The sequence below is a fragment of the Hyperoodon ampullatus genome (genome assembly GCF_949752795.1).
Source record: "Hyperoodon ampullatus genome assembly, chromosome: 1".
NCBI lineage: Eukaryota > Metazoa > Chordata > Mammalia > Artiodactyla > Ziphiidae > Hyperoodon > Hyperoodon ampullatus.
In genome coordinates this window covers 49448765-49592943 of record NC_136914.1, presented here as the reverse complement: position 1 = coordinate 49592943, position 144179 = coordinate 49448765, and the positions used below count along the sequence as shown (strand labels likewise).

Sequence of the window (144179 nt, the reverse complement as noted above, 5' to 3'; positions counted from 1 at the left end):
TAAATATCCAGAATTTTTATTAATGTACGTGCAGTTTTATCTTTACAAGTTTTTATATACTGAAATCCAAGATAACGCTTACTTTAAGAGCTAAAGAAGCCATACTGGCAATACTCTTGATTAAAATTTTAAAATCACCTTAGGATAATTTTTTTAAAAAGAAAGAAAGTAGAAATTTGTGATAAAATCTTACACGTTGGATTTTTTCACAGTTTATGCACTGCACTTCCTTTACTTTAAAGCGATCTAGCAGATGATCTTCATTGTTATCATGACACAACCGGCAAGAATAAAGCTTGTCACAGCATGGTGCCTAATCCCCAAGGGAGAAAAACAGTTATAAGAAGCAAGAATAGACAAGTTTGCAATGCAAAAAGAAATTTCCTTCCTCCTCCTCCTTGGAACAAGGTCAAAAGATTACAACCAATAGATCATTTGGTAAACTGACACTGAACATGACATTTCACTGTTTTTCCTTCAACATCTAAATTTCTGTATCAAGCTGAACACAACCTTGTAGTTAAAGACAGAAGAACTGTGAAGGATGCAATTCCCTAGATTGCAAAACTAATCCCACAACACCCTAAACTCATTCTCAGCCTAAATGGCAGGCAGGCAATTTCTACCTAGACATTCCAGATAAATTCATTTACCAACTTCAAACCCGAAGCATTAAATACTATAAAGATTATATTTTAGTCCTCTTAAGTTTACTAACCATCAACTATGTATCTGATACTTTAGAAGATGCAATAAACGTAAAAAACAGTCCTTGTTTTCAAGAGCAGCAAAGACTGCCAGTTGTCCAACAAAATCTACTGTCTCCTTCTTCCCGGGCACATGACTGCCCAGCTATACTACAGTTTCCCTGCTGTTACCTGTGACCAAATGACTAAGTTCTTACAAACAGAATACACACGGAAGAAATCAGTGCCACTCCTGGGCCTGCGTATTAAGAAACAGGGCATGCCTCTTCCTCCATAGCAAAATAATACAATGGAAAAAACTTGTCCCTAGGATGATCATGTGAAACAGAGCCTCATTACCAAACTGCATCATTCACCTTGAATTGTTAGGTGAGAAGAAATAAACTCTTTATTCTTTAACTCACATTACTACTGGGTCTTTTTGCAGACCTTACCCTAACCAGTACATGGAGAAGTCTGCAGGCCAGTAAGCTAACCTGATACTTTGCAGTACACTGTGACCTTTCAGATCCTCTCATTTCTGAAGACTTCCTATGCCATGACTTCCCGTAACATAGCTCATTCCTTTCTTATTTTAACACTCAACTGGCTCCTCTTCTTTCCAATATTACTCTTGTCCTAAATCTTAGTTAACTGCACATCCAACAGTGATAATCCCTCCAATACCCTGAACTCTCAGTTCCCTTTCTCACTTCCAATGGCCTTGTCCTCCAACCCTCCTCAGCCACATATTCTCAGTCATGCCGCAAAACAGTGGTTCTCAAATATTTTGGTCTCAACCCCTTTACATATAGTCTTAAAAATTATGGAGGGGCTTCCCTGGTGGCGCAGTGGTTGAGAGTCCGCCTGCCAATGCAGGGGATATGGGTTCGTGCCCCGGTCCGGGAAGATCCCACATGCCGCGGAGCGGCTGGGCCCGTGAGCCATGGCCGCTGAGCCTGCGCGTCCGGAGCCTGTGCTCTGCAATGGGAGAGGCCACAACAGTGAGAGGCCCACGTACCACAAAAAAAAAAAAAAAAAAATTATGGAGGATCCCAAAGAGCTTTTGTTTCTGTGAAATTATTATCTATTGACACCTACCATATTATAAATTAAAACTTACAGGTTTTTAAAATATTACTTATTTTTAAAATAATAGCAACAAATGAATTACATGTTAACATAAATAACATATTGTAATGAAAAACAGCTATATTTCCCCCCCAAATAGGTAGATTCTCATATGTGCTTCTGTATCCACTCAGTTTTGGCTGAAGTATATGAAGAAATTTTGGGCTCACACAAATATGTAGTTGGAAAAGGGAGGGGTATTTTAATAACCTTCTTAGAAAATTATGGATATTCTTCTGATACTACACCAAAACTCAACAAATCTTAAGAACAGGTAGTTGCAACATGAAATCTGAAACTAATCAGTGAACTTTTCTCCCTTCCATTGATCTATCTTGCATTGTGAATGGACCTTTTATCCACCCACTGGTCATTTGGAAAATATCAGTTCACTGAATTATGTAGCTCTCCCCAGTGTTCCCACATTTGACATGCAATATCAAAAAATCACATTTGTTAACATCACTAACCATCTTATCAGAAAACTAAGTATTGTGAAGCTTTCAAGCTCAAAGAAGCTAACACAGGTTTTCCAAAACTCTAATTTTTACATGAAAGCTTGAATTTTATCACTGCTGATTGTTTTCCTTGCAATGACAGTCTCACTTCCCTCCTAGTCGAGAAAATGTCCAGCAAATACTCAAGTCTGATAATCATAGTTCAAGTAAAAAAATGTCCCATTAAAAAAGAAACTCATTCAGTTCATAATCCAATTGCACAGAGCTTTTCCTCATAACAAGCACCTAATATAAGTTTGCAAAAGTGCCTGATGAAAACATCCCATTTCAAACATACAAAAAGACATGTATTCAATGGTTGGTATTTTATACAATTAATAATTTTACTGCTTTAATTCTATCAATAACATTATTAAGTGAAACTGGCTTTTTTTTTTTTTTAAACTATAGGTTTAGTACAGTTCAGTGCCACTGCCTTGATTCATGTTAAGGTGCTAGCAGTTTTAGTCATTAGTTTCACACATGCTAAAAAAGACAATAATGTCTTAGCAGTACAAAGTAGCCTTCTAATGGGCCTCAGGAATTCCCAGGGGTCCAATCACCCACACTTTAAGAACCACTGCTTAGAACAAGAACTGAATCCTGTTTGTATCTTAATTTCAAGCATTAAATTCTCTAACCACTACCTCCTCCTTTTCCAACTAATTCCGCTTCTTCCCTTGCACACACCCTAGTTCCTTCCTTCTCTATTTACATACTCACCTACCCAGAACCCCAACTCTGGTTAAATCCAATTCTCTCCAAGCAAAAGCACCACCACAGTGGCTGTTCTCACGTTTAAGTCATAACCCCTAATAAAAAGTGGGCTCTTACTACCATGTTTCCCTAGTCAATTCCTTCATTCTTCCACCGTCTAGGACTGAACACCTAGATGATTATTTCAGATCTTCTCCTCTCTCTTCAAACCTCAAAAACCTCTTCTTCCCCTATGAAAACAGAAATAATCAAAAGAGAACATTCTCCCACAAACTCTGTCAACCTACTTGCAAATGTACCTCACACTGTCTGTCCTTCTGTTACAGCCTACAGCCCATGTTTTTATCTAAGGCCAACTCCTCTCCTTGTACACTGGATCCCATCTTCAGTTTGGCTACTCAAAGACAGGGCTCCTACAGTTTCCCCCTCCCTCCTGCATGATAAATGTTCTCATTTTGGGGGGTCACTTCAAAGAATATACATACATGCTGCAACACCTCCCATCCTTCCCTCCCATGGGAAAAAATAAAATCCCATGATCCCACATCTCCCAACAACCACAGCCTCAATTTTTTTTTCTCTCTTTTACAGCACAACTCCAACAATTGTCTACAAAGGCTATGTCCATTTCCACTAATCCCATTCTCTCTTGAATCCACTCCAATCACACTCTGTCCCAACCTCTCCACAGAAACTTTTCTCGTCAAGATCACCAGTGACCTCCTCCTTGCCAAATTTAAAGGCAAACAGCAGCTTTTAATTTAGCTGATTACTTCCTCCTTAAAGCTCTTCACTTGGTCTCTGGTATTTAAGGGAAGGGAGGCGGAGGGCAAAGAAGCATTTGATACTCAGGGTCAACTACCTGAGTGCTATGAAACACAGAGGTATTTGTGTGATTTCTTGGGCGGAGAGGAGAGGAGGACGAGGATGTTGAATTCAGTTTTAGACCTGAAGTTTCAAACTCTAACACGTCTCGATGGAAATGGAATCATACGGATAGCACTCACTCTCCTTAAACAACACCTGGTGAATGACCACCTTTGAAACAGCTTTATCCAGTGCAGTGGAGGAATGGTCACCAAACCACCGCCTACAAAAAAGGCTTTAGGTTATCCTTACAGGCCTCATACTTTTTTATGAAACAGGAACTTCTATCACCCATATTTTATATGTGGGGCATTAACCAGTAGTTTTCTCAAAAGTACTGAGTTATCGGGCTTCCCTCGTGGCGCAGTGGTTGAGCGTCCGCCTGCCAATGCAGGGGACACGGGTTCGTGCCCCGGTCCGGGAAGATTCCCACATGCCGCGGAGCGGCTGGGCCCGTGAGCCATGGCCGCTGAGCCTGCGCGTCCGGAGCCTGTTTTCCACAACGGGAGAGGCCACAACAGTGAGAGGCCCGCGTACCGCAAAAAAAAAAAAAAAAAAAAAAGTACTGAGTTAGCAAAGAGCAGAGCTAAAATTTGGGGGGTAGGGTTGTGGGACTCCAAAGCTCAAGCTTTCTAAGCAAAATCTTTAAACCGCTTCTTGCAAGAAAAATTAATGAACTTTAATTGGATGGATGCGAATTTTTAAAATTCGACTAGGAATTTTTCTCAAACAGCTCAAGTAACAGTATATGCATACTAGCCACTCTCCTACACATAATTCCCTAATTAGTGGCAATTACATGACTGTCTTCCTATTACACATACGTTTCCTCCTTGGCAGGCTTAGGCATACTCACTGACTCTAAAACGAAGCTGGCAAGCTGTAAAACTTACTTACGACAGGAGATGAAATCGTATTCTGATTCTACACCTGCTTACCCCTCTTGGCTTATTTCATCACACACCTGAAAGTGATCCTGGAGAAAAGCCGGCACAGGCCTGAGGCTGCCTCAGTCTACTTCCAGCAGCGAAAGACTAAATAAACGAACCTACTGATAAACTAACCAATGTGCAAGGCCAGGCTCTTCCCAAGCAAGACAAGCTTTGCTCGCAAAGCACAACACACAAGAGAATAAGTGGGGCCTGTGGTCGCCTTGCCAAAAACGTTCTCTACAGCAGGAACCCAGTGAGAGGGGAAGGTATCCTGACAACAGCTTAACCTCAAACTTGAGCCCAAAAGCCTAAAACCGCCCTGCCTGCCCACCCCGCCCTCAGCCCAGCCCGGCGGAAGCTCGTAGGGGAAGAACCCACTGAAATCCTCACCTTCAGGAGACATCCTCTGTCATAGTGTTCGCAGCCCCGCCGCACTTGCGCTTGCCCGCGGGCGCCGTCTTCCCGCGCCGAGGCCGCCATCTCCTCCACCTCCCCTCAAATTCCACGGACCCTTCCCCCAGGACGAAAGCTACGCCCTGAGGAGCATAGCAGCTCTACCCTACACCCTCCCGAGTACAGATCCCACCGGAGCCAAGATGGCGGCTAGGCACGTGACCCGGGGCAGTCGGACTTCCGGTTCCCGAGCTGACGAGACGGAAGCGAGGGAAAGCGCAATCTCTGTTGTCTGCATTAGTCTCTGTGTTCGCCTCTAAAAGCAATGACTCTTAGGTTGCCTCCCCTTTTCCCCCCTTAGCTACCCGCCCACACCCTGGGCGTGGTTCGGGGCGAGGAGGAAGGCCCCAGAGGAAGGGCCGCTTTCCGGCCGCATCCGCACCTGTGACAGGGCGGCCCCTCCCTCTCCCGGCGGCGGCCGGAGCCTCGAGAAAGGGGCGGAGCTCGGCCCGGCCTCCTGGCTCTGAGCGGGTCCGGAGCGTGCACAGCCGGCAGGTAGGCACCCAGGCGCTTCTCAGCGTCTAGAGCTCCTTTCTTACGTCCTCTTCTCCTTTACTTCCTCTTCATTCCTTCAGTATATATCCTAACATTTACTTTGTGCCAGTCAGCAGCTACGCCGTGGGGACAAAAGTGAGAAAAAACGCACTCCCCACCGTGCCCTCAGGGAGCTCACAGACTGGTGCCGAGAAAGACGTTCATCGGGGACTCTGAAATAAATGGAGGATTACAGCTTTGAGAAGTGCTAGGAAGGAGACGTGTGTGTTCCCCGAGAGCTAATCCTAGAAGGGAGCTGACTTAATCTGGCTGTCAGGGAAGGTTTCCCTGGGGAAGCAACGCTTGGGCTGGGAGCTCAGCCTAGGTTAGGGTACCAGGAGGAGTCAGTGTGCCAAGGTGTGGTGGCGAGGGAACATGGTGCCTGTACGAAGCGGTGGAAGGGACATGTACCGGCCTCCTAAATGGAAATCGGGCGCCTCAGTGCATCGCTAAATATGACTTGCCTTATTAAAGAGCCAAACCCCTAGAAAATTGTATGAGCAGAGCTGCAGGTTTTGGAAGAAAATATTTCCCTTTGGCTTTCTAACATGATTTCATGTTACCTAAAACATACTGTAAGGTACCGGGAAAGGTAACTATGTTACCCTTAGCTTTGGAGTTAACTAACGCTTACCCTTTTAATTTTCTTTCAGTTCTGGTATGAGTTGCTAAAACCATGGTGAAATGTTGCTCGGCCATTGGATGTGCTTCTCGCTGTTTACCAAATTCCAAGCTAAAAGGACTGACATTTCACGTGTAAGATTCTGCTGTAGTTAAGCCAAGTACTTCTGACTGTTAGAAAAAGCAAAAGATAGTTCTACTTAAATCATCAGTTTTGCAGCCAAATGCTCTACCCCTGAGCTATACGCCCTAGACGTTCAATTTTGAACTTTAGTGCTCAGGTTCTTTTTAAATAGCCTTTTGAGTTGAATTTGAAATGACAGTGATACTTTTACACTTTTATCATTTCGTTTAGAAGCTTAAGATACCTGCAAAGGTATCACAGGCTGATTAACAAAAATATCACCAACCTCATTTTTGCTAATATTATTACTTTGTATTTTAACATAGCTTCTAAGAAGTTCAGTGTTGTTTACGTATAGTTTACAATCTGAAGGATCTTTGCCTAAATATATTCTGTCCTTTAGAAATAGATCAAGCCTATGTTGTAGAGAAAAAAATATAAATTACAAGTTCAGGATGGTCCTGAACCAAATTACAACCAAGATGGTCCTAATTTAAAATTTTAGTCATTCTTCTGACAGAATAGGAAAGAAGGAGCAATAAGATTTAATAATTATGCATTTGCTAAAGGTTTATTTTGCTGCTTTTGGGCCAGGCACTGTGCTGTGTGCCAGAGAAAGACCTGCTAACTACTTTGCTAGGTACAAGGAAATCAAAAATGAGTATGTGTACCCTACTGTATTCCAAAAAGGATTTGAACCAGCTGGAAAAATTGGAAAAGATATGGTTATTGGCTTCCAGAGCTCAAAATAATTCTGATCTCCAGAATTCCAAACTCTGCAGGTGTTCTCTGCATTCATTCACTAAGCATTTATACCCCTGTTTTGTATTAAATGCTGTACTAAGCAACTTTTTTGATGCCTACAGAAGAATGAAAGTACAAGTATCTCTGTTCATCTGGGATAAATTCCTCAGATAGGAAAAGGCCCAAGTGATATTCTTTATCATCTACAAATGAAGAAAAACCTTCAATTGTGGATCTTACTAAAAGGTGTTAAATGTCGTTTGAAACTTTTCTTCTTTATAATATGAGAAAGATGTAAATGAGGGCCATATGCCTGCAGCATGTTTGGTAGAAAAATCTGACTATGAAAACTGAAAGTTAAGAAAGCATGAGTCATGATGGTTTCCTCAATATTCCAGTTCCCAAGAGTAATACCAAGAATCAATTTAGGCACAGCCTTAATTCAAGTATATATCTGTAGTGTTTAATTTTAAAATACTTCTTGTATGTTTTTCTAGATTCCCCACAGATGAAAACGTCAAAAGAAGATGGGTATTAGCAATGAAAAGACTTGATGTGAATACTGTAGACATTTGGGAGCCTAAAAAAGGAGATGTGTTGTGTTCAAGGCACTTTAAGAAGACAGATTTTGACAGAAGTGCTCCAAATATTAAACTGAAACCTGGAGTCATACCTTCTATCTTTGATTCCCCATCTCACTCACAGGTTTGTTTATGAGATACTGCTTACCATCATCACCCACTTTTTTTTTTTTTTTTGCGGTACGCGGGCCTCTCACTGCCATGGCCTCTCCCGTGTGGAGCACAGGCTCCGGACGCGCAGGCTCAGTGGCCGTAGCTCATGGGCCCAGCCGCTCCGCGGCACGTGGGATCTTCCCAGACCGGGGCATGAACCCATGTGCCCTGCATCGGCAGGCGGACTCTCAACCACTGCGCCACCAGGGAAGCCCCATTACCCACTTTTTATGGTACTATTTAAGAAACTTCACCACACTTGCTACCATTTTTATTGTTTGCTTATTAATTTGAAGCCCATTCTTGAAGTTTTTAGGTTTGTAAACTGCTGCTTAAGCTTTTGTAACGAGTAGTAGGAGAATTTTACCAGTATCCACTCAGAAATATCTGTATATTACTAGGGTTTGGTGAAGCTGCCTACCTTAGGAGTTGGTATAGCTCAAGATTCGTGTCTGAAAACTGGAGGAACATGAGAGGGTTGAACTGAAATTCCAAGCTGGCAGTGCTCCTCACACTGCAGCAGAAGTCAAGAGCAGAGCCTCTGACAGCCCCAAAGTATACTTTTAGAGCCTGATACATTCAAGCTTAAAGCCTAGGTGGGACTAGAAGGTAGCAAACCAAAACAGGATTAGGAAAGGAGAAGAGAGGTCAGAAAAAGACAATTAAAGGATTGTTGAAGTAAACTCTGGTTGAATTCTGTGTTTTTTCCTCAGTGATATTAGTGCCGTGGGTGGGCTGCTTCACCCTCAGTATCTCACTTGACTTCGTATACCTGGAAGTGTATTCGCGTCCAGGAACTATAGAGACTGACTGATTCCAATGTGGAGAATTCAGGGAGAGCCTGTGGGTTCCCACAACAATAGTCGTGAACCTCTATTGAAAGGTGTCTCCTTCCTGACAGCTGGAAACGAGGGAAGTAGTCTAGAAGAGTGCCTGCTCCCAGGTGGTCTGGGTCACGTTCACGGGTGTTCATATTGCAGTACCTGAGCTATCCAGTGGAGACTGCCTCACTTTCTTCCATATTAATAAGTGTACAATATCTTGTGCAATTTGCTCTCAAGGGTTTGTTTCCTATAGCAGGGAGTCATCTGTAATGTTAGGAAGACCTTAAGAAATATGGACATACTAAATCAAATAAATGATAAATTACTAACTTTCAAAAACTATTTCCTAATAACAAGTAAATTTTTTATTATAGGAAATTAGATGATACAATCAAAAAGAAAATTAAAATTAACAGTAATCACGTAATCCAGAAATAATACTGTTAACACTCTGATGTGTATCTTTCTAGTCATTTGTATGTGTATGTTTCTATATAAATTCTATATAAATTCATCTATATATATTCTTACAAAATAGAATTATACTGTGTATCCTTTTTATTTTTTGCTTCACTCTTTCGTTCTTTCAACATTCATATAGTGCTGGCTGTGTGCCAGGCACTATTCTAAGCACTTTACATATATATTAACTCTTTTAGTCCTCAAAACAGCCATAAGAGTTAAATACTATTATTATTCTCATTTAACCACTTGAGAAAACTTAGGCTCAGAAAGCTGGAATACATTCCCCAAGTCGCACTGCTGTTAAATGGTAGAGGCTGGATTTGAACCCAGGCATTTTGGCTTCAAAGTTCACTCTTAACTACTGTTTTCCATGATGTTAAATATTTTTCCACAAGGAGACTTCCCCGGTGGTCCACTGGTTAAGACTCCACGCTTCCACTGCAGGGGGCAGTGGTTCGATCCCTGATCAGATCCTGCAAGCCATGTGGCATGGCCAAAAGAAAAAAAAAAAAAAGACACAAGGACAGTGTGACAAATGTCCTCTTAAAACAATGGCTTTCAAACTTTAGTCTACATAAGTATTATCCAGGGAGCTTGCTTAAAATGCAGAATCCTGTGCCCCACTCCCAAAGAATTTGATTCAGCAAGTTTGGTTTGGAGTCTAGGAATCTGCACTTTTCAACAAGCACCATGCATGATTGTGTTGCAGCTCAAGGGATCACGTTTTTAAGAGAAACCTATATGGAACATCAATTTTTTAACTAAACTTTATAGTGAAGTCAACATATATAAAGGCCTACCATAAAGCTTATACCAATCTGCTTACCTACTACCTACTAGTTATGCATAAAAGTGTCTGTTCCCCCCTAATCCTCAGTGTAAGTTGTGATTTTAACCTTTGGTAAAATTGATAGGCAAAAATGGCATCTTATTGTTTTAATTTATCTCTGAATATTAGAAAATATTAGAATATGAATATTTCTAATATGAATATTAGAAAATGTGTTTCTGCATTTTTTTATATGTTTATTAGACGTTTTTATTTCTTCTTATGTGAATTACTTATTCAGGTCCTCTTCTATTTTCGTCTTTTTCTAAGCTGTTTTGGAACAACACTAGATATTGAGGCTATGGATCATTCAACTGCCATCTATGTTGCAGTTACTTTTTGTTATTTGTCTTTAGCTCACATTATGGGGTTGTTTTGTTTTGTTTTGTTTGAAATTCAGACTTTTTTTTGAGTAGTCCTATATTTTCTCTTGTGCTATCTGACTTTAGCCTTCCCCTTTAAGATTATGTAAATAATTCCCATGTATTTTTCTACTTCCTCATTGTTTTCATTCTTACATAAATTTTCAGTATACAGAATTTCTTTTTGACTTATTATACATAAAGGATATAACTTTTCATAATTAGTTCATTTTTTCATGATTTATAGCCTTTCTCCACTTATTTAGAATGACACTTTTTATCCTAAAGGCTCTTATCTACATGATCTATTCAGATTTTTCTAAGAGAGTAGTACACTTTTTAAACTATTGTTACTGAGTAGGGTATTTTTAATACTTTGTAGGGTATATCTTCCCTCATTATCACTCTTTTTTTTTTTTTCCAGAAAAATTCATGTTTCCAGATCAACTTTAGAGTTACTTTGGGGAAGTTCCTTTAAAGTACTCTCAGTAAATTTAAATTTTACTGACTTTTTTTTTTTTTTTTTTTGGCGGTACACGGGCCTCTCACTGTTGTGGCCTCTCCCGTTGCGGAGCACAGGCTCCAGACGCGCAGGCTCAGCGGCCATGGCTCATGGGCCCAGCCGCTCCGCGGCATGTGGGATCTTCCCGGACCGGGGCTCGAACCCGTGTCCCCTGCATCAGCAGGTGGACTCCCAACCACTGCACCACCAGGGAAGCCCCTAAATTTTACTGACTTTTAAAAGCAATTTCCATAAAAAGAAATATATTAATTTTACTACATACAGTTAAGAAGTTTAAAATTTTTCAAAAGGACAGAAAATCTACAATGATTGTTATTAACTATTCTTAACAGGGGAAAAGAGAAAAGCTTCATTGTAGGAAAATCTTCACCCTCAAACCCCTTCCAGTCACAAACCACAATCACCAGCTTGTTGGTGCTTCCTCGTGTATCGAAGAATTCCAGTCCCAGTTCATTTTTGTAAGTAAAATTACCTACTGGGCTAATGTTAATATTATTAAGATGACCATGTCCTCTCTATTAGGATTAAGTTTTCAAAATCTTATTGAAAAACTAGGAGTTTAGGTGTTCGAGATTTTTTTTCAATATGTAATATCCAGAAATACTTCTTCCCAGGGGCATTATAATTTATATATTTGCAATAACGATCCACAGGTAGTTAATCTTTTGTTACATGGTTCAAAGAGTGCTTTCACTAGGATATTTCAACCAATAAAATACAATAATTAATTCTTCCCTATGGGTATTATAGTTTCTATATGGAAATATCTAATTTAAAAAATAGTTATGTCTTTAGGTTTTCTTAAAGGACAGTTGTACACACACATTATTGAAGCTTTATTCATCTCATTGCCTGTTGATGTTAGAACCAGGCCTGGAATCCAGATCTGTTTTACTATCTTGATTACTATAGCTTTATAATAATTCTTGAAATCAGACACTGTTAATCTTCCAACTTTGTTCTTTTTCAAAGTTGTTTTGGATATTCTGGGTCCTTTGCATGTTCATATGAATTTTAGAATTACTTTATAAATTTCTACAAAAATCCTGCTGGAGTTTTGACTGGGATTATGTTGAACCTACAGATCTATTTGGGAAGAATTGACATCTTAATAAGACTATTTTATGTCTTCCAACCCATGAATTCATTGTATCACATCATTTATTTAGACCTTTAAATTCTCTCAGCAGTGTTTTGTAGTTTTCAGTGTACAGGTCTTTCACTCCTCTTATCAGATTTATCCCTAAATATTTTATATATTTGGATGCTATTATAGACAGTGTTGTTTTATTTACTGTTAATGTGGGGAAATAAATTGACTTTTTTTTTACTTTTTTTTTTTTACTTTTTTTTATACAGCAGGTTCTTATTAGTCATCAATTTTATACACATCAGTGTATACATGTCAATCCCAAACTCCCAATTCATCACACCACCACCCCCCAACACTTTCCCCCCTTGGTGTCCATACGTTTCTTCTCTACATCTGTGTCTCAATTTCTGCCCTGCAAACCGGTTCATCTGTACCATTTTTCTAGGTTCCACATATTTGCGTTAATATACGATATTTGTTTTTCTCTTTCTGACTTCCTTCACTCTGTATGACAGTCTCTAGAACCATCCACATCTCAACAAATGACCAAATTTCGTTCCTTTTTTTGGCTGAGTAATGTTCCATTCTATATACGTACCACATCTTCTTTATCCATTCATCTTTCGATGGGCATTTAGATTGCTTCCATGACCTGGCCATTGTAAATAGTGTTTCAGTGAACATTGGGGTGCATGTGTCTTCTTGAATTATGGTCTCCTCTGGGTATATGCCTGGTGGGATTGCTGTTTCATATTGTAATTCTATTTTTAGTTTTTTAAGGACCCCCATACTGTTCTCCATAGTGGCTGTATCAATTTACATTCCCAACAACAGTGCAAGAGGGTTCCCTTTTCTCCACACCCTCTCCAGCATTTGTTGTTTGTAGATTTTCTGATGATGCCTATTCTGACTGGTGTGAGGTGATACCTCATTGTAGTTTTGATTTGCATTTCTCTAATAATTAGTGATGTTAAGCAGCTTTTCATGTGCTTCTTGCCCATCTGTATATCTTCTTTGGAAAAATGTCTGTTTCGGTCTTCTGCCCATTTTTGGATTGGGTTGTTTGTTTCTAATATTGAGCTGCATGAGCTGTTTATATATTTTGGAGATTACTCCTGTGTCCGTTGATTCGTTTGCAAATATTTTCTGCCATTCTGAGGGTTGTCTTTTCATCTTGTTTATAGTTTCCTGTACTGTGCAAAACCTTTGAAGTTTCATTAGGTCCCATTTGTTTATTTTTGTTTTTATTTCCATTATGCTAGGAGGTGGATCAAAAATGATCTTGCTGTGATTTATGTCAAAGAGTGTTCTTCCTATGTTTTCCTCTAAGTGTTTTATAGTGTCTGGTCTTACATTTAGGTCTCGAATCCATTTTGAGTTTATTTTTGTGTATGGTGTTAAGGAGTGTGCTAATTTCAGTCTTTTACATGTAGCTGTCCAATTTTCCCAGAACGACTTATTAAAGAGACTGTCTTTTCTCCATTGTATATCCTTGCCTCTTTTGTCATAGATTAGTTGACCATAGGTGCGTGGGTTTATCTCTGGGCTTTCTATCTTGTTCCATTGATTTATGTTTCTGTGTTGGTGCCAGTACCATATTGTCTTGATTACTGTAGCCTTTGTAGTATAGTCTGAAGTCAGGGAGTCTGATTCCTCCAGCTCCGTTTTTTTCCCTCAAGACTGCTTTGGCTATTCGGTGTCTTTTGTGTCTCCATACAGATTTTAAGATTTTTTGTTCTAGTTCCATAAAAAATGCCATTGGTAGTTTGATACGGATTGCATTGAATCTGTAGATGGCTTTCGGTAGTATAGTCATCTTCACCATATTGATTCTTGCAATCCAAGAACGTGTTATATCTCTCGATCTGTTGGTATCATCTTTAATTTCTTTCATCATTGTTTTATACTTTTCTGCATACAGGTCTTTTGTCTCCTTAGGTAGGTTTATTCCTAGGTATTTTATTCTTTTTCGTGCAGTGGTAAATGGGAGTGTTTCCTTAATTTCTCTTTCAGATTTTTCATCATTAGTGTGTAGGAATGCAAGAGATTTCTGTGCATTAATTTTGTGTCCTGCAACTTTACCAAATTCATTGATTAGCTCTAGTAGTTTTCTGGTGGCATCTTTAGGATTCTCAATGTATACTATCATGTCATCTGCAAACAGTGACGGTTTTACTTCTTCTTTTCTTATTTGTATTCCTTTTATTTCTTTTTCCTCTCTGATTGCTATGGCTAGGACTTCCAAAACTGTGTTGAATAATAGTGGTGAGAGTGGACATCCTTGTCTTGTTCCTGATCTTAGAGGAAATGCTTCACTTTTTCACCATTGAGAATGATGTTTGCTGTGGGTTTGTCATATATGGCCTGTATTATGTTGAGGTAGGTTCCCTCTCTGCCCACTTTCTGGAGAGTTTTTATCATAAATGGGTGTTGAATTTTGTCAAAAGCTTTTTCTGCATCTATTGAGATGATCATATGGTTTTTATTCTTCAATTTGTTAATATGGTGTATCACGTTGATTGATTTGCATATATTGAAGAATCCTTGCATCCCTGGGATAAATTCCACTTGATCATGGTGTATGATCCTTTTAATGTGCTGTTGGATTCTGTTTGCTAGTATTTTGTTGAGGATTTATGCATCTATATTCATCAGTGATATTGGTCTGTAATTTTCTTTTTTTGTAGTATCTTTGTCTGGTTTTGGTGTCAGGGTGATGGTGGCCTCATAGAATGAGTTTGGGAGTGTTCCTTCCTCTGCAATTTTTTGGAAGAGTTTGAGAAGGCTGGGTGTTAGCTCTTCTCTAAATGTTTGAAAGAATTCACCTGTGAAGCCATCTGGTCTTGGACTTTTGTTTGTTGGAAGATTTTTTATCACAGTTTCAATTTCATTACTTGTGAGTGGTCTGTTCATATTCTCTATTTCCTCCTGGTTCAGTCTTGGAAGGTTATACCTTTCTAAGAATTTGTCCATTTCTTCCAGGTTGTCCATTTTATTGGCATAGAGTTGCTTGTAGTAGTCTCTTAGTCTCTTCTCCTTTTTCATTTCTAATTTTATTGAGTCCTCATCCTCTTTTTCTTGATGAGTCTGGCTAATGGTTTATCAATTTTGTTTATCTTCTCACAGAACCAGCTTTTAGTGTTATTGATCTTTGCTATTGTTTTCTTTGTTTCTATTTCATTTTTTTCTGCTCTGATCTTGATGACTTCTTTCCTTCTGCTAACTTTGGGTTTTGTTTGTTCTTCTTTCTCTAGTTCCTTTAGGTGTAAGGTTAGATTGTTTGAGATTTTTCTTGTTTCTTGAGGTAGGCTTGTATAGCTATAAACTTCCCTCTTAGAACTGCTTTTGCTGCATCCCATAGGTTTTGGATCGTCGTGTTTGCATTGTCATTTGTCTCTAGGTAATTTTTGGTTTCCTCTTTTATTTCTTTAGTGATCTCTTGGTTATTTAGTAACGTATTGTTTAGCCTCCATGTGTTTGTGTTTTTTATGTTTTTTTCTGTGTAATTCATTTCTAATCTCCTAGCGTTGTGGTCAGAAAAGATGCTTGATATGATTTCAGTTTTCTTAAATTTACTGAGGCTCGATTTGTGACCCAAGATGTGATCTATCCTGGAGAATGTTCTGTGCACACTTGAGAAGAAAGTGTAATCTGCTGTTCTTGGATGGAATGTCCTCTAAATATCAATTAAATCTATCTGGTCTATTGTGTCATTTAAAGCTTCTGTTTCCTTATTAATTTTCTGTTTGGATGATCTGTCCATTGATATAAGTGAGGTGTTGAAGTCCCCCACTATTACTGTGTTACTGTCGATTTCCTCTTTTTTGTGTGTGTGTGGTATGCGGGCCTCTCACTGTTGTGGCCTCTCCCGTTGCGGAGCACAGGCTCCGGACGCGCAGGCTCAGCGGCCACGGCTCACGGGCCCAGCCGCTCCGTGGCATGTGGGATCTTCCCAGATCGGGGCACGAACCTGTGTCTCCTGCATCGGCAGGCGGACTCTCAACCACTGCACCACCAGGGAAGCCCCGATTTCCTCTTTTAGAGCTGTTAGTAGTTGCCTTATGTATTTAGGTGCTTCTATGTTGGGTGCATATATATTAATAATTGTTATATCTTCTTCTTAGATTGATCCCTTGATCATTATGTAGTGTCCTTCCTTGTCTCTTGTAACATTCTTTATTTTAGAGTCTATTTTATCTGATATGAGTATTGCTATTCCAGCTTTCTTTGATTTCCATTTGCATGGAATATCTTTTTCCATCCCCTCACTTTCAGTCTGTATGTGTCCCTAGGTCTGAAGTGGGTCTCCTGTAGACAGCATATATATGGGTTTTGTTTTTGTATCCATTCAGCAAGCCTGTGTCTTTTGGTTGGGGCACTTAATCCATTCACATTTAAGGTAATTATCGATATGTATGTTCCTATGACCATTTTCTTAATTGTTTTGAGTTTGTTTTTGTAGGTCCTTTTCTTCTCTTGTGTCTCCCACTTAAAGAAGTTCCTTTAGGGACTTCCCTGGTGGCGCAGTGGGTGAGAGTCCGCCTGCCAATGCAGGGGACATGGGTTCATGCCCCGGTCCAGGAAAATCCCGCATGCCGTGGAGCGGCTAGGCCTGTGAGCCATGGCCGCTGAGCCTGCGCGTCTGGAGCCTGTGCTCTCCAACAGGAGAGGCCACAACACTGAGAGGCCCGCGTACCGCAAAAAAAAAAAAAAAAAAAAGAAAAAAAAGAAGTTCCTTTAGCATTGGTTGTAGAGCTGGTTTGGTGGTGCTTAATTCTCTTAGCTTTTGCTTGTCTGTAAAGCTTTTGATTTCTCCATAGAATCTGAATTAGGTCCTTGCCAGGTAGAGTAATCTTGGTTGTAGGTTCTTCCCTTTCATCACTTTAAGTATATTATGCCACTCCCTTCTGACTTGCAGAGTTTCTGCTGAGAAATCAGCTGTTAACCTTATGAGAGTTCCCTTGTACATTATTTTTCCTTTTTCCCTTGCTGCTTTCAGTAAATTTTCTTTGTCTTTAATTTTTGCCAGTTGATTACTGTGTGTCTCAGTGTGTTTCTCCTTGGGTTTTTCCTGTATGGGACTCTCTGTGTTTCCTGGACTTGGGTGGCTCTTTCCTTTCCCATGTTAGGGAAGTTTTCTACTATAATCTATTCAAATATTTTCTCGGGTCCTTTCTCTCTCGCTTCTCCTTCTGGGACCCCTATAATGCGAATGTTGTTGCATTTAATGTTGTCCCAGAGGTCTCTAAGGCTGCCTTCATTTCTTTTCATTCTTTTTTCTTTATTCTGTTCTGTGGCGGTGAATTCCACCATTTTGTCTTCCAAGTAACTTATCTGTTCTTCTGCCTCAGTTATTCTGCTATTGATTCCTTCTAGTGTATTTTTGATTTCAGTTATTGTATTGTCCATCTCTGTTTGTTTGTTTTTTAATTCTTCTAGGTGTTTGTTCTTTAATTCTTCTAGGTCTTTGTTAAACATTTCTTGTATCTTCTTGATCTTTGCCTTCATTCTTTTTCCACAGTCCTGGATCATCATCACTGTCATTATTCTGAATTCTTTTTCTGGAAGGTTGCCTATCTCCACTTCATTTTGTTGTTTCTATGGGGTTTTATCTTGTTCCTTCATCTGGTACATATCCCGCTGCCTTTTCATCTTGTCTTATCTTTCTGTGAATGTGGTTTTTGTTCCACAGGCTGCAGGATTGTAGTTCTTCTTGCTTCTGCTGTCTGCTCTCTGTTAAATAAATTAACTTTTGTATATCAATCTTGTATCTGTCAAACTTGCTAAACTCACATATTAATTATCAAAGCTTTTTTAAAGAGGTTATCAGATTTTCTACATAGACAATCATGGTGTCTGTCATTAAAAACAGTTTTATGGTATCCCTGGCAGTCCAGTGGTTAGGACTCCATGCTTGCATTGCTGAGGGCCCAGGTTCAGTTCCTGGTTGGGGAACTATGATCCCACAAGCCACGTGGCGTGGACAAAAAACAAGAACAGTGTTAATTCTTCCTTTCCAATATGAGTGCCTTTCATTTCTTTTTCTTGCTTTATTGCACTACCTTGAACCTCCAAGGTTATGCTGAAGAGAAGTACTGAGAAATGATCTTTATGCTTTGCTCCTGATCTTAGGAGGAAGTTGTTCAGTCTTTCACTATTAAAGATATTCATATGATATTAAATATGATGTTAACTGTAGGTTTTTCATAACTGCCCTTTATCAGATTGAGGAAGTACCTTTCAATTTTTTTCTTTCAGTTTTACTGAGATATAATTGACATATAGCTCTGTATAAGTTTAAAGTGTACAGTAATGGTTTGATTTATACATATCAGGAAGTGATTATCACAGTTGAGTTTAGTGAACATCCATCATCTCATCTCATATAAACAAAGTTAAAGAAATAGAAAAAAAAATTTTTTCCTGTGATGAGAAGTCTTAGGATATACTCTCTTAACAACTTTCATATATAACACAGCAGTGTTAATTATATTTGTCATGTTGTACATTATATCCCTAGTACTTATTTCTCTTGTAACTGGAAGTTCTTACCTTTTGACTGCCTTCATCCAATTCTCCCTCCTCCTAACCCCTGCTTCTGATAACCAGAAATCTGAACTCTTTTTCTGAGTTTGTTTGTCTGTTTTTGAAGTATAATTGACCTACAACATTATGTTATTTCCTGTTATGCAACATAGTGATTTCATATTCCTATACATTTCAAACTGATCACAATAAGTATAGTTACAATATGTCACCATACGAAGATATTACATAGTTATTGACTGTATTCCCAACACTTGTACATTTCATACCTTTGACTCATTTACTTTGTAACTGGAAGTTTGTTCCTCCTACTTCGTCACCTGTTTCTTTCCTCCCCACCCCTTCTAGCAATCACCTGTTTATTCTCTGTATCTACAACTTTGTTTCTGCTTCATGTTTGTTCATTTGTTTTGTTTTTTAGATTCCACGTATAAGTGAAATCATACAGTATTTGTCCTTCTCTGTCTGACTTAAATTCACTTAGCATAATACCCTCTAGGTCCATCCATACTGTTACATAGGAAGTGCCTTTCTGTTCCTACTTTGCTAAGAATTTTTATCAGAAAGGAATGTTAGTTTTGTCAGATGCTTTTTCTGTGTCTGTTGAGAGATCATTTGGGTTTTATTTTTTAGTTTGTTAGTATGATTAATTACATTGATTGATTTGTTTTTATTTTTTTTTTGGCCACACCACCTGGCTTGTGGGATCTTAGTTACCCCACCAGGAATTTGAACCTGGGCCCTTGGCAGTGAAAGCAGAGTCCCAACCACTGGACCACCAGGGAATTCCCCAGTTAATTTCTTAATGTTAAACCAGCCTTGCATTCTGGAATAAACCCTACTTTTTCATGATGTTATCCCTTTTATATATTGTTGGATTAGATTTAAAATTTTGTTTAGAATCTTTCCTTGTATGTTCACAAAGAATATTGGCCTGTAGTTTCCTTTCCTTTGAATGTCTTTGTCTGGTTTCAGTATCAGAATAATGCTAACCTCAAAGAACGAGTTAGAAAATGTTGCCTTATTTTTCAATTTTCTAGGAAAGTTTGTATAGATTTGCAGTTATTTCTTCTACAAATATTTGGTAGAATTCCCCAGTAAAACTATCTGGGACTGTAATTTTCTTTGTGAGAAAGTTTTTTAAGGAGCATGTTATCGTCCAAGGGATTTTTCCATTTTATTTCAGTTGTCAAGTTTATTAGCTTAAAATTATTCAAAACATTTCCTTATTATCTTTTCAATATCTATAGAATCTGTAGTGATACCATCTGTCTCATTTCTGATATCAGTAATTTGTTTCTGTTTTCTTTTATTGCTGATCCGTCTGCCTAGAGATTTGTCAGTTTTATTGATCTTGTCAAGAACTAGCTTTCACTGATTTTTCTCATTTTTCTTTTTTGTTGTTTTTATTTTCTACTTCACTGATTTCCACTCATCTTTATTATTTCCTTTTACTTATTTCAGTAAAATGTGCTCATCTTTCTAGTTTCTTTTTTCTTTTTTTTTTTTTTTTTTCCTGCGGTACGCAGGCCTCTCACTGCCGTGGCCTCTCCCGTTGCAGAACGCAGGCTCCGGACGCACAGGCTCAGCGGCCATGGCTCATGGGCCCAGCCGCTCCACGGCATGTGGGATCCTCCCGGACCAGGGCACGAACCCGTGTCCCCTGCATCAGCAGGCGGACTCTCAACCACTGCGCTACCAGGGAAGCCCTCATCTTTCTAGTTTCTTAAGATGGAAGCTGAGGTCATAGATTTGAGGCTTCTTCCTTTCTAACATTGGCATTTAGTGATATTAATTTCTCCTTAAGTATTGCTTTAGCGGCATTCCACAAATTAAATGTGTTTTCATTTTCATTTAGTTCAAAATACTTCCAAATTCCATTTTGATTTGGTCTTTGATCCATGGGTTGTTTGGAAGTGTGCTATATAGTTTTCAAATATTGGGGAATTTCCCTGGTATCTTTCTATTATTAATTTCTAACTTAATTCTGTTGTGGTCAGAGAATATACATTGTGTGACTTGAATGCTTTTAGTTCTTTTTTTTGAGACTTATAGCCTACAGTATGGTCTGTCTTGGTAAACGTTCTGCATGCGTTTGCAAAGAATGTATAGTTTGCTGATATTAGCCAGAATGTTCTATAAATGTCAATTAGGTCAAATTGATAATGTTCGAATCTGCATTCTTAATTAATTTTTGTCTACTTGTTCTATCTTTTATTGAGAGAGAGCTGTTAATCTTCTAGTATACCTGTGGATTTGTGTAATTCTCCTTAAATTGTCAGTTTTTGCTTGTTACATTTTGCAGCTGTTATTAGGTACTAAATATTTAGTATTCTTATGTCTTGATAAATTAACCCCTTTATTTTTAAGAAATGGCCTTCTTTATCCCTGGTAATATTCATTGCTCTGAAGTCTACTTTGATAGTAACATATCCACTCTAGTTCTTTGTTTATTAGTGTTGTTGTAGTATATCTTTTTCAACTCCTTTACTTTCAACCTGTTTGTGTCTTTTTATCTTTAAAGTGCTTTTTTTCTGGGCAGCATGTACTCTTGGGTCTTGATTTTTTTAATATAACCTGATCATTTCTGCCTTTTAATTGGATTATTTAAACTCTATACTTAATGTGATTATTATTACATTACTTTAAATTTTTTTATATCACATTACTTAATGTGATATGGTTTGGTTTAAATCTGTCATCTTACTTATTTCCTGTTCCATTTGTTCTTTGTTCTCATTTTCTTCTTTTTTTGCCTTCTTTTGAATTAACTGAATTTTTTTTACAATGCCATTTTATCTCCTTTTTTTCACTCATCAGCCATAACTCTTTGATAGTTGCTTTTGAGTTTATAGCATCCATCTTTAATTTACCACAGGCTACATGATAAGTGATATTATTCCACTTAGCATATAGTATATGAATCTTATCATAATATACTTTATTTCTCCTCTCCAACCTTTTTTGCTACTGCTATCATACATTTCACTTTACATATGCTATGAACCCCACACTACATTTTATTATTTTTGTTTAAACAATAAATTATCTCTTAAAGAGATTTAAATAATAAATCTATTATATTATTTATTATGATAATAAATCTATTAACTTTATTATAAATAAATTTAAATTGTAAGTTTTATGTCCGGGTATCCTATTTGATTCTTTTTTAATATCTTTCTTGTCCCTGCTTAACTTTTAAACATATATAATACAGTTTTAATAACTTTGTTAATTCCCTTGTCTGCTAATTCTAACATTTGTGAGTTCTGGGTTGGTTTCTATTGATTGGTTTATCTCTTATTATGGCTTGTATTTTCCTGCTGCTTTGTGTGCCTGGTAGATTTTGAGTGCCGGATTTTACTTTGCTGGATGTTGGATAGTTTTCTGTCCTGTTTTCTTGAGCTTGGTTATGGAGTTTGGTTATTTGGAAACAATTTGATCCTTTCAGGTTTTGCTTTGTTAGGCAGGACTAGAACAGTGCTCAGTCTCAGGCTATTTGTTCTCCACCACTGAGGCAAGACTTTTGTATACTCTGCTCAGTGCCCCATGAATCTGGTCTGCCTGGTGGGAGTAGTGTCTATGCCCTGTGAGCTCAGGGCACTCCTGATCTTTTCTGGTCACTCTTTCCTCAACCTCGAGCAGTTTCCTACAAGGAAATACTGGAGCGGGAGCCTCTGAAGATCTCCAAGTTTCTCTCTGTGTGTAGCTCTTTCCTCTCTAATACTTTGCCCTATGAACTGTAGCCACCTTGGTCTCCCTGGATACTTTGCACTATTTCCTCAACTCTATCTACCAAACTCTACCTGGGTTTCCTCCCCTTGCACTGAGGCCTAGAACTCTCTCAAGGCAGTAAGCTGGGCAATCATAGGACTCACCTCTTTGTTTCCCAGCTCTCTGCAGTATCTGTCTTCGTTGCCTGATGTCTGTTTATCTTCAAACAGTTTTACATCTTTTGGCCATGTGTTGGGGTTTTTTTAGATAGGAGTCAATCCAGTCTGTTATCTCATCTTGGCTGAAAGCAAAGTCCTCTTCACTAATTTTAATATTAAGTAACAGCTTTTCAAAATTATTTTATGTTACATTTATAAGATATGCCAGTGTTGTTTTTGGATGAAGAAAAGTCTACCCAGCAGACATAAACATAACCACAATAAATACTGAGAACTTAAATTATCTCTTTAAAACCCCAAGACCAGAGTCCTCTCTAAATCCATAACACCCAGCCTGAGGACCTGCTTCAGTGCTCCTTTCCTGTCATACCTTATAAAGTGAAATATTCATCAAAATAAAGCAATTCAGTTAAAAGTTTAAAAATTTAAGTTTCTGTGATAGGTAAAACTTAAACTTAGCAGCTGCACACTTAGGGACCAAAAGCTGTATAGTCATTGTGAATGTCATGCTGTTCATAAGCAGATACCTACCTCCAGGTGAGAAGTACTTCCCATCCACAGGATTCTGTACTCCTCGTATATGCCTGGCCTTAGACAAAGAGGGAGGCCCTAGGCGCCTGAAATACTGTTCTACCCCCATCCTCTTCCTGTGTTCTTTAAACCTCTTAGTATCACCAACTTAAAGATCTTCTCTAAGTATAGTAAGTGGAGAAATAGCTGAGGCCTAGTTATAGTTTTTTATCTCACTGCTTGTCTGTCTGGTTTAATAACTTGGTGTTTATGTTTTTAGGAACATAGCTACAGTGTGATGGACAGTCCAAAGAAACTTAAGCATAAATTAGATCAAGTGATCAGCGAGCTAGAGGATACCAAGAAAAGTCTGCGGAATGTATTAGGCCGAGAAAGACGTTTACAAAAATCATTGAGAAAGACAATCAGGGAATTAAAGGATGAATGTCTCATCAGCCAAGAAACAGCAAATAGACTGGAAGCTTTCTGTTGGGAGTGGTGTCAGGAGAGCATAGAACAAGACTATATTTCCTGAAATAATTTCATGTTATGTTCTACCTGAAATTGTTATTGGTACAGCTTTTCAGAAAATGATTACCATCATTAAATAATATCCATCATTTAGAGTGCTTCTTTGGATTCTCCGCAGCGTTACGCATTAGTGTTATTATCCAAAGGCTTTTTTTTTTTTTAAGATGTGCAGAAATTTGTGCTGGTTGTCATGTTTTTGGGTGACTTGTGACAATTATGTTTTTATAGACCTAAACTAGTGCCAGGTCACTATTGTCAGATGTTAAAAATCAAGAAGATTCTGTAGGACTAAGGAAATGATTTCAAATCAGCCACATTAAGCTGTAATAGTAGAAACTGGACACTTTAGCAACATCAGATTTTTGGCTTCAAAGGAGTACCTTTGCTTATGTAGGCTTTATGGTAAGTACGTTGAATTGTACTTTAACTGTATTTTACCACAAAGCAGAATTCATTTATAACACATTTCCATTGTGGATCCAATACAAGGTGCTTTTGTTATCAGTAATACCAAAAGATCTTTTTACAGGGCATCCCGTGGTACTGACCTTGAGAACAACATATGGTGCAGATCTTTTGGCTTTTAAAGTTGTTCAGAGCCAAGTTAAGAAGACCCCTGATGAGGTCTTGTTTTTTCGGTACAGTACATCATTTCTCCTCACTAGGAGTACTTTGATGTAAACCAGCATAGCTTTAACAAATTTTTAAAGAGGGTCATAAATCTGATTTTCAAATGGTTACTCTGACAGTTCTGAACAGTTTGTTTCATTACTGTTATTTCATCATAAAGGTATATCTTCAAAATCTGAATGCCAGTAGTAACTGGATACTTTCAGTGCTGTTTTGTATTTTACAGAAAGTAGTGTTACTAACGTTTTTTAAAATATGAAATGCAGAAGAAACCATTAAAAATAATGATGTGGCTCTTCTAGTTAAAATAGGAATTGGAGAGAGTTATAATATTTTCCTTTAATTAGGAGAGTAGATTACTATCCAAGAGCTTTTATTTAGAGAAATAGATAAGTAAACAGCACTTTTAGAATAACTTCTTACTGAATTTACAAAGGAATAACTCTTAGTTATTTTCTGATTAATCCAAGGGTCAGAAATTTAGGTTCATCTCCTAATTTCTTAGTAAAAACAACTGAAATGAAAAGTCATAAACACTGTGGATCAGAACAAAATTACTAGCCCAAAGCCAAATTCTACTTTGAAACGTGTACATTCATGAACTTCATTCACACGTCCATGCTATAATAGTTACAATTTGAATATCAGTTATTTCAATGTGTTAACTAGAAATGAGCTGCATTTTTTGCTAATGTTCATTGTAATTTTATTTGTGTTATATTAATATCAGTAAGGATATGGTCACTTGAATTTTTTTATGTTTAAGAATTTTCTGTTTTAACACATGTTACATTTTCATATAGGATTCCAAACCTTCCCTCTAAATGAGATTTTACCCACATTTGAAAGATTAGCATTATGCTAAGAAGAAATCATGGGGGCCCTATCTTTTTACTACCTTAAAAAAAACTCATTACCTACCCATATTTATTTGAGTTATTTAATTTGGAATTCATAGTGGACACTCTAATGGGAAGTTTGGGTATGATCTTAAGTTTTATGGAGATTCTGTGATAGAGATGGAGACTCTTTCCCTCAACCTGTTTTTGAATTAAAAAAAAATTAAAGTCAGTCGACAGTGGAGAAAACTAAGAGGATAGATCCAAGCACAGTATGTCCAAATCCTAGATCTCTACTGACTGCTTAGAATAAATCAAGCCCAGAAGACCTTTCCAAGAATCTGTTCCCAGTTTCTGCCACTATCGTCACAGTTGCCGCAGTCACTTCTACTACTAGTGTTCACAGTGAACTCAGCTTTTGTGTTCTTTTTCATTGGTCTTAGTATCATCAAGAGAGAGAGAACTGTGGGCAAAGTATTGGTATCATCAGGAACCCAGAGCTGCCCACTTGCCATTTATTTTTATGGAGAAATGATTACCAATAGATAGAAATCTGACATAAGAGATAGGGTCCTCCCTACCTGCCACCCAAACAAATGCCTGAACACGGTACATACCTCAGTCCACTGTTCCCAGAGATTCCAGCTTAGCCTGAGAAGGAACTGTCCTGTGCAGAGCAGAGCCAGTCATCCCCCATCCAGAGGTTCCTTAAGCAGCCAAGGCCAACCTAAGGATATCACTTTGCTTTCAAGCTTGGAATAGCCTCTGGATCCTGGAACAAACCAATACACCGGTTCAACCTCAGCACCAAATCAGGTACAAAGGACTTGATATGGCATTTTTCTCCATATCAAGTTTAAATTTCTTGAAATGGATTTTGGTTGCTAAAGATAATCACAATTATACCATAGTCATTCATTTGAGAAAAGATGAAATGTATTAAAAATATATATTTAGTTTTAATAAAAAGATAAAATTATTATAGAAATAATTTGAGTGGTGAAGAATCCATTATATATTTGAAGAATAAAATTTTTTTCCAGTAATGTTCTCTACGTGGTTTTTATACATTCAGTTATTCAATAAAATGAGCAGAGAAAAATCGAGAGTATGTATACAGTGGTTTTGCTTTAACTTCAGCTACATTTTTTCCTCCACCAATAACTGTAATATCTTAGAGTCTGCTAGGTGAGGTGACTAACCTAGTAGCAGGCCTGCTTCCACCACAATATGAATCTGCCATAGACCTCTTTCCTTTCAGCCTCACTCGAAACTGGCAGCCTCATGTCACCATTATATAACTGAGAGCAGTATTCTTAGATTTGTAATACACTGCCGCCAGAACCCAGAGAGGCTTATTAGGCATTGTGCTTCCTTATTCGTAGTGGGAGATGCAAGTTTTACTAATTTGTCTTTTACTTCAGAGGGCATGTCCTAGCCTGTCCCTGGTCACTGGACACTCCTCCCCCAAAATTTTACTCATGTGGTAAGTAGGCCCCTGAATTTCATGAGTTTTATCTCACCCTCTAGAGCATATGTACTTTATCAAGGCCTCAAATTTACTGGTCACATCTTGCTCATCCCATTTGATTAACATAATCCATCAATATAGTGAACTAAGTGATTTTCTGTAGAATATCTACCTGGATTAGGTCCCTTTCAATTATAACAGAAGCAGGAGAGTTATAATGTAGGCTGTTAACATCACTTTTTATTAATTCCATGTGAATGTGAACTGTTTCTGATCTTGTTTTTTAATAGGGATGGGAAAGCATGCACCCAACCGATCACTGATCGCATACCACGTACCCAGAGCCATGTTAATTGACTCTGGCAAGATGTCACATCTGGCACACAGCCGTAGTCAGGGCTACTACTTGGCTGAATTTGCTTTCGTCTGCTGTCATCCTGCAGCATCTATCTAAATATGCAGGAGCCAGAGTGGTGAGTTAAATGGAGATATGATGGGGGCCACTGCTCCGACATCCTATAAGATCTGTAAAGGTGGCACACCCACACACAAATCTGAAGCTGAGGGGTCTGAAAAAAAGGAATCAGCATAGCAGGCCTGAGACTGCTGTCCATAGAAAGACCTGATTGCAAGGTTGGCTCTTGGCTGGCATCTGGGAATTTGGATTTCAGAAGGGTTTCCACCATTCCCTAGCTGATAAGAGGGGCTCTCTGTGCCTCAACAATTTGTAGAAACAATGTGGTTTATGCCGAGCACATTTGATAATGTGCTGATATTGGGGAATATCTTAGGCAAAGAGTACCTACGTGAGCAGCCCCAGGGAAATTTGGACACTGAATCGTTCATGAGCTTCCCTGGTAGGCAGCGTTTCCTATGTGTTGTCACAATTCCATGCTACAGGCATTAAGTACTGCACTGAGAGAGGACTCTTGGAAGCTTACACCTGATTACCTTCAGACTTTGATTCCTCAGACTGCATTTCACCATACTTCTAAGAACTGTCACATCTCCCGTTTGGAGATTTGCTCAGGAGAAACCATGGTGCCCATGCTCCCACATCCCTCACCTTCCTCCCAGCTGTACTTCTGCTCATAGAATTGTGCCTGATGCAAAGCAGGAGCTGGAAGAGATGGAGTTGGGAGAAGAAAATGTCGGACCAGTACAAGGAAACCTCAGAAGCAGAAGCCAGATACAATCTGTCATCTAAGAACCGCATGGGGGTCCATAGTGAGCACCAGTAACAGCAGTTTAAGAGGAAATGCTGAGAACTTAGCACATTCAGCAATTTCACAGTATTTTTCAAGTTTTAGGAACTGTATGCCAGAAAATGTAGGCACTAGAGAACCTATAAAGAAAAGACCAGTTCCTACCCTCAAGGAAGCTAGAGACTAGGAAGACGTTCCAAAAGTCATAATCCAGGGACACCAAGGAGTGCGTTTCAGGAGGATGGGCTGCCTGATGCCTTTCTCCTCACTGTGCCCTGCTTTATTAGTAGACACACATGCGCAATAGAATTCATACCGCAACATCTTAAAGTATAAGCGCTTCAGTCTCAGTCTCATTCATTTAATATTTATCTTAGGCATATAAAGAAGTTTATAGACTAACATATTTAATATCATAACCCATCGAGTGTGCCACTTTCAAAGCCCCATACACTGTTGCGAGGGATACAAAGATGATTAGATGAAGGAATTCACAGCCTACAGGGACGCACGTGTATGTAACACAAACACAGAGAAGTGGGCAACGTGGTAGGACCGTGGCAATTAAAGTAGGTGACTATGAAATTAATGGAGCCTCCAAGTTCCAAAATGGAACTTAAGTGTGTCAGTGTGGGCACCTTAAAAGGTTCTGTCCAGGGCCTGGATTCTGTTAGCACCCTCCTCAGATGTGAGAGTAGGAGACCCAACCACCTGGGGAGAACCAAACAAACCTGGGTTCAATTCTCAAGCCAGTCAGTTTATTACATATGGGACCTGGGCCAAGTTACTGAGCTTCTCTGAGTATTTACAAAGTGTACAGTAATACCTTGCTCGCCCTGTTGTAGTGAGAATTATATTTAACTGGTTGTAAAACATATACCATACAATGAGCTTTCCATACATTATTTTTCTCTCTTTAAATTCCATGGCAGGAGCATGGGAAAAGGAGATAAGAACAGTAAGAAGGGCAAAACACAAGAAGGGAAAATGAACTTGATAGGGAGATAGGGAATAATAGTAGTACAGGCAACAGTGGCCAGTTGAGCTATTTGTGCCTTAAATAAACTTTCCCTCTCTGTGGCAGCTCAAAAGCAGGCAAGGAACATTGTCCCACTGAAAGGGAAAATTTTATTTAATCATATCCTCCCACATCAACCCTGAAAAGTCATTTAATCTATCTTAGATATGTCTCATTCATTCATTTATTCATTCGATTTCATAAAGCACTTTAAACAGTGCTACTCATCATGTGGTTCAGAAACCAGTGTCCAAGTGAAGGAGCTGGCACCAGAAAGCAAATCAACTACATCACCAAGCCCACTATTTAGTCAACATTTTTTTCACAGCAAGATTTTCTCCCTGAATGAAACAACATGTTGATTTACATTGTAGAACGACGAGCACCTTATCTCATTCTGGACTAGCTACTTCGAGTAGCACTGTCTCAGAGTACCCAGTCACTTACTAAATAGACAGTCTTTGAACTAACCTTAGCTGAGGAGTCCCCGACAGATTTGTGTCAGATAATAAATTTCCCAAATCCTTGTGGTAGAGCTTGTGCAGTTAAAAAATAACATCACATATGACTCAGCAGATCTGGCCTCATGCTTTTAAAAAGAGAAGTGTTTTATCAAACAAAGGTAATGAAGCATACAGGCTGTGCAGAATGCTAACCACAAATACTAGAGGTGAGCACCTTGTGGAGATGGGCGTCAGTGGCAGACTTGCCAGCAAAGTGTACTCAACATAGTATGTAATTAGAAATGAAGGGACTGGTGCTTATAAAAGAGGTAGACTTTATAATGGTACAAAGTGCTGCCAGGCTTTACAGCTGAAGGGAATGACCTCTGAAATCCTGAGGATTTAAAAAAATGTTTTGGCTGCCACTCTATGAGTGACTATGACTTGCGGGTGGGTCTTAAAAGTAGGGAATGCCTTATTGAGATGTACATTTCACCTTTCTATGGCTGTCACCATTACCTGGACATATTTTGTTGAAAAGATAGGAAATGGTTTTAGCCAGCAATGAAATGTGGCTATCCAAAGGATCAAACTCACCAAGGCCCATAGGGACTGGAAAATTTTAGAGTGAAATGAAAACGTATTCTATAATTTAAATCTAAAAACAGTTTCAGCAAGTTATTTTTAAATGTACCTTATAGCAAAGGCACTCTGCATGTGCCCAGAGAGGGCTATGGGAGGATTGTTTGTAAGAGCAGAAAATGGAAAGCAACCCAAATTCCACCAAGTGGTGAATCAATAAATAAAACTATGGTGCACCCATACAAGGCAATAACAAGCAACAATTCGAAAGAAAGAGATCAATCTATATGGATTGGCATGGAAAGAAAAGACATTTTAAGTGAAAAAAATAATTTAGAAGGCAACACAAAATATCCCATTTATATAAAAATTTTTTAAAGCCACCTACAGAACGGTTTCTGAGTGTGCGTGTATGTAAATATATAGAAAAAGGAATGGAAGGATATATGGCAAACTGTTAAAAGTGCTTTGTTCTAGAGAAGGGAGCATATACTTCCTGTGGGGGCGGGGGGGGGTGTGAGAGAGAGAAAGGAGAGGAAGGAAAAAGGCAGGCAGGGGTGGGGGGAGAGAAAATAAAATGTTAACAGCATTCTACAAATTTAAATCAAAACTATGCCATTTCTGACAAACTAGTAGTTGCTTGTTACCATTACCCTCATCATCTCCTGGAGACATTGGCTAAAGTTGGATCCAAGTCTTAAATTACCACCATTTCCTGTAACTCCTGGATATTTCAAAGAACTCTCTCAACCCCCTGCCAGCTTTACTATTGCTAGTTACAGAAACCACTGTCTGGGAAGGTATGATGACAAGATTTTAGTTAGCTTGCCTGTGACTGATCACCTAGCAGAAGCCCAAAGAAAACCCCCTTCATTTCCTGTTGAGAAATTTCCCATTCAGCTTGCCAACTGACTCAATTCCTCAAAAAACTAAAAAACTGGACTTCAAAGTACTGCTACCTGAGAAGTATTGCACACTCTCATAGAACTTTTCACAATTTTCATAAATCCTAACATTCTGCCTTTTCTTTGTTTAGTTTCAGATATCCAGGTTCTAGAGGAGATGTTTGTCCAAGACAGAAAGTTATTATTTTTCAGTAGTAATGATAGCTAACATTTACATGGCACCAATCTCCGCTGAAAGTGCTTAAATGGTATTAACTCATTTAATCTCCCAACAAACCTATGAGGTATGTACTCGTATTATTCTCATTTTATAGATGAGGAAATTAGACAGAAAAGTCAGATAACTTGCTCATGGTCTCACCGCTGGTATAATGACACATTTTGTTGCTATTATACAGAGACACGTTGTCGACCCTGATATACAACGCCAGACCCAGAGATTTCGATTCACTGAATGCTGAATTACTATTGAATATTCAAAACACCTGAAGGCCAGACTTAAATCATTCCATTCAGGAGCTCCTACTGGGGCAGTTAGAGGCTGAAGGATAAAATGTGAACTCACCCTATATCTGAAGCTGGGGAAAGTCCATAGTGACTCATCACCACAATCTGGATCTGTCTGATGCTACCGCCAAGCATAAACAGGGTGGCTGAGCACGCAGGGTGAAGTCACCTCACCGCATATATAGCCAAGACATTCAGGTATCCACAGCTTCCACCTGCTTGAGAGTCTGTCTAGTCACCGGGTTTCTCTCAGCTCTCAGGAAGAATGCATGGAATGAGAAAAAGATCAGTCTTGATCTCTGCAAATGCCTTACCCAGCCACTGGAACTGACATAATTTTCTACTCCCTGTCTACTTCTATAGTTGGTAATCAAATACAAGAATATAAAAGTTAATAGCTCTTCTTTCCATTTAGCAAGCAGCAGTAGACTTAGAATCTTTATTCTCTATGTGATTTGTTTCTATAAGTCTATGTTGGGAATACTTTAAAATCCATTTTAGCATACCACATGCCGTGCACTGTGTATGGCTTCAGGTATAGCTGGATTCAGAGGTTCAAATGATGTTGTCAGAATCTGATATCTCCCCACTCTGTTTTATTGAGCAGACTCTCTCTTCATGTCTCTTCCCAACTTCAAGTCCAAAGGCAAAATGTGTGCCTCTTTTCCAGTCACTTATACAAAAGACCCAGGACTAGTTTTTTTTTTTCTTTTTTTTTTTTTTCTTTTCTGCCATACACGGGCCTCTCACTGTTGTGGCCTCTCCCGTTGCAGAGCACAGGCTCCGGACGTGCAGGCTCAGCAGCCATGGCTCATGGGCCCAGCCGCTCCACGGCATGTGGGATCTTCCCGGACCGGGGCGTGAACCCGTGTCCCCTGCATCGGCAGGCAGGCTCTCAACCACTGCACCACCAGGGAAGCCCCCCAGGACTAGTTTTGATGGGGCCTGATTGACTTGGCTTGAGTCAAACACCCATCCCTAACCCAGTCGCTGTGACCATAGGAAAGCTACTCTGTGACTGGCAAATGTACGTTACAGACAATCCTGAAGCCAGGGAAAGTAGGGAAATGATGGTTCCCCAGAAGGAACTCAGGGTAATCAGGAGAACTGGGAAGTATCCTGGGCTGGCCGGGCAGGCAAAAACAGTGACAATGGAGCTCAGAGCAGTGTTGTCTCTGAGAGGTGTGGTGGTGGGGACATAGCTTCAGAGTGAAGGTTTCTGTGTCAGTAAATCTCTTCATGTACATTTGTCCACCAGGATAAGATATAGGAGGAGTATTTTGGTCCTTGGTATGATGGTGATAGATAAAGATGCCTTTAAATGCACAATTTGGTTAACTGAGAAACATACAGAATCATTCATCATTATATTTGGCCCAGAAATTAGATTCTATTTCCTGATCTTGTGACAGAATATTTCTCCAACTCATTGTGAATAGGATTCATTCCCATTCATTCACCCATATGCTCATGCATTCACATAGTCCATAAAGAATCCACTAAGAGTCTGCCATGTGGGAAGCACTGGGGGTCACCCTCAAATCAATGACCCCCTGGAAGGCAAACCTCTGAAACAGGTGTCTCACCCCCTGTCTCCCTATGGGCTGTCATTCTTCCCACCAGCCCTGAGAAGTAGGTCCATGGGGCTTTGACATTTCTGAGAGAATAAAACAAAAACTTATACACAGTGATTTTTTTTTAACTTTTTATAATGGAAAGTTCCAAACAAAAGTAGAGAGTGTAATAAGCTCACATGCACCCATCACCCAGCTTAAACAATTATTAAACATGGACAATCTTGTTTTATCTAATGCCCCCACTCACTCCCCATCCTCTGATTATTTTGAACTAAATCCCAGACAACTTATAATCTGTCAATATTTCAGCATCCATCTCTGAAAGGTAAGGACTCTACTTTTTTTTTTTGACAGTCATTTATCATTATCACACTTACAATAATCACTTAATATCATCAAATATCCAGTAGGTGTTTACATTTCCCCAATTGTATTTTCTTTAATGATTTGTTTATTTGAAGCAGGATCCAAATAAGGTCCAGGGCTTCCCTGGTGGTGCAGTGGTTGGGAGTCCACCTGCCAATGCAGGGGACACGGGTTCGTGCCCTGGTCCGGGAAGATCCCACATGCTGCGGAGCGGCTGGGCCCGTGAGCCATGGCCGCTGAGCCTGCGTGTCCGGAGCCTGCGCTCCGCAACGGGAGAGGCCACAACAGTGAGAGGCCCCCGTATGGCAGAAAAGAAAAAAAAAAAAATACAAATAAGGTCCAAACGTTGTAATTGTTTGATATGTCTCTTAAATCTCTTTTAATCTGTAAATTGTCCCTCTACCTTTTTTTCTTTATTTATTTTGCCTTGGAAAAAAAATTGTTTTAACAAACCAAGTCTTTTGCCCTACAGTACATTGGTGAATTTTCAGGATAGTTTCACAGAGCTTTTACAGCAGCAAGTTGATGCCCAGGGGATCAGAGCCCACCTAGCACAGTGATTAGAGCAAGAATTCTAGAGCCGTATTGCCTGTGTTCATATCATGGCTCTGCCACGTACCAGCCACGTGACTTAACCTCTCTGTGCCTCAATTTTCTCATCTGTAAGTGGGGATGACAATAGTACCTACCCCATTGGGTTATTTTGAGAATTAAATGGCTTAATGTATGTACAATAATTAGAACAGTGATGCTTAGAATACAGCAAATGATATATTATACAGATGAGGAAATTGAGGGTCAGTGAGGCCGACTGGTCCAAGGTCTCACAGTTAATGGGTGGCAAGACAGAGACTAGAACACTGATTTATCCCACTGTTTTAATACTGTTTCAAACCATTGATAAATGAGGGCTCTCATGTCTTGGGCATCACTCTGATCCTGAGCAGGATGTTATTGCCTTTCTGTTGTTAAATCACTAGGATGATGTTAGGAACCTTCTCCAGGCCTCAGTCTCTGATCTGCAAAATGGTGGAGTTGGAAATATGTCTCAGGTGCCTGAAATCCCTTTTAGGAGAAATCCCAGCAGAAGACGCCCTAGCAAGCCTAGCAGGAGAGTCATACAGGCCATTCCAGAAGCGGCACCTTCAAATCGGCGCCAACCACAGAACTTACAGATCCCCTGAAGGAGTGTGTGCCCCATTCCTTCTGACAGAGAACGCCACCCCCAGGCCACCGGGAAATAAGCCTCGCAGCGCCAGCCGCTACTCTCTCAGCCTGACTCAGGGTGCAGGCCCGATACCAATCACTCCCCATGCTACCTGTAATCCTGATTCGCGGGAGTCCTGATGGCAGCTTCCCAGATTATTCACACGGCCATGTAAGGGGAACGCCTCCTCCAGACAGCTTCAGCGGTTTCTGCAGCAGGAGACCAGCCTCACTGGACATAACTGTAGCTTGCCTTTGGTTCTCTAAGGCTTGGAAGCAAAACGGGGACTTCATCCCAATAGGACTGCAGAGATGAGCGAGGCAAGGTGCAGCTGATCATCCCTCAAGCAGATAACCTGGGGGTCCCTGAGCATGTGAGAGGCAGTTCTGCAGAGCGGCCCTCAAAGCTGCAGATGGACAGAGCAGTCCAGCCTTTCTCAACATCACTGGGCTAAACTGCAATATACAAATAAATAAGACTGTCAAGACTTACTCTATACACCAACAGTAAATATATAAGTTAGAATTTTCTGTCAAATAAGAATTCGATGAGGGACTTCCCTGGCGGTCCAGTGGTGAAACTCTGTGCTTCCATTGCAGGGGGCACAGGTTCAATCCCTGGTTGGGGAAATAAGATCCCGCATGCCACACGGCCAAAAAAAAAAAAAAATTAGGAAAAAAAAAAAAGAATTCGATGAAACTTTTAAAAATTTCGTTCCCTTTGAAGTTTTATTCCTTTATAAATTTCAGGACAATAGATGCGAACAGAAAAAATATATATACAATTTTGCTTTTCTTATTTATTTTCATCAGCATTTCAAGTGAAAGGTCATCAGAAATCCAATACAGAAAAGAAAGAGGATCAGAAGAAATAATACAAATGTCCATCAACAAAAAGTTTCGTTAAATAATTTGCAATAAATCCATAAAACAGAACACTGGGTAGTAAAGAGAGTATGTGGATCTAATTTTATTGGCATGGCAATGTAAGGATGCAAACACTCACCAACTAGGAAATGGTAAATTCCACAGGCTTGATGATAATCCTAGGCAAAATTCTAGAAACAGATGATTAAATGGACGATTGGTCAGCAGTTTGGAAAGGAAGTAGGGAACAAGCTCAGTTCCTTAGATTCAGTGGCTCTGTTGACGTTGTGTCCTGTGCCACATCTAGCTCTGGTGTAGGTGCTGGGGCTAAAGATAGGGTTCCTGCTGTCATGGAGCTTTCAGTCTGGCAGGGACATTAAATATTAACTAAGGAATAACAGGAAAGGGTTTGAGTGTTACAATAAAGGAAGTACTGGGGGCTACGAAGCAGAGAAACATAATTAATTTTATGTCAATTGGGGTGTATTACATATACTACTTTGCCCTCTGCATTGGAATCACATTGCCATGCCACGTTGAGCAGAATATTTTCCTGGCTGTTGCAGAAGGAACAAAAGAGAACGCAGGTCCTGGCTTTGAAGGGCTGCTCGATGTAAAGGCCTTTGAGTGATCGAATGAGTTGGCAAGTATAACCTCCTAAGAGAACAAAGAATTGGAGTCACTGTGATTTAACTGCCACAACTGCCACAACAACTCCCTTTCATGTGCCAGGCACTGTGGTTGGAGCTTTATGTCAATTACCTCTTTTATTCATCACAACACTCCTCTGAGGGAAATACTACAAGCCACATTTTACAGATGAGGCACCTGAGGCTTCAAGTCACCCAGCTAGTAAGAAAAGGAACCAAGGTTGGAACCAGTTTGTCCTAATTCCAAGGTCCATGCTCTTTTTTCTTTTTAAATTTATTTTATTGAGGTATAGTTGACTTACAATGTTGCATTAATTTCTACTGTACAGCAAAGTGATTCAGTTATATATACATTCTTTTTCATATTCTTTTTCTTTAATTATTTATTTATTTTTGGCTACATTGGGTCTTCGTTGCTGCTTGCGGTCTTTTTCTAGTTGCAGAGAGTGGGGGCTACTCTTCGTTGTGGTATGCAGGCTTCTCATTGCGGTGGCTTCTCTTGTTGGGGAGCACAGGCTCTAGTTGCATGGGCTCTAGTAGTTGTGGCCCACAGGCTTAGTTGCTCTGTGGCATGTGAGATCTTCCCGGACCAGGGATCGAACCCGTGTCCCCTGCATTGGCAGGCGGATTCTTAACCACTGTGCCACCAGGGAAGCCCCATATTCTTTTCCATTATGGTTTATCACAGGATACTGAATATAGTTCCCTGTGCTATACAGTAGGACTTTGTTGTTTATCCATTCTATATATAAATTTGCATCTGCTAATCTCAAACTCCCAATTCATCCCTCCCCCAATCCCCCTCCCCTCTGGCAGTCACAAGTCTGTTCTCTGTGTCTTTGAGTCTGTTTCTGTTTCATAGATAAGTTCAGTTGTGTCGTATTTTAGATTCCACATATAAGTGATGTCATATGGTGTTTGTCTTTCTCTTTCTTTCTTTTTTTTTTTTTTTTTGCGGTACGCGGGCCTCTCACTGTTGTGGCCTCTCCCGTTGCGGAGCACAGGCTCTGGACGCGCAAGCTCAGCGGCCATGGCTCACGGGCCCAGCCGCTCCACAGCATGTGGGATCCTCCCGGACCGGGGCACGAACCCGTGTCCCCTGCATTGGCAGGCGGACTCCCAACCACTGTGCCACCAGGGAAGCCCGTGTCTTTCTCTTTCTGATCTACTTCACTTAGTATGATCATCTCTAACTCCAACGTCCATGCTTTTAAGCACTTGTGACCGCCCACTCCCATTCCTCCAGCAGCTGACAGGAAACAAACCAGGCATCTTAGGGCAATTTGATGAATCAGAGTGGGACTTGGAAGGACAAATCACTAAGTTAATCTCCCAAAATTTTCATGTTTGTTTAGACAGTGACCATGATGGTTACTAGAGAAGATTGTTTTCTGACTCTGCTGCTCTTGGCTCCTTGACAAAAGCAGAGAAGAAGCCTTAATCCCTGATCCGAGATCTGTGAACAGCCTCTTCAAACTGCCAGGGTCACAAGGCCTTTAGATAATGTCCTCCCTGTCCTGTTTGGTTTTGTTAAGTAAGCTACACAGAGGGAAGCGGTGCTGAATATTTCCTGGACAGATTCTTTCTCTTGCTGAGGGAGACCTATATACACAAGTAATGAGAAGGCACTAAGAGGGAAAGATCTGAAGGAATTAAAAGGATAGTGAGGGCGTGGTTGTCCACAATCCAACTCCAACCAAGGACAGATGAATGATGTTTGGCTGTCATTACAAGAAGCTCTGGTTGACAAATACTGTCTGGTATTTCCTTGCTGATTTCTTACCCTCACACCGCAGGCCCTAATCCCTGTGGTCCACTATGCAAATGAAAACTCCCTGAATCAGGCGGCCGATGACTCACCAACCCCTTTTAAGCCACGTTGTGTTCAAGGCAGTGACTGCTTGGGGTAGAAGCCATGGCTCACAGACTCTGCTTCTCCTACTGGCTGCTGGTCTGCTGGTTGGTAGTAACTGTGGCAGAAGGTAAGGGTTTTGTTTTTATTCTACTGTGGGTCCAGTAATTAATAAGTTGTGTGAAAAGACAAAATTTGGCTCCATGATTATACATATCATGAATTGGAAATATTTATGTCAGCTTTCATCAGCCTGTGTGGTTAAAGAGAAAGAGGCTGAATTTTATCATCGGAAGACCATCGGAAGGTCCTAGTCTCAGCCCTAGCTATGTGACTTTAGACACACTTAACTGCTCTGATATCCATTTCCTCAAGTGTGAAGTGACAGCATTAATGATGTCCATTATGGGGTCGTGGGGACCAAATGAGCTATCATGCAAGAAAAGCTCTTCATCCTTCAAGCACTATATGAATACTAGTTATTATTGATATAGAGCTAACAATTTCCACCCTGAATTACAGCAGTGTCCACCTCTTATATGCTCAACAGCACGGTATTTTGCCCATGGTGGGTGTTCCGTCTCTGTTTATTAACTGCTTTAGTTAATCACACCTAGTCAGTTGTGTCTTGGTGCTGCGGAGGTTAGCCTAGACTTCTTTCTTTAAGATTCTATTAGATTCAATTTATCCCCTACTCCTTTCTCTTTCCTTTTCCCCCACTACAAAATTTCCAGATGGCCTGAGCCAGAGCATTGGTTTGCAAACCCTGGGGACAGGAAAGAAAAGGGGGAGCGCCCCAGCAGTCAAACTGAGTCCTCCACCACTTTCACGTGGCCTGGGGCTTTGCAGGGGCTCAGTCAGACCCTAGTCATCCCCTAGCAAGTTCCCTGCACCCATCCACCAAAGCTCACAACAGAACAGAAAGGGGCAGGGACATCAGAGGTGGTGGTGAGGCCACCAGAGATCACCTTGTCCAATCTCTGCATGAACTCAGGAGATCAGAGGGCAAGGAGACAGACTGCAAAGAACACCTGCCCGATTCCCAAGACAAGACCTGCAAACATCACCCACTAAAAGTGACATCTGAAAGTGGCACCATAAAACAAAACCTGACACCGGACACCTTTCCAGAAAGTCAACCACTCTTCAGGAAACCTTGTAAATACGTAGCTAAATAAGTTATAATGAGATTAGAGGTTTATTCACATTTTTAAAAAAAAAACACCATTAAAATGTGATTTCTGATTTAGGCTCACTCTTCCCCACTATCCCTCAGACTAGCCTCAAAGATCTTCAAATGCAGCTTCACTCTCTCCAGGCAGCCCTGGCTCCAGGCCATCACCCACTTACACATGCCCTGGCTCTGCCAGACGGGGTCATGTGTGGGTCTCCAAACCCACCCTGTTCTCTCTCTCCTCCACAGCAGCAGCTATGGCTGCCCCCCCTCCTGATTTCACCTCTGTTTATTGAAATTCTGCTTCACATGGTGACGTTTAATGTCACTATAGTATTACCTTCACATAAGGCTTTCTTAAGACACATAGCTTTAAAATTGCAATCTTCCTCCTCTGACATCTTTGAGTTCTTATAGCAATTTGTATATCACCCATGGTCCATACTGCATTCTTCTCTGCATTATAGATCCATGTATTTGTAGCGTCTCCCCACCTCTCAAGGGCAGGCCCCATGTCTTTATCATCTCTGCATTTGTCACAGCACGAAACAAAGTAACCTGCACACTGTTGAAACTACTAGACTTATAGCATAGGATTGAAAGAGGCCTGTGTAAACTTGTATGAACTGGACTCCAATGTCTTTACCTGTAAAATTAGAGAGTTGGCTAAAATAGCCAGTTATTCTGTGAGTCTACAAAATGAATTAAGTCGCAGTTACTGTGAGCAAATTAATCACAGGACATATTTCTTTTTGGTTCGACTCTAAAGGCACCTGAGAATTTTTGTGATACTCCAAGTGTAAAAGAAGAACTGCATACTTATACATCAAGTATAAAACTTACTTCTCTTAGAAATCAGGGTAGTTCACTACAAACCAGCTATTGTCTGCCCAAATAACCATAGACTACAGATAATTATATTTTTTTAAAAAAGGTCATCTCACCCTTACTTTTTTTTTTTTAAGTACTAGTTGTTAGCATACGATGAATTTCATGTCTAGACTATAGTAAACCCACTTAAAATTGATGTCCAAACTCCAAGCAATATTTTGGGTCTTGATTATTTTATTATCCTTTAATTTTTTTAATTTATTTTATTTATTTTATTTTTGGCTGCATTGGGTCTTCGTTGCTGAGTGAGAGCTTTCTCTAGTTGCAGCAAGCGGGGGCTACTCTTCGTTGCGGTGCATAGGCTTCTCTTTGCAGTGGCTTCTCTTGTTGGGGAGCACAGGCTCTAGGTGCACGGGCTTCAGTAATTGTGGCTCGCGGGCTCTAGAGCACAGGCTCAGGAGTTGTGGCACACGGGCTTAGTTGTTCCGCGGCATGTGGGATCTTCCCTGATCAGGGCTGGAACCCGTGTCCCCTGCATTAGCAGGTGGATTCTTAACCACTGCGCCACCAGGGAAGCCCTATCCTCTAATTTTGAATGTAAGTTATTGCAGTTTTCCTGGGACTGGAAGGACTTCCCTAGTGGTCCAGTGGGTAAGACTCTGCACTTCCACTTCAGGGGGCACAGGTTCGCCCCCTGGTGGGAGAACTAAGATCCTGCATGCTAGGCAGCGAGGCCAAAAAAAATTTTATTTAAATTTTTTTCTGGGACTGGAATGAAATACTGAGCTTCACAAAAATCTACAGAGAGGAACTCAGCATCTACACTCAACATCTGCCTCATTCAATTAATCAGCTATGTACTGGGCACGAAGCTAAGCCAGGGACTGTTCTGGGTACTAGGGACATAGCAATGACCAACAGAGTCAACAGGCCTTGTCTTGATGGAGGCGCAATAACAGCAGCTAAGACCTACCAAATGCATATGTCAGGCATGTTCTCAGCACTTTACATATCTTATTTTAGACACTACAACAAGCCAGTGAGATAGGTAGTATTATTTTCTCCATTTTACAAATAAGGAAAAGAAGACTGGGAGAAGTTAAGGAAGCTGTCAATGGTCACACAATTATTAAACAGCAGAGCTCAGGGACCCTATGCCGTTCTGCCTCTCAAAATGTTTCCAATCTGCACTTAAATATTTGACCTACTTTGGTCTAATTAGGGCTGCAAAAGAGCTCTTTGTGTTTGATATTCAGTATCTTCGGTGTCATGTCAGTATGTTACATAATGAGAAATATTTGCTTATTAATGATCACATTATCCCTGAGAGGTAGGAATGTGGTAACTTTTGAAAATTATGGAAACTGAGATTTCTCTCAGTCTGTTCAGGTCCACTGTAGGCACTGGGCTAGCAATGAGACCAGGTATAGAGAATGATCAGGCAGATACTTCCGTGGAGGAGGAATATAACCGCTGAATAGTAATCACATGACTGATGAATATGATGAAAGTGGACTCACAGGGTGCGAGGGAAGCATATTGCCAGGGGCCTTAAGCCAGCCTCAAGGGAGGGAAGGCCTCCCTGAGGAAATGAGACATGATCTACCATAAACTTCTTTGGATCTACTTCTCTCACTTCAAAGAGAACTCTACACACTTCTGAGTCTTTTTTTCCCCACCTATTTAATCCACTGGAATCTGACTCGGTTTCCTCCGTTCCACAAAAACTACTTCAAAAAAATCATTCATGGCCCTGGGCTTTTAAAAAGCTGGTTCCAGATGCCTAGAGCACCATTGTCAGGAGGATTTGGAGAGTAGCCTCAGTTTTAAGAAATAGAAAAAGCACAAGGGGTGGGTGTTTTTAAAAACCGGAGTCCAGCTTACTGAATGGCAGAGCCCAAGACCTAGCTAAGCCTGATCTGATAGCAAAATGTCAAGATGGAGCTTAAGAATAAGACTAGCTTCAGATTTCCCTGGTGGCACAGTGGTTAAGAATCCGCCTGCCAGTGCAGGGGATACGGGTTTGAGCCCTGGTACAGGAAGATCCCACATTCCACGGAGCAACTAAGCCCATGCGCCACAACTACTGAGCCTGCACTCTAGAGCCCGCGAGCCACAACTACTGAAGCCTGCATGCCTAGAGCCCATGCTCTGCAACAAAAGAAGCCACCGCGATGAGAAGCCCACGCACCACAACGAAGAGTAGCCCCTGCTCGCTGCAACTAGAGAAAGCCTGTGCACAGCAACGAAGACCCAACGCAGTTAATAATATATAAAAAAATTTTTTTAATTTAAGAATAAGGCTAGGGCTTCCCTGGTGGCGCAGTGGTTGGGAGTCCGCCTGCCGATGCAGGGGACACGGGTTCGTGCCCCGGTCCGGGAAGATCCCACATGCCGTGGAGCGTCTGGGCCCGTGAGCCATGGTCGCTGAGCCTGCGCGTCCGGAGCCTGTGCTCCGCAACGGAAGAGGCCACAACAGTGAGAGGCCCGCGTACCACAAAAAAAAAAAAAAAAAAAAAAAAGAATAAGGCTAGCTTCTCCCCTAGTGATTCTCAGCAGAAAGTTTTCATGTTATAAAGGTTCAGAATTGATCTGATTGTGTAGAAGAAAGAATGAGTAATATGGGATTTAATCATCTTCTGTAGTTTGAAATGTCTTAATCTAGTTTCAGCCGTAAGATTTTAATACTCAGTAGCCTGGGTGGGTATGGGAGAAAGAGTCAGTATTTAATTCAATAAACAGACACCCATTCAAGCTGGCTTAGAAGAAAAAGAATAGAGCTGGAGGTGGGGTGATTATTATAAAGATATTTCCAAGGACCTTAAGTACAGCCAGCCCTCAAAAAGACCAGCCCTGAGAAAGTCAAGAGCCAAGGTTACTCTCATCATCACTCTGTTACCACATAGGCACTTGCCTCTTTTTCTCTTTGAGAGGCTTTCCCCATTTTACAGCTATGGAAATATTGGTTTCTCTGTTTATTCAACATTCAACTGGCTAATATCTGACACTCCAGCCCCCGCCCTACCACTTCCACTAACATTTTCCACTAGCTGTGTCTCTTTGTTGAAATTCTTGAGTGAGAAGCTGATTGGTCACTGGTCAGCCAATGAATGAGTTGAGTGTCTAACAACAGTCCCATCAGCCATAGCCAAAGGAGTGTAGTACTGACCTTTCCAGGTATTATGGGTGAAACAGAATCTCTAGAAGGGGCTATGAATAAGCATACCCAGTTCAACCAAGAAACCTGAATTCAACTGTTTTAAAGGTGAGGGGAATCTAGCTCTTAACTTACTGTGAGGAATTCATTTTTCCATCATTCACACTCAGCAACCCTTTCCAGACCTGTTTTGGTAAGTCTCTAAGGGAGTGAAGAAATAATTTCCTAAAGGAAAGCTTGCTTTTTCGTAGCCAGTTTGATTGTACGATACAGCTAGAGGGAAGACCTTGACACTGGAGGTTGATCCAAATTTCTTCTCAGAAATTAATGTCATCCTGGTCCTCAGTGCTCATTCCCCTGGAGCAAGTAGATGTTCCCTCCCTTCCTCTTCAGGGAATGATTTCACTGCTGGGGAAGTGAAGCAGCCCTTTTCTTTACATTACTTTTTTTCCATCAAATTTTCTTTATTTATTTATAATTTATACACAATAAAATGCACAAATCTTAAAGGTATATATTGATCACATTTTAGATATGTGTGTGTGTATACATATGTGTGTACATTTGTATTTTTGTGTATATATGTATGTATGTGCAAATGTAAATGTGTGTGTATATCTATCTCCATATTCATGTAACAACCACCCAGATCGAGATCTAAAGAATTCACTAGTTACTTTTTCCACTAAATAACACCTACGCTAACCCTAAGCTAACTATTTTTGACTTTTTTTTTTACCATAGATTAGTTTTGCTTGTTCTTGAACTTCATAAAAATGGAATCTCACAGTAGGTACTCTTTTGTGTCTAACTTCTTTGCTCGACATAACATCATAGGATACATCCATGTTGTTGTATTAGTAATTCTTCCTTTCCATGCTGAGTATTCTTTCATTGTATGAATACACAGTTTGTTTATCCATTCTCCTATTGATGGACACTGGCATTGTTTGCAGGTTTGGGTTAATATGAATAAGACTGTTGTGAGCGTTATTGAACTAGTCTTTTGTAGATATAAGCACTCATTTCTCTTGGGTAAATTCCCCCGAGTGGAATTCCTGGGTCATAAGGAGTGTCTGTATCTCATTTTACTGGCCTGGGCAGTTCTCTCAAACATGTTTTGAGACTCTAGAATTCTCTCTTCCCCTGTTTCTCCCCTGCCTCCACCTGAAGACTCTCCCCTCTGCTCCTGTCATCAGGCCTGTTTCCTGACTTGCGCTTTTCTCCCCACAGGACAGGAAGAGGTATTCACCCCTCCTGGAGACTCACAAAATAATGCAGAGCCTACAGACTGCCAGATCTTTACTCTTACCCCTCCTCCCACCACAAGGAACCCAGTGACGAGGATCCAGCCCATCACCAGGACACCTAGGTGTCCCTTCCATTTTTTCCCGCCACAAAGGCCCAGAGTCCACATTAGGTTCCCATACAGACCTTTCCTCCCTCCGATGTGCTACCACCCTTTTCAGTTCCATCCACTTTTTCGGCCGCACAGTCGCCTTCCTCCTTATTATTATTTCCCCAGAAGAAGACTCTGGAGAGGAAGCTCCTCTGAGGAAAGCAGAGAAAAGAGAGAAGCCCCAAACGTGCTGAAAAAGATTTCTGTTTTCAGTTACTAAACTAAACCTATTGGACTGGAAAATTAAGCATCTTAAACTCCACCGACTAGAAATTGTTCTCCTTGTCAGCAGTGAACATATTGGTTTATAGGTTATTCATGTTTGCAAAATAGAAGCAATAACTACATTATTCTTACCTCTTAGTTTTTATGATCACAGGATACTTACGCAAGAAAAGTTCTAAAACAGGTGGTTCCAATAATACCTATCATCCTGCAATACCAGAAGAATCAGCTCCATCTTCTAAATTACAACGAAGAGCATTTAAATAAATTGAGATTGTTATAAACCAAATGGAGACATTAATGACACCCTTTTATACTCACTGGAAAACTTACAAAGCAAGGCGTATTTACAAAGTGAACTTTGAAAGAAATTATAAAAAACTGAAAGCTTTATTCTCTGGCAATGGTTATTTATTCATTTTTAATGGAGATATAATTGACATACTATATTAGTTTCAGGTTATATAACATAATGACTTGATATTTGTATATATTGCAAAATGATCACCACAGTAAGTTCAGTTAACATCCATCACCACACATAGTTACAAAACCTTTTTTCTTCTTTTTTTTTTTGCAGCACGCGGGCCTCTCACTGTTGTGGCCTCTCCCATTGCGGAGCACAGGCTCTGGATGCGCAGGCTCAGCGGCCATGGCTCACGGGCCCAGCCGCTCCACGGCATGTGGGATCTTCCCAGACCGGGGCACGAACCCATGTCCCCTGCATCAGCAGGCGGACTCTCAACCACTGCGCCACCAGGGAAGCCCCAAAACTGTTTTCTTTTGATGAGAACTTTCAAAATCCACTCAGCTTTCTAACAACAACAACAACAAAAGAAATTATAAAGATTAAAACAAAACAAAGTTATGGGGAGTCTGACTATAAGTAATACTTTAAAGGTATTATAAGCTAAATTACCTAACCAAAAAACTATTTTTTAACTGTAATATGTACCTCAATGTTAACTGTTTCAGCAACCGATGAAAATTAGTTTGATAAGTATCTCACTGTTTCTCCCATTATCATCATATAGATACTAGTTTAAATGATGTACTTCCCCTAAAACTTTCAACATGATTCCAGGCTCAAAATTCCAATTAAAAGTTTACAGGGATGTTCCTATAACTCTAGAACTCCACAGACACTCAGTTCACTCAGCTATAGGAACCTTGTATTCTGAGGATGCAATATAAGTAAAAAATCCCACAGGCTGCATTCACTGGTTATTTCTTTAGCCATTCTGTACAATACTGCTTCCTGTTCGTGCTACTCACCTTGCCTGTAACATAGGAACTTTGGTTTCTCATATGCAATCAGTGGCTTACACCTGTTGCTCTCAAAATCTGTGTGCAAAGTTGCTGCTGCTGCTTCTACAAAGGAAAAAAAAAGGGAGGGAGGGGACATAAAGACATGAAGACACTGGGAATGTTACCTGGGAAATGGAGAAAGAGAAAACCGTCATGCTCTGTTTCTTCACTATATTAAAAGATAAAAAGAAAAACAATATTTCCTTTACTCACTTCGTAGCAAATTTTCATTCTAAGAACAGCCAGGCTTAAATAAAACCTGTATTTGAAATCCTCACTAAGTATAAAATTCTATATTTTGTAATAAACTTGCTTTCTCTTTTGCTTTCTTTTTGGTTCGTGGGGCATAATCAGAAAAGGGCCAACCTTGGGCAAACTTGAAGACTGAGCTCAGCACTGAGCTCAGTGCTGTGTTTGAACCTCACCTCCCTCCCTGGACCCCTCCTTCATTACGACACGCTCGTCTCTCACAGCTGTTCAGTGAGTTCATGGCTCTACACTGCCCCAAACCAGCCCGGCTCTGATTGGGCTTTCTCTCCCCAAACATTTGAACTTTTGCAACCCAAAATTTAACTGCTCTGCAGTCCAGTCCCTAAAGACCTTGCTAGGTGATATATAAACCTCAGAAAAACCAAGACAAACCAAAGAGGGAGTAACAGCTTCGGTGCATCTATTATAGAAAGTGGGCTACTCCTGGCGTGTTTCCTAGTGAGGGCCTTTTTCAAAATAACTCCAGGTAAAATTACATCATTCCCGCCCTTGAACATGCAGAGAGTTTCCTACATGAAAAGCAGCCCACAACTGCAATGAAAAGCATATGCCTTTGTGACTTTGGGTTAGTAAATTTTTCTTTTAAAATACAGTGGTACCTAGAAGGTTTATTGACTTGGGGGGATAGTTTTCAAGCACTAATATGTCAAAGTGAACTAGTTTATCACATGTGTTCCTCTTAGCATATAGGTGGGATTGTCTGCTTTTGAAGCAATGGCAGCCTGTTGAGAGTGTGTGATTTTTTAATGCATCTTTTATGATCTTTTATACACGCTTAAATGCATCTTTTGCTTTGTGGCAGAAATAGCGTATGTAAGTCTAAAGTTCTAATTATGCTAAAAAGGCATAACCTGAATAGAATCATCCAGCAAACCCAAATTGAAAACATTTATAAAACAACTGCCCTGTAATCTCCAAACAATGTAGATTTCATGGTAGACAAAGTTTTAAAGGCGATTAAAGAGACGTGACAACTAAATGTAACATGGTCCTGGAGGTAAGGAGGAAAGGGACAACTAGCAAATTGGGACAACTAGCAAATTTTTTATGTGAACCATGTTTTAGGTAATAGTCTTATATCAGTGTTAAACTTTTTGATAATTATGTAAGAGAAGATCCTTATATAAAAATCTGTAGTATTTGGAGGTAAAGGAATATGATTTCTGCAACTGTCTTAAATTATTCAGGAAAAAAAACCTGTGTGTGTGTGTGTGTGTGTGTGTGTGTGTGTGTGTGTGTGTGAGAGAGAGAGAGAGAGAGAGGAGAGAGAGAGAGAGAGGGAGGGAGGGAGGGAAAGTAAAGAAAGTGGCAAGATGTTTTTACAATTGATGTATTTGGGTGAAAGGCATATGGCCTTTCTTTGTACCATTCTTGCAACTCTTCTGTAGTGTGAAATTATTTCAAAATGAAAGTAAAAAGACATTATTAAAAACAATACAGGATTTAGCCACAGGGGTTTAGTTGTGGAGGAGGAAGTGGCCAGTTCAGGACCTCAGGGGACAGATGGGGAGGTGACAGAGTTAGAAGAGACTGGGCGGGGGGGCAAAGAGAAGGAAGGTTAAAAAGAAGACTAGATCTTGGAGGAAATATCCTGGGAAAAGCTGCGTTGAAAGTGCTTCTTTCAACGTAATTACTAATCATTTTCTTCCCTTTGACAGAATAAATAAACGTTTGGGTTCTAAACCACCCCCAGAATAAAACACAAAAAATTAATCTTGAATTTATCCATGTCTTAAAGGTAAGTTAAAAATAAAATTCTACAGGACTTCCCTGGTGGTCCAGTGGTTAAGAATCCATCTTGCAATGCAGGGGACGCCGGTTCAATCCCTGGTCGGGGAACTAAGATCCCACATGCCTCAGGGCAACTAAGCCCGTGCGCCGCAACTACTGAGCCCGCACGCCACAACTGGAGAGAAGCCCACACACCGCAAGGAAGAGCCCCGTGCACTGCAATGAAAGATTCCGCGTGCTGCAACTAAGACCCCATGCAGCCAATAAATAAATAAATAAAATAAATTTAAAAAGCATAATCCTATTCCTACAGCCCACAATACCACCAACCTTGTAATGATTCACACATTGGTTACAAGAGTTACAGGGCATGTAGACTGGTTGAGCTGGGACTCATGTTCCCTGATATTTGTGGAGGGTAGATTTTAATTGGGGAAGGAGGGGGAGTTTGTTTGGAAGTTTGGGTCTCCATGGGAGAAATAAAAGGTATAAGATGGCACGTACTTCCACAACCACCACTTGGATTGAACTGGAGCAGACTAGTCAGAGTCAGCAGCAGAAGCTGATCAAAATGTCTTTAAAAGAAACTTTAGGAGCCTCTGAACATAGCAGAGCTGCTTTGGGGCCAACGTGACAAAGTGTCACACAGATTTGAGAAGGGGGCCCTTCTCCCCACCTCTGCACAGAACTCACTCCTTCTCTGGAAGATAGCCGCTACTTTTGGAAAGTCAGGAGACAGTAGCATTCTCGTACTAGGTGGTGGTTTCATCACGGTTGGGGGGTAGGGTGGTGTGCTGTAAACCTCAGCAGTGATGAAGCGCCTTCTGGGGCTTTGTGGGCAGATGTCGACGAGGGACAGCCAAATCAGAAAGGAAGGCTATGCAGGCTGCATGGATCTGCTACTGAATGATTGGTTTGTGGCACATTCACACACTGGGGTTTGCTAAGTTCCTGATTAAAAATGAAAAATTAAGAAAGAGCCATCTTATTTTGTAAATGTTACCCTATGGTGTTTGGAAAATTATTTGAGGAGGTGTGTTAGTTTGCTTAGACTGCTTTTACAAAATACCACAGACTGGTTGGCTTAAACAATAGAAATTTATTTTCTCACAGTTCTGAAGGCTGAAAGTCTAAGATCCAGACATCAGCAGGATGAGTTTCCTCTGAGGCCTCTCTCCTTGGCTTGCAGATGGCCACCCTCTTGCTGCCTCTTCACATGGCCTTTTCTCTGTGCCTGTGTGCCCCTGGTGTCTATCTTGTGTGTCCAAATATTCTCTTCTCAATAAGGACATCAGTCAGATTGGATTAGGGCCCACCATAATGGGCCTGAATCACCTTTTCAAAGGTACTATCTCCAAATATATCACATCCTGAAGTACTGGTGGTTAGGGTTTCAGCATGTGAATTTGAAGGGGATAAATTCAGCCCATAACAGCAGGTATCCAATTTTGATAACAGTAATTACAAACTCTCAGAAGAGCTGCATAATCTAGAGAGAGCTGCCTCTGATTCTAAAGAAAACAGGGGTTACAATGCTCAGGTATTTTTTATTGAAATATAGTTGCTGTACAATATTATATAAATTACAGGTGTATGATACAGTGATTCACAATTTTTAAAGGTTATACTCCATTTATAGTTATTATAAAACATTGGCTATATTCCCCGTGTTGTACAATATATCCTTGTAGCTTATTTTATACCTAATAGTTTGGACCTCTTATTCCCCTCCCCCTATATTGCCCCTCCCCCGCTCCCTCTCCCCACTGGTAACCACTAGTTCATTCTCTATATCTGTGTGTCTGCTTCATTTTTGTTATAGTCACTAGTTTGCTGTATTTTTTAGATTCCACATATAAGTAATATCATACAGTATTTGTCTTTCCTGTCTGACTTATTTCACTTAGCAAAATGCTCTCCAAGTCCATCCATGTTACTGCAAATGGCAAAATTTCATTCTTTTTTATGGCTGAATAGTATTCCATTGTATATATGTATACCACATCTTTTTATTTATTTATTTATTTTATTTATTAATTTTTGTCTGTGTTGGGTCTTAATCGCTGTGCGCGGCCTTTTCTCTAGTTGCAGTGAAGGGGTACTACTCTTCATTGCGGTGAGTGGGCTTCTCATTGCAGTGGCTTCTCTTGTTGTGGAGCACAGGCTCTAGGGAACATGGGCTTCAGTAGTTGTGGCATGCGGGCTCAGTAGTTGTGGCTCATGGGTTCTAGAATGCGGGCTCAGTAGTTGTGGCGCGCGGACTTAGTTGCTCCGCAGCATGTGGGATCTTCCCGGACCAGGGCTCGAACCCATGTCCCCTGTATCGGCAGGCGGACTCTTAACCACTGTGCCACCAGGGAAGGCCCAACACATCTTCTTTCTCCATTCATCTGTTGATGGACACTTAGGCTGCTTCCATATCTTGGCAATTGTAAATAATGCTGCTATGAACATTGGGGTACATGTATCTTTTCAAATTAGTGTTTTTGTTTTTTTCAGGTATATACCCAGGAGTTGGATTGCTGGAACATCTGGTAGCTCTTTTTTTAGTTTTTTAAGGAACCTCCATACTGTTTTCCACAGCAGCTGTACCAATTTACATTCCCACCAACAGTGTAGGAGGGTTCCCTTTTCTCCACATCCTCATCAACATTTGTTATTAGTGTTCTTTTTGATGATAGCTATTCTGACAGGTGTGAGGTGATATCTCATCGTGGTTTTGATTTGCATTTCCCTGATGATTAGTGATGTTGAGCATCTTTTCATGTGCCTGTTGTCCATCTGCATGTCTTCTTTGGAAAAATGTCTATTCAGTTCTGCCCATTTTTTAATCAAGTTGTTTGTTTTTTTGATGTTGAATTGTATGAATGCTCAGGTACTTTTATACATAAGAAAAAAATAAAGAAAACCACTTCTTTCCTTTTTCAAGCACAGAGCATATTTGACTAATTTTTATAATAAAATGTAAGTAAATATCAGGTTCCAATAGGAACTTCCTTGTTCTAAACAGCAGAAGGACCAAAGAATTGAGGAGTGGGAGGTACAAACGAGCAGACACAACTGAAACAATGTATTTGGGGCAATAAATTCTGTATACCTGAGCAACTCCTAGAGTTATCACCAGGTAAAACCACTGAGTCATCATAAAACAGCTCTAGGGCTTCCCTGGTGGCGCAGTGGTTGAGAGTCTGCCTGCCTATGCAGGGGACGCGGGGTCGTGCCCCGGTCCGGGAGGATCCCGCATGCCACGGAGCGGCTGGGCCCGTGAGCCATGGCCGCTGGGCCTGCGCGTCCGGAGCCTGTGCTCCGCAACGGGAGAGGCCACAGCAGTGAGAGGCCCATGTAATGCAAAAAAAAAAAAAAAAAAAAAAACCCAGCTCTAAACTGGAAACAGCATGAATGTCCACCAACAGTAGAAAGGGTAAATAATTATCATATCATATCCTAGAATACAACACAGCAATGAAAAACAGCAGATTGCTGCTTCACACAACAACATAAATGAATCTCACAATTTCGTGTTGAGTGAAAGAAGCCAAACACAAAAGAATACATACAATAAGATTCCATTTATATGAAATTCAGGAACAAGCAAAACCAACCCATGGTGATAGAGGTCAGAATAGTGATGACTTTTGAGGGGATATTGGCTGAGTAAGGGCAAGAGGGAGCCTGCTGGGAGCTGAAAATATTCCATTTCTTAATCTGGGTGATGGTTACACAAGGTGTACACATTTCTAAAAGTTCATCAAGCTGTATGTTTAAGATTTATGTATTTTACGATATGTAAATTATATATCAATTGAAAATGTTTTAAATGCTGCAGTGCAGAGGAAATCAGTAAAGGTATGCTAATTATAACTGTAGATTTAATTTGTTAAACAAGCTTTCAAATATTTCATTGGTAGTTAGCAAGGTTATATTAAGTAATATTTCACTGATAAGTCAGACATAGAAAGACAAATACTGTATAATATCACTTATATGTGGAATCTAAAAAAGCCAAATTCACAGAGAGTAGAGTGACTGGGAGAGGTGGAGAAATGGGGAGATATTGGTCAAAAGGCACAAACTTCCACTTACAAGATTAACAAGTCCTGGGGATCTAATGTACAGTGTGGTGATTATAGCTAATAATACTGTATTATATATTTGAAAGTTGCTAGAAGAGTAGATCCTAAATGTTCTCATCACAAAAAAGAAATGGTAATTGTGTAACGGGATGGAGGTGGTAGCTAATGCTTTGGTGGTGACCGTTTTGCAACAGGTAAGTGTTACAAAATTAATATGTTGTACGCCTTAAACTTACACAATGTAATATGTCAATTACATCTCAATAAAGTGGTGGGGGGGGAAGGCACTATTTCACTGAAATATTACCTCATAACAGTAAGCAGAAGGGACTTCCCTGGTGGCGCAGTGGATAAGACCCCATGCTTCCAATGCAGGGGGCCCAGGTTCTGATCCATGGTCAGGGAATTAGATCCCACATGCTGCGACTAAGAGTTCACATGCCACAACTAAGGAACCTGTGCGCCGCAACTAAGGAACCTGTGCACCACAACTAAGACCCAGCACAACCAAATAAATAAATACTAAAAAAAAAAAAACAGTAAGCAGAAGACTTTGCATATTTTTTAGCACGAAGCAATATGTATTTGTCTTTCCCAACTAAGGAAATTTAAACCAGAAATTTTTTAACAGCCTCAAATATAACCCTATAGTTGGCTATCAAAAGAACCATAAAAAGAGAGAAACACACGTTCTGAACAGAAGATATCTCCCACAATGTTGACATTGGAAATTTACGATAAGCATGAATTGGACAGTAGCAGTTCAATGATTTGTGTAGAAGGGGCCATCTATACTAATACATCTGAAACCTCTTGACACAGACGTCCAGGTCCTTAACAGTGGCCTGCATGACTCGGCCTCCCCACGCCTCATCCCCAGCCTCTTCCTCTCTGACCTCATCTCACACTACTCTTTTCCCTTCTCACTCCACTCCAGACACACTGCCCTCCTTGCTGGTCCTCAAACCAAACGCACTCCCTCCTGCGGACCTGTGCCCTGGTGGTCCCTCTGGCTATGGTGCCTTTGACCCAGATAATCCAGGTTATCCATAGGGGTCTTCCCCTCACTCCTTTCAGGACCTTCATAAAATGCCACCTCTCAGTTCCTGGCCACCCTAATTAAATGTGCATGCACAGACCTACTTCCTCTTCCCATTCCTGGCTTTATTTTTATCCTTAGCATGAATCACATTCAATCATTCTATATGTATTCATAGTTACCTCTTTTATTATTTGTCTTTCACATCAGAAAGTAAGCTCTTTAAAAGCAGTGATTTGTAACTATTGTGTTCATTCCTTTATCTCCAGGACTTAAAACAATCCTTGCATATAGTAGGGATTCAATAAATACTTGTTAAATAAATGAACTTTTAAGGCTCCTGGTATTTTAACCCTATTTGCTTCCAAATCAATTCCCACATGTCAGAGGAAGTCTTAGGATTTTAAAATCTTCTCCAGCAAAAAAAGAACTTCTATTGAGGAGAGAAAGATAAGGTATAAACATCTCTCTCAAATAAAACAGTTACTGGCCACTGGTGCATGCTTTCAAACTTCTTTGAAGAATTTTAACATGAGTCTTTCTCTTTTCAGTGCTGATAAATTTTTTCCCTTCTAGTAGTTCGTTAGAAAATAGGTCAGAATGGTAACCAGAGACAGAGAATTCTCCAATTTAATTGCTCACTTAATTCTGTAATTTTTTCAGGCTTTTATTAGTAGAATCTATCACTTTTTTCAAAATCTGAGTCCAATCCTCTTTGTAAAATCTCTCCAGCCTAGGTCAAGACATACAGATTTCCTGGGAAAGCTATTATTTGAGATGCCTCTTCAACCTGTTATTCTTTAAATATCTGTTCAACAAGCAAGGAGAAACTGATTTTCTGACAACAAAATTTATAGATATCTTGGCTTATGTTCTAAATAGGAGATTTATTACATGTTCTGCACATAGTAAACACTACCTTTTTTTGGAAATATCTTTCACCATTTTCCTTCACTTGGGGAATTAGATGCCCACCATCACTCAGAATAGAGGTGGATTTCATATAGTCATAGAATTGTGCATAAAATGTGTTTTAAGTTTCTGTTTCCATGCTGGCAAAGTATTTCCCTTTTTCTATAGCCTCTTTTCAGTTTTCATTGGTGATTTTTTTTTCAAATCAACATGTTGAGAGGTATATTGAGGACTTTATTTTTACACACATAATAGATAACTTGTTTCCCCTAAACAACAAGCCCTACACTTTTGTAAATTCAGAACTCCAGTGGGCTGACTGCTGACTTAACATACATGTCAGCTGACTGATACCAAGGTTGGAAATGTGCCTCAGGCTGTACCATGCAGACTCCCTATGTTGCATTCCAATATAATCAAGAAAAATTGCCAGAGCCAGTGTGGACTAATTTTTCAATTTCCATCCATTGTGAGCATCAACTTACATTTTGCTGCTTGTAAATCACACTTGAAAACCATATTTCTGGGCTTCCCTGGTGGCGCAGTGGTTGAGAGTCCGCCTGCCGATGCAGGGGACACGGGTTCGTGCCCCGGTCCGGGAGGATCCTACATGCCGCTGAGTGACTGGGCCCGTGAGCCATGGCCGCTGAGCCTGCGCATACTGCAAAAAAAAAAAAAAAAAAAAAAAAACAAAACATATTTCCAATTCATTCCAAAGATGTTCAGCGCCCTGTTTTTGGATTAGCTCTCTTGGAAGTAGTCTGATCAGCCTTCCTGCCACTCTGCATTTGCCCATCTGCTCCCGTTTCATCGTTGTGAGGCAAATTTACTTTCATAACTCTTCAGGTTCTTTTTCTTTTACTCAGGATTCTCAGTGAAGTCCACAGCTCCTCATTGCCCCCACGCTCCCACCAGCCTAGCTCTCCTCCAGCCACTGGTTCTGCCTTGCCGACCTCTGAGTCACCAGCCACCTGCTGACGGTAGGGGAGCCCTGATCCAATCAGAGAGACAAAGGCCACGTGCGTTGGGTCTCCTGTGCTCCCACTATGCTTCCTAAACCTTTAAGACCGGACTAACAGAGAGTTTAACTATCAGTGTCCACCAGGGCGCGCCACTCCACGGCCGGCACCACCTGATGGGCCGTCTATTACAGTTCTTCCTTGCCACCCCTGCGGTTCAAATAGATTACGCAATCCTTAACACTGGGCCCTTAAAAACGGGGAAAGAAGACGGCTTATTGCATGGACAAAAGAGCAAATAATACCCCTCAGGTGAAATTCATCGCAGGTTTTAGCGCTTCTCTCCTTGGGAAGGAAATCACTTAGAGTGAATGGGGCTCTACCGCCCCCTCTTGGATCACGCTTGGCAGCCCTGGGCAGTCCTGGGTGGAGCCAAAGGAGTAAGGTGTCGTCGTAGTGAAATGGATGCAAGGCCAGCTGCAGCAACCCGCGAGCTCAGACCTTTCACAACCCTCCTTAAATAATTCCTGTCCAACCGAACAGAGCTGACGTCTTCATTCCTCTGCCCTAGAAGGGAAAAAGTGCTTCTCTCGCATTAACTTATTTCCTCCCAAGACTCAGCAGAAGAAAGGGGATCTGACCACCTTACTTAGGATGACAAGTATAATTTAAAATACATTCTTCTGGCTGGGCTGCATTTCCCAGTTTAAAATAATTTTTGATCTACAATATACTTTGAGCCAAACTATATTATCTGAATCTGATGTTTACCTTTGTTTTCAGGAAGTATGAAGCACATCTACAAAGGAAAATCTCCAATACTCAAGCTAAAATCTGCCTCACTTTTTAAGACCTTTAGTATCCTTTATTCAAAGAAGGAACCCAAATGACCAATAAATATGTAAAAAGAAAAAGTATATGAAATTATGTGTAACCTCAGTAGTGATCAAGAAAGTGTAAACTAAAGCAAGACAATTTTCACTCAGCAGATTGGTCCACATGGAAATTATTAGTAGTATTATCTAACATAGTCCAGGTGTGGGGAGGTACTTTCCCAGACACTGTTGGTGAGAATGGAAATTGGTACGGCATTTTTGGAGGACAATTTGGCAGAATGGGTGAAAATCTAAAAGGAAGCATACATTTGCAGCTTCAAAACATCCTTATCTGGTGAGCACTGCGACTGTTTCTCCAGCATCCATGTCTTGTATGCCTCCCCAGCTATGCGGAAGCCTGGTGGTTCCAATGGGTAGGCTGTCATTAGCCTAACCCAATCAGTATAATCCTGTTTCCTTTTGCTCTTGTTATTAATTCAGGCAAAGGAATTTAACAGAGCCCCAAGCCGATCAGTGCACACCATTCCCCTGGCTACAATGCTTGATTCAAGGTGAGCGGTGTCCAAATCTGGCTTAATAAGAGTAAAGTGAAGTTTTGTTTATGGCTGGAGAAACATGCTTCCTCCTCTGTAAGTGGATGAGGATGCATTTAGCTCCAGGAGCCTAAGCTTCCAAAGTTTTTATTATCTAAACAAAAAAAATTTTAATTGATTCCAGATCTAAGTAATCATGACCATATATCTATTTCAACAAACACCTATGGCTCTATCATTTATTGAGTGACACTGAGTAACCTTCTTAACTTTCAAAGCCTATGCAGTAAGTCCCCTACATACGAACGAGTTCCGTTCCAAGAGTGCGTTCGTTAAGTCCTGTTTGTTCATAAAGCCAACAGGGTTAGCCTAGGTGCCCAACTAACGCAATCGGCTATATAGTACTGTACTGTAATAGGTTTATAATACTTTTCACACAAATAACACATAAAAAACAAACACAAAAAATAAAGAAGACATTTTTAATCTTACAGTCCAGTACCTTGAAAAGTACAGTAGTACCAGCTACATCACTGCTGCTTTTACGCTTGCTTCCAGGCATCCTGGGCTTAAAATAAAGATACTGTACTACTGTATACAGTACTGTACAATGAAGTACACAAAAGCACAACCACTTGTAGAGGATGCACGCACGTGACAATGTACGCCAGACACGTAAACTAACTTACGTGACTGGACACATGAACGCACTTTTGCAACTTTGAAAGTTCAAAAATTGAAGGTAGAGGACTTACTGCACTTTGCCTCTAAACCATGACTAACATTCCTACCTTCACAGGGTTACTGTTATTATCGTCACGTAGAAATCACAGAGCTAGATGGTGTGGAACAGAAATAGACAAATAAGATGTAGTTCCCAATCTTTAGAGACACAGAAATTTTGGTGGGGGCAGTGACACTGGGTATTGTACTTGCCCGTGTGCCTTCAGAATCTGGCCCTGACTCTTCTGGAGGGTCTAGGAGCAATTTAATAAACAGCTTTTCTACTTAAAAAATATACAGTGGAGGAGACAGACAGGTAGGTATACATGTAAGCAAAAGGAGTGATGATCTAAGGAAGAAGATTAAATGCAGGTTCAGGAGGGAAATAACCAATGGGAACATTGCTGTGGGATGGAAGGATTGTTTTAAATTCTAGTGGCAATGTTAATGGAGATCGCTTTCCAGAACTAGAGGCATGGAGGTAGCTAAATGGAGATAAACTGACATTAAAAACCTGTTCTCTTGACTGATAAGAGAGACTACCCTAGTGTAGGGACAGGAAGACATGCTGAATTGAAATATTTTGGTTTCATTTCCCTCTTTTTTTAAAATTTAATTTAATTTTTTTAAATTTATCTTTGGCTGTGTTGGGTCTTTGTTGCTGCACGCGGGCTTTCTCCAGTGGCAGCAAGCAGGGGCTACTCTTCGGTGCGCAGGCTTCTTATTGCGTGCGGTGGCTTCTCTTGTTGCGGAGCATGGGCTCTAGGTGCGTGGGCTTCAGTAGTTGCGGCACGCAGGCTCAGTAGTTGTGGCTCACGGGCTTCGTTGCTCCATGGCATGTGGGATCTTCCCAGACCAGGGCTCGAATCCATGTCCCCTGCATTGGCAGGCGGATTCTTAACCACTGCACCACCAGGAAAGCCCGACTCATTTAATTCACATTAACCAACAATACAGTTTTCAAAATTTTGCTAGAACCTTCCTCACTTCTACAGGAGATGATCTGGCATGCCAAAGTACAACAAGTAGCGATTAAATAAGGCTACGCAACGGGGGGAAATAAAATTTCACTGAAAGCAAAGGAAAATGACATTTGGTGGATGGGTTTTTGTTTTGTTTTCTGTTTCTCAGCATATAATAGAGTCGATATCAGATATCCACAAACATCTACAAACACAAAGCTCTAAATCACAAGTTACTTACAAGTGATGATGAGTGATTTGTGGGAAGGCACTTCTCAGAAATACATGTTAAGAAATAGATAAGCTTTATGGTAATTACATTTTCAAGTTACTTCATGTCTGAAGCTATAAAGAGAGAAAATAAGACCCTTTAAAAAGCAATGTGAGAACATACTTTTTCATTCACATAGAGGAGTGTTAAGGACCCATTTCTAATTCTAAAACACAACCCAAAACAATAGAGGAAAATCCATTTAGTCCAATTCTCTAGGACTAGCCTTAAAACCTTACAAGCAGTGATGCTGGTGCTTCTAATTCCTGCCAGTGGTTCGGTTACATAGAGTATTTAGAAAACAAGTGAAGCACATTTTTCCGTCTAGTCTGACTCATAATTTAGTACAGATCCAGCCTTATATTGTAGCACAACTAAAATAAAGGAACCAATAATGAGAGAGCCACATAAGAAAACACATCTTCTGTGTCCCCATTTCTATAGGAAGTCAGCTATTCTAACCAAGCAAGGATTCTCAATCAGGAGAACCGGGTTCTAAGCGTAAGTCTGTCACAACTTTTACCAAGTCCTCTTTACAAGACATGCTACTTTAGGACCAGGTTGCTTGTATCATTGGCTGTACAAGAAAATTAATTTGCCACCCCTATATACAAAATTTCAAAAAGAGAATTAACAGATTATTTCAAACTTATTTGTTAAAACTGTATTGTGTTGTATATATTATTCATGGTCTCTTAAATAAATTCAAGTAAAAACCATGTATGGAGTTCAGTAAGATATAATATTTATTAATTTTAAAACATACATATACACAGCAAGCCCACTTCCCCCCACCAGTACATACACATATTTTCTATTAGTAAGTGGCTTAATCATATCCTTGTAGGTGAGACAAAGTAATCTTAAACTGAAAAAAGGGATTATTTTGGTTCAGTGGCTATGGCCCTAGTTTGCAAAATCTTCTTTTTCAAGTTCTGCCACGGTTCTAACCAGATACGATCCTCAAGTCTCAAGTTGGACTTATAGTGAATAACTTTTAGTTATTTAATTCTAAAGTTCACAAAATGTTTTCATAAACAAAAAATACCAAAAGCAAATGAGAAGGTAATTGACCTTGGACCCTCAGACACCGGGGTGATATTTTCACACTGATCTTTAAATAAAAATAACATTGAAATAAGCTAGAGAAACACTTGGCTTTTAAGTATTATCTGCTTTCCATGCTAGAGTCTGTTGACAATATTTTTCAGAGTAAAAATAAAATAATAATATTTTAATGTGAAGCCTACAAATACTTATACACTAATTTTGTTCAGCATGTTAGCCACACCAATCTAGTCAAACACCTGGTCAGAGTTTAAAGATAGAGCTTCAAAACCAAGACCAAATTTCAGTTGAACCACCTATAGACTCTACATTGGAGCCCCTTATTTTGCCTCTGAAATGTCCTACTCTTTTGAAAGCCCAAGTGTTTAAGGTCAGAATTTCAATATTAAGCTCTTCAGAGTAATAGAGAAAAGTGCTAGTTAAATGTTTGGGCTAAGTTCTAGCCAGTGCCTCTTAGAAAAACAACATATTGCTCATTGGTTAAGGCAAAAAAAAAAAAAGTCCACACAAGTTCTGGTCCCCTTAACAACCATCCTCTAAGATAATGAATGCAGAGCACGACTTACAACCCAGAAACCAAAACCTGCAGTCCAATTGGTTTCACTCTCCCACCTAAAAGTTGTGGACCAGTGCATTAGAAAAGATTCGTGGGCTGTAGGTAAATGATTTTGCATCTTGTGAAAAGCTTTGGGGGAGGCCTTGGAGGACCCAAGGAGACAGAAACATTTCTAGGTTCTGTCTGATATCACCTTCAAACTATCAGTGGGACAAGAGTGAAGTCCTGTCAGTGGATATTCCCTCCCCAAAACTTCTCCAGCTGGGGAGTTCCATAGCAACTGGCCCAGAAAAGAGTAATCAGCCCTAGTCAATTGGTAACCCAGCTTCCACCCCCAAATTTTGTATGTCTACCTCTTTTTTTTTAACGAGAAGCACAGTACACAGCTCCAAGTTAAACGTACAAAATTCTCTTTCACCACTCTTGTTCCAATCACGTTCCTACACACAAGAACATTAGCACCAGAATCTTATAAAACAGAGGACTATCCAATGCCAGAGTCATACTAGGTCATTAGAAATAAAAGGTTTCTTTGCAACGTTTGCTTTAGTGTGGTTCTTAGAAGATCAGCAGAGAGGCCAGATTCCCACAATAACACTGATCAAACATCAACATTAATCACAGAAACCAAAGATATACATCTATCCATAGAGAGCAGTTACATTTCTCCTTAAAGCCTAGAAACAAGCAAGATTTTTAAATGTGTTTTATAGTTAAGTTAGGGTAAAGGAAACATTTTCTCCTACTGATCCTAGGTTTTTTTTCATTTTCTTCAACTGATCCTAGTTTTTATCACCTACCACCACCAAACCCACTCCCAAATAAATGCACACATTTATAGAAATAACACACAAGATTCAATGCATAAATAACATGACCTTTTAAATGCTTCTCTCTTTCTCCCTTTTTTTTTTACTCACTTTAAATACATGATCTACTAATATTAAATACACATTCATGTCACAAGAACCCTATCACTATTCTTTCATTGGATACATCTTGAAATAGCATCAGTGGACTTGAAAAGTGATGGGATAACAGTTGGGAAGGGACAGTTGTTCAATTTTCCTTTGAAACACATGGATGTCTTTGTCTTTTCTTCTGCTGCAAGGCCTTTCTCAGAAAATGTAGTCAGTTCAGAAGTCAAGGCTCAAAACCACAAATCTCTGCTTCTAGGATATCAGCACTTTTGTTGCACAAGGATGTCATCTCAAGTACTAGGGCAGCATCTAAAAGCAAAGGGGGGGGGGCTTCCCTGGTGGCGCAGTGGTTGAGAGTCCGCTTGCCAATGCAGGGGACACGGGTTTGTGCCCCGGTCCGGGAAGATCCCACATGCCGTGGAGTGGCTGGGCCCGTGAGCCATGGCCGCTGAGCCTGCGCGTCCGGAGCCTGTGCTCCACAACGGGAGAGGCCACAACAGTGAGAGGCCCACGTACCGCAAAAAAATAAAAAAATAAAAGCAAAGGGGGATATATGCCACCAAATAGTTTACATATATTCTTTCTAGAAATTGATTTCTACCCCACTTGCTTTCTCATATTGTGTATATTGACAGTATTGGTAGGTATTACATGGTCTAAGAAAACCTTAGACCATATGTATAAAAAACAAGATTTTAAAGACAGTCTTCAGGATAATTATCCACCAAAACTACCATGTGTAGCACAACATCTCCTTTTGTGTAAATAATGACTAATTTTGACAAAATAGATATAAGTTTTATAGAGCTTGCAGTTTATGCAGTATGTATAGCAAATGCATTGCAATGACTTCTACTAGGCCCTTGGAAGGGACCTGTAAAAATGAGAAATTAAAACTTAAGATTTGTGCACATCACAGTAAATTCACATTTGATGTCACAGACATTCAAAATGCTTTGTGGAGGTTAACAGGTTAATTCCAACAACACAGTTATAAGAATGCAGGATTTTATTTTTGAATGACTTGGGTGAGCTCACATAGCAAATTATCACCCAAAAAGGTCTGATTTTTTCTCTTTTTTTTTTTTTTTGGTTTCGGTTTTTCAGTACTAAAAAGTTATATTTAAAAGGAAGGCAATCACTTGATATGGTGCTGATCCCTCTTTATTAGGAAAAAGATTACCAAGCAATCATTTACTCTTTCTTGCTTTACAAACCCAAAGGGCAAATGACTGATACGGGAGATAAGTATATATCCTTCTGGAGCACTTGTCACCCTAATTTCACATTACTGTATCCAATAAAATACAGTAGATTAGTTTAAAAGCAAGAGATTCAAGCGCTATGAAAAGGGATTTCATCACAGAGACAAAAGCTACTCCTGTTTTTTTAAGTAGTACAACTCTTTGTCTATCAAGAGTTCTCATAGGGGCTTCCCTGGTGGCGCAGTGGTTGAGAGTCCGCCTGCCAATGCAGGGGACACGGGCTCATGCCCTGGTCCGGGAGGGTCCCACATGCCGTGGAGTGGCTGGGCCCGTGAGCCATGGCCGCTGAGCCTGCGCGTCCAGAGCCTGTGCTCCACAACGGGAGAGGCCACAACAGTGAGAGGCCCGCGTACCGCAAAAAAACAAACAAAGAAACAAACAAACAAAAAAAGAGTTCTCATAGAGTCAATCATTGGAGAATGTTTCAGCTGTAGAATTTATTGCTTCAGCAAACTACAAAATATTTCCCATGAAAGGTTACACAGCTTCAAGGGTGAGAAATCAGACCTACCCAGCTCAGAACCAAAATGACAGTCAGTGCTGGTGTTCCACTCGTGGCAAATCGGCCTCTGAATCATCTGACAGGGGAGATCCTGATACCTACAAGTTAGTAATTGAGCACTATAGAGTCTCAGTAATTGTAAAAGTCCTACTTCCTCAAAATCCCGATTCTTGGTCAAATATCAGATGATTAGAATTTGAGAACTAGTCATAGCTCAAGTTGCTTACACAGAAGAAGATGAAGTAAGGGCTTCATCTTATTCTTTGACCTCTTTGTTGATACATATGTTAAAAGATACTTCTGATGTGCCAGGGCAATGTAAACCCACTATAACCCATGTCTACCTATCACCAAAATAAATGAACAAACAAAACAAAACAAAACCCTTTAGAAAAAATAGAAAAACAACTGAGGATTAAGGAAAAGAGTCAAAACTTGGAGATGTATCCCTTCACAAGGGGGTAGGTTTCCAATTTTGTTTGTTTTTCACTTCTGTGACTTTGCCCAAAGGGCAAGTCCTAGTCTCAGAGTCGTAAAGAAGTGCAAGAAGCTAAAAGTCTGAAAGGAACCCCATCTTTATAGTCAGAGAAACCAGAAAAAGGGGTCCCTGCAGGGCAAAAAGTATGGGGGGGGGGACTCCGGAGGGAAGAGAACTAGAGAAGGGGACCCTCTAATTCTATGTATAAACCCACAGAAGTCTCAGTCCAGTTCCTGAGGTATGCATGCATGGGATAGCTCCCAACAGCATAGCAATTGTCTAAATTCAATTTAGAGAAGTGAATGAGATTATAATCACTTGTACAAGTCTCCAACTAAGCCCTGAACTACACAAGTGCAGGATAGATGCAAACTAGGATGACAAAGACTTAGAGAACTGAGATTTAAACCACCTCTCACAGAAGGTAAGGCAGAATTTACAGTGTAAACAAAACTTGAGTGACTGCTTACTAAAATAAAAATTTCAACATTCTCCTGAAGATTATAACAAGACCCAGAGACTATACAATACAATGTTTACAATATCTGAGATACAATTCAAAATTACTGGACATAAAAAGATCCAGGAAAGTGTGATTCATTCTCAAGGGAAAAGGCAGTCAAAAGGTAAAGGCAATCCTGAGGTGGCCCAGATGCTGGAAATTTATACATACTTGAAATGAATGAAGGGACAGGAATTCTTAGTAGAGAAATAGAATTTCTAAAAAAGAACTAAGTGGATATTTTAGAACTAAAAAATACATTATCTGAAATTTTAAAATTGATAGCAGAATGGAAGTGACAAAGTAGTCAAAGAACTTGAGGAAAGATCAATAGAAATTACTCAGTCTGAAAAATAGAGAGAAAAAAGATTGAAGAAAGTGAACAGTCTCAGGAACCTGTGAGAAAATACCTACCAAAAGGTCTAACATATATGTCATTCATTAGAACTTCAGAAGGAGAAGAGAAAGAAATTAGGCAGGAAAAATATGTTTGAAGAAATAGTGACCAAAAACTTCCCAAATTTGGTAATAGAGATAAATTTACAGATTCAAGAAGCTTAGCAAAGTCCAAAAGGATCCACTCAGAGAAAACTATGCCTAGACATATCATATTCAAACTAATAAACACGAAAGGTAAAGATTAGATCTTGAAAGCAGCTAGAGAAAAATGAAACATTACTTACAGGGTAACAATTCAAATACCTGAGAATTTCCCACCAGAAATCGTAGAGATCAGAAGACAGAGAAATAATACCTTTATAGTCCTGAGAGAAAAAGAAATTTTTTAAAACTACCAACTCAAATTCTATATCCAGTGAAAATATATTTCAGGAAAGAAGGCAAAATAATGTCATTCCCAAATGAAAGAAAACTAAAAGAGTTTGTCACCATCCAACCTGCTCTGCAAGAAACACTAAAGGAGGTCTTTCAGATTGAAGGAAAATAATACCAGAAAATAAAACTGTAATCTTTAAGAACGAAAAACAACAGAAACAGTAAGTAGCTAGGTAAACATAGAAAACTACTTTCTTCCCATAAAATACTTATGACTATTGAAAGCAAAAAGTATAACATAGTATAGTGAGGTTTTCAATGTATGTGAACAAAATACAAATGCAAACTGTAACATAAAGTTCAGGTGGGAGGAACGGAAATACATTTGCAAGGTTTCTACATTTTATAAGTGGTACAATATTTACTCTAAGTAGACTATGAAAGATTAGGTATGTATACTGTAATCCCTAGAGAAGTCACTAAAAAATAATGCAAAGAGGTATCTCCAAAAAGCCAATACTAAAAATATTCAAATACAAAAGAAGGCTGGAAAGGGAAAACAGAGGAACAAAAAACAACTAATAAAAAGATAGAGCTAGATTCAAACATATCAATAATCACATTAATGTTAATGGCCTAAATATTTAGTGGTAGGCAGGATTCTAAAGATATTTCACTAAGATTCCTGTCCTGGCTAGTCAATCAAACTAATTTAGCTATTGCTGTGAAGGGACTTTGCACATGGAATTAATGCTATTAATCAGCTGACCCTAAGATAGGGAGATTATCCTGGTGGACCCAAGAAATCATACGTGCCCTTAAAATGGGAAGAATGTCAGAAAGATGAGGCAGAAGGGGACGTAAGAGAGAGTCAAGGAGGAAGAAAGGTTCAACCACTGTTGCTGGCTTTGAGGATCATGGAATTAGGCCATGAGCCAAGGAAGGTGAGTGGCCTCAAGAAGCTGAGAACGAGAACAACTCCCAGGAGCCAGCCAGCAGGGAAACAGGGACCTCAGTCCCACAACCACATGGAACTAGATGCTGCCAACAACTTGAATGAGCCTGGAAATGGATACCCGCGCGAGCCTCCAGAAAGAAATGCAGCCCTGCTGACATCTTGGTTTCAGCCCATGAGACTCTTAAGGAAAGCAGCAGCTGTGCCTGGACTTCTGACCTATGGAACCTATAATAAATGGAGATTGTTTTAAATTGGTAGTAATTTGTTAGCAGAAATAGAAAACAAACAGACATTCCAATTAAAAGAATCAGAATTGAGAGAATAGCTACCAAGGGAAGACCCTAATTTGTATGCTGTTGGCAAAAGAAACACTTTAAATACAAAACCAGATAGGTTGAAAGTAAATGAAAGTAGAAAGATATACTATGGAAACGAATAAGTGGAAGTAGGCTGGAGTGACTACTTTAATCTCAGATAAAATAGACTTCAAGGCACAGAGCACCATGAGAGAAAGAGACATTTCATAATGATAAAAGGGACAATGTATCAGGAAGACAAAGCAAGTATAAATGTGTATTACCTAATAAGACAGATTTAAAATACATGAAGCAAAAACAGGCAGATGTAAGAGAAAAATAGACAATTCCACAATCATAGTAAAAGATTTTGACAGCACTCTTTCAGGAACTGACGGAACTAAACAAAAAAATCATCAAGGATATAGAATGTCTAAACAACACTATCAACCTTAATTGGATTTCACATTTATAGAATACTATATCCAACAACTAAAGAATATACATTATTTTCAAGAGAACAAGGTTCATTCACCAAGATAGACCACATGCTGGGCCATAAAACACATCTCAGTGAATCTAAAAAAATCAAAATCATACAGAGTATATTCTCTGACCATATGGAATTAAATTACAAATTAATAATAAAATATCTAAGGAATGTCCAAATATCTAACTATTAAACAACACATTTCTAAATAATTACTGGGTTAAAGAAGAAATTACAAGGAAAAATGTTTTAATGTTTGAATGGAATGATAATGAAAATACAACATTTTGAAATTTGTGGGATGAAGAAAACAGTGCTTAGAGGAAAAAATCTGAAGCTATGTATATAAGTACATAAGACATGTAAGCATGTAGGGGGTGAGGGAGTGGAGACAGATTCCACAGATTAAATAATATTTTACTTACAAAATCTATCTTACAGATTGTTCCAGAGGTACATAATAGAGTTTCATAAATGTGAAAATGTTTGTGTTATGTACAGAAACAAAATGTAGTTCAGTGTAGAGATGAATACCATAAAGTAAGACTGCAAGGCAGGTCACAGCCTCTGCCAGCAGGCCTTTTCCTTTCAGTCTCCTGTTCTCTTTCCACTCAGATTTTCCAGACATAAGCTCGTGTTACTTTGGTGTTAATTTGTGTTTTTCCCTACACCTACTTTCTTCTTTATTTTAAATGCAAATGGAAATTTAACAAATAAACTGAGAGTAAAAATGCAGAACCAGTTTATAAATATAAAAGAATTAGTTCTGAACAAGAAATAAAAATATTGAAGAAGTGGGAAGGCAGCCAAAGCCTTTCTTCCATTGCCTGAAACTAGATTGAGCTATGTCAACCCTGAAAAGTGATTTGGACAATAGTGTGCTCACAAAGAGCAAGTGGAAAATTCTGCAGCTTTAAAATCCATATTTAAGTTTAGAAGTATACAGGAATTTCCTGAGACTCTGTAGTCCCTAAATGTAAAATCTGTGGCAGTGATTCATCTTCACACAACAGGAATTTGTTTAGCTTTGATGATGTTGCTCCCGAAACGGCTGGCAAGAGATAAGGCAAAAGCAGCAGCAGTCTGTAAATGTTTTTTTCAGAATCACTGGGTAACTGCCTCTGCAATTTGTTATCCTCGACAATATCATTCCCCTTGTTTGCAGAGCTCTACAAAATAATTTAAAGAGTAACAGTAGGAAAAAGCATCGGCATAGAGAAGGAGGCTACATACAGGGGCTGTGTATGAAATGGAAATCCTTAAACAATGAGGATGGAGAATTCCAAACACAAGAGTTGCCTAGCAACAAGCAAAGGTGAAAATCTGTTTGAAGAAGTAAAGGGAAAGTTCAATGATTCATATCTCAAGTTTGTAGTTAGTTATGGATGGCTCAGGAGATTAAAAAGGTTGCCAGTTTTCTTAGTGATATGACTGTTGTTGATATAAAAGTAGCAGAAACGTAAATATTCTGAAGAGATAAGAGGAATTATAGCAAAAGACTATATGGAATAGAAAATCTTTACATTGGATGGAATGGATTGTCCCGGGGAAAAGTGTCAAATGGAGAATACATTTTAAGATAATAAAAACTATTCCAGAGTTTCACTCTTTGAAAGGTAATAACTTTGGTATTAATGCAGTGAAATATCATAAACTACCATAAAGCCTATAGTTATATTAAAGCCATAGCTAGGCTACACACACGCACACACACACACACACAATTTTTTAATCTATAAAAAATTGATCACTGTAAGCTGGGAAATGTTTATGTAAGTATATATGTAATAAGGGTACTTAATGCAATGAACCATAAAACAAAATTTAACAAGCAAAATTTTATAGATCCCACTAATAAACCTGCCCAATTCTTAAGAGCAAACTCTCCATAAGACACTTTAAAAGGAAATATGAGAGAGACCCGAGTTCCATGCGTCCTACTGAGAGTATTTCTATACCTGATGTAATGCAGTATTGAAGGTGTGCAAGTCAATAGCGACCAGAGAAGGAAGTCGAGATTCTGAAAGATTTTTGTTCTCCTTCTTTATTAGCCTGGAATTTCGAGCTAGATAAAAATAACCATAAACACAGTGAGAAAATCAGACGTTTTTGTTAGTTCTTCACATTCAGTATCTGTCCCTTGGTATGTACTTATTGTACATAAGTCTGTACATTTTCACATACTTAAATATGTAAAGTTACTATAAATTTTTAATATTCTATTAGTTTATTTAACATACATTTTAAATAATGTAAACAAAAGGGCTGAAAAAGTAAAAGCGTTACAAACATACCGATGCCTTCCAAGGCTTTTAGTTCAGGGAGATGATTATAGTTGAGTTCAGGCAAACGGACATCTCTCTTTGAGTATTCCCTTCTTTTCTTATTTGCCTGAAGTAGACTCTTTTCACTAGCAACCTAATATCATCAGAATGGTTAACACAAATGAATTAGCTTCCAGGTAAGCTTGCCCCCTTTCATAATCACTGTGTTCATATCCTAAAATTTATAGAATTGAAAAGCTAGAATAAGACAAAATTTGAAGACCACTAATAAAAAGAAACAAAATTGAGTTGCTTGTAGTGAGGTGGATGGACCTAGAGTCTGTCATACAGTGTGAAGTAAGTCAGAAAGAGAAAGACAAATACCATATGCTAACACGTATATATGGAATCTAGGGGGAAAAACAATGTCATGAAGAACCTAGGGGTAAGACGGGAATAAAGACACAGACCTACTAGAGAACGGACTTGAGGATATTGGGAGGGGGAAGGGTAAGCTGTGACAAAGTGAGAGAGTGGCATGGACATATATACACTACCAAATGTAAAATAGCTAGCTAGTGGAAAGCAGCCACATAGCACAGGGAGATCAGTTCGGTGCTTTGTGACCACCTAGAGGGGTGGGATAGGGAGGGTGGGGGGGAGGGAGACGCAAGAGGGAAGAGATATGGGAACATATGTATATGTATAACTGATTCACTTTGTAATAAAGCAGAAACTAACACACCACTGTAAAGCAATTATACTCCAATAAAGATGTAAAAAAAACCAAAAAACCCCCCAAAAACCCCAAAAACAAACAAACAAAAAAAACACTAATAACATACAAAACAATTTCATCTAGTTATTTCAAACCTCTTCCTCTTTAAATCTATTAAAATTACTAACAAGCAGATTGGTTGGTTGCTATGAGTTTCTCCTTCTCCCTCCACCAAACTTCAATGTAAGTCCTGGCAAGCAGTACAAGGTTAAAAGATGGGCATCAGTGTCCTGGTCTTTCAGGCCAGCAAGGTCAGGTCTTATGACACTTGCTGGGCTTTTCAGCATAGTTGCTGTTGCCACATGAATTCTGAATAGCTCATCATGTCATGTATGTCACATCTCCCAGCACATTTTTCGCTTTTCCCAATAATAATCTCGTGACTCATTTTTTTACATCTGTCCTTGTCTTACTCCTCACTGTTAGCAAATATTATTTTCCTAGAAATACAGTTTATTAAGTATAAAATTATAACTTCAATCATATTCCTCATCTTTCTAAGCACTATTACTTCATATTTGATAAAGTCTGGAAAAATAATAAAGAGAAGAACAGCACAGCAGCACTTCAATTCTGCACCTTTATGAATTTGACATTTTCCCAATCTGTTTCATTTGAGAATCATAGAAACTCTACATTCTTTTCCACATTTTCAAAACAGATGATACATAGAGAGATTATATGATTTACTAAAAGGAAAGAAACCACATATAGATAACGAAATCCTACGTATGTCCATGTATATCCAGATATATGTATGTATACTGAAATATACACACAAAGAGTATAATACAGTGTTAAGCCACTGAGATTCCAGATACCTCGAGTTTAATGTTCTGTGAATTATGCTACTCTGCCTCCCAGAAAGTCTTCAGAAGTCCTGTAGTGAGCTTTTGAGTGTCTTTCTTTTGGCTGTTTCTATTTGCTCTCTCTTTTTTTAAAATAAATTTATTTATTTATTTATTTATTTATGGCTGCGTTGGGTCTTCGTTGCTGCACATGGGCTTTCTCTAGTTGCAGAGAGCAGGGGCTACTCTTCGTTGCAGTGCGTGGGCTTCTCACTGCAGTGGCTTCTCTTGATACGGAGCATGGGCTCTAGGCAAGTGGGCTTCAGCAGTTGTGGCACAAGGGTTCAGTAGTTGTGGCTCACGGGCTGTAGAGCACAGGCTCAGCAGTGTGGCACAAGGGCTTAGTTACTCCATGGCATGTGAGATCTTCCCGGACCAGGGCTCGAACCCGTGTCCCCTGCATTGGCAGGTGGATTCTCAACCACCATGCCACCAGGGAAGCCCCCCTATTTGCCCTTTTAATAGAATGAGTGCTAAGTCTCAAGGTTCAAATCAGCTGTAAAATAAAATAATTAGTTTAAAAAAAACTATCTGCAAGTATAAAACAATAAAATAAAATAATGAGTCCAAACTACTAGATTTACATACTCAAAACATAACACATGGACTTCCCTGGTGGTGCAGTTGTTAAGAATCTGGCTGACAATGCAGGGGACACGGGTTCGAGCCCTGGTCTGGGAAGATCCCACATGCTGCGGAGCAACTAAGCCTGTGCGCCACAGCTATTGATCCTGCGTTCTAGAGCCTGAAAGCCACAACTACTGAAGCCCGCGTGCCTAGAGCCCATGCTCCGCAACAAGCGGAGCCACCGCGATGAGAAGCCCACACATAGCAATGAAGACCCAATACAGCCAAAAATAAATAAATTTTTTTTTAAAGTGACACATAAAATACATAAGAGATGTTTATAATAATATATGTATTCACATCTCAGAATCAGGGCATAAAGCATGGGAGAAGGCTATTGATGTTCAACCTAGAAGTTGAAGAAAGTTTAGCCTTAGTTCTGCCTGGGTTAATTTTCATTAAGAAAAGACTCCAGTGGGACTGGGCATATACCCTGAGAAAACCATAATTCAAAAAGAGGCATGTACCAAAATGTTCATTGCAGCTCTATTCACAATAGCCCGGAGATGGAAACAACCTAAGTGTCCATCATCGGATGAATGGATAAAGAAGATGTGGCACATATAAACAATGGAATATTACTCAGCCATAAAAAGAAACGAAACTGAGCTATTTGTAAGGAGGTGGATAGACCTAGAGTCTGTCATACAGAGTGAAGTAAGTCAGAAAGAGAAAGACAAATACCGTATGCTAACACATATATATGGAATTTAAAAAAAATGTCATGAAGAACCTAGGGGTAAAACAGGAATAAAGACACAGACCTACTTGAGAATGGACTTGAGGATATGGGGAGGGGGAAGGGTAAGCTGTGACAAAGCGAGAGAGAGGCATGGACATATATACACCACCAAACGTAAGGTAGATAGATAGTGGGAAGCAGCCGCAGAGCACAGGGAGATCAGCTCGGTAATTTGTGACCGTCTGGAGGGGTGGGATGGGGAGGGTGGGAGGGAGGGAGACACAGGAGGGAAGGGATGTGGGAACAGATGTATATGTATGACTGATTCACTTTGTTATAAAGCAGAAACTAATAAAAAAAAATTAAAAATTAAAAATTAAAAAAAAAATTAATAGGGATTCTGCTTTAGCATTTTCTCAGTTTGTTATTGATCATGTTTTCTGGGCTATGTAGTTAAGTATTTGGACATGCTTTTTTTGTCTTGGTTTAAAACCTAACGTTTGTTCTCTTGGGTAATAAACTTTTATGATTTAAAAAAAAAAAAAAAAGAAAAAAGAAAAGACTCCAGTGGGTCTTCTCCCTACTAATCTTTACCTCCTTTCTTGATTGCCTATTCCAAAGAAGGATAAACAGAAATGAGATCTAAGATTATCAGCCAGCATTGATTATGCAATGCCTGAAAGAAGGCTAATATCAATTCCAGCAAAATGGTATTGAGCCAGCTACTTTGAAAAGAATTGCTGATCAAAATAATCTTCCAAAGCAGACCAGGAATGTAAAACACAAAAATCTCCACAAATAAATGAGTAGGATATATCAAAAAGGAAAGTATTATGGGTACAGAAATTATAGGCTAAGGATAGTTAAAAGAAAAACAATTGCAATCATGAGAGATGAAAAGAAGGCTATATTTTTCAGCTCTGAGGATAATGGGAGAGGTAGAGAAGGGAAATTTGTGAGAAAAATCCTCTTTGGGGAATACATCCATACCTCCCCTTCCCTGGCAGAAAAATCTATTCACCACATTTCTTAAGCAGCTTCAATGCGTTAGACACTGTTCTAGGTGTGGGGCAGAGCAGTGGGGAAAACAAACAAAGCACAAATCCTTCCTTGGAAGTTTACATTCGGGGTGGTGGGCAGGGTGAGGGAGAGACAGACCATATATAAATAAGAGAATAGAGGATGTCGGGTAAGGCAACAGAAAAAAACAATTAAGCAAAGGGAGGGGAGAGAATAATAGGAGACAAAATGAGTTAAAATATTTGGGAAGACCTCACAATAAGGTTTCATGTAAGCCAAGGAGGAGAAAAAGCAAATTCTTTGGATTATCTGGAGAAAGAGTGTTCTAAAACAGAGGAAATAGCAAGTGCAAAAACCCATATGTGGGAGTATATCTTGCCATGTTCCAGGAATAACAAGGAAATCAATGTGGTTGGAATGGAGTGATCAAAAATGAGAGTAGGGCTTCCCTGGTGGTGCAGTGGTTGAGAGTCCGCCTGACGATGCAGGGGACACGGGTTCGTGCCCCGGTCCAGGAAGATCCCACATGCCGCAGAGCGGCTGGGCCCGTGAGCCATGGCCGCTGAGTCTGCGCGTCCGGAGCCTGTGCTCCGCAACGGGAGAGGCCACAACAGTGAGAGGCCCGCGGACCGCAAAAAAAAAAAAAAAAAAAAAAATGAGAGTAGCCAGGAGTGGGATAGAGGGATGAGGGAGTGAGTCACTCAGGGACTAATAGGCCCTAAAAGCATTTTGGTCTTTACTCAGAGATGAGAAGCCAATGGAGGGTTTTGAGTGGAAGAACGATGATGATTCAACTTAACTTTAAAAAGAAGCATTCTGGCAGCTGTGGTCAGCATAATAATGCTCCTCTGAACCTTCAGAAGACCTCTGAATCTTGACATGCTTCTACTACTGCAATCTGACACTGTTTTAATGTGTTGATTCTCTACTAAACCATGAGATTCCTGAAGAGAAAGACTGACTTATTCTTCTTCAGTGACTTAAACATAATAGATAATCAATATTTATTAGATGAATAAATAGAATATTTCCACCAGAAACCTGGTGTGGGTGAGATAAGACAACTTATCTTCTCATCAGAACTGATCACCAAGCATTAGGTTAAGAAACTTTACCATTACTGAAGAAATGAAAACAGATGTCATTTTAACAATAACATCTTTTTTTTATTGAAGTATAGTTGATTTACAATATTGGGTTAATTTCTGCTGCACAGCAAGGTGATTCAGTTATACATATATATATCTTTTTTATATTCTTTTCCATTATCTCAGGATATTGAATATAGTTCCCTGTGCTACACAGTAGGATCTTGTTGTTTATCCATTCTATATAATAATAACATCTTATATTTAAATTTCCAGACTTATGAAACTTAAACTTGTCTCTCACATTTATGATTTTGACACGCTGGGATGATATATACATAATTAACTTTCCACTTTATGACACGTCTCTCAATAAAACTCTCAGTTCTTCACTATCATATTTCCTATTAATAAAAGTCTAGAAATGACTAATGTTTGCTCTTCTGCCTCTGAAACAGTTCACTTACCGATGTGATCACATTAATATTATAAACTCCTGCTGGAGAATGTTTATTTGGTTTAGCAAATGGAATACAATACTTCTCGGTTTTCTCATCCACTCTGTAACAAAAGCAACAAAAAAATTTGCGTTAGACCCAGCAGTAATTATTTTTTTCAAGCACAAAATCAAAAGACCCAGCACCAAGTGACATGCAGTTTAATCAGAATTTAATGCCTATTCTTAAACATACGATGCTCACAGATCTGGTGAAACACTTTGTCCTTTACCACTACCCTCATATGCCTCCCACCCAGCCTTCAATGCCAATAAATTACCTTCCTTTCTGCGAAATTCCCAACAGGAGCTCCTTTGTACAATTACATGCCCACAGCCATGCCATGAAGCAGCAGACGCTCAAAACCAATTATCTCTTTTATAATGAAAAACTCCTTTTGTGTTATTAGACTAAATAGCTATAGATTCCTTCACCTTAAATAATACAACCTTATTTTCTTAGGACTCAGGTAAATTTTTTGATCAAATGCTAATCATTTTTATCACATTAGCCAAGAAGTCTTTTGAAACAGTAACCTGACAAGAATGAATAGGATTCAGAAACCTGAGAGTAATAATACATGTGGCTGAATTGATAAATATTTGCAATTTGTAAAGATGTCCTTTCCTTAAACAACATTTTATTCTTATTTTCATACCTGTATGAAATGGGAGCCACTGCAGGAAGGTTGTACGTAAGTGGAGGAATTGCCATGCCTGGATTTCTTGTGTGGCCCACGCTGCCATTGCTGCAATCTCGGAGGCTTGTTGAAGGCACTGTTTTGATGTGGCTCATCCCATTGTCATTGAGACAGCTGGCATTTGAAGCTCGACTGACTTTTTCAACTTTTTCTCCATCCATTTTTGATCCTTTTATTTTAAATGCTTTAGAATCCTTAATTTTGGGATCAGCATTTGTATCCTGTTACAAAAATGTTAATAACATTAATGATCTGAGGAGAATGAAAAATCACCTTTCCCTATAAAGTACTTTATCAACGAAAGCAGAATTCCAGAGATATCACCCTTTTTAAAAAAAATTTTTGGCTGCGCTGTGCAGCATGTGAGATCTTAGTTCCCTGACCAGAGATCAAACCAGGGCCCCCTGCATTGGAAGTCTTAACCACTGGACTGACAGGGAAGTCCGAGATATCACCTTCTTGTGCTCCAGTTTTTCTTATTCTACCTATGGAATTATAATTAAACCCGGGATTCTCAGTGAGATATCTATTTCAAATGAAAATGAAATTCACATTAGCTCTGAGATATATATATATATATATCAGATTTAATGATATACACACATATCACATTTATATTTCAGTGGAAAACAATGGAAGAGGACTCAAACATGCTTGCTTTTGTTCTCATATATTTAGAGTCAGGGAGCACAGAATTGAGGACTCTTTCTTCTTTGGGTTCACTTGAGAAAATGGGAGTAGGTTGGTGGTAGATTTGAATTATCTTACCAAGAACAGATTCTGGATAAATTACCAAGAAAAGTAAACTTCAAATAAATTGAGTACCCAAATCTCAATTTTTAGATGCTCTGCTTTATATAAAATTCTAAAAATTATATTTTTCTTTCCTATCATTTAAGGCAAAAAAGTGGTGTGTGTATGGGTTTGTGTCCATGTGTTTGCATGTGGGTGTGCACACATGTGTCTAAATGCTCTTGGATGAGTGTGATTTCCTGACAAGCCCTATTGCACAGACTGGCATACAGTAGGCATTCAGTACATGATATGCTAAGATTTTTTTTAAACAGGTAATGTCTACAGGAAAGATACATTTTTACAAGTAAGCTAAAAGTTAACTTGTTAGCCACTCAGGAAACTTTTAAGATCTTCATTATTCCCTGCCCTCCACCCCCCAAATTTAAGGATATATTAAATTTAAAACTTAATACACATTAAAACATGGAAATTTACCTGTACCACAAGTGTTTTTCTCTCTTCACCCAAGGAATCATCTTTTTCCTTTTCCTTCTTTCTGTTTTGGGGTTTTTTAGATAAAGAAATGTTTCTGGCATCTTTCTGTACTTTTAACTGCAGTGCCTGAGAAAACCTACATAAAAATACATTTGTCAATAAAATAAGATTGTATGAGACAGATAAATCTAGAAAAAAAATGGTTTTCAAGATATTTATTTTTAAAAATTGAGTATTAAACTCAACTGTGTTATTCAAAACAAGAAATGAGGTAGTCTGCAGAACTGGGAATCCCTGAGAACATTTCAGGAGGTTCACGAGGTCAAAGCTCTTATCCTATTACGAAGGCGACTTCTTTTTCACCATGTTGACATTTGCACTGATGGTATAAAAAGCAGTGGGGGGCAAAATTGCAGGTGCCTTACCAAGAATTGAAGCAGTGGCACCAAACTTTACTAGCAGTTATTGTATCCTTCCTAGCCACACATTCTCAGGTTAAAAGGGGTGGGGGGCAGTTTTGTTTAAGAATGTCCCTGATGGAGCAGTAAAAAATATATATATTTATTTAATTAAATCGAAACCCCTGAACATATCTTTTTCCACATTCTGTGTGATAAAATAGGAATATGCATAAAGTACCTCTGCTACAAATCAAAGTGCAATGGCTGTCTGAAGAAAAGCACTTGTGTAACTGGTTGAGATACAAGCTAAACTAGCCACTTTTTTCATGGGACAACATTATTACTTGAAAGACTGACAGAAAAAAAATTATTATTATTATTCAGACTTGGGGTATTCAGCAGATATTTTCTTTTAAAAAAATGAACAAAGGAGATTGTTACCTCAAGGAAAACAACTGATAATATTTGCATCAATGATAAAATTCAAATTTTTATGCAAAATTAGAATTCTATTCAACTTGTCTCCACTACCATGAACTTAGCAGATTCCTAATACTAAAGACTTTTCTGATGAGAGAGAATATGACTTTTTGATATTGTATAATGAAATGTCAACATTTTAAAGCTCTGCATAACTTAGCAAAACAATATTTTCCAAATGACTAATGCATCATGCTAGAAAAGCACGCATGGGTAAAATGTCAATTCAAAGTGCAAGTTAGACAAGTGGATTTTAATGTAACGGGATAAGAAGTTCATTGGTATGGTTTCAGATTCCACAATGCAAGCAACGTTAAAGAAACTACCACTGTCAGTTTTGGTATAGAATCAAAGAAGAATATCCACAGTAATCTAAAAGAGCTATTAAAATACTCTTTCATTTTCCAACTACATATTTGTATAAGGCCAGAGTTTCTCCACTTATTTCAACCAAAACAACATATCACAACTAATCGAATGCAGAAGCAAATATGAGAACCCAGCTATCTTTTATTCAGCTAGATAGTAAATAGATTTGCAAAAATATAAAGCAATGTCATTGCCACTCATCTCACTACTTTCTGTTTTGTCAGCTGCACTGATGCCAGCAGCTGGAACAGCACAGGAGACCATGTCAGCCGCTCTGGCACCTACAGGTTTGGCACATGAAGGTCTCCAGCACATCAGCAGTGTCAGCAGTGTCATAGGACTGGGTGTGGTATGAGTTCAGCAGCAACAGGAGATGGCACCATTGCAAATGCATCAGCACCCAAGATGATGTCATCACACAGCTGGTAGCAACACAGAAATCAGTGACCTGAGTGGTAGATGTCACCAGGGGGAGACAGAAAGAAAGCATGAAGGGACTGCTTCGTGAAAACCAAGAGCCCTAATTTACTGAATGCAGGGGACCACTCTTAGGAATGCATTATTGCTAAGGGTGAATGGAAGTAGGGTGGTAAATATTTGAGCTCCTGTAATAGTAGGTGGGTAGAGTAATAAGAGAAATACTGTTTGTTACTGTTATATACTGTTATGAGGGTCTTACTTTAACTCTAGGTTGGTATGACCTAGAAAACACAGTAATATACCTCTCAGCAAATCCATCCATATGAAAGAAATCATGGTGCAGGAGCTCAGCACAGAAGGGCCTTTTGTCTGGGTCAATATGTAAGCATTTCTGGGAAACCAAGGAATACATACAGTTCATATCAAAGAAAAACTGCCTACATTTACATTTCTAAGTATAGAAAATTCCTTTTCACAGTCAATGAATTTTAAACATCTATAATAAATGATAAAGAATAAAGCACAAATCTAGACAATGACTACCAATGATTGCTAATATCACAAAAAGAAAGAACACCAGACATTCAGTGTCTCTGGACAGAAATATACAAACCTCTTATGAAGTAGTCCTGCCAAAAAATCAACCCGATTCTGATCAAGCTCTAGCTCTGCTGTGAGTTTATACAAAATACAGGACACAAAGGAACATATTAAAGTACACTATGTGGAAAATTCTAAGGGACAAACAACGTATTTTCTTTAACAGATAAATGGCAAGGTTTAAACAAAAAACAGAGATAAAGAAGAGCTCATAGATTAGGAATCTTAAAAGACATATCAACCAATTGCGAACTCTAGTCTTCACGTGGATCCTAATTCAAACTATAAAATGAAATTTTAAGAAAATTAATGAAATTTTGAGCACTGATTAGATATTTTATGGTATTAAAGAATTTTTGTGGATTTTTAAAATTTAAAGTACTTACAGAATGGAAGGGAAAGAACCTACTCTGTCTTATTACTGTGCTACATACTTGACATAGATGATTTTATTTTATCTATGTTCTTTCATTTTATTATAGATTTTATTATATCTTGTTCTGATTCAATGGAACCACTCACTGCCAGTAAGAATAGAAGGGACTTATCAATAAATAGCTTTAAATGAACAAGAAAATTCTACAAATAATTAAGGCATTTATAAGTGAAATAATATAATATCTGGAATTTGCTTCAAAATACTCCAAAAAAAAAAAGTTGCTGAGTGTGTGGACAGGATAGATGAAATATTTTCCAAATATTGTTAATTGTTGTAGCTAATGACTAGCTCGTGAGGGTTCATTACACCACTGCTTTTTCTACTTTCTTTTCTATGTTTGAGATTTCTTATAATAAAATGTTTAAAAAGTTATATGATTCTACCACAAGGGAATAAAGTTGGACAATATTGTTTTACCTTTATTCCCTTTAAATCTCTTCACAGACAGATCATAAAGCTTGTCTCAATGAAAAATATTTGTATCTGTTAGATTATGTAGAAAAATAACAATGTATTATTCTAAGAACTTGTTATAATTAGTTATAAGCTTACTAAGCTTTTTTTAAATGAGTTATTTAAAGAAGTAAAAAAGCAAAAAATATCTTGGGTAAATGTTATGTGACCCTGCTCTTTTAGAGATACTTAGTTTATCAACACTTTTGGACAATCCTAACTAATAAGAAATTTTTGAGCTAATAATTCCAAAAGGTCCACTTTTAGAGACAATTTGATCCAGTGAGAATCTCCCTAATGTCTTCCTCAATCAAATACAAGGCAAAGGTGATGATCATTTAAAAATTAGCTTCAGTGAATCTAGTGGTTAAGCAAAAGCCCCTTTTTAACAATACACTACAGGCCATGATCCTATGCCTTAGACTCTAATATTTTCCTGCTTTTCTACCCTTCTTTTTATTTTCTTAACCTATTTTTCTTCTCTTTTCCACTTACACAAGGCTTGCATTTTAAATGTTAAACATTAAAAACATGTCATTATGAGAATGTTTTCACACTTAAGACTTGCCAGATAATATGAAATCGTTTCTTAAAACAAGAAAAATTTTCAGGTCTTTATCTCTGAAGTCCCTCCATCCCCACGCCCACCAAATAAAACTCTTAAAATGTACAAAAATTTAAATCATCAGAGGAAACTGCTGTCCTAAAAGATCAACTGGACAAGAAAAAAAGAAGCGAAAGTCAAATCTCCATAATGTAAATTCCCTGTCAGAAAGTGCAAAGAAAAAGTACGATTACCTTTGCTAAATCTATCACAACTTCAGGGAGCCTGGGATAGCGTCTTTCAAGAGGAACCGTTTCTTTGATTTCAGCCAACCTTACTCCAGCAAACACAGGATTTTTATAAAACAGCTCCTGATGTCTTGGAATGAGATTACCTGGCAGTGAGAATGGCACACATCTCTGTCATTACGCATCATGGGACAGACGGCGTGGAGTAGAGATGAGTGTAACACAGCTTGTAGAGCGGGGACTCTCTCCGCATGCAAAAATAACCGAACACAACAGTGCTCTTATTGTGGTGGCGCCTGGCAGTCTTTAGGTGGCTTTGACATAAGTCAACGCAAAAGAAATTAACATTCTTATTTCAACATACTCATTCAGGAAAGTTCACACGCTACTATACATAGAACTGAAGACAAAGGGAGCATAGGAAAAGCACAGGTAAAGAACATTGCATAATTTCTTAGATATAAGTACCAGCACTGCATTTCTAACTACAAAGCATAAAGTGCTGGCCAAAGATGAAAATATTAATAGTCATATGGTCAGAATCTAATCTAGATAAATAAGTTCCACTCTTTAAGAATTTAATTTTTGCCCAGTGTATCTGTATCTAAGGGCTGATTTGATCACTTTTATCTTTTCTCTCAACTGTAATACCTAACCTAATATAAAATATATATGAAAATTCTGCTATAAGAAACCATTGTATTGTTTATTGAACTTCTAACCTGGAAACTAAAATCTAAGAGTTAAATAATCCTCAAGTAATTACCCATTATTTCCATTTTACAAACTCCATCACCCAACAGAAAGTTGATATTTCAACAAATGTAAGATGACTTTGATAGTCTAGTTTTGAAATTCTGTCCAAAGCACTAGCAACAAAAGTCAGAACTGCAGCAAGATTAAATTACTTTGGAACGGGCTTCCCTGGTGGCGCAGTGGTTGAGAGTCCGCCTGCCGATCCAGGGGACACACGTTCATGCCCCGGTCCGGGAAGATCCCACATGCCGCAGAGCGGCTGGGCCCGTGAGCCATGGCCGCTGAGCCTGCGCGTCTGGAGCCCGTGCTCCGCAACGGGAGAGGCCACAGCAGTGAGAGGCCCGCGTACCGCAAAAAAAAAAAAAAAAAAAAAAATTACTTTGGAAGTCCCTGTGTCTCTCAGTTTGAAGATGAGAAAGAGCGTAATAGTCATATAACACCAAATGCTTGCTGACCCAAAGATAAGATGATCATTTGTATTCTCTCTACAAATGATGATTTGTAGAGTGATTTATTGAATGCAAAAGTGCAGAGAGAATGTACAGTGTTTGCTCTTTGCTTTAGCGGGGGAGTTGGCAGGAGGGCAGGTGAGAGCATGATTAGGACAATATGTCAGATAGACAAAAGCCAGACTGAGAATGACTGAATATATATAAAGAGAGAGATAGATGAGCTTTTCCTATTTGCTCCCTACACCCATTGAAAACACGTATCATCTTTAATGTACCAACAGCTTGTAAAATAAATATAAACAAACAAAAACATAGGGAAAAAATCACTAAAATTTAAAATGCAGACATATAATCTTACCCAAACACACCATAATACGGTATAGCTGATCGATATCAGAATCTCCAGGAAAAAGGGGTTCCCCCATGAGCATTTCAGTTACCAGACAGCCAATGGCCCACACATCAACAGCCCTGAAAGAAAAGCAATGTGGTATAAAACCTGGCATCCTAATATGCTTACTATGACTGAATCTGTTCTGCATATTACTATTTGGTATTCTTGGTACTGAAAAAAGTAGTAGTAAGCCTTAGATTACTCTACAAAATACATTTCCCTATAAACTTAAAGTATTAATTTCCAATTTTACATAAATCAAATTTCCAGAAACTTCAATCATGTGACATGAGGGAAAAGACTTCTGAAGAGTCAAAACAGTTTGTTGTTAAGTATACTTTATTCTGAAAATAAGCCTTTTGGGTTTCCATTCAGTGGCTATTCATTTTTTGTTCACACATAATTTTGACAAGGTTCCTCAGTCTATCCCACTATATGCTGAAAACAGCATACCAGAAGGAGATGGATGTTGCGAACACAAACAACAAGGAGAACTGAAAGCTAATAGGGGGAAATAGAAAAACTGTCTTAAAAATTGGTCACAAAAACTTAAAGAATATTCCGGCATCATTACCATAGGGACAACTACCTTGAAATTGCTTAACGTCATAGTGGAATTATAACATGGTACAAAAGTGACAGTATGGCGGTAAAATGAGAGCTCAGAGTACTTAAGAAAATATTAAATGACATGTACTCTGGAAACAGAGAAATTGCAAAAAATATTTTAGAACGATTTCTATCAAAATCAGTAAAACTTCCAATCCCTTCTTCTTTGAAGAATTCATTTATGAAGATGATTTATGTTTTTAAAACTATTCACTCAGTTCCATTTCTACCCTCACCCTTGCCCGTGCTACTTTGCCTCATTGCAAGTGTCAGACTTACCCGGTTAATGTTACCTCTCTTTACAAGTGATAAATATACCTATTTCTAACTTACTATTAAAAACAGACCACTTACCTTGATTTCCCTACCTTTAAAATAATTATACTCACGCCAACTTTTTTCAAAGGGGAAGCACCAAAAATGTTTACAAATAACTTTATAAATTTCTCTAAACTGAAAACTTCCTTTCAGTGTTAGAGGGATCTTTCATCATATTAAAAACATGTTCCATTTTATCAAGGAAGAGAGTTAAATCTGCCCTACCCACCGCCCACCTTGCTGATGTCTTACTTGCCATACTTGACATCACCAACCAATAGTTCTGGAGCTCTGTACCATCGGGTTGCCACATAATCAGTATAAACCTCCCCAGGAGCTGCCAGTGTCCGTGCAAATCCAAAATCACATAACTTGACAACACCAGACTGGGAGACTAATATATTCTCTGGCTTTATATCTCTGTGTATGATCTAAGACAAAAAGCAGAGTATGACATACATTGGCACATCACGTTAAGCAAACTAATTATTTTTGAGCACCTGTCATATGCAGGGCACTGTTTTTGTCCCTATAATAAGTACAAATAAAAGCCTATAAAACTGTTCCTGGCTTTAAAGAACCTGGGACCTAGTTGGGAAAAAAAGAACATTTATGCTTACAATTTTATTTAAACGATCAAAGATATTGGATGAAATATATATTATTAATTACCAAATCAATTGCTCTGATAAGGACTGCTCTCAAGACTAAGAGAGTAAAGCTGTCATTGAAGACTGGGCTGGTCAGGGAAAATTTCTGTGGAAAAGGGTGGGCTCTAAGACAGGTCTTTAACACTAGAATGACCTGGATAAATGTGGAAATGAAAGGGCAATCCAAGTGAGGGTAACAAAAAGAGCAAAAGAGTGAAGATGGGAATAGATCAGGAGATGCTGGGGAAATGTTTTTTCTGGAGTAGAGGTTATGTACTAGGTTTTGCCTCAGCTGCCACTCTGGGAAGTCTGAGCGTGTGTCAGGGCCATGGGAACCCATGGAAGTGACATGACCAACAAGGTGTTTAAAGAAGATGTTGGCCATGAACAAGGTAAAGCGGAGAGGGGGACTAGAAGTGGGGAGAAGAGCAGTGGGACAACTAGGAGGTGATAAGGGCCTAAACTGGTCTGGTGCTCAAAGGAATGGAAAGGAAGAGGTGCAGTGTAGAAATATTTTAAATCAAGAATCAACAGAATTTAGGAAGTAATCTCAGATATTTTACTTAAACCTGGGAATCTAAAAGAACAGTGGGTCCATTACCAAAAATAGAAAAGTCTGGAAAAACTTAGGTTTGATTAAGAATAATTAGTAGTTTAGTTTTAGCCATATAGGCTTTTAAGTGGATTTCTGAGTACCCAAGTGGAGGCACTCATCAAGCAAGTATAAATGTAAAGAGGCTAAAACAAGGTCAGTTGGTTATGATTTCTAAGAGAGAGACTATGGAAGGAGAAAACAGGACACTGGCAGACAATGTTAAAAATTCTAAAGCTGGGCAAAACAAATTATTAGGCCTAGTTCTCTAATATAAGTAAACTGTATTTTGAAATTTTAAAAAATATATTTATTGTAAACTCAGAGGACCAGCATCCTAATTGGCATTGCTGAGCATTTTGCATAAGCTGCCAATTTCTATTACATCCTAGACATCCATGGTAAAGGTGACAGGGCCAGCCCCACATCTATCATTAGCATTTGTTATTTTTATAATCACACAAAAAACGTCATTTAAAATATTTCGTAAAACTGGCAGAATCACTGTGTTAGTTATTTTATACTTTGTGTCATTTTACCTAGAACTGCTCTTCTGGTTTTTTAATTAATTAATTAATTTAGTTAGTTAGTTTTGGCTGCGTTGGGTCTTCGTTGCTGCACACAGGCTTTCTCTAGTTGCGGTGAGCGGGGGCTACTCTTCGTTGTGGAACGTGGGCTTCTCATTGTGGTGGCTTCTCTTGTTGCAGAGCATGGGCTCTAGAGCACAGGCTTCAGTAGTTGTAGCTCATGGGCTCTAGAGCACAGGCTCAGTAGTTGTGGCGCGTGGGCTTAGTTGCTTCATGGCATGTGGGATCTTCCCGGACCAGGGCTCGAACCTGTGTCCCCTGCATTGGCAGGTGGATTCTTAACCACTGCGTCACCAGGGAAGTCCCCTAGAATTGCTTTTATATGATTCTCAAAGGATATAAAATTGTTGTGATAGACAACAGAGTAATAGCAGGGATTTTCATATTTCACATCTAGGCAAGAGAATCTGAACGAACAAATAAGTAGATTCTTACATGTATGTATCTGCCAAAACTCATTACTTAAAGTTTGTGCATTTCACTCAGTAAATGTTACCTCAAAAAAAAAATCTGCAAACTCTAGTTAATGATATGCAGAGCTGAAGTATTTAGAGTTGAAGTCTGAAACTTACTTTAAAAAAATGCATAAATAAGACAGATTAATAAGTAGATAAATGGATGAACAGATAAATAAATATGTCATAAAACAAATATAGGAAAGTGTTAACAAGTATAGAATTCAGCAGTAGGTATATGGGTGTCCATTGTACACTCTTCTAAATTTTCAACTTTTTAAATAATTGTTTAAACTAAACACTTACATTGTGACTGTGACAAAATCCAATTCCATTGATAATCTGAAACAAATACTTTTGAGCTAGTTGGTAGTCTAGTCCATTTGGAAAGAGCTCCAAGTCATCAAGAACTGTATGGTCAACAAATTCAAAGACTAGGTACCATCGCTTTCTTTTCTTACACACTTCCAACAGATTCACGAGATTTTCATGCCTCAGTTGCTGTTATAAAAAGAAAAATACAAAACAGTTTTTACAAGATCAAATTACTAGTAATTAGTCGCAGTCTAAAAGAGATCTTAGCATAAGAAAAACATAAATAAAATGCATAAACGGTATAAATTCTGAAAATATATTTTGGTTTTTATTTATTTATTTATTTATTTTGCGGTACGCGGGCCTCTCACCGCTGTGGCCTCTCCCATTGCGGAGCACAGGCTCCGGATGCACAGGCCCAGCGGCCATGGCTCACGGGCCCAGCCACTCTGCAGCATGTGGGATCTTCCCGGACCGGGGCATGAACCCGTGTCCCCTGCATCAGCAGGCGGACTTTCAACCAATGCACCACCAGGGAAGCCCTGGTTTTTAAATTAGAGTCAAAAAGACCATACTACTTTATTCTCCTCTCAGAGAACACAACAAAGCCAATGAGAAAAAGAAATGTAGCTCCATCTTTGATGAAACTAAGAATGATTTATGACCCCTACCCACAGCAAACGAGGTGGCACTGTGAAGGTCAAACAGGAGTCTAGGAAGATACCAAGAGATCATCTGTGGCTACAAAGCTGGCAGAGCAGAGTTTTCCAAAGTTGGTGGCATACCCTGAAAAGAAAAACAACAACAACAAAAACAAAAAACCTTCTTTGGTATAATGAGAACAGGGTTCATAGACTGTCAGTGAAAACATCCCTAGAACTGAATGGCACCAGGGAACAGGGGGGGAGGGCGTCTGAATAATCACATAGGAACTCATTTGCTGGAAACAATCTGTCAGTGAAGCCAAGTGGAAGGCAAAACAATTCATTATGAACACATCTGCAACTACAAGTTTCAGAGAAATTAAGGATAACATAAGTCAATCCCACACTCAGGCTTGTGTTGTAAGGAAAATCATTGTGAACCATGGTGGATTCCTGCTAGCCTGGAACAAGACCACAGGTTTTCCTGAAAATGAACCTCCTACAAATAGCTGGTCCAGGAGGGGCTCACTTTGTTACAAGATAAGAAACAATCAAAAAGGAACTGATCCAGTCTCTATTCAAAGATACTACAAGAAAAGAGAAGGAAACACAAATGGCAGATGAACACTTACCAGGAAATGTTGCCTCTTTTTTTTTTTTTTGGCCACACCACGCAGCTTGCGGGATCTTAGTTACCCGAGCAGGGATCGAACCCGAGCCCTCGGCAGTGAAACCACAGAATCCTAACCACCAGATCGCCAGGAAATTCACTGTTGCCTCTTTTTTTTTTTTTTTTTTTTTTTGCATTACGTGGGCTTCTCACTGCTGTGGCCTCTCCCGTTGCGGAGCACAGGCTCTGGACGCGCAGGCCCAGCAGCCATGGCTCACGGGCCTAGCCGCTCCGCGGCATGTGGGATCTTCCCAGACCGGGGCACGAACCCGTGTCCCCTGCATCGGCAGGCGGACTCTCAACCACTGCGCCACCAGGGAAGCCCTGTTGCCTCTTTTTTAAAGAGGAGGAAACTACTAGAATACAGTCCTCAAAATCCTCAAGGAAAGAAAGAAAATTTATACCCCAAAAAAATTGTCATTCAAGAAAAAGACAGGGGCTTCCCTGGTGGCGCAGTGGTTGAGAGTCTGCCTGCCGATGCAGGGGACACGGGTTCGTGCCACGGAGCAGCTGGGCCTGTGAGCCATGGCTGCTGAGCCTGCCCATCCGGAGCCTGTGCTCCGCAACGGGAGAGGCCACAACAGTGAGAGGCCCACATGTCGCAAAAAAAAAAAAAAAAAAGAAAAAGACAGCAGAGAAAATTTTCTGAACATGAGTAGTAAATCCATTAGTGCAGGACTAAGTGTTATACAAATGTGGGTATCACAGTTACAAAATAGAAAGTGAATATTTAAAACCTAACAATGTACAAATGATACTAGCAACAAACTTAGGAGAATGAAGAGAAGATGCAAACAAAATAAGAGAGTATGAAAAAAAAAAGAGAGTATGTATGTGGATTTCCTTGCCAATGGGACAGAATTATATTTTTGACCTGAAAATTTTAATTATAAGGTTTAATTATATTTACAGGTTTAATGGTAAGCACTAAGGTAAAGAAGATAGCTTCTAAAATCAGATGGTGGATGAACGGGAGAGAGGAGGAAACAGAAATATAATAATTACTTTACAAAGGATTAACTATATTATATAACTCTATAGTTATAAAGGTAACAAAAAGTACAAAATAAAACCTTTCCAACAAAGTATAATTTATAATTGTTATTTAATATTTTATGTAAAAGTTAATCTTCTGAAGACTCAGGGAAATCATTGTAGATTAAAATAAGAAATAAAGATTTTCATTTATAAGAAAAAAAAAAACCTTTCCAAATTACCAAAGGAAACACGTCCAATGTTTAAAAAGTAATTAGGGACTTCCCTGGTGGCAGAGAGGTTAAGAATCCACCTGCCAATGCAGGGGACACAGGATCGAGCCCTGGTCCGGGAAGATCCCACATGCCACAGAACAACTAAGCCCATGTGCCACAACTACTGAGCCTGCACTCTAGAGCCCACAAGGCACAACTACTGACCCCTTGTGCCACAACTACTGAAGCCCACGTGCCTGGAGCCCGTGCACCACAACAAGAGAAGCCACCACAATGAGAAGCCTGCGCACGGCAACAAAGAGTAGCCCCCGCTCACCACAACTAGAAAAAGCCTGCGCTCAGCAACAAAGACCTAACACAGCCAAAAATAAATTTTTTTAAAAGTAGACTACATAGAAAAATATTTTTAAAGTAGTAATAAAATACATAATATTATAAATAATAATAACTAACCCCTACATAGTGCTTACTATGTTCCATTACCTAAAGCACAAAAACCCTATACAATAGTTGCAATTATTATCCTGTTTTACAGATGAGGAAACTAAAGCACATAGAGGTTAAGTAACTTGTTCAAGGTCACACAGCAATAACTGGTAGAGGAGGATTAAAACCCAGGAATTGTAGCCTCTGTCTTTTCCTGAAAAGATTTCAGTTTTGTTTAGTTCCTCCTTCATGTCCAGAACATCTGCCTTATAAACACACCCAGACCTGCAGCTGACTTGCATACAAAATATTTAGATTTCTTATTCTTAACCAGTAAACCATTCTGACTCTAGAGGGGAAAAAAAGGAAAACTAAGACCAAACTTATGTTACATCATAACTATAAACGGGCTAAACTTAGCTATTAAAACAAAAGATTCCAGGTTGGATCACAAAGCGCTTTCCAAATATATTAAGTGAATTAATGCATATCCATACAATGAAATAAAATGCAGCAGTTAAAAAGAACAAGGCGGGCTTCCCTGGTGGCGCAGTGGTTGAGAGTCTGCCTGTCGATGCAGGGGACACGGGTTCGTGCCCCAGTCCGGGACAATCCCACATGCCGTGGAGCGGCTAGGCCTGTGAGCCATGGCCACTGAGCCTGCGCGTCTGGAGCCTGTGCTCCGCAACGGGAGAGGCCACAGCAGTGAGAGGCCCACATACAGCAAACAAAACAAAACAAAACAAAACAAAAAGAACAAGGCAGTTTTATGTCCACGGGTATGCAATAATCACTAAGCTACATTAAGTGGAAAAAAGGCAAGATGCAGGTCAGTGTGTAGAATATGCTGCCATTTGATATATGTACACACACCAGAATTCCTCTGATGGATACAGTTGCTTATGGAAGGTATAACTAAATAGCTGGTACACAAAGGTGGCAGGGAAATACATTTTAACTTTATAGCATATTCATATGTTACCTTTTCAAAAATTAAAATAAGTAGATAAATAAAATTTGTATCAGTGTGTTAAAAGATAAACACGCTAAAATTGACAAGAGTTTATTTGAGCAAACATTGATTTGAACTGGGCAGCATGATACTGAAAGAGGTTAGGAACATTCTACTGGTAGAAGCTAAGGGAAAGGGTTTGCCTGGTGGTACAGTGGTTAAGAATCCGCCTGCCAATGCAGGGGACACGGGTTCGAGCCCTGGTCCAGGAAGATCCCACATGCTGCAGAGCAACTAAGCCCCTGTGTCACCACTACTGAGCCTGCACTCTAGAGCCTGTAAGCCACAACGACTGAGCCCTCGCGCCACAACAACTGAAGCCCGCATACGTAGAGCCTGTGCTCTGCAACAAGAGAAGCCACCGCAATGAGAAGCCTGCCTGCCACAACGAAGAGTAGCCCCCGCTTGCCACAACTAGAGAAAGGCCACGCGCAGCAACGAAGACCCAACGCAGCCATAAATAAATAAATAAATAAATTTATTTTAAAAAGAAAGAAAAGAAGCTAAGGGAAAGGCTTTTATAGGGCAGACATGGAAGCAAAGCAAGTAAATTATTTGATTGGTTCCAGCTTAAGTGGTTGCTTTACTTGGGAAAGCCTAGTTGACTGTTTGTGACTGGTTGTGCTTAACTTACAATGTCTTAACCTTGAGCATTTACAGGAATTGAGTCTGACTTAGGTTTCCTTTGATTTGTTTACATAGGGTGCCAAGGCATTAGAGCCACCTTAGTCTAGTGGCCTATTGTTTCACTTGGATTTTTATTATAAGTACACACACACACACACACACAAACTTCTAGTAAACTTAAATTTTAATAGGTATGTAGAGAATTCCCTGGCGGTCCAGTGGTTAGGACTCCACACTTTCACTGCTGGGGGCCCAGGTTCAATCCCTGGTCGAGGAACTAAGATTCTGCAAGCCTCGCGGCCAAAAAATTAAAACATAATAAAATAATAAAAGGTATGCAGACTTCCGGTTTCCTGTTCCACATGTAAGGAGTTTGGAAGTCTCCACTCCATCCTAACAAGTAAAAAACTGAGTAGACTAAAAAATCAACAACTCCTTTTGGATTCATAAGAGATGAGAGGACATCTCATCTCTTATGAGGACATCTCAAACCACCGGCTCCAAGACTGGAGAGACAAACCAGCAAACACAGGGAGTCTCTGCTTCCTGGAATAGAGACTCACGAGGGCAAAGCTCTGTGGGAACCAATGCCAAGGTAGGAAAACCTGAACTGCAATGGATAAGTTACCGGAAGCTCAATGTGGCCAAGCCCGAGAGTTAAAAACTTCAGGGAAACCCTGTCACAGGGGCATCCAAACAACACTGTAAGATGTTATTTCTAGGAGCTCAGCCAAGTTCCCATAGTAAATTTCATAGAAGAATCTCCTTCAGCTTTCACAGGGAGAGGAAAAAAGGAAACATTTGGAAAAATGCCACAGCACTCTGTCCTTAACAAGGTCTGCCCTTGGGGGGAACTAGTTAAGCAGAGCCTAACCAGCTGAGGAAGGGAGACAGCCAACTCCAGCCTACTGTAGCCATCCTATCCCACCTAAGGAGGGGAGAAAAAACCTGAAGAACACTTGTAAAGTTCACAGGCTAGCGGCATAGGCTCACTGAAAGACTGAGACCTAATCATGGCACAACAGAACACTTCCCTTCCTCCAACCTCACCCCCACATTACTAAAAGCCTATTTACACACTTCCTTTTACCTGGTACATCATGCCCAGCTCGAAGAAAAAAATTACAAGGCATACCAAAAGACAAAAACCACTATTTGAAGACACAGAAAAATCATCAAAAGCAGACATGGCAGGGATGTAGGAATTATCAGACCAAGAATTTAAAACAACTATGATTAATATGCTTAGGGCTCTAATGGGTAAAGTAGACAGCAGGCATGAACAGATGGGCAATGTAAGCAGAGAGATGGAAATCCTAAAAAAGAATCAAAAGAAATGCTGGAGGTTAAAAAAACAAAAAACAGGGACTTCCCTGGCGGTCCAGTGGTTAAGACTCTGCGCTTCCAGTGCAGGCAGCCTGGGTTTGATCTCTGGTCAGGGAACTAGATCCTGCATGCCGCAACTAAGGAGCCCGCATGCGGCAACTAAGAGCTCTCGTGCCTCAACTAAGACCCGGCGCAGCCAAATAAATAAATAAAAATTAAAAAATAAGGAAAATTTAAGAAACAAAAGCACTCTAACAAAATAAGAATGCCTTTGATTGGCTTATTGTTAGACTGGACACAACTGATGAAAGAATCTCTGAGCTAGAGGATATCTGAGTAGAACGCTCAAAAACCAAAAAGGGAAGAGAACAAGGACTGAAAATCTTCTTAAGCATATAGAAATAGACCTAAGATGATAGCGAGGAATTACTGGGTCAAAATCAATAACAGGAGAACTCAGAGAATTAATCTCAGGACTCAAAGCTGATTTTGCTATGAAGTAACAGATATGGAACTGAGGTTAGATTTTTGTGTCCTCTTGGGACTAAGAGGGAAGGAAGAGTCAAGTCTAAATGCCTTGCAAAGGCGGGGTCTTTCAGAAAACACCTCCAGTTTGAGCTGGGACCCTAAGGACTAAACCTTCCCCAGTGAAAATGAACAGAAATGAACCAGTCCAGGCTTCACATCACCTGTACCTTGAATTTGGATTAACATACTAGACTGGGAGCATCCCCATGCACCTGGCAGAAGCAAATGAATATCCTCTCTGGAAGAAGATAACTTTTATCTATCTTAGCCTCAAAACATTTCTACAAATAAATTTCCAAAAACAATATTCAATATAAACAGTAATGGAGAACACAGAAAACAAGACACTCTAAGCAAGTACTTTGAACTTACTGAGGAGGCCCTGGGCTGGTAGTGTGCCTGTGCCAGGACAGGGAAAATTTAATGTAGATCAGTGTTAACTAGTAAAGGCAGTTAATCCCTAAGAGGGGTAAGAGGAATCCAAGGGATATGTAAAAATATAGCAGGGGCTTCCCTGGTGGCACAGTGGTTAAGAATCCGCCTACCAGTGCAGTGGACACGGGTTCAAGCCCTGGTTCGGGAAGATCTCACATGCCATGGAGCAACTAAGCCCGTGCGCCACAACTACTGAGCCTGCGCTCTAGAGCCCATGAGCCACAACTACTGAATCCACGTGCCACAACTACTGAGCCTGCGCTCTCGAGCCCACAAGCCACAGCTACTGAAGCCCGTGTGCCTAGAGCCCATGCTCTGCAACAAGAGAAGCTACCACAATGAGAGGCCCGTGCACCGCAACAAAGAGTAGCCCCCGCTCGCCGCAACTAGAGAAAAGCCCATGAGCAGCAACAAAGACCCAACGCAGCCAAAAATAAATATATATATATATATATATTTTTTTTAAAAGAAACTCAGGAATAATTGATAAATAGTGGAAAAGATAAATATTAGGTATTTATTCGAAGGAATAAAATCTTACATAGCATATATTCAGATCACAGGGCAATTGGGTCAAAAGTAAATAACCAAGGAGAAAAACCTAGAAATTTTCCACATGTTTGGCAATTAAGGAAAATGAGAAAATATTTTGAACTGCTAATCAAAATTTCTAGGATACATACCAAGCTGTTCTTAGAAGAAAAGTTATAACCTTAAATGCATATATGAGAAAAATAAAACCTAGAAATTAAAGAAGTAAGCATATAACTCAGAAGTTTAGGAAAAAAACTGTAAAATAAACCCAAAATAAGTAGAAGGTATGAAATACTAAAGAACAAAAATTAATGAAATAGAAAAGAAATACACAACAGGGAAGATCAACAAAGCCAAACATTGGTTCTTTCTAAAGATAAATAAAATTGATAAACTTCAGGTTAGACTGATGGGGGGTTGGTGGCGGGAGGTAGTTAACATAGCAGGTCTGAGACTTTTATCCCTAGAAAGTTGGCTTGCAAAGTGAGCCCTTGTTCGCTACCTGGGTACTTGGATTTCAGAAGTGTTCCTTCATTTCCAGAACTGATAAAGTGGCTCACTGTGTAAACAATATGGTTTATGCTGAATACCTGCATTTCTTCTGAGAGTCTGGGATTTTGTTATGAGCCAGGCAGGGGGTACCTCTGTGACAAGGCCCCAGGAAAATTCTGGGCACTGAGTCTCTAATGAATTTCCTTGGTAGACAATATTTTACACATGTTGTCATAACTGATTGCTGGAGGAAATAAGTGCATCCTGTGTTAATCCACTGGAAGAAAAGTGACAGGTTTCCTCTGGAATTCACCCCATGTGCCTTTTCCCTGTGCTGATTTTCCTTTATATCTTTTCTCTGTAATAAATCATAGCCAAGAGTACAACTGTTTGCTGCGTGCTGTGAGTTCTAGTGAATCATCAAACCTTGGGTTGGTCTTAGAGACCTCCAACACAGTTGTTGGCAAATAGATAGATAGATAGGCAGATAAGAGAGAAGCAACAAATAATTTTAAAATCATGTTTATATTCATGAGATAAATGAATATGTATATGTAATCTTGTTGTTTACTGCCAAAAAAGAAGAAATTTATACTTTAAACCAAGTTATGGAAATAAAACAAATATAAAAACAGCATTTAAAAAAAATTACTGTCACTCAAGAAACAACTCATTTTTTTTCAATTCAATATATGTGATAACTTACCTTTAGTAACTTGATTTCTCGCATAGCAATTTTTTTAACCATTTGGTCATCATCACTTTCTAAGAACTTCTTGATGGCCACAATTCTTCCACTATCTTTATTCCTACACTTCATCACCATTCCATAGCTCCCTTCTCCAACCAATCCTAGGTACTCATATTTTTCCATTTTAATTAAAAACCAGTAGGAATTTTTCTTGCTGTGGAAACCAAAACATAGAGTTAATTATGTTGAGTATATTAATTTCCTTCACCCTCCCAAATTAATTCTTCCACACCTGTTTTCCATATTAGAGCAGACACTGCATCGATGGTTGTCCTGTGTAATGTTTCTGCATCTAAGTTATGTCAAAATATTCACATACATTTCATAATAGACAAGGTAAATGGAATTGAAGCCATTAACTTCAAATTTAAATTACTAAATGTCATGTTAATGAAATTTCAATATATTTATAATTAAGATAAAGCAATACTTGAACTATTATACAAAACAATAACAGTTTACTTTAGAAAAACACAATTCCTTTTCACTTTAAGGTGAAAAAGGCACAAGTGAATTTGGTTACAGTGAAGATAAAATTTATTTTTTTACATCAGGTTTAAAAGATCAAAGTTGAGGATCTTTATGCGCTTTCTAGTCTATTGGGAAAAATATTACCAAGTTAACACTAACAACTTCTGATCAACTATTTTTCTTTACTTTTATTACCATAGTAATTAAATTCCTATATTGAACATATAAAATAACAGCAATGATATCACAGTATGTAAGCAGATTTTTAATAGTTAAATGTTAGTTTACCAAATACAGTATTTCAAAAATCTTTTTAATGATTAATCACTATAAGTATGATTATTTGAATTTTGTGTTTAGAATTCTTTAACATCCCATTATATGACATTTTCTGGATGAAGGCAGTCCTAACAAAATCTTTCTTACTTTACTAATAATTGGTGAAGGACCAGCAATCATTCCACTACATATTTTGGTATAGCAAGAAACTTTTCAGCCCAGATACGGTTAGATTTTACTTCATAAGTTTTGATCGCCATGAAATATAAAAGCTAATAAACTACAACTTCAAAGTTAAATTTATTTTTACAATCTGATTTTGAAATTAAATTCCAGAAGCAAAGAATAAAAAATATTTCTGTTAATCCGAACATGGTTCTAAAAGTTTGGGGGGGAAAAGAATAGTCTACTGGTAACTATATATTCAAATGATGATTCATAGTTGAATTTTTTTTAACCTGACAATATAAAAACACTCATTCATAAAACTTGGAAAGAAAAAAAATTCTTACCTATAACATTAGTAGTGTACCTACAGCAATCTAAAATTAATTTACCCAGATTGTGAATTATGATGTTTTCCTTCTTCCCTATTGGTACACTGATGACAAAGACAAAACAAATATCCTCTTTGTTCTAGCAAACTGTGATAATCCGATGTATACAATACATTTTCAACAGTTTACATTTGACAATTTAGGGGATATATATATATAATTATTATATATATAATATATATATATATATAGCTATATATTATATAGTATATATACATGGAAAGTCAGAAGACTGATCTTCGGAAGGGAGAAAATAAATAAATCCCAGTCAACACCAACCCAATTATTTCATTATTTTACTACCAGCTTTGATAGTAGGTTCTACTATAAACTGTTTACAGAACAGTGTCTCTGACACTAACTGTCTATACATTTGACATTTTAACTTCCATTTAACCTTTATTAACTATTTTTAAATAAAATGACAGTGTTTGAAAAAATATTCTCAATGTAATTCTCTCTCTCCTTTAATTTTTTTTTTACTTCCACTAAAACAGCATATTTTATTAAGGACTAGACTTTAGGCTTATCATACCAAGGACAAAAATAGCAGGAATCTATAACCTGGATCATTTTAAAACATTTGCTGTTAGTGTTCTCAATATTTGGAAATGCAAAGTGAACACAGTTAAAATTACCTTAAGCATGTCTAAGAGGTTCTGAAGCATGTCACAAGCTAACATTCTGCAAGTTGACTACTCCAAGTGTATTCTCCCACCAACTGCACATTTGGTCACAGCACACTGAACACACCTGTTTTTTCAAGTGGCACTTCCCACAAATACTTTAAAAGTATCAAGGCTTAAAAAGCCTCTTGTTTCCTGAAACAGTTACTCATAAACCATAACTTCTCATGCCTTCTACTTGGGAATGTTAAGGGTTATACAAACTAAAAGGAAACCTGGCCAATTGTCAATGTGGTAGTTCTGGACATGTGCCATGGAAGCATATGGTTCTCATACTAATAATTTAGATAATAAAAAAATTCTATTTTTTATTTTGTTAAAGACAGGTTGAAATCTCTTATAGATAAAAGAACGAGATAATAGAAGCTTTCAAAAGTATTATACTTACTGCTTCTTTTAAATCCTTTGGCGTGGAAATACCCAAAGGTTTTCAACTTGGAAACAAAATTGAGGTGAAATGCATCTCGTTCTCAGGTCTAAAAGATGCTGACTAGCAAACTAGCAATTCTACTGCTGTCGCGATTTCTTCCGCAGACACAGTCAGGGATCCCAGGTGAAGCAGGCAGGGAGGCAGACTGGCCTCAACCCACCGCAAGTTCACACTCAGGAGGACCGCGGGACGCAAACTGTCGTCGTCAAGGCAACGACCTCACTCAGTCCCCAACCATAGGCACAAAGTCTCCAGAGAGGAAAGGCCGGGGTCTAAATGCGTCCACGGCAGGCACCAATACCTGTTAAGGCCAAGGCCTGTAGGGAAGTTAGCTGGGGTGCTAGGGCACCGCCTCCCAGCTCGTAAGGCGCCCGGTCCCTGGAGTCTGTGAACCTGCTCGGCTCTAGCTAGCCCTGGGCCAAGGCGTTGGCCACCAAGCTCCAAGGGGCGGATCCTCACCAGTCCGGGCCCGCCCCCGAGTGCGCCGAGCCTCCCGTGTTCTGATTGGCTGGGTTCTGTCGTCGAGATCTCTGATTGGCTTAGCTCCAACCACCCATCCAGTTCACCTGGGGCTTGGCTCAGGCTCTGATCACTGACGTGCAGACGCCAGCATCAGCACACACCTACCTTCTCAAGTAAGGAAGCACCTTTCTGCCTTCACCAGGAGACCGCTTTTCGCGACTGAGGACAAGAGGCGATTCTGGTGCTCACGGGGAGGCTAAAAGTGGTGGTGGTTTTGTAGGATTGGGTGAAAATGGAAGGGGGTGACCGTGCAAAGAGCGCGATGAAGGGTTCTTCAGGCTCCTCGGCTGGGCCGGGGAGTGGGCTCTGAAGCCCCTCAACCGGGAAGGTTCGGGCTTGACGGCGATTCGACGCTTCCTTTCCGGTCTGGGCAGTGGGGTCAGTCTGCCAGGTAGGAGATGAGGGTGACAGTCTAGGAGGTGATTAGTAGGCGAGGCAAGGTGAAAGTAGGTAAATGATGACAGAACTGGCGTTTGAAGGGACCCTGGGGAGGACAGCCTGGGCAATGAAAGTGAGGGAAATACTTGGAGATAACGGAAGGGGAAGAGAGGACATGAATGGAATAAGAGAAAAAGGGCTAAGACGGTTGGAGAACTAAAAGACATGAGCAATACTGGCATATGACAGACAACCAAATAGGGTGCAGCTGGGAATGCGATGTTTAAGGCACAGACCAACTCAATCCATGATTAGGCAAGACTGGTAGGTCAGAATCATGCACATGCTGAAGTCACACAAGAAACAGGGCTTTCCTCATATTCAAGGAATTTGGGGTTTAAGCCATACTCTGCAGTAAGGAAGCCTTAAGCACTCAGTTATTTTCATGTTAAATCATAAAAACTAACCATTTTGTACTTCTATTTGGTATCCATAATACCATGATCCAGTTAGGAGAGTGTCCTGGATAGCATGTATTTATACCCATAGTCAATATTAAGGTATTAATTCCTTCTTGTATACAAAGAAATAAACATTCTGGTTTATAAATAAGCTTTTGTGAGTTTGCTTAGAATGAATTAATCTTGCAGTGCCGGATCACCTTGATCGAACTGCTTAAAATCCAGTTCCTGAAACTGTAATAATGAGGACCAGACCTGGGACCTGGATATGAATAGAATATAATTCTTTAGTTAATGCAAGATGTAATTAGCTCTATCCTTAGGTGTGACCACGTTGGAGGGAGCCATGCCCCATTTAGTTATCTCTATAGGCTATAATAGAATGTGATGAACTTTTTTTATATGAGAAGCAAATTCCCTTTTATAAAGTGGCAAATCTGGGTTTGTTAGGCCTGAAGCTTGAGAAGAAGAATGTAAAAATGTTACTTTTGTAACTTTACAGAAATATTCAACAACATAAACATTTTAAAGGTACATCTAAGCAAAAGGCCCTGAAGTTTAAAATAACCTGTTTATATCCCACAGGCAACCAAAAGGATAAAGACTAAAAAACTGGATTTGGTGACTAGATAATGCTTGAGAAAACAATTTCAAAAAGAATTGAGTTTGAAAGCCAACTGTAAAGGAGGCATAGGGTATTCAAGAATTACACATCCCTGGTGGCCCAGTCCTGCCCCTCAGCCCAGGCCTCCCCCGGGAACCAGGTTGTACCATGTAGGGAAGGGGGGATCTATTCACATGCCTCAGGTAATGGAGGTGTGTGGATGGGGGAAGGGACTGTGCAGATCAAAGGCTGGTGGGGAGGGTTCATGGGGATCTTGAAAGGCTTGAGGATGGGGCTACTTGGGGGTATGGCAAGGAGGCAACCTGGCAGGAGACAAGTGGGGGGCCCAGCCGGGTTGAGCCCCTGGGCCCCAGGTCTGTACAATATGGTTTGCTATAAAACTCAAATCTTCTAGGGGGGTGGGGGTGGGGAGGCAGAGAATTACACATCCTAGGTAAAGTCATCTATTGATACATGTTTGGTGAAGAGGAGGTAGTATTATGTAGAAGCGGGATTGGGTTATTGTTTATTTTAAAAAGAAATTTTAAACAAGAAGATCTTTGTAGGGAAAAGGAACAGAGAGAGAGGGGCTTTAGAGACAAGAAAAGGAATAATTAATGAAAAACCAAGGACAGGTAGTGAAGAGAAGGTAATAAAGTATGAAAAGGACTTAGCCTTGAAGAAGTTTCTAGAAAAGAGGAAAAACAGAAAAGTGTAGGACAGACACATTAGCTGGCTTAGATCTTCTCTAAAAAAAATTTCTGCAGGAAAAAAGATAATGGTGAGATCGAGGCTCAAGGATATGTGAGCAGAAATTCCTTGAAATAGGTAGTTATGAAAGAAGACATTTTGATATGAAAGGAATATGAAATAGTAAAATGTGCCCACTTGAGCATGGACACCATGAATTTACAGTGAAACCAACTGACTCTGTTTCATAGGACTTGGCATCCTCAGGTTCAAGAATGGAGAAAATAGACAGTACTTAAGCTACTTAGAGAAGTGGTAGTGCAAGGAGATTAAACAAAAAAGTTAAGAAATCAAGGGTGATGGAGAAAGCACAATTGAAATGGTTTGCCGTGGTTCCAGCTAGATCAGAAGACAAATTATGACAAGTTAACTAATAAGCTGAAAATACAGGTGCACTGAGAAAATGGAGCTCATCATAGGCATGAAGAGTAGGTTTAATGGGAGCGAAAAAGGAGAAAAAGTTACTGTCAAAGAAGGCAAGTTGTGAATTTAAGATTTTGGAAATGGCACAAGATGATCATGATGAGCTCTAAAGAGTGGAATGTTTGGCCATTCCTTTGAGTAGCTGAAGTTTATTGAAAAATGTCATTGGAACTGAATTCAAAGAAACTTGAGGTCACAGTATGAAAAGTCATAAACTTTTCCTAAAAAATCGTAACATGAACAAGTGGGACAATACAGAAAGAGGTTGAAATGCACACTTTAATCACTAAAGAAAGCGAAATGTTCTAAAAATCTAAAGAAAACACTGTGGGAGTGTATGAGACTGGCCACAAGAAGAAAGCCTGAGAGATGGCAAAGAAACAAAGGTTAAAAAGAGACTAAGGAGGGCTTCCCTGGTGGCACAGTGGTTGAGAGTCCGCCTGCCGATGCAGGGGACACGGGTTCGTGCCCCAGTCCGGGAAGATCCCACATGCCGCGGAGCGGCTAGGCCCGTGAGCCATGGCCGCTGAGCCTGCGTGTCCGGAGCCTGTGCTCCGCAACGGGAGAGGCCACAACAGTGAGAGGCCCGCGTACCACAAAAAAGAGACTAAGGACCATATGACCCAGCAATTCCATTCCTAGGTATAGACCCAAGAAAAATGAAACCATATGTTCATACAGAAACTTGTACATGAATTTTCACAGCAGTACTGATATTCATATGAATTGATTTCATAGTAGCCAAAAAGTGAAACTCAAATGTCCATCAATTGATGAATGGATAAACTGTGCTATATCCATACAATGGAATATTATTCCCCCTTAAAAAGGAATAAAGTACTCATATATGCTACAACATGGATGAATCTTAAAAACAGTATGCTGGGACTTCCCTGGTGGTCCAGTGGTTAAGACTCCGTGCTCCCAGTGCAGGGAGCCCAGGTTTGATCCCTGGTCAGGGAACTAGATCCTGCATGCTGCAACTAAGAGCCCGCACGTCACAACTAAAGGAGCCCACATGCTGCAACTAAAGATCCCACATGCCACAACTAAGACCTGGCACAGCCAAATAAATAAATAAATAAATAAATAAATAAATAAATAAATTTTTTAAAAGTATGCTAAATGAAAAATGCCAGACACAAAAGATCACATATTATGTGATTCCACCTATATGAAGTGTCCAGCATAGACAAATCCATACAAACAGAATGTAGATTAGTAGTTACCAGGGACTGAGGGGGATATGGGAATGAGGAGTGACTACTAATGGGTATGGGGTTTCTTTTTTTGGTCACACTGCATGGCTTGCAGGATCTTAGTTCCCTGACCAGGGATTGAACCCGACCCCAGCAGTGAAAGCGCCAAGTCATAACCACTGGACCGCCAGGGAATTCCCTGGGGTTTCTTTTTAGGCTAATGAAAATGTTCTGGAATTAGATAGTGATGAGTTATACAACCTTGTGAATATACTAAAAACCACTGAATTGTACACTTTAAAAGGGTGAATTTTATGTATGTGAATGACATTGCAATATAAAACAATAGACTTACAAGAAGATAAGTACATAGCCTGCCTAGAAATCTTTTTTCAGTAAATTTATACATTTTAGCTTAGAGTAGCCCAATTCTCTTTCTCACCTTAGCAATCATCTCTGTTAAGTAACTCTTGGCAACAATCATTCTATACATATCTGGACATCCCCCCAAAATGTGCTTCAGTCAGTTTCTTGCCAAAAAACCAAAAAAAACCCCACCACTTAGGTCTCATGAAATATTGATTGATCATGGGTTTTGGCACACTTCAGTTGAGTTACCAAGTGAAAGGAAGGGCCATAAAATCTTCAGACTACAAAAAGTAAGGTTCTTTATTTTCAGTATATTATTGAGCATACAGCTATGAATACATTCTGACATTCTGTTAAAAAAAATGGACTGGGGACTTCCCTGGTGGTGCAGTGGTTGCGAATCTGCCGCCAATGCAGGGGACACGGGTTTGATCCCTGGTCCGGGAAGATCCCACGTGCCGTGGAGCAACTAGGCCCTTGTGCCACAACTGCTGAGCCTGCGCTCTGAAGCCAGTGAGCCACAACTACTGAGCCCACACGTCACAACTTCTGAAGCCCAAGCACCTAGAGTTCGTGCTCTTCAACAAGAGAAGCCACTGCGGGCTTCCCTGGTGGCGCAGTGGTTGAGAGGCTGCCTGCCGATGCGGGGGACGTGGGATCGTGCCCCGGTCCGGCAGGATCCCATGTGCCGCGGAGCGGCTGGGCCCGTGAGCCATGGCCGCTGAGCCTGCGCGTCCAGAGCCTGTGCTCCGCGGCGGGAGAGGCCACAGCAGTGAGAGACCCGCGTACCGCAAAAAAAAAAAAAAAAAGAGAAGCCACTGCAATGAGAGGCCAGCGCACCACAACGAAGAGTGGCCCCCACCCGCCGCAACTAGAGAAAGCCCACGCGCAGCGACGAAGACCCAACACAGCCAAATAAATAAATTAAATTATCAAAAAAAATGGACTGACTCATTTTGAAGTTCTTGTCCTTTGATGGAAGGACATTTGCCTTACAAGATAGAATTCTGTTCTCAAACTAGTAACTGATTCAATGACCTCATTACTACATTTAAAAGTGATTAAGACAATGAGAGTTGGGGTATGAAGAAAAAAGAACCCTCCTGCACTGTTGGTGGGAATGTAAATTGGTAAAGTCACTATGGAGAACAGTACGGAGGTTCCTTAAAAAACTAAAAATAGGGACTTCCCTGGTGGTGCAGTGGGTAAGAATCTGCCTGCAAATGCAGGGGACACAGGTTCGATCCCTGATCCAGGAAGATCCCACATGCCGTGGAGCAAGTAAGCCCACACGCCACAACTACTGAGCCTGCACTCTAGAGCCCACGTGCCACAACTACTGAGCCTGTGTGCCAAAACTACTGAAGCCCATGTGCCTAGAGCCTGTGCTCCACAACAAGAGAGGCCCCTGCTCGCCGCAACTAGAGAAAGCCCGCATGCAGCAACAAAGACCCAACACAGCCAAAAAAAGGAAAAAGCTAAAAATAGACCTACCATATGACCCTGCAATCCCACTCCTGGGCATATATCCAGAGAAAACCATAATTTGAAACAATACATGCACCCCAGTGTTCATTGCAGCACAATTTACAATAGCCTGGACAAGGAAGCAACCTAAATGTCCATTGACAGAGGAATGGATAAAAAAGTTGTGGTACATATACACAATGGAATGTTACTCAGCCATAAAAAAGAATGAAATAGGGCTTCCCTGGTGGCACAGTGGTTAAGAATCTGCCTGCCAATGCAGGTGACATGGGTTCGAGCCCTGGTCTGGGATGATCCCACATGCCGCGGAGTAACTAAGCCTGTGCGCCACAACTGAGCCTGTGCTCTAGAGCCCACGAGCCACAACTACTGAGCCTGCGTGCTGCAGTTACTAAGCCCATGCACCTTAGAGCCCGTGCTCTGCAACAAGAGAAGCCACCGCAGTGAGAAGCCAGCACACTACAACAAAGAGTAGCCCCTGCTCGCCACTAGAGAAAGCCTGTGCACAGCAATGAAGACCCAACACAGCTAAAAATAATAAATTTAAAAAAAAAGAATGAAATAATGCCATTTGCAGCAACATGGATGCACCTAGAGATTGTCACACTGAGTGAAGTAGGTCAGACAAAGACAAATATCATATGCTATTGCTTATATGTGGAACCTTAAAAAATGGTACAAATGAACTTATTTACAAACAGAAATAGAGTCACAGATGTAGAAAAGAAACTCATGGTTACCAGCGGGGAAAGCAGGCAGGGGGGAGGGATAAACTGGGAGACTAGGATTGACAAATACACACTACTATATATAAAATAGATAGCTAACACAACACTATAAATCAACTATACTGTAATAAAATTTTTTTAAAAACATGGAATACTATGCAGCTGTAAAAAAGAATGAGTAGGCACTTTGTTTACTGATAAGGAATGACCTCCATGATATATGGCAAAATAATAAAAGTAATGTGCTTTTGTACAGGGGGCCACCGCTTATGCCTAAAAAGAAAAAAATGTATATTTGTATTCTCTTGGATATAGAAAGATCTCTGGAAGGGTGTACAAAAAAATTAGATAAAAAATGGTTGCCTCTAGGTAGAATTTTGTGGTGGGGGATGGAGGAAGAAGGCTTTTCACTTACAAAACTGTACCTTTTGAAGTGTATCCCATGTGAAAGTTTTCCCCATTAAAAAAAAAAGTAAAATTTTAATAATAATTAAAAAAAAGACAATTAGATTTGGAAACCTAAAGTACAATACACCACTTATTTGGTCAAGTTCAGCATACACCATATTTGATGTTAGTCACCAACACAGCTATATCATAACAGTATAAACCTGGGAATCCGTTCCTCAAATGTTAAAAATAGTATACATTCTGTCTGCACTGATAACAAGCCTCTTATAAACTCTCCCTTGATGTTCCCTCTTCCTCTAGCCTCTGCTGCATTCCTGTTCATATTCATAGCAAAACTACAGAAAAACGTCTGTTCATTTCCTACATCCTGTTCTCCCTTGGGCTTTCATCCTTATCACTTCATTGGAATAGCTCTTCCCAGAAGTCACTAAGACCTACACAAAGCCATCTGTGGCAGAGATTACTAGCTACTCAAAGTAAGCTGGTTCCTTTTTTTCTCTATGCATAGCTTGCTTATTTTCTGTAATCTCCACTGCAGTTAGGGGTGATCATGCGACTGAATTCAAGCCAATGGAATATGAGATGTGTACCATTCCCAGACCTGGCCCATGAAAATCTCCGTTCAAGATCCTCCATGTTGGGGCTTCCCTGGTGGCCCAGTGGTTGAGTCTGCCTGCCAATGCAGGGGACACAGAGCTCTGGTCCAGGAGGATCCCTCGTGCTGCAGAGCAGCTAGGCCCGTGTGCCTGGAGCCTGTGCTCCGCCACGTGAGAGGCCACCGAGGTGAGAGGCCCGCGCACTGTGGTGAGGAGTGGCCCCCACTCGCCGCAGCTAGAGAGGGTCCACGTGCAGCAACGAAGACCCAACGCAGCCAAAAATAAATAAATAAAATTAAAAAAAAAAAAAAGATCCTCCATGTTCCTCTTCCCTTCCAGCTAGCTGTAATGGAGATGACTATAATGTGATCTTGAAGCCACACTGTGAAGTTAGTAGAGGCTTCATTCATCTGGGTCCCTAAATGATTAAGTGAGGGGGAGCCAGGCTACTGACCTCTTCATGACCACTCCCCCTTTTGTTATATGGGGGGGGGGAAACTATTGTGTTTGAGCCATTAGACATTTTGGGGTCTATTTATTTTAGCAGTTAGTCCACCCTAATTAATTCGCCACCTTCTTTGACCTCTCAGCAGCATGACACAACTTTCTATACTTTCCAAGACAAATTCTTGAAACTTAGCTTTCCACGACACCAATATTTGCCATATTTTGTCTCTGTTTTCTTTGCATGGTTCTCCTGTTCTAGAACCCTACATGTTGGGAGTGTCAGAGGGCTCGGTCCTCAGCCTCTTCTCTTCTGTACACTCTCTTCCTAGATGATCTCCTCTAACCCAATAGCTGCAAAGACCTCTGCTGACCAATCACAGCACAGAGCTCTCCTCAGAATTCCAAAATCATAGCATACCGCCTGACATTTCTTCTTGGACATTCAACTGGCATATGAAACTTAACATGGATATAAGAGAACTGTTGATCTTCCCTCCACATTTCATTCCTGCTTCTCTATCTCAGTAAGAGTACTGCCTTCCACACCAAGGTGCATAAAAATCCTAGGAGTCATCCTTGAAAATTATCTTCCCCTCACATTCAAACTCCAATTCATAATAAAGTGTTGTAGGTTGTATCCCAAATTATCTTACTAACTGACCATTTATCACCATATTCACTGCTCCAACCCTAATCCAAGCAACCATCGACAATCACCCAACAGCCCTTCCTGACTGGTTCCCTGCTAATTCAGATCACATCATTTCCTTGCCCAGATCCCTACAATCCCAGTTCAAGAGTAAAATCCAACTACAAGGCCATCCTCAATTTAGCAGTTACCTATCTCTTGATATCAGCTGCTTATTATGGCCACACTGGCATTAATGCCCTTGAACACTCCAAGCTCCTTCCAAATACAGGGCCTCTGCATTTGTTCTATTTGGAACACTCTTCCTCCTCAAAGCTGCTTTCTCTTCATTTCAGATCTCAAATGTACCTCTTGAGGCCTTTCATTACCACCCCCGGTAGTGATTAAGGAACAGCCCCATCTCCAGTTACTATTACATTCCCTACTAGTTCTATCCCCCATTAGCCAGGTGCTATTGGAAAAGTAACTAACCCCATTGTGTCTGAATGTATCCTTCTGTAAAATAAATAGTACTCCTCACAGGATTGCTGTTGGAACTAAATGAGTTGTATTATGCCCAGGACTAATCAGGACTGAAACTACTTGTTTGTTGCTTCCCTCCCTCAAAAACTACAAGTTTCCTGAGGGTAGGCTGTATTTGCTGTATTGCCAGCCAGCACCTAGGGAGGTTTCTGGCACATATTAGATGCTAATATTCACTGACTGCTATACAAGTCTTTCTCACTTCCTGCACACATACTGGTTACTTTAGTGCTATCTTTGAAACATCACTACTCCTGGTAAGTCACCATCCAACTGAAATGTCTCACATCTGTTTTCTATTCCAAGTCACTATCCTCGTCACCATACGCCAGGCAGAGCTTTGTTTTCACCTCTCCAAGCTTTAGTTCACCTCTTTAAAAAACAATAGATGAACTTAATAGGGTTATCAGATTAAGATAGAACGACAAGTCCTCAAAAATTCTTCCTTTTTCTCAGGTCAGAGACTCACAGTATTTAACAGCTATTTGATTTCTGTTCCAAGTCTGCACTCTGCCTCATTGCTTAACGCTGTAGTTCCTGAATGTAGTAGTTCCTGAATTAATTTTAGGCCTGCTAATGCTGGAGGCTGTGATTTTCCAACTTTCTGAAATAAAGCCAGGATAAAAATACGTTGCAAAGTTTAAACTTTTAGTGCTTAAAACCCATTTTTCCTAAAATCACTCTTTTAAAGTAGATCAACTCATAGCTAATCCAGTATTTCAAATCATTTCATACTAGTGTAACCATAATAAAACTTCCTGAGCCTGTCTCCCTGACTGTAAAATAGGTAACTACACCTTAGTTTGCCTAAATATGAAATCAGATGTAAAGCTACCAGCAGTATGATTCACAGTATATCCTCAAATATTGGAGGAAAATCATTTGAGATAAAAATGGGTGTAAAGATAACTATTTTACTGGTTACACTATTTTAAAGTGGAAATATCTGATTTTCATTGACTTGTACATTTATGCTAACTATTCAGAACTTGAATCATTCTCAGTTCCTTTCAGACACCTAAATTCAGCTGCCAAAAAATAACCTAAATAAATCTATTTCCCTCCCTCAGATATAGTAGTCTTGAACTACCACAACAGCTTCATTTCCATTCTTATCCTCCTACCATCTAGCCTCTACATGGCACATCACTCCTATGCTTAATTCTCTTTAATGGCTTCATACTGCAATTAGAAAGATATCCAAATAAACTGCTTACGCAGGCTAATTACATGATCTAGTCTAGTTTACCTGTTAGCATTTTGCCCCCCTTGACCCAAATCCACCTATCCCAACTTCTTCTCATTACCCTCTAAGTTTTTCCAATTTTATAAGCTTTACATGTTATCTAGTCCCTCTGAGTGGAGAGCTCCTATGTTTCATGTCAACTCTAGGCATGTAAAGCTGCCACTCAGTTGCTTTATCTTACATCGCATTTACAACTACTCTTCTCCATTGCAAAGTACATAAGCTCAGAGGGAGACCAACGGACTTGTCCTGCTCATGTACCCTCAACATCAAGAACAGTGCCTGGCACACAGAGGTGCCCAATAAGCACTTGATAAACACCATTAAGTGGTCTGTCTTCATTAAAGCAATGTTTAATAGTATAAACACACACACACACACATACACACAAGGTATTTATAGGGATCTACAGGCTGAATTGTGGATGTTCATTCTTTTGGATTCTCTTTACTTTCTATGATGTGCATACCATGCTTTTGTGTTGTCGTAAAATAAAATACACATAAAACTTGCCACTCTATATACTGTTTTTGAAATTAAAAGGCACAACTCACAATTACATACCCTTCTATACAGCTTCCTCTTTTCAGGTCCATTTCACACCGAAAGCCAATAGGGTTCCAACAGCACTCCTGCCTCCCCATCATGAAACCTGTTTTTTTTTTTATCAGTAATTTGTTCCACATATCACCTTACTTTTCCAATTATGCAAGTGAACAACTTCAGATTTCTTACATACCACCTTCCTCACCAAGACCTGGCTGTTTTACCCCCTAAGTCTTTCAAATTCTTTAGGTTTCTAACATCACCACTCTAGTCCAAGCTACTACAACCATTCTACTTTCATAGCTCTTGACTGAACTACTACAGCATCCTTTCACCTCATTTACTCATTACTTAACTCCTTCCATTAACCCAGAGACCCAACTTATTGAACTCCAGAGATTTCAAAGTAGAATTACCTTCCCGTCACTCAACAAAACCTTCAACTTCCTATTGCTCTTGGGATAAGGACCTACCTTCTTATGGTCTGCCCCCTAGCTACCTTCTTAAATATGCAAACAATAACTTTTAGACCTTTTTAACCTGAGAGCGGGGAACCTTGTTCATTTCATTTATCAACAGTACCTAGAACAGCACCTGGCACATAGAAGCTCAAGAGTTAATGAATTAAATGAGCCAGTGAAAGTTAATCAGAAGAGCATGAACAGATCTTCCTGCAGCCTGAAAATGGATAGAAGGGAGACAAACAGAAAATATTAAGTAGAACAGATGAGACTCCAAACATTTCTAGGTTAAATAGGTCAGAAAAATAGAGATGTTCAATATCAGAGAGCCAGGCATGCATATCACTTAACAAGAGAAAACACATTATTTTGGACTTTCGAATTCTGAATTACTGAAGGACTTCAGAAGGGGACAAGGCAAAAAAGGATTTAAAAAAGAAGTGTTTGAAACACAGAATAGGGAGGCAGTAGAAATTCAACTGAGTAAAAAACAGTATCAGGTAACACTTGCTGAGTGCCCAATACATTGTTTTAGGTGCTTTATGTATTAACTCACTGAATCCTCACAATCATCCACCTCATTTTACAAATGAGTTAAACAGGAGCTCAGAAAATGTAACCACTGAATGGCGGAGTTGCCATTCAAGGCCAGGCTGTCTCCAAAGCCCTTCTCTTGACCATCACACTATATGGAATCTACTGAATGGACAATATACCGAAGTTAAGGTAGTTCCTGGCTTAAATGAAACCATTCAGAGAAAATTTGTGGGGAAAGAGACTGAGGACAGAAGAGATGTATGTGTGTGTGTGTGTGTGTGTGTGTGTTGGGGGGATAATGGTGGTTATGGGGTGATAAAGAGTACAGAAAACAGGAACAGTTAAAAGAATATTATCAATGTCACAAAACAAAGCATTCCAAGTAGGCAATCAGCTTTATCAAAACTCTTAGGAGATCAAGGACAAGAGTAGTTATCTTTCTGTGAATGTTTAATCCTAAACCCACATTTATAGTATTTTGCCCAGTATTTGGTTAATGCTAAAAACAGACTTCATTTCCTATTAATTCTGAAGTATAAGGTGTTTATATACTACATAAATAGATAGGAAGATTTCAGTCTTTGTCAAAAATACCCAGAAACTTCATTACTTAGGAATTCTGACTTAATTATGCAAATTTTTAAAAAAACAATTACTCTCTATATGAATCCACTGAAATCCATCACGAAGGGAAATCTCTTTCAGGACATAATAAATAATTCACTTATCCAGTAATTTAAAATAACTTAGAATTCTGGCATTAAATTGATCAAGACTTAATAATTAGAAAGTCTTATGAACACAGAATGAAAAAAAATCAAGTCTTCATCTGTAGTTAGATATAAATGATGAGGAAGCTGTCCTAATTTAAAGGAAAAATATGAACATATATCCACTAAATTTTCATTCCCTTGATACAAAGACTATCTTATATAACACAGTTGAAACGTAGCATCTTGTATGGCTAAAACTTTCAAATATTTTGTTCCATATAAATTTCCTGGATCAAATGATATTTTGCTCCTTCAAATCTGGTTCTGTTTGCAATATAGTGTCACATATACATTTTACCCCCTCTAAAAATTTTTTCCACAGCCATAAAATTAGATGTTATTATACATTATAATTAACATTGAAAGGAATTTAATATACATTTATAAAAATCTTAAGTCTTACTGCCCAGGAGTATTTAAATAATGGTTGTTCTGGCTTTTTTTCAGTACAAACCTGTGAAGACTGATTTAAGGAATCTTCATAAACAGTGTTATGAATATTATCAGGAAAAATTCACTTTTATCATCCATTTTAACAAAGTTCTGAAATTACATATGCCTTATGACTTCACTACTCATTTAAAGTATATATTCATAACTATGACTATTCTTTCCTTTTTAATATTCCTTTAGAGCTTGACAAATCTGTTCTAATTGCTGAACTGGGTCATGTCCTTAACTTTAGATAACCTCAGTCTTCCCATCCCCTTTCTCTTCTCCTTCTGATATGATGTAGCAATGCTTTGGAAAACTCAAGATTTTTATAAAAAATAAATGTTTAGTCTGTTTTACATCATTCTCACCTTCCTTACCACTTATTATTCTGTTCTAACATTCTTTATCTTGTATACCAGCTATCTAACTGAACTGAGATAGGTCTCTAACAATGTTCAAGTCTTACTTAAATGATTTATTTTATATATCAAATTTCACAAAAAATAGTTGGCTTTAGAATAATTCCTTATTTTTACTCAGGTTGTGTGAAATGCAATTGGGAGGAAATATTCTGGAACACAAACCTACAGATTAAATTAGGGACATAGATAAATGCTGCAGACATCAGTAGTTTATTGTTTGTTTAGTCCAAACACATTCAAAATGGAAACTCAAAGAATACTTTCCACCTGAAACAATTAAACTAGATACTACTAGCATATAATGCTTAACACATTACAGCAATAAAGATGGTAATCCATTGTCTTCTATACCTACTAAAGCCAAGATGGTAAAGCCAATTTGGTTGCAATAGTGTCATAAGGATACAATAGAATATTACCATCCAAAAAGAAAAAAAAAACAAACAAAACAAAAACAGCAAAAAACAGTAATGATAGATGAATACTTTTACTCTGGTTCACTGAAAGGGGACAAAATGTTAAAAGTCCACAGTACTGCAGGTGAACAATCACCATGTAAACTTCTCCATGTGATGTTTTAATGTTTTACTCATGGTATGTAAAGACTGAAGCTGAATGGCTCTTCGCTTTAATTTTCTATTACACTTAACATTTGTCATTACTTTTGGTGCCAGAAGTTTTCATGGGTGGCAGGGCAGTATCTTGGATTGGAAATTTTATATATATATATATATATATATATATATATATATATATATATATATATATATATATATATATATAAAATGGGAAGGAGAAAGAAATGAAAGAGGGAAAATATGATATAAAAAACAAAACACTGACAAGAAACCACTCATTTAAAAGCAGTTTGAATACAGGCTTCAAAACTCAAAAGTAATTTTCTGGTAAGAACTTCAAGTACTATACATCAGAAAGTGTAAAAGTATTTCAAACAGGAAAAAAATCCTTAACCCCCAAAATGGAAACTGAGAAATCTGTGTCCCCAAAATATACGCAATAGTGCAAGACTTTTCCTCGAACATGGAAGACCTCATTCAAGGGGGAAAAAAAGGGACAGATTTAATTTTACTTATACCGCCCAGTACATGAAAAACAAAATATGTGCATCATTTGCTAGTTTACTAAACAGCAAACAGTTCCATAATTCAGAACCAGTTTGCTATTATGTCAAGTGCATTTTTTGTTTGTTTTTACTAAGATAGAATGGAGAAGTCTTCCATGCTAACAAGCAGCTTTAAGTGGTCACACTTATTTACCCCACTCCTAGCCTGTAACATCCAGAAACTAGTAGGTACTAAATGCTCCAAGCATAAAATTGGATATCCTTTTGTCATACTTGCGGTTTACTGGAACTTGCTATAAAGACAGACAATAATCCAGCAGCTACAAACTTTGCTCACAGAATTGTTTAGAAATTCATGTAAAAATAAAAGATGTCGTCCCAGACTTAAATTCAGAGCCACTCGGGTGCTGACATCAGTTCAAGAATTGTGCAAAATGAATGACAGTTCCCTGCCCCCCAAATAGAAAATGCAAACACTTAAGAGCTGCTGTTCTTTTCTCTGAAAATTGCAGTATCCTCACTCCAGGTTTACTTGCCGTTTATGGAATCTGACTGCTTTTAAAATGTCACTAAAAATGTACATCAAGTTGACTGACTTTTCCAGCACCTCTCAAGTGATACGCTTCAACGTTCACATTCAGGCTAACGGAAAAGTCAACAAGAGACTTACTCAAATAACTGACTTCCTCCTTCCCCCTCCCTCCCAAACACACAAGACTCCCTCCCACAGAGAACACAAAGTTGTTAACTAAAGAACAAGGTAAATAATATGCTAGTCAATTTTACTGATTTTAAAGATACTGCAATTTTTATACACTTCAATGATTTTTCAACATTTTGTAGCTGTTTGGCTTTGCAGCACAGCAATTCATACACTATACTGTACAAAATTACCAGCAAGACTGGAATGATGTATTAATAGAAGGCACCATCATGCTCATTACATTACCAGAGAACAAAATACAGTAAAGACAATTTTCACTGTACACAGCTTAAAGAAAGGAAACGGGGAAGGAGGAGTGTGTTGAGCAGCCAGCCATCCCTGTACTGAAGAGGGGCAGGTAGAAAAATCTTAGATATGGAGCTACTAGATCTGGTCTAATATTCAAGACCATAGCATTTGAAGTTCTGATTTTTGTTATTTAGTTCATAACTAAATGATTTCCTTCTGGAATATACTTGTAGTCTTGTTAAGGTTTATGTATACACACGCTGGTCACAGCAAGCAGGTAAAAATGCCCTCATCATTTCACAACTATGCGCTACTGGAAAAAAAGATGAAAGATTTTTTTCCCCTGTTGCCTCCTTTGCAGATGTCAATGTTACTGAGTTCAGAGTACCCATTAGTGCATTTTGATGAGTGCATAACAAGTTTCTGTTGGTTTGTATTTTTGGGGGGAGCCAAGGAAAAAGGCAAGATTCTCCAATTGCACAAATTGCACTATTTGTGTTTCCAACATTAATAGGCAGAAACGATAACACTTAAACAAAATGTGCAGCAGAGGATTTTTTTTGACTCAAAGGACCTGAATTCAGTTGGGCATGTCCTTTTAAGTTCATTTTGTTGCAGACAGTTTAAGATATGGTCATTTCTCAGTCCTTAATTCTCCAAGTCTAGATTTATAAATTAACAATGCGAATCCTGTTGTAAAACTGGGGAAATAATGTCCACCTCAATTTAACTGATAACCAAAAGATGCTTTTCACATCAAAGAAATGATCAAAAAGGCTGTGTCACATTCCAAAGCCAAAAAAAATTAACAAGAATGCAAACACGATGAATAATGTACCACTGCCAAGACTTTGCCAACAGTGGAGCCTCAGCGACGCTGTCCTGTGAAGCGGCCTTCCATCTGCCCGGTTCCTCTCCCAGAGCCAAGTTTCTGTGCCATGCCACCTCTTGGAGGGGGTCCTCTTCCATCCCGGTCCCGCAGCATTCCACCGCCCACTATTCCACGGGGACCACCAGGACCTCGATCATTGCGCCTAATATCCCTGCGATCATCACCACCACCTCGAGTTTCTCGCTCTCTGGCAGCTCTTGTCTTTTTCTCTTCCACATTTAAACGTACTTCCCCTCGAAACATAATTGGCTTTACAAGGGAAGAAAAAATTTTACATGGGCAGGTTAGACAATAATAGTAATGTAGTATCATACATAAGTAAGAAAATCCAGGGAGACAAAAAAACTTCTCATGCAATTCTCAATATGCAATCTATTCCAACCTTCATTACCAGAGCAAATAATGAAATAAATTTAAAACAATCCATACTTCAGACTTTAAAACTACTAACAACTCTTTATTCCTTGCATAAATACCATTTCATAGTAAACTATTTGTAACTTTACCATTTAAAAAAGACTTTCTAAGTAATACTAAATACAACAGGAATAATAAAGTATTGAATTATGCCCTTTAAGTCACTTACTTTTGCAATTAAGATTCTCTGAACTGGTTCAGAGTCATCAAAAACCACAAAACCAAAATTTGGAAGCTTTCCCCCAACACCCTTGGTATTGATGCGAAGTTCCACAACGTTTCCAAAACCTGTGAAAATATACAGTACACCAAGGGTTAAATATTTTAACAGAGTATTTTGTGACTTTAATTGTTCAGGATGAAATGCCTTAATCTCCTTGATCCATTTCAAAACAAAAGTTGCAAGCTGCTATACCCAGTGACAATTAAGGTACATTCACTCTTACAGGTCATTCACTTAAGATGCCAACAAAAACTAGCTTGTTTTGTTACCCTTCTGCATCTTTATTACGCCTTTTTAAAGGGAAGTTACCTACACAGTTTCAGAGAGACAATGTTATTTTCTATTTCTGACTTCAATTTGCCAAATGAATCCCATTTCCACATCTAAGACTGATTCATCCAGCTCTTTCTTCTAACCTCTACAGAACCAGGCCAGTCAACACTCAGTACAGTCACTGAGAAACATCTGGTATAACCTTCTACTCCCTTCTGATCAAGGTGATTAGTACCTAGAGATATACATAGTACAGAGAGGTAAATGTTTTTTTTTTTAAAAATCCTCAATACATTATGAAAAGAGTTCTCTTCTCCTCCTGTTTAATTTTACAATAAAGCAAAATAAACTACTTACTCATGAAGAACTCTTTCAGTTCATTTTCATCAATATCATGTGGCAAGTTACCAACAAAGAGTTGATGACTATCTGGATACCGAATTATTCTACGGTTATCAGCTTCATTCTGTTCAATATCTCCTCTGCCTGAGAAAAGGAATAGAGCAGATATTAAAGTTTACAATGTCATACAAAAACTAGCTCAAAGCAATGAATGTAAAAAAAAAACTTGATATTCCTGTTTATTTAATAAGATAGTGAGCTCCTTGAACAGAGGTGGAAACGCCTATTATTAGTAGGTTAGTTAGAAAAAAAGATGACACTGACTAGATTGCTGAAGTCCCTTCTTCTAGGTCTACTGGTCTGATTATATGAAAGCCAAATACTAGCAGTACAAGTATTCCTCCTTAACCAAACTCCTGCCATCACCCAGAAACCAAACAGATTTCAAATAGTGAGGTATACTTGTACTAAATAATTGTTTAGTATTTTGAAATTCACAAATAAATCTTTGGTTGTGTGAAATTACAGCCAAATCCATAAATTTAATAGCAATAACATCTCATTTATATAGTCTTTTATACACATAAGAGTGCTCTTATATGTATATATATAAAATCTTATTTGATCCTCCCAATGACACAAGGAACACAATGAGGCATATAAAGAAAGGCATCACACAGGAAAAATATGTGTAGTAACTAAATGGTGTAAGAGAAGCTCAGGATTTAAGGGTCTCACCCAAGATCATAAACTCAATCACTGACAAAGCTAGGATAAACCCCAGCTCCCATGACTTCTTAATAATAGCACATTACTTATTTTACTTTTGTGGGAAAAAATTACATTTTCTAAATTTGATGTATACATCTCCCACCTCCTCCCAAAAGCAATCTAAACATACTTATAGAATTCAAACAGAAGTTCTACATATATTAGCTAAAAATGGAAACAAGTCAAAAATCATGACAAGTTACTTAATACCTAAGACAACCAAAATAAGAAGAATCAGGGTGTGCTTATTGTTTATCTGTGAAGAGATAAGAGTGCTAAATAAGAGAGTAGGTTATTGGCAGCTCGGTTTTGAATTCTTAGAACCAGTGACAATAACCAAATAAAATGTGTCTCAAAATTCTTTTACACCTTCAAAATACATGTCTCTATGGCATGTCAACTAATCTTCCCCTAAAAGTTGTTTTGCCCAGGCTATATTTAGCAGGTTACTTAAGCCTTTAAGCAGTTTGGTACTAAAAGGATTTGCATATAAAACACATTATAGTTTTTTTTTTTTATTTTTTAAGTTCGGTCTTCAACTTTTCAAGTGCTTAAGTGCTGAAGGCCACAGAAGGGGCTGACTCACCTGGTCTTGGTCCTCTAGGAGGAAAACCAGGTCGTTCTCTAGGTCGCTGTTCACGCACACGAGGTGGCTGAGACTGAACTTCTGGTTTAGCTTCCACTCTCGGCTAAAATACAAGGGAAAAAACACATTATAAAAAAACACATTCCACAGGAGAAAAACAACTAAAGAAACAACCAAGGCATAATGGTCATTTTAAGTTCAGAATATTTTTAACATAGTGTCCTATATATGTGAAACATAAATTTTTATAAAGATATTCTGTACCAATCTAGGACTGTAGGGTAAATTTTATTTTCTCACTCAAGGCTGTAACTCACAATAAGCTGCTTTTTATTTACAACCATATTTTTTCAATAAAGTTACATCCACATTGAGATAGCATAAAAGGTATCGCTACAGAATTCAAAAATGCAAGATGAGCCACTCCATGTAAATACATATACAAAATAAAAAGCTATCTTTATCTTAGGAAGACAAGAATATATGACACATCCTTTCTAATTATCTAGTATGCTGCCCGTCAAATTTAATAGTGCTCAGCAATATCTTCTAAACCCCACCCCATAATTTTTTTTAAAAAATCAATATTTTGATAGTTCAAAATATACAATTTAGTGTACTCTAGCATCTAAGAATACTATCTTGAAGTTCAAATGCACATAAAAGAACAAGATAGGAACGTGTTGATAGCATCTCCAATAGTCAAAGAAGTCCTTTAGCTCCCTATTGTTCCTCCTAATGGGGGAGGTGTGCATTTATTTAAGGACTGACCCCAACAATGTTTCTTAATTAATTCTTGGGGGTGGCAGGGGAAGTAATAGTTCATTTTAAGGTACCCTCCAAAAGTTTCTGCTAACTGCTAAATTAAACGCATATATTTAAAGTAACTATGCTAAAAACAAAATGACATCTGCATCTATTCCTTTTCCTTAATACACTGGCATTTTCAGTATTCCCAACCTCTTCAGGCTGTGTCTATTGCCTAAATTATTTATGGTCCAAGGAAGAGACAAAAAACATGCACCTGCAAAGGATGCTGAAAACCCTCAGCAGGAATATGAAGAATGTATCCTCAAATCAGAAAGCTAGTAATTTCAGTCCTATCTTTATGGCTGATCGTCTCTGAGTACCTCAGCCCAGGCAGTGGCTCAAACTCTTTCATAATTTATATAACTGGAATATTATAATTTGCGAGGATACATTTTGATACAAAGAGATGTTTCTTTCAAAAACAACCATTTATTATAAATAATTTCACCCACTATAACCAAAAGGTATATTATCTCCTACTCTAGCAGTTTTTAACAGATTTGCCTGTCTCCCCCAATTGTGTTTCTTCCATATAGATTTCCCATTTCCCTCAAAATGAAGTTGCTTTCCATGTTCTAGAATTTTGCTAGTTAAAAAAATTTTTTTAATGTTTAATTTTCCCAGGTTTTTAGGATGTATTTATTCCTACAATGACCGTATCTTAATTTATTTCTACACCAGATAAAGAACCAAGCACAGTGCCATTAGACATAGATGTTCAGTAACTATTGGTTCATTTAAAATTAAATTACATTTTTAGTTCTCTAACACAAAACATGTAGAATATTCTATGCCTGACCAGGGGACCTAAGTTACAGCCCTGAACCACTTCTATCTGTATTTAGAATTTAAGACTACATAATAATTTGACCGAAAATGTGATGCCTGAAAAAGTTAATTATTTAGAAATTTTAGCTAAGCGGGGCAGGGCCTAAAAGCACAACTTACTTCAGTATGAAAGTAAAACAGAATTAAAGCATATTCTCTAACAAAGTCTGATGAAGCTAGTATGTTTAATAAATTAATAAAAATAGCAAATGTACACCTTTTAATTTAAGTGTCTCAGAAAAACCTCGACTCATTCAAACCAAGAAAAAGAATTCTGGCTGACTGATTCAGATTCTTTTCAAAACAGATTACTAAAACAAAAATAACTGCAAGTAACAAAACAAAAAAGTTCTTCATCATCCTTTAAGGATTTAAAATTAAAAAACACAAATTTAAGTAAGTGCCAACATCTTACAAATAATCCATACATTAATTTAGCAACCTGACTTTTAGATATTAGATGATGCCAATATAGGAAAAATGAGACCAAAAAAAAAAATTATCAAAATTTCTTTCAGTAACTGATTACTGTATGTCAACTAAGCCAGCTGTACACTTACAATTCTTCACGCTCAATTTCATGAAAACTATTTGCTCCAAGGAGGTAAAATAAATAAGATACCACATACTACTTTAGGGCCTTACAATTAATTCCATGCAACCAAAAAGCGTGCTCACATGACAAATTCCACAAATGAAAATCAAATAGAATATGAAATAAACATGAAACCATCAAATCAACTGAACAGCAGGTAAAACCACAACTAATATGTATTTCAACCGCACATAAGCTATTTAAATGAACTAATCGACTTCCAAGAAATTAACTTACCTACTTCTAAATTAATGCCTACCAATACCCTGGAATTAGATTTAATTCTCCTTTTATTAATAATCTATGCTAAAAGTGTTAAGGAAATGGATACTACACCGAAGAGACAAAATAAAATCGAAGGGTTTATTAAATCAAGTGGAAAAAATCATGAATCCATTCTAACATAGCTTTAGGAGATCAGAAAGTTCTTTCAAAGTTTAAATTATAAATGTTAAAAATTTTGTAATAATAAGGGGGTAGGTTGGGAAACACACTCACAATTTTTTTTAAAAACTTAAAAAAAATTTTTCTCCCCTGGACAAGAGGTTAGAATCTAATATAATGTAATTTAGACATGGCTTAGACATAGCACTCTTTGATATAAATAGAGATACATTCCCCTTCAAGGGCTAAAGAAACCTATAGGCTTCCATGAGTGTCCAACTGCATAAATTCGAAGCCCTACTATTCTATCTGACCTTGGGTGAAGTACTCTAGCCCTTAATTTACTTATCTGTAAAACAGGAATAATAACAGTAACCATACTCACAGGGTGGTTGTGAGGATTAGATAAGAATAAATATTAAGTGCTAGTGCTTTGCACAATGCCTGGTGCCACACTAAAGGTGTAAGAGGTATAAGCTACTCTAACTTTTAACTAGCAGTGAGTTTAAAATAAATGTAGCCAACTCTCTGAAATCAAGTAGCAATCCAAAGGATTCCTAATGCAAATCTGATAAGAGATCAAGCATTTAAAAAAAAAAATCCGTAAGTCACTTATTGAGTCTTCAGATGGGTAGAAAAGCAGTCAATACCTGGCAAATTAATTTTCTGCATTAAGACAGAATTCTACTTCGTGATCTGAGGTAATTACTCAATATTTCCTGAATATCTACTGAAAAAAAAAAGGTATCACGAGATCATGTATTCTATTACTGATTATGCATACACCACCAGAAAGGCTGTCTAATAATTACTAGCTACTTTTGAAATCTCAAAGTTTCACTGTTTAGAGCATATAAAGAGGTATATAAACACAATTTTATGTGCACTAACCATTCTAAATGTAAATTTTCTAGTGGAACGAAGTTTGATTCAAAATGTAGGGGAAAGTATTGGACACCCTTTAACTGTGCCTATTAACTTTAGAATTTAGTTAATTCTACACTACACCTAATAAACTTATTAGGTAGCCAGTGTCTTATTTTCAATGTTTTTGAAAGCTCTGAAATGGGTAAGATGACAAACAGACAAAAAGCAGAATGCTAGAACGATCAGTTAAGGTGAACACTACAGTCATAAGTTGGTACAGGCTTCAATTAAACGGTATGAACCACTTACAGACTGAAAGCTTAGGCAGTGTATTTTTTTAGTTTTTTCTATTTTTAAAGAACAATGATTCTTTATAATGCCATACTACTTTGTGCCTTTCCAAATTTCTTCCCTAAAATATTTCTGCTAAATAAAATTCTAAATTTTTAAAAAGGATATTTTTTTGGTTATTTTAAGAAGGCTTTTAAATGACAATATATATTGGTAAAACTAACTTAATCTGTATTTGACACACCCAAACCCCAAATACCACCTATGTAGATGATGAATGGAGATTTGGCATTTAAAGTGGGTGCACTGACATTTAATACAATTTTTTTGTATATTTAATCCATAATTTCTGATTGACTCATTTTAAAAAGTATGAAAAAGATAAGCAATTGGCAATGTAACAAGGATACAATCCAATGTGTTCACAGATTGGTTACCTGTGAGACTGGTGCTTTAACATGGGGTGGAATTCCAGAGGAAGAAACAGTACCACTAGGAGGCAGGTTTTTACTGGTCACTGAAGCCCAGGAGAAAGCCTGCAGGAAATGCAACAAACCTAGACTACTAATCATGGAAAACCACCAACATTCCTATAGGGAAACTTCCAAATATATATTTTCTTTTCATTTCTAAACTATTGTTCTATATTGGAGGACTCCTAAAAGAAAGGCACACACACACATGCCAGTCTATGTGCCAGCTTTCAAAATCTCATTATGCAAGATTATTTGACTGTTTTGTCTGAACTACTAAATAAATCCACAAGCAAGTTCCTATATGCTCTAAGGAGATGAGCAAGTGGCAAACAAAACCACTAACAACTACACATGCTAGAAAAATAAGAACCTAATAGAACCAATTTCTTTCCCCTTTTGGGGGAAGATAAGGTGTTGTGATGGTGTCAAGGGGAGAGGGGAAGGATAGGAAAGAAGAAAGTACTAGCTGGAAAGTTTAACAGACATTCACAAATTGAACAAGGAATCTCCTTCTCTCACTACGCAAATATACTTTAACCTTCTACTTTACAGAAAGATAAAAGGTGTTTTAGGTAGGTTTAAATGATACACTATGGGTGTCACTCATGTTTCCAAGATAGTTTAATTGGTGTAGTAAGGAAATTGTTCCCATTTAAACCAGAAATAACTTGTATCACTTCTCTTAGCAATAGGCCAACTTGTTTTAAGTTGGAAAATTGCATGACTCCTGTTGCATCCGTGCGTAGAGGACTTAATACAGAATGGAAGAGCAACTCTCAGTTTTAGTACACGGACTAGAAGATACTAAACACTGCACACAGACAAGGATTAATCTTAAATTTTACCCTGAGGGGTGTTTTTTAGGGGGTGAAAATACAATAAAATTTCCTCAGAATTACCAAAAAAATCCCCACAGCTTCTTTCATATACATAAAAACAGCATAGCTTACTATTAAACAATTTAAATAACAGAACAAAGGTCATGCTTCCTTAATGGCACCAAATAAGAAAGTGTGACGTCACAGGTGTGAAGAGCTCCTCTGCTCTAACCTTTGGTGGCTCCTGTGGCAGAGACACAGGCTCAGCGGGAGGAGGAGAAGCAGACTTCTCCTCTAACTCCTCCAAGTTCTTCTCCTCCACTTGCGGTTTCTGCTCTTCAGTCTTTGTTTCAGATTCTGGCTCAGGTTCAGGTTCATGAGACGATTCTTCCAATGGCTCCTCTATTCCATTACTACAATAAAATATTTTGTTCACTTTTCAGTGTGAGTGAAATGATCAATTCAAATAAAATTCAGCATTTCTCTAATTTAATGGGCATAACTAGTAATAAGCTGTTTTGAAGCAAAAGTCCATTAAGAACTAGAAGGCAGAGGGAATAATACTCTCAAGCAGCATTTCTTTAATATAATTTAAAAACTAGATTACTAAAAATGTTTACTTTAATACTAACTATAAACAAACCGCATATTCAAAAAATAATGCTTACTCTGTGTTGTCCCAAACACAATGCATTATCAGCAAATGATCAGTTTTGGGCCAAATCAAGTTCAATTTTTTTTTTCTTTTGCAGTACCCCGGCCTCTCACTGTTGTGGCCTTTCCCATTGCGGAGCACAGGCTCCAGACGCGCAGGCACAGCGGCCATGGCTCATCGGGCCCAGCCACTCCGCGGCATGTGGAATCTTTCCGGACCGGGGCACGAACCCATGTCCCCTGCATCAGCAGGCGGATTCTCAACCACTGCGCCACCAGGGAAGCCCCAAGTTCAATTTTTGAATTAAATAAAACAATGCTTTCCATATAGAATTTACTTTGCATATACACAGTAAATTCTCAAATGCTGATTTCATAGCTTTAGCAAAATTTATTTTCAACAATAATTCTAGGAACAAAAACCAGCTTGCAACTACATTATAGTTTAGACCAAACTGGGCCTTGCAGACACTATTCTTACGTCACAGGGTGAGCTTCATAGTAACCACTGTTAGCATTTTCTTGCACAGGTTCTGGAGATGGTTGCCTTTCTTCTTGTTCCTCTTCTACTTCATCTTCTGATTCTGAAAATACATAATATACCACATCTTGCTTTAAGAGGCTTTAATACACAATTTGATATATGTATTTTTAATGTTTAAAGAAGTCATATGATATTTCTTACAAAGGCACTTAATTGCAATATTCCTTGTTCTCTTAAACTGAAGAGCAAGCAAGATAAATTTTGGAATTTGTATTTTAAAAAGGTCTATCAGTAACAGGGAAGGGGAGGAAAAAAATGTTATGGAAGTCATAATTCAGTTTCCTTCGTCACATCGATTCAATGGAGGAATAATGGTAAAGAAAAGGAAACAAGCTGATGTATATCAATGGAAGATCAATTAAATAATTATGGTATAGCAAAAAAAAAAAAAAAAAACAAACCCCAGCCAACAAAGATATATTAAGTGAAAAAAAGCAAGCATTGAGCCAGTGTACTTCACTTTTATAAAAGTACTGGTCAGTACGGAATACAACAAAATTCTATAATAGGCACCAAACTCTTGGTTATCTACAGAGGATGAGATTGAGGGAAAATTTTTCACTTCCTATGTATGACTTTTATATAATTTCATATAATGAACTATTTCTTTTATAACAAGAACAAAAAGGAGAAAAGGGAGTTTGACTCAGTTACGACAGAGGCAAATTTCTTTAGTTTCACACTTTCCATGTCCTTAAAGAGTACTGATACTGACAAAACCCTTGTATCTTCAAAGTAACCTCACCTTCATCAAGTTCTGGTTCAGAATCACCAAATACTTCATCTTCATAACGAAACATATCATTGTGAACATAAAACTTATTTGGAACAGATCCCTATAGGAAAACAACATCCAAATATTCCATAAATACCCATAAATGTGGTATTACATAAAAAGAATAAACACAATTTCTATTTTAATAATACAGAAATGATATAGACTGAAGATAATTTTCCAAAGTTGAACATGCTATGATGTTAATATAAAGTAAATTACAGAAGATCACTCAAGGAATACTGAAACTCAAGAAATGGCTACTCAATATAAAAGAACCAGGTGCAATTAACAAACAGAATTTTTCCATTTTGTTTAATATGTAACCTATTAAATAATAACATACTTTTAATATTATTTCTATAATCTTAATCATCTATTTACACATTAGTATCAGGATCTCATTTTTACTTCTAAATAGTCAAAGCACACACACAAAGCTCAAATAAATTAATCAACAGGTCCAATACATATTTCTCAAAATATGCTACATGCATACTTATACCTGCAAGAAGAAACTCTGGCCACTTCAAGCAACTAGTAACAGTAAAATGAAATCACGTAAGTGAAAATTAATTGAAATGAAAACTTACTTCAGGAGCCAGAACAAAGGTTTGCATAAACTTCCTCTCTGGCTGTCCACTATTAGACAACAAACCCATGACCTGGACCACTACTCCATCACTCAAGGTTGCATGAGCATCCACATGACGAATTTTAGTATGACATTCGCTGAAGTTCAGAGATAATACTTTGTGGTGTATATCCTTTATTAGGAGAAGAAGGTGGGGTGGAAATACAAATTCATGATATTGCATTACCTATTCAATACTACAGACTTTGATTTCCTCGCAACTCTAGCATCTTAACTGCCTCATTTGAATCCATTCCACCATGCTATGCATTACTGACAGACTGATGTTTCTAGAACCACTAGTTTCAACATGTCACCTCTCTATACAAGAAATCACAATGACTGTCTCATATTATAGGCTTTGTGCAGCTTTCTCCCACTGTTCCGTATTAAGTATTAGTCATTCACGTAAACTGTGTTGACTATTCCTTGACCTTGCACCTAACTTTACTGCTCGTCTGCTGATGCCATTTCTCCTACTTTCAATTTCCTCTTGTTTGGTAAGGCCAAAACCTATCATTCAGAGTCTACTGGAAGTCCCACATCCTCTACAAAGTCATAAGGGTATATACTCCTATGCACTCCTGTAACATAAGGTTTAGCCCACATTTCTATAAATGTTATACATTGTATCAACTATTTCATGTATAAAATACACCAAGGATATTAAAATGCTCCATTTTCTCTTTTGTATCCATGCCAGTGTAATACCTGTGCTTTGTACAAATTTGATGTTCATAAGGACTCAAAGCACATTCGATGATTACTGTAACATAATTCTAGTATAGCTGCTTACATTCAAAATGAAATCCATGGGCACAAGAAGCTATTTTCCAAATCTCTATCTTACCTCAAAAAAACCTAAAGTAATCTAAAATGCATATGAAATTGATACTTACATTTTGGCCATAAACTGCTTCCTGGGGCTTTCCACTAGCATCTACTCCACCATGAACATAAGAAGAATTCCTGCCATAAAACCTGTAAAACCATTGATAATGATTGACATTCAGTTGTGAAGAGAAGTGTAAGAGGCAGTAGAGTTCTGGTGTCAAACAGACTTAGTTTCCAGGTCTGGCTCTGTCACTCATTAGCTATGTAATCTTGAGATTTACAGTCCTCAAAGTTCAGTTTCCTTGGTTATAAAACAGAACAAGAGTAACTTCTCTCCACAGAGTTGTTGTAAGGATTAAATGAGTAATGACACAGAATTTTTAGTGCGCCTGGCACACTAAATATACACTCAGTCATTAGCTATTCTCATCTAATTCTTACCATATCTATATATTTTATTAAGTGGAAAAATGAAATATTCAAAATATATTCTAAACACTGATGCTGTAGTTAATTTACCCATTTTTCCCCCATCAGATACAAAAACTCAGTTATCTAAATTTGGGAATCAGACACTGTTTAACATTCATTCTACTGAGAGTTCCAAATGATTACTAATTCCAAAGGCTTAGGTTAAAAGTTTAGGTTTAAATTAACTGAAATAATTCGGAGACTAAGTTAAAAAAAATCTACATTATTTCGGCATCTAATTCCTCAATTATATTTTTATACTGCTCTTAAGTACATGACAAATTAGTGTTTCTTTGGTATTACCTGAAGCAATTAGAATTAATATATTCCTAAATTAAGGTTATCAACATGCAAAGTTAATTTTTTCGTAAAGAGAACTCAGCTCCTATTGTAATAAAACATGTAAGACTTCCTCCATGCCAAGCAATGTTCTCAGTGCACTACATACATATTGATTCATTTTACTCTCCTAACAACCTCAGGAGCAAGTGCTATTATCTAAATGAACAATTAACTCCTCAAAGGTCACACACCTATCAAGTTGGGGCAGCTGGCTCCAGAGTCCATGCTTTTAACCATTACCCATATTTTTAAGTTTATATTATTTTCTGTCATGTACTATTGGCAAACATGTAAACAGCTATCATTTTTCTGGAGGACAATTTGGCTGTAAGTGTGTATAAGAAAAGCCTTAGAGATAGTCATACCTTTGACTTAACAATTCTACTTCTAGGAACTTAGTCTAAGAAAATAACTAGAAAGGTGCACAAAAATGCATGTGTAAGGATATTCATTAGTGTTAATAAGTGAAAAATTAAAAACAAACTAAATGTTCATTAACAGGGAAATCTGTTACATAACCTAAGTATAAAACAGAAGTTTGTGCTGTTATTTGAAATGATGGTAGAGAGTCTTGTTTTTCCTTGTTAAAAAAAAAGCTAAAAATGCTAATGCCTACATTGTGAAGACTAAATTTCAGATAATAAAAGGCCTTATTAATTCCATTCTCCCTCAAATTCACATACCCTGTCAATACGAATGTTCATTTTTATAATAGAAAATGTACAGGTATTCCTTTTGATTGGGGGGGGGTGCGGACGGGAGGAGGTGGTAGTTATATAAAAACACCCCTGGGATAACATAGGGAATATTACACACAGGTTTAACAATGGAGGGGCATAATGCAAAGTAAAACTTTAGAATGCCCAGAATGATTATAAAGAGAACCTATAGATAAAAGAGTAAGTCCTTTTAACAGTCTTTCCCACATGAAGTGACAATGGTATATTTATCCTTAACTCACTTGGCTAGTATTCTACAACAAATGTTTGCAGAGCCTAATACTTACAAAGGTCTCACTTATCTTCCACCTGTTAAAAATAAACCAGGTAGGGCTTCCCTGGTGGCGCAGTGGTTGAGAGTCCGCCTGCCGATGCAGGGGACACGGGTTCGTGCCCCGGTCTGGGAAGACCCCACATGCCGCGGAGCGGCTGGGCCCGTGAGCCATGGCCGCTGGGCCTGCACGTCCGGAGCCTGTGCTCCGCAATGGGAGAGGCCACAACAGTGAGAGGTCCGCGTACCGCAAAAAAAAAAAAAACCAGGTAGAACAAAAATTATAAATACTACTCATAATATAAATCAATTTTATTTCAATCTCTGGGAAAAAAGAACCTTACAGATGTCCAACTCTTGCCAAAACAGTAAACAAGGCTACTGTTGCTGTTTTACCAAGGAATACTATCTTGTGGATCAATCAGAAGGAATTTTCACAAGTATGATCACTTAACTGATTCATTTCCTAACATTGCTACAGACAACTCAAAAACAAACAAAAAAAAAAACAAACTTAAGCCTGTGATTTCAATAAAGGCTAGAACCCATTAGTTGGTCAAGTCTGTGGTTTTTATAAAAAAATGAAATATAAAATATCAAGAGTATGTAATTGTGTATATGTGTGTGATGTGTACAGATGTGAATGTGTTATATAATGGGATATAATGTGAGGTGTTTTTCTTACTGTAGATTTGAGTCAAAAAAACTTGAAAAAGACTGGTTTTAAGCCATCAGACTGTTAAAATATTGGGTGTGCTTTGCAAAGGTACTGTCAGGACATAAAACAGTAAAGATAAAATTTATATGTAGTCATATTCAAGAAAATAAAACCAAATAAAAATATCAAATATGCAATTAAAATTTACCTGTGTAAATATTCTGGAGCTTTATTCAGCAAAGTATAATATTGCCTCACAAACTCCCGCCCTACCAGCAGCGGACTGGGCTTCTCCATAACCATTTCTTTGCTGCACAATGTCAAATGCTAAGGGAGCAAACATAAGAATAATAACCATTAAAAGTCATCTTTGTTAAATTCCATGAAGTAAATCTTCTCAGCCATTCAAATGAAAGTAAAGAAAATATCATTTATTAAAAAGTAACTACAACAGCAAAATAATAAATTCCAAACAACTACTGATAATCTCCAACATCTGCCATCTCCCCTTTGTCTCTATTTCTTGATCTCCCTATCCTTCAATACAGGGGGAAGTAGCATAGTTCTCTAATTCCCAAGAGTCCAGCACTGTCTCAGACTAGGGGCACCATAATAAAGTCTTCCCACTCATAGTATCTTTTTCCTTTGGGGACCATTATCTCCTACATTCTTGGATTCCAACAGTTTATTTTTGAAAACTAGGCAGAGGGCACAAATCAGGACTTGGTGATTACATTTATCACATACAGTACTGATTTTTGTCTTCTTTGTACTCTCTCCTTCTAGGGATTAATTTCACTGTTTTCAAAATGATAATGATTATGATTAAAAATCAGCAATAACCTCAACACTCAGATAATGTTTTTTTACATTTGGTGTATGTCTTTCCAACCTTTTTTGCTATTAATTACCTAACTACATGCCATGCACTGTTTACAGTAAATGGGATAACCTAGTGAACAAGACTCTAGCCCTCGACTCTAGCCCTCAGGAGTATATAGTCTGTCATGGAATATAGACAAGCAAACAGGGAACAGAATAGGCTAGGTGCTATGATAAAATATAAGCCCAAAATCTCAAAGATAAGGTCAAGCAAATCAAGTACAAAATAAAAATAGAAACACAACCTTTCATCATTTAAAATAAATGATTTATATGTTTATAGCCCCTCAAATAGTAAAAATTATAACATTAGGAATTGGAGAAAAGGGAAGAGAAAAAAAGAAAATTTGAATATTACTTGTTTAAATACATATATATACACTATATACGTGTGTGTATATCTACTGGGTAAATCAGGATGCAGTTTAAATTCCTGTTAACAAATAAATTTCAACGTAGGTTTTTCTTTTTCTTTTTGGCTGAACCACGTGGCTTGCAGGATCTTAGTTCCCTGACCAGAGATCGAACCCACACTCTAGGCAGTGACAGTGTGGAGTCCTAACCACTGGGCCGCCAGGGAATTCCCTCAAAGTAGGTTTCCTTTAAACAAAATATTTCACAAAGATAGCCCACCATAATCATTACAATTGTGATGCTGTTTTTAATAAAAAACAGATACCAGCCATAATGGAGCCTACAGATAAAACTCTACAATTCTAGTGACTCCCAACTCAACTTTTACATAATGGTCTATTAGGTTCCCCGTTTCTCTTTTTCAGCTGCCTTGCAACTCTCATTCGATATTTAAAAAATGTGTTTACATTTTAATATAATTCCTAGCTCCTTTCAAAAATAATTAACTGCTTCCAGTGGCAGGGTGTGGGGAAGGCACAGTGGCAAGAAGCCCTTGAAGCAGCCCAAGAAGCAGGCCAAGGAGATGGAAGAGGACGATAAGGCTTTCAAGCAGTAACAAAAAACGGAGCAGAAGAAGCTGGAGGTAAAAGTGAAGGCCGTGGGGAAGGGTCCCCTGGCCACAGGTGGAATTAGGAACTCTGGCAAAAACTAAGCTGTTCTTTATGCCTCAGGTGATGGTGACCCTTACTTCCACTGCTGTTTAAACACCTGAATTCTCTTCCACAACATCTGTTGCCACCTCTAGCTAGAATGAAGGGTTGTCTTGGAGCCTGTGGCACATTTTTTTCTTGAATGTTCATACAGTGGCTCATCTCTTCAGTTCATCCTTAGCCACTTCTACCTTAGCTGTGAGGTCAAAGTAAACCCATCCCAGAATCCTGCCAGTCTGCTCTTCAACCTTTGTTCTACCTTGAATTCTGTACCACCCACAATCAAACCAACTCATTAAAAAAAAAAAAAAGTTAATCCACAAAGTAGAATCAGATACTGTCATTTCAGGTGCCATTAGTTTCCCCCAAACCGAAAAATCTCCAATAAGGATGAACAAATTCTAATGCATAAAAGGACTCCCAGGACTTCCTTGGTGGCACAGTGGTTAAGAATCTGCCTGCCAATGCAGGGGACACGGGTTCGAGCCCTGGTCCAGGAAGATTCCACATGCCGCGGAGCAACTAAGCCCGTGCGCCACAACTACTGAGCCTGCGCTCTAAAGCCCACGAAGGACAACTACTGAAGCCCACGCGCCTAGAGCCTGTGCTCCACAACAAGAGAAGCCACTGACAAGCCCACATGCCGCAAACTAGAGAAAGCCCGTGTGCAGCAACGAAGACCCAACGCAGCCAAAAATAAATAAATTATTAAAAAACAAAAAGAACTCTCATTTGCTACATTTAAAGTAATAGGGCTTCCCTGGTGGCGCAGTGGTTAAGAATCCGCCCGCCAATGCAGGGGACGCGGGTCCGTGCCCCGATCCGGGAAGATCCCACATGCCACGGAGCGGCTAGGCCCGTGAGCCACACTACTGAGCTTGCGCGTCTGGAGCCTGTGCTTCGCAACGGGAGAAGCTGCGACAGTGAGAGGCCCGCGCACCGCAATGAAGAGTGGCTCCCGCTCGCCGCAACTGGAGAAAGCCCTCGCACAGAAACGAAAACCCAACACAACCAAAAATAAATATAAAAATTAATTAATTAATTAATTAAAGTAATGAAGCAGGGGACTTCCCTGGTGGCACAGTGGTTAAGAATCTGCCTGCCAATGCAGGGGACACAGGTTCCAGCCCTGGCCTGGGAAGATCCCACATGCCGCGGAGCAACTAAGCCCGCGTGCCACAACTACTTAGCCTGCACTCTAGAGCCTGTGAGCTCCAACGGGCCTAGAGCCCGTGCTCTGCAACAGAAGCCACTGCAATGAGAAGCCCGTGCACCGCAATGAAGAGTAGCCCCCGATCTTTGCAACTAGAGAAAGCCTGCCCACGCGCAGCAATGAAGACCCACACAGCCAAAAATAAATAAATAAATTTATAAATAAATTTAAAAAATTTAATTTAAAAAAGTAATGAAGAAACAGTATTTTTATTTTGAATGATGGGGAAGGTTGAAGAACAGTAGACTCACCTAGTAAAATTTTATAAAATAACAAAAATGTGGAAAGTTTACACATTTAAATACTGTAACAACTGATTTAAGCTGTGGGAAGATACTAACTTACCCTCTGAATAAAATAATTATGTACAAAATAATTTTGTTCAAATGGTTAATGACAAAAATACTATTAGGGATTGTTTCTGGGTTTGGGGATTCTTGTGTTTCCTTCTTTTTTTGCCCAATTTCCAGATTTTCTACAGTGAGACTTTGTCATTTACCCCAATTTCCCATCACATTTATAAAGTACATATTCACCTACCATTTTTGTCACCTACGTATAACCAAAGTGAAAAAAAAAGGTACCAATTACACATATCAATGTCAGAGAAAGATCAAAATACACTAGAGTTACTGTAACAAAGTTCAGGAGAGGCTTCACACTGCCCACTACCTATACAGTCACTAAAGTTGATGGTCATAAGGCCATGATATCAATTTAGATCAGAGAGACAGGCAAAGGAGATGGGCAGTGGAGGTAACTTTTACTTGATTACTCAATAAATTATTATTTATTCAAAAAAGGTTAACCTGAAAAGTGAACTTCAAATGGTGAACAAGATAAGGCAGTGCTAATCTGGTAAAAGCTTAACAAATAGCTATACGTAAGAGGCTATGCAGAGTACACTTTTTTAAAGTTACAGGGAGGCTCTCAGAGGGAAGGATAAAATCAAATGAAGATGTTACTTAGAGGATGGTGTTTCAGTTAATTGCACTGACTTAAATGTAACTTACATATCAGTTACTTGCTTCACTGATTTAGTGACTCAATTTAGAAGGCTAAAATATAATCGATTGATGGAAAGTCAACTCCATCAACCAGAAAGTAAAAGTATAGAAGGGAAAAAAGGCAACCTCACTGACTTACCTACTTTTAACAACAGGTTAATTTATGTATTCTACAGAAACAATTGCCATCTTCCAGTGTTCTACCCTGGAGTAGGGAAATTTATTCACAGCAAAGAACCCAAGTCATAGGTAAGCAATTTCTGGGATTTGGGTCCTTCTCTATATATGTGTGTATGTATATATATATATATATACACACACAGATATATAAACACACACACACACACACACCCCTCTGAACATGAAAGTAAGAAAGGTTTTAAATATCTAAGGCCATGAAAAAGTCATGACCTTTTTGGATCTTATTTCTTAATTCACAAATTGAGAAGCGATCTCTGGTCAAACCTACAAGACTATACAGTTCAACAAAGACAGCCAAGATTTAAGGATACTTATGTACAAAAAGAATCTTCAGAGACTATTGGCCTCTAGCACCTTCAAAGATAAGAGCAATTATCATTTAACACCTTTTTACAGAAAGTGAAATTCCACGTATTAAGCCCTGCTTTCCCACAAAACACTTGAATATGTGGAGACTGCTGTCATACTGGGATGTACAATGTAAAACGTATTCTTTTCCTGTCAGTTAAAAGCAATATCAATCCTATTTATTCATCGAGATACCAACGTGATTACATCTGACTTTCCTTACTACTTACAGAGCTTCAACTACTTCAGAGGTCATTCACTAAGTCTGCCCGTAATTCCTGTGTATCTTAATCAACATCCTTTTATTCCTGTCTCTCTCTCTCTCTCTCTTATTCATTCATTCATTTATTTATGGCTGTGTTGGGTCTTCGTTGCTGTGCGCGGGCTTCTCACTGTGGTGGCTTCTCTTCATGCGGAGCACAGGCCCTAGGCGCACAGGCTTCAGTAGTTGTGGCATGTGCGCTCAGTAGTTGTGGTGCACGGACTTAAGTTGCTCCACGTCATGTGGGATCTTCCTGGGCCAGGGCTCAAACCCGTGTCCCCTGCATTGGCAGGCGGATTCTTAACCACTGCGTCACCAGGGAAGCCCCTCATTCCTGTCTCTTAAAATGTTTCCTCCTCTCCACTTGCCTAGACTAATTTCTGCAGCACATCTACTCCAGCTCTCATGGGAAACTGCTCTATTATCAACTGTCACCATCTTTTCTGAACCTCTTTATGTCCATTGAGAGGGGAATGGAGGAGAGAAGAAAGTAACGCTATAAACACAAATCCAAGACAGCAAAGAAAGTCACAGTGTGCTTCATATCCTACAACATGCTCAAATTTCCTCAATTTCAAGATCTCCTTTAAAAAAGTTATCACCCTCTTTCTCTTCTTTCCTTGACCAAAGCTTCAACTTTTAGGTAAACACTTAGGGTTTTTGTTTGTTCTTTAGTTAAAAATCACTAACATAATGGGGCTCCCCCCAAAACAAACAATCCCAGGCTACATGAATATGGATGTAATGTCTAAAATGGACTGACAGTTCTGTTCTAATATGCATAAATTAAATACTGATTGAACAGTGAACGGAAACTACAGGAAGGTAGATTTAGCTTCAATATAATGCAAGAATAACCAGAACAGAGCTACTTCATGAATAGCCAGTCACTGCAGGTATTTATTCCAGAGACTAAACAATTTAGCAGAAATGTAGTAAAATAATATGTCCAACAAATGCATTCATTTGGGCCCAGCTAAAATACTGTTCTCCTGAAAATCTTTCCTGATTTCCAAATAGAATACAATCGTCTTTCCCCTGAATTCTCAAAGTACTTTGGGCCTTTATCATGGCACTTTATTAATCATATTCTGGGGACTTCCCTGGTGGAGCAGTGGTTAAGAATCTGCCTGCCAATGCAGGGGACAGGGGTTCGATCCCTGGGCCGGGAAGAGCATTCCACAGAGCAACTAAGCCCGTGCGCTGCAGTAACTACTGAGCCCGCCTGCCTAGAGCCCGTGCTCTGCAACAAGATGCCCGTGCACTGCAACAAAGACCCAACACAGCCAAAAATTAAAATAAAAAAAAATCATATTCTGACCTAAATTACTAACTGTGCATCTTAGTCTTCCCCTTCTCTACTCCCCCTCTCAAATATTATAATCTAAGTTCTCCCTTAAATGTAATTCTCTGAAAAGTCACAATTCCCAAAAATCCAACGACCTCAGTCTTCTACCTGTCTACACTATCACTGTTGCTCACCTCCTCTTAATGTTTCTAGATTTCTACCATGAGGCAACTTTCCTTCTCATCGAAATGCATTAGTCCTCAAGGTCTGTCTTCTAATGTGGCAATTTCAGATTGTCAAATGGCTTCACCTCTCAGATATACCTAAATTTATATGTAGTCTCTGCCATGAACTCAAATTTGACATTTTTAACCCCTTGCTAAATACCCACATATGAACTCATAGGTAACCCAATATATCCACCCTCTCCTATAAAGAGAAAGCAGTTTCCTTATTTCTGTTAATGGTGCCACCATCTTGTTTGCAAGCTCAGTCCTAAGTGACTTTCCCTCTTTAAGTTTCAAACTGCAAAATCTAGACAACTCGAAAATTTCTTGGAATTTGTCCCATCCTGTCTGTTCCCATTGAATTCAGACCCTTTCAGTTCTTCCTCAAAAGTCTCCCAAACTTCTGTATCATGTGTAGCATACACTGTATACAGTAAAATCCAAACACCTGCATTCAGTTTGAAGTATAAGGCCTTCCATTGAAATCCAGTCTGACATACAAGGCCCTAACCAACATTTCAAATTATCTTCCATTACACTTCTCACCTCTCGAAACAAATTCTACGCTCTAAGAATATTATACCACTTACCATCATTACTCTAGGCCATTGTCTTACTTCATTCAACACAGGCTGGGTAAATAGGTGGGACAACACAAACTCATTCAAGATTTACCTTCTATATATATGCCAGATTCTATGCATGGAAAAACAAAGGTGAACATGTCAGACTTGATCTGCTGCTTGGGAGATAGAATTCCTAAACACAAGTATCTAATATGATAAATGTTACAGCCCTACCACAAAGAATGCACCACTTGTATTGGAACAGGGGTAGAAATCTGACATGTAGAAAATGAGGAAGTAAGTATTTCAAGCCAGAGCTAAAAGAGAAAATAATTTTTAGGAGATGACTATCTCCTCAAAACCACAAAATGCTCCTTCATGCACTTTTCAAAAACCTTCTCAAGATCCTATTCCAACCCTACCTGGCTTTCTTAGCCAGGTCCCTCAGGCAGGATTAATCATTTCTTCTCTCAGTACTACATATATCTTCTTTGGCTCATTTAAGTCCTAGTAATATGTGTGCCTGTGCACAGGCACACCTCTCTCCTGTTTGGAAGACTCCTTTAAGTTAATGCTGAGCATAAGCCTAGCAGTGTTGTGCTTCCAGGAGATGCTCAAGAGATAGTCTTTGCAGCATCTACCATTACTTTGTACATAAAAGGATTAAAAAAATTTGTTGAACAAATCTGTGATACTAAAGACCTCTTAAGGGAAGTCCTTGGTGATCCAGTGATTAGGACTCTGCACTTCCACTGCAGGGGGCAAGGGTTCGATCCCTGGTTGGGAAACTAAGATCCAGCATTCCATGTGGTGGGGCCATTAAAAAAAAAAAAAAAAAAAAAAAAAAAAGACCTCTTAAGAGAAGTAGCGTACCAAAATACAAAGGTATTTCAATGGTTAATGAATAAAGCTCCTACAAAAGATGTAATGTACAACATGATAAAATATAATTAACACTGCTGTATGTTATATATGTAAAGTTGTTAAGAAAGTAAATCCAAAGAGTTCTCATCACAAAAATTTTTTCTATTTCTTTAATTTTGTATCTATCTGAGAGGATGGTGTTCAAAACTTATTGCGATAATCATTTCACGATGTATGTCAAATCATCATGCTGTACACAAACTTATATAGTGCTATGTCAATTTTATCTCAATAAAACTGAAAGGGAAAAAAAGCTTATATGGGGGAATGCTAATGAATAAACAAATCATTAATCGTGTAATTCCAAAATATTTTTAAAGTCAGTCTTCTACACTCTAGTTCTTATTTATATGTAAATGTATATACGTGTACACATTCATTTACGTGAACACATACTACTGCAATATGAAGTTAACAGTTTTGAGATTAACTAAGGTCCAAACAAAACAAGTAAAGCAGCTTTAGCACAAGTAATTCTAAGAACTTTTAGAGATAAATCTAAAAAATTTAGCATTACAGTAGACCCACACAATGTAGTCAATTTATTTTCAAAGGTACCAAAGTAATTCTCTTTTCAACAAAATGATTTTGGAACAACTTGATGTCTACAAGTTAAAACAAAAGGAAGTTTGACTCATACTTTGTACCATGTATAAAAATTACCCTGAGATGGACCATGGAACTACATGTAAAACCTAACTCTAGGTTTCTAGGAAAAAGGACAGGAAAAAAACCTTAATAACCTTAGGTTAAGTAAAGATTTTAGATAAGACACAAAAAAAATTTTTTAAACTGACAAATTGGGCTTACATCAAATGTAAAACGTCTGCTCAAAGTCATCAAGAAAATGAAAAGACAAGCCACAGTATGAAAGAAAATATTTGTAGAATACATATCTAATAAAAGATTTATTCCCAGAAGACAGGCCTCTCCTAACTTAATAATAACAAATCCAATTTTAAATGGGCAAAAGATCTGAATATACAGTCCACATCAAGATATACAGATGGCAAATAAACATGAAAAGACGCTCAACGTCAATAATCATTCAAAATTACAAATTAAAACCATGATGACATACCACTAAATACCTTTAATGGCTAACATTAAAATCTAAAAATACTAAGTGCTTGCAAGGATGGGAAAAGTTGGCAGGAACAAAAAAATGGTATAGTCACTTTGGAAAACAGTATGGCAGTTTCTCATAAAATTAAACATACATGTCTCATATTACCCAGCAATCCCACTCCTACATATTTATCCAAAAGAAATGAAGTACATGTCCACACAGAGACCTGTATGTTGTTTGCAGCAGCTTTATTAATAAACACTCAAAACCTGGAAACAACAAAATGACCATTAGCCAAGTGAATGAACAAACTGTGGTATATCCAAATAATCAAATAGTTGGCAATAAAAAGAACTTATTGATATATGCAACAATATGAACGAGTTTCCAAAATATTACCTAAAGATAAAGTTAATGCTATATGATTCTACTGAAATGTCAGTCTACAAAAATTAAAATTATAGGGCTAAATCAGATCAGAGGCTAGAGACAGAAGGGAAGGAAATATATCTTGATTGTAGTGGTGGTTTCATGACTGTGTATGTCTATCCAAAATCATACAACTGAACACATGAAAAGACCAGTTTTTACTGATTGTAACTTACTCAATTAAAAAAATTTAGCAATACAAATGATTATATATAATGATTATATTAATCACTTCACAAACATTTATGGAGAATCTACCACATACCAAGCACTTATTTGTAAGGTAACCCTGAAATTGACAATATTCAACAGTTCAAAAAACGCAGTTTATTCAGTCTTTCATCTATTATATTAACAAAAATGAAAATGACTGATAATATCCAGTACTGTTAAAGGGGTGGGGGAAAAAGGCTCTTTCAAATACAGTGTTGGTGGAAATATAGTTACAACCTTTTGGAGATGTAATTTTGCAGTTTTAATCAAATTAATTTAAAATGAACACATATAACCAGTAATCCCACTTCTAAGACATATTACAAAGAAATACGTGCACAACTGCACAAAAATAGGAAAGTTATAAAAATAGACAAAAAATACTCTCCACAAAAGTTAACAACGAAATTGTAGAATGCTACAAATCCCATCTTTGGAAAAAAGGCATGATACAAAAAGAAATATACAAGATAATATGTGTTGTGGGTCTAGGGAAAAAAAAAAAAACTACATACCAATTCAGACCACCACTGGTAAACTAGTTACTATACTGTCTGAATACTACAAAGAGTATATATGTACTTTGTAATTTTAAAAAACACTTTCAAATTTTCATTTACTTTCTGATAACCATCTAACTTATACATGTTATTAGTTAGAAAACATGGCTCTAGAATAAAGGTCGAAAGTGTGAAAATTCATTTAGACCACAAGCAAAGCAAAAAAGTAATCTTTTATGCCTACAACATTAGTGACAATTTATGGTTAAAGTCTGAGTGTGCTTAAATACTACCAACTAATTGAAGATAAAATTGAGGAGGTGGAGATGGGAGGAACAGTGATAAAGATACCATGCTGGAATTTAAAATCAACAGCTACACAGAGAAACAAAAACTTACTGCCTAGATCCTTAGGTGCACTCTCAAATTTTGTTGTTTCCAAGAGGTAATTTAAAAAACATTTGATATGCTTCCCTGATACAGTACTATTTTTTTCTGATAACCTAATATTAAATTAATGGTCTTAAAAACAAAAAGGTAATGGTATTACAAACAAAAATACAATACACTGAACCCCAACTGTGAAACATCAGTTCATATGCAATCATTAAAATATTGTCAAAGACTATAAAACCATAGAAAAAAAAGCAGTATAAAATTTGCAACTAAGATATGATTTCAATAATATGAAGGCAATGTGTGCACTTGAACAAGAAAATGTAATTAATTCCTTAGATCTACTACTGCAAAATAATTATCAGAGCAGATTACAATACAAAAGAGAAGGTTATCCAAGTGAAGTCATTTTGTATCCCATTAATTCTTTTTAATCTAAGGAATCTCTGAAATGGCACCTCCATTCTGTATTAACTAATAAAATAGCTATATCTACATAGGATCATAAACTCTAGTTATACTAAACTGTTAACCCTAAACACCTGGCTGCAACCACCACCACTATATATTAGCATCAAAACGCACAATCAAAAATTCACTCTTCGAGGAGCCACGAGTGAAGAGAACTGCAGTATCTTTGGCTCAAGCAGCTGGGGGGGAGGTGGGTAGGATTTCACTTATTGCAAATTACTTACATGAAATTTCATGTCACAATTTGGTGGCTATGTTAATAACTGGAAAAAAAACGTACAAAATGAAAACTGCTGAGAAGTTGAGACACCATGTTGTCTTTAAAAAGTCAAGAAACCAAAAGAAAATGACATTTTGAAAAACAGAAAAAAACTCTACAAAAAATTTTTTCAGTACTGTACAGTTAGATGTAGTACTTTATCTTGCTTTCTATAAAAAGAGTAAGATCCTAATAACAGGATGCAGTTCTCTTACCAGAAACTATGTTACCAAAGGCTATGTCTATGCTAGGACACAACTTGTCTCTACTATTGGATACTTACCCACCCCTTTCTCTCTAGAGCCCCTCACTCATGGCTGGTCTCACACTAGTCAGGCCCAGGCCCGTTCTCACTGAACCATGGACTCTAAGATCCATTTTTGACAGCTAACCTCATATTAAAACTGAAACCTTTGGAAATTCCAGATGGTCTTTGTTTAAAATGACTTTACCAATCAAAAGAGCAATGAAGGGCTTCCCTGGTGGCACAATGGTTAAGAATCCACCTATTGGGACTTCCCCGGCGGTCCAGTGGTTAAGACTGCCTTCCAATGCAGGAGGCGTGGGTTAGATCCCTGGTCCGGGAACTAAGATCCCACATGCCATGGGATGCGGCCAAAAACTAAAAAAAAAAAAAAAAGAATCCGCCTGCCAATGCAGGGGACACGGGTTTGAGCCCTGGTCCGGGAAGATCCCACATGCCCCGGAGCAACTAAGCCCGTGCGCCACAACTACTGAGCCCGTGCTCTGCAGCAATAGAAGCCACCACAAGGAGAAGCCCGCGCACCGCAACGAAGAGTAGCCCCCGCTCACCACAACTAGAGAAAGGCCACGCGCAGCAACGAAGATCCAATGCAGCCAAAAATAAATTAATTTAAAAAAAGAGCAATGCGTATCTATTTAGAACAGCAACCTTCAATTTGTTGTGGCACACCACAGAATGAAAGCATCACAAACAAGATCTAAGCACCAGTCACAGAAATAAAAGGTAGCTGTGGATTAAGCTTTCTCTCCTCAGGCCCCAAAGGTAAGGAGGCAAGTTTTCAAGTTCAGAAGCTATTAAAAGTGACCAAGCATTAAGGAAATGGAAATGCCGCCCCACAAAAATTAAAGCGTGTGTTTATATTATGCTTTAAGGTTTAACAAGTAACTACACATTCCTTTACCTCAGTGAAATAGATAGGATATTAGCTTCATTTACAGAAAAGGAAACCATGATGTTTTGAGAGCCTAAGGAAAGGAGTTCAAGGTCCTTCAGTTATAGTTATGAGAGAGAGGATTTGAAATCAGGTCTCCTCCCTTTAGTGATGTTTTCATTACACCTGCTTAAGAACCACCGCTTATGAAGAACCATCAGGGATGCAAGAATACAAAAAAATTTAAAGTCTGTTAGCTTATTTGATACTGTAGGGAGGAGCCAAAAGGCAGAAAACAGTAACATAAGAGGAAATCCAAAACAGTCATCCTAGCATACTACAATAGTGCATCAACATAGGGTAAAATATCTGGAAATTAAGTTAAAAATAAGCTGAGAAACATCAGTCAAGAAACTGATTCTATTGTGTCTGAAGCCAGTCCAGAGTTCTGGGAGATAGAACTTGTTTGTTCTGTCAGCCCTTAAATGTTTCCCAGTGGAGAGTTAAGTCAAGTTTGTCAATTAAATTCTACTGAATTTAAGTTCAGAAACAACCTAATTTATAACTATCAAAACCAGCCTTGAAAAGGGGTCATTCCTCACCTCCATATGCACTCAGTATAAAATATGTGGGAAAAAGTCTTATTTAAAGCAACCTAGAAAATCCTCATAACAGGCTAACGGCAATAATTCTTCAGGACAAGGAAACTGTTAACCTAAAGACACTATTGGTATTTATAGATTTTCAGTAACTGATATGGAGATTTTCATTTTTCATCTCTCATAAATGAAATACGGATAATAAATATATCCTACTACTAAGAGTGCCAATCCTATTCAAACTCAAGAGCTGTCTGCTAACAACTCAACTGCTCACTAAACACACCCAATACGACTATCAAATTATTAAAGACTTATTTTTCTTCTTCCATTTTTGATCCCCATCCACCCCACAAGCATTCTGGTTCTTTCCTCTTGCTACTTGTTCACCACTGACAAACATTTCAACCCCTGAATATCCAGCAACCTGAACCATAACAGCTCTTAAATAGTAAACAATCCATTTGAGGTCCTTATCCTCCCTACAATTTGTGGACAACCTTTCAGAATTAAACAGCCTCTAGTGATTAAATCATAACACAAGGATACACATGAATAATCCTAAATATTTAAGAAAATGGGAAGATAATATCATCAAAGAAACAACACATAATTCAGTACTAAGAATTTGAAATTAATCATACCGTCTATTTTTTGAGACCAGGAATTTTGGACATCAAAAGGACCACTGGATACTAACAGGGTCAACTGTTTAGAAACTGTTCACATGCCTAAGGCTATATTAACTGCCAAATATGGAGCTGGACAAGGAATTCCCATCTTCTTCCCCTGTAGCATACGGGGTCGCCTAACTGCAGTTAACGATTCACAGATCCAGGTACATGCAATGCTAACGTTTGGAAGACTAGCACCAGGTGTTAAAACCAGTATTTTAACACAAGTTATTATCACAACAATCATATGGGGGGGAAAGGGCACAACTGTGCTATTATTCCAGCTTCGGTGCACGTGGGTTCTGTGGGTTTTTGCTTGTGCTTGATTTTTAAGAGAGCAAAGATACTGCCCCTCCAAAAAAAAAAAAAAAAAATCTGTTAAGAAAGTAGGCATACACTGGAGGGAAAAAATTGATCTATGCGGAAAATTGTAGATGCATATCTATACTCTCACCAAAGCGGCACAGGGCCATCTTAAGAAACCTGCCTTTAAAGAGGCAGGTAAAATTCGATCAGATTCAGCTAACAATATTAACACAATCTACGGACGCTATGTTCCTCCCCTTGACTATCCTTCCCACCCTCCCCAAGAAGACATGGGGGAAGAGGAAGAAACCCACTCCCCAAAGCACTCAAACATCTCGTTTTCCTGGGTCAGCAAGAGATCGCCTACATAAAAAGGGCACGGAAAAGGCGTACATTATATACAGCCCGGGTTTCCCAGCTCCTTCAGGATAAACCCGCGGGGGGGTCAGGGACCGCAGAACACCAGGTACTGGGTAAGCAAAGCGAAGGCTGCCTTCAGAGCCGGATTCTGTTTCCGTGCACCGAAATGGTGCCCGGAGGCCGCTACTTTCGCATCTGCGTCGCTTCTGCCTCCGCCGACACAGCCTCTTTTCCCCTCCCCCACGGGCGGGGCGGCGGCGGCCTCCCCACTGCCAGGGAACCGGGAATAAGAGCCGCAAGAGTCTGGGACGAGGCTGGTGGGCTCCGCACCCGAAACATCCTCTCGGGCAAGCCCACTCCCCCACGTCCCGTCCGAAGCCTCCAACAGCGCGCCTTTGGGAGCAACTGCGTCCCCTTTCCCAGCTCGCCACCTCATCCCCAACCAACCCCGGCCCCACCTGTGCCCTCGGAGCCCTCCGTCCGCACAACGCGTGCCGGTCACCTCCCTCCCCATGCGGTCTCCCATCCCTCACCTGAGGAAAAGGCTCGGCTTCTCTCTCGCACACACAGCAGCGTAGGCAGCCGGCAAGAACAATGTCTCTCTCTGCAGTTACACCTCCGACACCGGAGCTCATGCACTGGACGGTTGCCTAGAGCCGCGGCGCGCGACGGGAATGTCCCCTTCCGACCACCAGACCGACCGCCCTTCCCGGCCCCTATACACACCTCCAACCAACAGCGGCGGCGGGTACGTCGCGCGGAGGTCAGCGGGAAATTCGCCGAGGACCGGCTGCAGCGGATTCTTCTCGCTCGCCGCCCTCTCCCTCCTCCGACAAACCTCAAACCTCGGAACCGGAGAGCTATGAGCTGGTTCCCCTCACAACCACCTCTTCCCGGGCGCCAGGCACTGCGGCGAACGACAAGGAACACGGACGTCCCGCCCCCTTTGCCACCGCCCCCTCTTATTGTTTTACCCCTGCCGAAAGGGCTGGGGGACCCCCCAGCACGGCTTCAGCCAATCACGCATCTCCTCCGCGAGCTAGACCCAACCTTCTCGCGTCTCTCTGCGGAGCACGCGCAGAACGCCGCCGCGCTCACGTACTCTCGCGCCCGGAAAGCCGGGGAACCGGAACCGGCGTGAAGCCGGGGCGAGAGTCCGCTGATTTGACGTCACAAGGAGGCTGCCTTTCTCCTGCCCCAAGGATCCGGCTTCTTCGCCCTTCGAGAGCGCACCCGAACAGGAGCTGGGTCGCTGCAGCGCTGTGCCTTCTGCGCTGTCTTTTGGGGACTTATTTTTCTGGTCCTTTTATGTTATTAAGAGGAAGGGAATTTTAGTGATTTTTTTTCTCTCTGAACTAGGTGTCTTTAGGTTGCTGCTCTAGACGAGAGTAAAAATGCAGCCAGTGGTTTCAGCTGCTTGCACCTTAAACTCAGCCTAGGAAATGGAGGTTTTTAAGCTCCACCGAGAAGTTCAAAATCGTTCAACGCTATATTATGGGGCCTACTGGGTGCTAAGTACTGGGATGTAGAAAAAATAGGACGTGGCCTCCACAGAGAGAAAAAACAGTTCTATTTCTTTGTGTGGTGTTTGTTTATCGTTAGGCGTTGCTAAATACATACAAAGCATTTTACATGCTAAAGCAGCTAAAAGCTGAAATCCCAGGAGATATCAGGATTACAGACCTGTCCTAGATCTAGGCCCAGACTTGGCCGCAGGGGCATAGCTGGGAAAACACTAGACACTAATTCTCATGACCTTGATTCATGGAAAAAGCCACATCTCCTTACAGTCAAGGAAGCTACTTTGCACCTTAGTTCTGGCAGTGTTTCTCAGAGACTATCAAGACAGCTGAGGAATTTTGGAAGGAAGGACTGAGGAAATGGTGAAAGGAATAAAAGGCAATTAGGAAAGGAAATGCCCGTAGAAGAAACAAAACTCAGGCATATACATTTCACCAGTTTTCTTAACAATTCTTTTAGAGTAACTTTAAAGTATTTTTCACGTGTGAAAACTGAGGTTTACGGGGCAGTGCAACATTTGAACCTCCAAAATCTACACTGCTTTTAACTTATGCTGCTTAATCACATTTTGTTATATGCAAAATATATGGGCAGACTACCACTCTTATGAAATGAACTTTGACATGTTTTTCCTTAAAGTATCATAATACATTACATGAAAACTGCCCTTCAAATCTAATACTTATGTGCCAGCCACTCTTCTGTTTTAATTGTTCAATCCTCACAATAACCCTATAAAGTAGTTAGGATTTTTATGCTAATTTTACACAGGCTTAGAGAGGTCGAGTTAACTTGCCCACAGTCACACAGCTACTACTCCGTTGGAGCTGGGATTCAAACACAAGCAGTCTGCCTTTACACTCCATGCTATGGAATACTCTCCTTGTATTAATTGTCACAACTTACTTATCTCTTCTGTTTGACATTTCTATTGTTTCCAGTGTGAAGCTCTTATGCACAATGCTGTTATTCCTCACCAAGTACAAAAATTTCTCTAGAGCAGTGATTCTCAGAAATTAACATGCATCAGAATCACCTGGAAAGCTTGTTAAAACACAATGTTGGGCCCCCACCCAGGGTTTCTGATTCAGCGAGCCTGTGTTGAGGCCTGAGAGTCCGCATTTCTAACAAGTTCCCAGATGCTGCTGCTGCTGCTCTAGGAACGACACTTTAAAAACCACTGATCTACACCATGGGTTGGCAAACTTATACTGTTAGGGACAGACAGTAAATATTTTAGGACTTGAGAGCCATAAATGGTCTTTGTTACATATCCAACCCACGCATCCCCGTTTTTAAATCCTTCAAAAATGTATTAATAAATATTCTTAGTTCTGGGGCTATATAAAAACAGGCCTCAGACAACCCCTGTCCAAGGGTACATATCAATAGGTGGAGTTATTGGGAAAAACGACTTCATTATCTTCAATTGTATTAAAATACCCAAAACTGTTTTCCTAAGTAGTTATTTTTACTTCTTAAATGTCTCTTAAGTCCGTGCCCTCTGAATACTTCTCCATACTTATAGCTTCTGCCCAGGTTCAGGACCCTTTTATTTTTCTAGAATGTCTGCAGTAACCTAAGGAATCTTCCTGCCCTACAAATATAACCTCCATTAAATACCTCCTCCCGTGACAGACAATAAGGCAGGCAGAGAAGTAGGAATGTACTCATCCAGTGGCTCAAGCCAAAAACTTTTCAGTCACCCTTGACTCTGTCTCACACCACACAGCAAATCACCAGTAAATTTCTGTTCCCTCTACCTTCAACATTTATTCTAGATTAAACACTTAGCACTATTACTGCTATTATTATTATTCCCACAGCAACCAGATCCTTTATAGCTATAAATCAGATGACATTCTCAAAACCCTCCAAAGGCAACACAATAAAATCCCAAGTCCTTACCGTGCAAGGCATCCCAACCCTAATTTAGTTCTTA

General features: G+C 39.0%; 5 protein-coding genes across 10 annotated transcripts in view; 2 read left to right on the top strand and 3 right to left on the bottom strand.

Moving 5' to 3' along the window:
- RCHY1 (ring finger and CHY zinc finger domain containing 1) overlaps positions 1–5310 on the bottom strand; it is a gene marked incomplete at its 5' end in the record, with an annotated part of 15882 nt that extends 10572 nt beyond the window's left edge. For 2 of the 4 annotated variants that reach the window (XM_079713201.1, XM_079713202.1), the window contains 2 exons: positions 194–313; positions 5221–5310. In XM_079713201.1, coding sequence (XP_079569327.1) covers positions 194–313; positions 5221–5310 — 210 coding nt within the window. The remainder of the gene's footprint in view (positions 1–193; positions 314–5220) is intronic. The other 2 variants (XM_079713203.1, XM_079713204.1) reach the window with 1 other exon arrangement.
- Positions 5311–6467: 1157 nt separating this feature from the next.
- Positions 6468–23681, top strand: THAP6 (THAP domain containing 6). Of its 2 annotated transcripts, XM_079709831.1 has the most exons (4): positions 6468–6573; positions 7804–8011; positions 11376–11501; positions 23369–23681. In XM_079709831.1, exons 1-4 carry the CDS (start codon positions 6494–6496, stop codon positions 23621–23623), a joined length of 669 nt encoding a protein of 222 aa, XP_079565957.1. In that variant the 5' UTR covers positions 6468–6493; the 3' UTR covers positions 23624–23681. The 2 variants fall into 2 exon arrangements, with proteins under 2 accessions (XP_079565957.1, XP_079565958.1); XM_079709832.1 differs by lacking the exon at positions 11376–11501.
- Positions 23682–37800: 14119 nt separating this feature from the next.
- Positions 37801–44518, top strand: ODAPH (odontogenesis associated phosphoprotein; the record flags this gene model as incomplete). The annotated part of the gene is made up of 3 exons (XM_079710631.1): positions 37801–37867; positions 44133–44271; positions 44395–44518. The coding sequence occupies 3 exons, from the start codon at positions 37801–37803 to the stop codon at positions 44516–44518; spliced, it is 330 nt and encodes a 109-aa protein (XP_079566757.1).
- Positions 44519–62444: 17926 nt separating this feature from the next.
- On the bottom strand, positions 62445–93544 carry CDKL2 (cyclin dependent kinase like 2; the record flags this gene model as incomplete). The annotated part of the gene is made up of 12 exons (XM_079709526.1): positions 62445–62549; positions 67908–68014; positions 68244–68367; positions 73724–73817; positions 74412–74674; positions 75684–75819; positions 77656–77744; positions 79644–79783; positions 81204–81316; positions 82419–82597; positions 84757–84951; positions 93377–93544. The coding sequence occupies 12 exons, from the start codon at positions 93542–93544 to the stop codon at positions 62484–62486; spliced, it is 1674 nt and encodes a 557-aa protein (XP_079565652.1). The 3' UTR covers positions 62445–62483.
- A 19171-nt stretch (positions 93545–112715) lies between these two features.
- Positions 112716–126640, bottom strand: G3BP2 (G3BP stress granule assembly factor 2; the record flags this gene model as incomplete). Of its 2 annotated transcripts, XM_079717432.1 has the most annotated exons (11): positions 112716–112988; positions 113326–113444; positions 114010–114138; positions 115352–115454; positions 119564–119662; positions 120653–120833; positions 121556–121658; positions 122364–122454; positions 122987–123160; positions 123927–124008; positions 126531–126640. In XM_079717432.1, 11 exons carry the CDS (start codon positions 126623–126625, stop codon positions 112716–112718), a joined length of 1449 nt encoding a protein of 482 aa, XP_079573558.1. The 2 variants fall into 2 exon arrangements, with proteins under 2 accessions (XP_079573558.1, XP_079573559.1); XM_079717433.1 differs by lacking the exon at positions 119564–119662 and having other exon boundaries at positions 126531–126625.
- Between the last annotated feature and the right edge of the window lie 17539 nt (positions 126641–144179).

Excerpts from the sequence above, each read along its gene's own strand:
- THAP6 (XM_079709831.1), top strand. The coding sequence starts at position 6,494 with ATGGTGAAATGTTGCTCGGCCATTGGATGTGCTTCTCGCTGTTTACCA. Across the intron at positions 8,012-11,375 it reads ATTCCCCATCTCACTCACAG|GGGAAAAGAGAAAAGCTTCA; the intron begins GTTTGTTTATGA and ends TATTCTTAACAG. Across the intron at positions 11,502-23,368 it reads TCCAGTCCCAGTTCATTTTT|GAACATAGCTACAGTGTGAT; the intron begins GTAAGTAAAATT and ends TTATGTTTTTAG.